At 36.3% G+C, this 130,120-nt stretch overlaps 7 protein-coding genes and 1 long non-coding RNA gene across 23 annotated transcripts in view; 6 read left to right on the top strand and 2 right to left on the bottom strand.

The window, feature by feature from the left end:
- The first annotated feature begins 8,951 nt into the window (after positions 1-8,951).
- LOC111188788 (zinc finger protein 239-like) lies at positions 8,952-32,879 on the top strand. 4 transcript variants are annotated; one of them, XM_049469353.1, is made up of 4 exons: positions 8,965-9,311; positions 25,641-25,681; positions 30,106-30,227; positions 31,084-32,879. In XM_049469353.1, the coding sequence occupies exon 4, from the start codon at positions 31,199-31,201 to the stop codon at positions 32,135-32,137; it is 939 nt and encodes a 312-aa protein (XP_049325310.1). In that variant the 5' UTR covers positions 8,965-9,311; positions 25,641-25,681; positions 30,106-30,227; positions 31,084-31,198; the 3' UTR covers positions 32,138-32,879. The 4 variants fall into 4 exon arrangements, 2 of the variants coding, with proteins under 2 accessions (XP_049325310.1, XP_049325303.1); XM_049469346.1 differs by lacking the exons at positions 25,641-25,681; positions 30,106-30,227 and adding exons at positions 9,471-9,509; positions 12,416-12,538; XR_007427921.1 differs by lacking the exons at positions 25,641-25,681; positions 30,106-30,227; positions 31,084-32,879 and adding exons at positions 9,471-9,509; positions 12,416-12,538; positions 12,708-13,236 and having other exon boundaries at positions 8,987-9,311.
- On the top strand, positions 21,050-23,644 carry LOC125785577 (gastrula zinc finger protein XlCGF7.1-like). The gene is made up of 2 exons (XM_049469378.1): positions 21,050-21,239; positions 22,524-23,644. The coding sequence occupies exon 2, from the start codon at positions 22,530-22,532 to the stop codon at positions 23,460-23,462; it is 933 nt and encodes a 310-aa protein (XP_049325335.1). The 5' UTR covers positions 21,050-21,239; positions 22,524-22,529; the 3' UTR covers positions 23,463-23,644.
- A 3,770-nt stretch (positions 32,880-36,649) lies between the features above and the next one.
- LOC125785740 (uncharacterized) lies at positions 36,650-41,836 on the top strand. Its single transcript, XR_007428081.1, has 3 exons — positions 36,650-37,196; positions 41,293-41,398; positions 41,648-41,836. It is a non-coding gene; the product is annotated as an uncharacterized LOC125785740 (long non-coding RNA).
- Positions 41,837-45,976: 4,140 nt separating this feature from the next.
- On the top strand, positions 45,977-77,777 carry LOC111188787 (zinc finger protein OZF). 10 transcript variants are annotated; one of them, XM_049469158.1, is made up of 3 exons: positions 45,977-46,073; positions 67,150-67,426; positions 69,057-70,747. In XM_049469158.1, exon 3 carries the CDS (start codon positions 69,177-69,179, stop codon positions 70,281-70,283), a length of 1,107 nt encoding a protein of 368 aa, XP_049325115.1. In that variant the 5' UTR covers positions 45,977-46,073; positions 67,150-67,426; positions 69,057-69,176; the 3' UTR covers positions 70,284-70,747. The 10 variants fall into 10 exon arrangements, with proteins under 10 accessions (XP_049325115.1, XP_049325114.1, XP_049325122.1 ...); XM_049469157.1 differs by lacking the exon at positions 67,150-67,426 and adding an exon at positions 51,438-51,712 and having other exon boundaries at positions 45,995-46,073; XM_049469160.1 differs by lacking the exon at positions 45,977-46,073 and adding an exon at positions 51,319-51,514 and having other exon boundaries at positions 67,387-67,426.
- LOC125785585 (gastrula zinc finger protein XlCGF7.1-like) lies at positions 59,448-62,619 on the top strand. Of its 2 annotated transcripts, XM_049469444.1 has the most exons (3): positions 59,448-59,621; positions 59,725-59,960; positions 61,077-62,619. In XM_049469444.1, the coding sequence occupies exon 3, from the start codon at positions 61,210-61,212 to the stop codon at positions 62,062-62,064; it is 855 nt and encodes a 284-aa protein (XP_049325401.1). In that variant the 5' UTR covers positions 59,448-59,621; positions 59,725-59,960; positions 61,077-61,209; the 3' UTR covers positions 62,065-62,619. The 2 variants fall into 2 exon arrangements, with proteins under 2 accessions (XP_049325401.1, XP_049325398.1); XM_049469441.1 differs by lacking the exon at positions 59,725-59,960.
- A 1,298-nt stretch (positions 77,778-79,075) lies between the features above and the next one.
- On the top strand, positions 79,076-88,723 carry zp3d.2 (zona pellucida glycoprotein 3d tandem duplicate 2). Of its 2 annotated transcripts, none has more exons than XM_022662573.2 (8): positions 79,076-79,672; positions 81,774-81,889; positions 83,561-83,664; positions 83,767-83,941; positions 85,013-85,124; positions 85,206-85,294; positions 85,373-85,446; positions 88,350-88,723. In XM_022662573.2, the coding sequence occupies exons 1-8, from the start codon at positions 79,091-79,093 to the stop codon at positions 88,523-88,525; spliced, it is 1,428 nt and encodes a 475-aa protein (XP_022518294.2). In that variant the 5' UTR covers positions 79,076-79,090; the 3' UTR covers positions 88,526-88,723. The 2 variants fall into 2 exon arrangements, with proteins under 2 accessions (XP_022518294.2, XP_022518293.2); XM_022662572.2 differs by having other exon boundaries at positions 88,347-88,723.
- Positions 88,724-91,572: 2,849 nt separating this feature from the next.
- Positions 91,573-130,120, bottom strand: part of fli1rs (Fli-1 proto-oncogene, ETS transcription factor-related sequence) — a 45,512-nt gene continuing 6,964 nt past the window's right edge. For both annotated transcript variants that reach the window (XM_022662569.2, XM_022662570.2), the window contains exons 2-9: positions 114,866-115,062; positions 107,653-107,822; positions 101,093-101,296; positions 99,930-100,001; positions 99,320-99,388; positions 98,542-98,604; positions 98,382-98,429; positions 91,573-94,378 (exon numbers count right to left, since the gene is read on the bottom strand). In XM_022662569.2, coding sequence (XP_022518290.1) covers positions 93,858-94,378; positions 98,382-98,429; positions 98,542-98,604; positions 99,320-99,388; positions 99,930-100,001; positions 101,093-101,296; positions 107,653-107,822; positions 114,866-115,062 — 1,344 coding nt within the window. In that variant the 3' untranslated portion in view covers positions 91,573-93,857. The remainder of the gene's footprint in view (positions 94,379-98,381; positions 98,430-98,541; positions 98,605-99,319; positions 99,389-99,929; positions 100,002-101,092; positions 101,297-107,652; positions 107,823-114,865; positions 115,063-130,120) is intronic.
- Positions 114,632-130,120, bottom strand: part of LOC125785661 (sodium channel subunit beta-1-like) — a 493,013-nt gene continuing 477,524 nt past the window's right edge. The window contains exon 6 of the transcript XR_007427994.1: positions 114,632-114,739. The gene's annotated coding sequence lies outside the window, so the exon portion shown is untranslated. The remainder of the gene's footprint in view (positions 114,740-130,120) is intronic.

Raw genomic sequence — 130,120 nt, 5'->3', positions numbered from 1 at the left:
AATATTGCTAGGAATGTTGTCTAAAACTTCTTGGATAAATGTTGTAGCAATGTTTTCTCATTTGTAAGTGTTGCTAAAAATTATGGACATCATTGTAGCATTGTTCACATTCATTTTACAATGTTGTTAAAACGTAATCCAAACGTTGCACTTTTTGTTTTATCAACAATGTTGTTTCAATGTTTTCACAACTTAATCATTAGCCTCTCTGTCTTCACCTTTTGACAAACGTTTTCTGTCCATTAATTCAACCACTTAATTTTGTGACAATATTGTGGGCAATAAAACAATAGGTTGTCACAATGTTTTGCCAACATTTTCTACTTCTTTACTTTAAAATGTTGCTGAAATGTTTGGACAAGGTTATATCCTTATTTGCAACATTGCTGAAACCTTTTGACAATGTTTAAGTAACATCTCCTTTATTACAATGTTGCTACAAACTTTGGACAATATTGTAGCAATGTTGTCTAAGTTTTGCTAAAACCTTTGGACAGAGTTGTAACAATGTTGTTTACTTTCTTCGAATATTCCTACAATATTGTCCGAAGGTTGCACTGATTGTTGAAATCTACAAAAGTACAATTGCTTTTACAACTTTTTCTATAATTCCAATTATGTTTCATTATTCATTAACTTGTGGTAGATCACATATATTTTGCACATTTTAAATTTGTATCAATATTGTGGGCGACAATAGTCGCCATGTTCTACCAATGCTGTCTACTTTTTTACTTCATAATGTTGCTGAAACCTTTTTTATAACATGTTTTTGTAACACCTCCTTTTAAACAATGTTGCTACAAACTTTGGAAAACATGGTAACAACATTGCTTCCTTTCTTACTTATTTTTTATTTGTTCAATTTCAGTTTGAAATCTGTTTATGTTTAATGTATGTGGTCGCAACATTACTTGTGGACTATGTTGTGGTAACATTGTTTGCTTTCTTACAACATTTCTAAAACCTTTTGAAACTGTTGTAGTAATGTTGTATACTTTTATAAAATGTTGTGTTTTGACAAAACTAACGAACCAGAACAGTAGGTTGTGAAAAAATATATAACACAATGTTCTAAAAACATGTTAAGCTATGTTTAAAGTTGATAAATGCCAATTATAACAGAAGATCTCATAATTATAATAAAGTATCTTGTTATGAGATATACATAATCTTTTTTTGACTGAACTAGCAAGAAGTGGCAGTTACTTGCAATTATGATGACATAATTAAACATCTCGTTAATACAAGAAAATATTGTGTTATAAGAATTTTGTAATCATTCTACATTTTATAATAAATAAGGTATCATGTTAAAATTAGGTAATAATTATTGCAAAACAAATATTTGTTATTCTGTGAAAAAAGGATACACACTTTATTGCCTAAAGTATCCATGCAGATAATTGAACTCAGGTGTTTCTGAATCACATTCCTGTCCACAGGTGTATAATAATAAAAGCAGCAGCTAGGCATGCTGGGATTGCTTCTGCAAACATTAGTGAAAGAATGGGTCTCAGGTTCTCAGGAGGTCAGTGAACTCCAGCACTGTGGTACTGTGATAGGATGCAGCACCTGTACAACATGTCCAGTCATGAAATTTCACTACTCACTACTAAATATTCTACAGCCAACTGTCAGTGATATTCCATCGTTCAATGTTTTAATGATCTTTGGAGCAACTGCGCTTGAGGACACTTTCAAAGTTCTTGAAATTCTTCTTTTCAAAATGACTGACTGAAAGATTTTAAAATCTTTACTTTAGTTGAGGAGTTCTTGTCATATAATGAATCAGTTTACAACTGATGCTCTCAAACAAGTAAAGAGGCAAAAAAAAATCAAGTAATTAACTCTTGATGAGTTCAGCACAGCTGTTAACTGAAAGCCTGAATTCTAGGTGACTCTACCTCATAAAGCTGATTGAGAAAATGATGGGATGTGTAAAGCTGATCATCTAAGAAAGAGATGCAGCATTAAAGAATGTAAAATATAAAACGAAATCTGGTTTGTTTAACACTTTTTTGTTTACTAAATTTTTGTTTTCATAGGTTCAATGATTTTAGTCGTAATCTACAATGCAGATAATTTTTTAAAAAATGAAAAAAAAAAACCACTCAATTTTAAGGTGCATCTAAACTTTTGACTGGTACTGTATATAAGAGCTGCATTATAAGCACACATTTTACACAGCGATGTTCATACACTATTGTTAATTAACCAAAACACATTGAGTACAAATACACATTACTGTTTACAGTATCAGGCTCATTTCACACCAGAAGAAATGATCAAATTCACTGAAACACCTCCTAAAGCTCTAACTTTCATTCAGCTCATCATCTCGTGACTCACTTTTGAGCTGTATTTGAAATAAAACATTAGCAGGAAGTGCGTCATCACACTGTAATGACGTTAGGGTTCACACTGGTGCTGAGGCCTTCACTGATGCCCTCTAGTGGCAAAGAGAGGTCTTAATACCAGTACTGAGTACTCTGCATTCTGCAGAACACTGCACGAAGAACACACTACATGAAGTGTGGAGGTGTGTAGTGATGATCTCTGAAGCTACATGAAGTTTGGAGGTGTGTAGTGATGAACTCTGAAGCTACATGAAGTTTGGAGGTGTGTAGTGATGAACTCTGAATCTACATGAAGTTTGGAGGTGTGTAGTGATGAACTCTGAAGCTACATGAAGTTTGGAGGTGTGTAGTGATGAACTCTGAAGCTACATGAAGTTTGGAGGTGTGTAGTGATGAACTCTGAAGCTACATGAAGTTTGGAGGTGTGTAGTGATGAACTCTGAAGCTACATGAAGTTTGGAGGTGTGTAGTGATGAACTCTGAAGCTACATGAAGTTTGGAGGTGTGTAGTGATGAACTCTGAAGCTACATGAAGTTTGGAGGTGTGTAGTGATGAACTCTGAAGCTATATGAAGTTTGGAGGTGTGTAGTGATGAACTCTGAAGCTACATGAAGTTTGGAGGTGTGTAGTGATGTAGTTACTCTGAAGCTACATGAAGTTTGGAGGTGTGTAGTGATGTAGTTACTCTGAAGCTACATGAAGTTGGGAGGTGTGTAGTGATGAACTCTGAAGCTACATGAAGTTTGGAGGTGTGTAGTGATGTAGTTACTCTGAAGCTACATGAAGTTGGGAGGTGTGTAGTGATGAACTCTGAAGCTACATGAAGTTTGGAGGTGTGTAGTGATGATGAACTCTGAAGCTACAAGAAGTTTGAAGGTCTGAGTGATGAACTCTAGAGCTACATGAAGTTTGGAGGTGTGTAGTGATGAACTCTAGAGCTACATGAAGTTTGGACGTGTGTAGTGATGAACTCTGAAGCTACATGAAGTTTGTAGGTGTGTAGTGATGTAGTTACTCTTAAGCTACATGAAGTTTGGAGGTGTGTAGTGATGAACTCTGAAGCTTCAAGAAGTTTGAAGGTCTGAGTGATGAACTCTAGAGCTACATGAAGTTTGGACGTGTGTAGTGATGAACTCTGAAGCTACATGAAGTTTGTAGGTGTGTAATGATGTAGTTACTCTTAAGCTACATGAAGTTTGGAGGTGTGTAGTGATGAACTCTAGAGCTACATGAAGTTTGGACGTGTGTAGTGATGAACTCTGAAGCTACATGAAGTTTGTAGGTGTGTAGTGATGTAGTTACTCTTAAGCTACATGAAGTTTGGAGGTGTGTAGTGATGAACTCTGAAGCTACATGAAGTTTGGACGTGTGTAGTGATGAACTCTGAAGCTACATGAAGTTTGTACGTGTGTAGTGATGAACTCTGAAGCTACATGAAGTTTGGAGGTGTGTAGTGATGAACTCTGAAGCTACATGAAGTTTGGAGGTGTGTAGTGATGAACTCTGAAGCTACATGAAGTTTGGAGGTGTGTAGTGATGAACTCTGAAGCTACATGAAGTTTGTACGTGTGTAGTGATGAACTCTGAAGCTACATGAAGTTTGGAGGTGTGTAGTGATGAACTCTGAAGCTACATGAAGTTTGGAGGTGTGTAGTGATGAACTCTGAAGCTACATGAAGTTTGGACGTGTGTAGTGATGAACTCTGAAGCTACATGAAGTTTGTACGTGTGTAGTGATGAACTCTGAAGCTACATGAAGTTTGGAGGTGTGTAGTGATGAACTCTGAAGCTACATGTAGTTTGGAGGTGTGTAGTGATGAACTCTGAAGCTACATGAAGTTTGGACGTGTGTAGTGATGAACTCTGAAGCTACATGAAGTTTGGAGGTGTGTAGTGATGAACTCTGAAGCTACATGTAGTTTGGAGGTGTGTAGTGATGAACTCTGAAGCTACATGAAGTTTGTAGGTGTGTAGTGATGTAGTTACTCTTAAGCTACATGAAGTTTGGAGGTGTGTAGTGATGAACTCTGAAGCTACATGAAGTTTGGAGGTGTGTAGTGATGAACTCTGAAGCTACATGAAGTTTGGAGGTGTGTAGTGATGATGAACTCTGAAGCTACATGAAGTTTGGAGGTGTGTAGTGATGTAGTTACTCTGAAGCTACATGTAGTTTGGAGGTGTGTTACCATGAAATATAATTATTAAAATCCTTCAGAAATGTATTTTTGTTGCATTGTTGTGTGACTCCACATGCCATCTAAGTTTTGAAATATATTTTCCATAATAAATCCATAATATTTAAGTTAAAATACACATTTAGTTGTGTCCCTGGGACCAAAATTAAGTTCCCCCACCCATTAGGTGTAATGTCCCTTAAATTCCAGATATTAAGTGTTAATACACCAGTAATAAACCTAAAGCTTTTAAGTTCCAGTTATAAATCATTTACAATTTTGATAAAAAGCTCTAGTTATAAACATTTTAAACTCTATTTATACACCATTTAAAATCCAGACATAAAGCTTTTAAACTCCTGCTATAAAAATGTTCTACTTCAATTATAAAGTGTTTAAACTCCAGTTATAAAGCTGTAGCTGTTAAAATCTAGTTATAGAGCTTTTAAACTCAATTATAAAGCTTTTAGCCTTCATTTATAATCCGTTTAAACTCTAGTTTTTAAGTTTTCAAACTCCAGTTATAAAGCTGTTAGAATCCAATTAGAAATGTTTTATATTTCAGTTATAAAACTTTTAAACTCAGTTATAAAGCTTTTAGACTTATTATAAAGCTTTTAAACTCCAGTTATAAACCATTTAAACTCTAGTTATAAAGTTTTTAAATTCCAGTTATAAAGCTGTTAAAGTCCAGTTATGAAGGTTTTAAATTTAAACTTTAAAACTTCACCTATAAAGCATATAAACTCCAGTAATAAGTTTAGTAATAAGGACAACGTTATATCCTTATTTGCAACATTGCTGAAACCTTTTGACAATGTTTAAGTAACATCTCCTTTATTACAATGTTGCTACAAACTTTGGACAATATTGTAGCAATGTTGTCTAAGTTTTGCTAAAACCTTTGGACAGAGTTGTAACAATGTTGTTTACTTTCTTCGAATATTCCTACAATATTGTCCGAAGGTTGCACTGATTGTTGAAATCTACAAAAGTACAATTGCTTTTACAACTTTTTCTATAATTCCAATTATGTTTCATTATTCATTAACTTGTGGTAGATCACATATATTTTGCACATTTTAAATTTGTATCAATATTGTGGGCGACAATAGTCGCCATGTTCTACCAATGCTGTCTACTTTTTTACCTCATAATGTTGCTGAAACCTTTTTTATAACATGTTTTTGTAACACCTCCTTTTAAACAATGTTGCTACAAACTTTGGAAAACATGGTAACAACATTGCTTCCTTTCTTACTTATTTTTTATTTGTTCAATTTCAGTTTGAAATCTGTTTATGTTTAATGTATGTGGTCGCAACATTACTTGTGGACTATGTTGTGGTAACATTGTTTGCTTTCTTACAACATTTCTAAAACCTAAAGTCCAGTTATGAAGGTTTTAAATTTAAACTTTAAAACTTCACCTATAAAGCATATAAACTCCAGTAATAAACAATTTAAAACCCAGACATAAACATTTTAATGTTCCATTCCGAAATCCAGTTATAAAAGTTTTACATTCCAGTTATAATGCTTTTAAACTCCCATTATTATAAACCTTTAAAAACTCAGTGTGTAAACCTTTTAAAATCCTTATATAAAGCTTTTAATCTCTAGTTATGAAGTGTTAAATCTCCACTCATAAAGGTCTTAAATTCTGGTTAGAAACCTTTTAAACTCCAGTTATAAAGCTTTAAAACTCCAGTTATAACCTTTTACACCCTAGTTAAAAACCTTTTAAACTCTAGTTATAAAGCTTAAACACTCCAATCAGAGGAGACAATGTGCTCGTGTGGTTTATTGATGCGCATTTTGGTGCGTTTAGGTTTATGCCTGTGTGAAACCAAACAGAGGGAGAAACGCTCCAAATAAACAAACTCATCAATTGATCTGGAATACAGGTGTGAAAACGCTCTTTTATACTGAGCAAATTAAGATCTAATTCAGAAATCCTTACAACCAAACTGAGATATTTACTAAATAAAAAAATCACTGTTCATTGTTAAATGTTATTTTAATATTCATAATATTGTGAACATACATAATTCAAACAAGTGCTAAGTAATTATAAGGAGCACAGTCGTGATCCTGGGAGACAGTAAGATGAATTATAACTGGTTTGTTTCTTCATAGATGATTTTCTCCAGTTTTTCTGCGAGAAGTTTCACAGAATATTGAGGGATTGGATTTATTTATGAATTATGACTGACCATTATTATAATTGGGGGTTTATTAATGGATAAAGTATAAAAACCCCCACAAATATGTATCCATAGCTCTCTATATGCAGGAATCCCTGGATCTCTGGTCCCTAGAGGAACATATTTATGTTTTTATCAATAATAGGACATAATAGAATTCTATTCCATTCATTTGGTCCAATTGCACACAAACTGCACTGCCTTGTCAAAAAAACCCCTCCAAAACACATACATTTTGCCAATCTCAATTTAGAACTGTAAAAATAGTGTTATAGGCATCAGCAAGACTGAGAGTGTGTCCATAGCTAAGGGCGTGTCCATGGTGTGGCCGGAGTTGCCAGAGTGAAAAAAGTGTCACAGAGTCTTTAGTTTGCTGTGCTGAGAGGAGTTGAACAGTCTTATGGCCTGAGGGACAAAAGACTTTCGGAGTCTGTCTGTGGAGCAGGACTGGGACAGCAGTCTGCCGCTGAATGAGCTCCTCTGCCTGGTGATGGTGCTGTGCAGAGGGTGGTGAACATTGTCCATGATGTTCAGCAGCTTGCTGAGGGCTCTCCTCTCTGCCAGTGGTGTTAAGGACTCCAGCTCTAATCCCAGCACAGAACCAGCTTTCCTCACCAGCCTGTTCAGTCGTCCAGCGTCCCTCCCCGACACACTACAGCGTAAAAGAGGACGCTGGCTACCACAGACTGGTAGAACATCAGCAGTAGTTTCTGGCAGATCCTGAAGGACCCGATCCAGTAAATTTTGTGTTCCTGAAATGTGCATGGGTAAGTACCTGTGCAAGTGTCGTTTATGCAGCCCTATTGTGGCCAGATATAAAGGTCCGTACACACTGCATGCGGTGGCACGCTGACCTCCATTGGATTCAATTGTTTCTTCTTGTGCTAATGCTTATTGCTGCCCAAGTTAAAAATGGTTCGACTTTGACCTTGCGGCAAGCAGTACTGCAGCAGTCTGTACATTACTTCACTACACTCATACAGAGATAATAGGAAGAAGACCAGAATCAGAGCTTCATTCTTACACCTACTATCAGCAGGAGACGCTCATCGTCAGCAGAATGCAGCAAGGCATACTGCGTGCAGTGTGTAAGCATCTAAACCCTTGTATTTATTGGAGGAGTTTGATCTGATCCAGCCCCCCCACCTGGACTTGTGGTACTGTAGCCAGTGGTATTTGGAATTTAGTTGAATTTGTGCTGAATTTGGCACCACACTGGCTCATAGAGGCGTACAGGTGAACGAGAAGGCAGATATGTTTGCTAAGCTAGCAGCAGAGGAAATCAACTATAGACATCCATAATTCACAAAGCAATGCATGAATCAAAAGCAGAGTTAAATCTAAAGTCTCTCAAAAACGGCATCACCTTTGGAATATTGGGCCTGCAGGACATCATTATTATAACATAAAAAAAAGTTGGATTAAGTAGGAATAAAGGTAGAAGTATGCATGAGGAGGATGCATTTTCTAAACTGTGCCTTGCATATACAGCACTCAGCAGCATACTGTTTATGATAAAGAAACGGGATGATGGACCTGTGAGTGTAGTGACAGACAGGAGACTTTAGAGCATGTTTTTATTCAGTGTTCTAAATACAACCAAGAATGACAAAGACTAGTTGCTCTACTAGAGAAAAAAACAGACCTAGTTCAGTCTAATGGGAATATTACAGTTAAATTTAGGGGATTTGTGCCTTAAATACTTTAGTATACAGGACTAATTAACATGATTTAGGTTTGACCATAAGGAGAAATTTATAGTCAATTTAATTATAATTTTAGGAACTTTTTATATACACAAATCTAAATTTTCTAAAAAGATGCACTTATTCAATTAACTTTAGTTTATTCAGACTTAAATAATTATATACACATACTGACTAATCTTTGACAAATAAAAAATAAAAAAATGCATAAATCCATCAATTTTTTTTGAAGCTTTTCAAATTTATTGAAATCTCACTTTTCTTTTTTTCTGTTTGTTTAGGTTTTGATGTGTTTGTGATGATGGTTGTATATGCTTTACATTTGATTTATTGTGTCTATTTCATGCTGTTGGATTGTATTGTATTCAAAAATGAATACAATAAAAAAAAAGCCTGAAAAGGGGCGGAGTCTTGTTTAAAGCCCCGCGGAATGCGTTTGTCTCGTATAGTTTATCTCGTGTTAATCTCCAGGTTGAAGTTCTCAGTTACCAGCCCAGTGGTTCTGTGTGATTTAACCTGCTATAATCTGATTATCTGATTCATATGGTATCTTGAGTCAAACTTTAAAATGCAGTAATTCCTCTCGTGTTTCTTTTTTTCTGTTTGGTAGATCCCATCCGTGTTCTCTCTACCAGGTAAGGAAACAGTAGAACAGAATAGCTGTAATACATGTCTGTTGTGTCTCTTCTTTATCGTAATACCACTCCAGTCCAGATGGTGGCGGTAATGTAACTGTAAAAATAACAGGAAGAAGAAGAAGAAGAGTAATACAGTCTAGGAGAGCAGGCTTTGTGTTTGGTTTTCAGGAATAATCAGCTTTTCTCTTAACTGGATCCAGTGTTTTATTTCTTGGTAAATAGTGAGGTAATTATAAGTTAGAGTTATAGAGTTATAGTGTAAAGTGGATCTTAAATAGTTTAGTCCCAACACTTCCCTGGTTGAGTAGAGTTACAACGTTTACAGACGAGAAACAGATTTACTCCAGTTTTACATTAAATCTTCTTTTCTCCTGCTTTACTCCAGTCTTCTCCGGATTACTGCAGGAGGAGACAGTTTTAGAAGGTAAGTGAAGAGTTAAATTATTGTTGTAAATAAGGTCGAGCTGACGTGCTGAGAGCGTTCACGTAACTTAAGAAAAACATTCAGGGGCCGTTAAGAAAACTGGACAAATTAACGTTATGAGACCGTTCATAAACAGTGTACTGAGAACGTTTTCTGTAACCTCACAAAACGACCTGTAAACGTTTAGAAAACTGGACAGATGAACGTTATAAGAACGTTTATAAACAGTGTTCTGGGAACGTTTCCTGTAACCTCACAAAACGACTTGTAAACGTTTAGAAAAATGGACAGATGAACGTTATAAGAACGTTCATAAACAGTGTTCTGATAACATTTCTAGTAACTTTACAAAACGTCCCGTAAATGTTAAGAAAACTGCTGAAATTCGAGTAGAGCATTCCAGAAAATTTTCTTACAACAAAAATAAAACGTTAATCTGACATTTCTAATAATAATTTTATCGGCTGGGCAGAATGAATGAATTATGGGCACAGCATTATTCCCCCTCGTTTTCCGTTCCACCTTAAATGCAGCAGCTGTTACACTGAGAGCAGAACTGCAGCTGGTTCTGCAGATGGATCATCTCTTCTAAACTAAAGAAAAGTGATGATTGAATGTTTGATTATGAGGCTGAAATGAGGGGATGTCAGTAAAATGCGGGATCAGCGTTAGAGACCAACACAATATAGCTGACTAGCTGGTATAAAACAGTGATTTAATGATAAAACGTTAATGATAAAACACAGAGATAATGTGAAGCTTAAATATTCAATAATTAGCTTCAATGTTTTGATAGGCTAAATGGACTATATCAGAACTGTGCCCCAGCTAAAAGTCTAGTAAATTCACCGAATTAAATTATGTATTAATGTATTAATAAGAAGCGCTTACTAAGTAGCAATTAGCACTGGGTAGCACAACTACTTATTCATTTACCTCAAATGTGACGTTACCATAAATGCAGGGCAATTTTAGAAATACAGTAGTTGGTAGTAATCTGAATAACATATACTAAACATGGTTTTTCATAGGGCTTCATTAATTTAGCATTTTTTTTCACTGTACAATAAAATGTGTTTTAAAAATTAAACAAAATGTGTTAAGACCAACTAGGTAGGATTGAGATTTTGTGCTCGTGGCTCCCCCTACAGTTGCAGAGTGTATTAAATGTTTCAGGCGGATTAGTTTCTCTGATATGATGAATAAAAAGTTCTTTGAGGAAAGTTGTGGCCACTGAGGGGCATCGGTAAGAATGCACACGAAGACGTTATAATAAATAAACCAATAGTAGTATAGTGGTTGTATTAATTATGTTTGTGTATGTGTGTGGTTTTCTGAAAGAAACGGAAACAAATGACAAAGGAGAAATTACTCTATAATACAATAATGAAGAAATTAGCATCCGTATATCCTGTAGCTTACAAACAAATATGAAATAGCCTGACCTAAGCTAAATACCAAATGCTACATTTACTAGTTAAGAATAAGTCAGAAATGCCACCGTTTCCCATCATAACTTACCAAAATAAAGATTACAAATAACCATTTTACACGTACATCAACACCATAAGCATGAATATGCACAATATGAAGACAAAAGATAAACATTAAGCACTGCAAGGTAACTCGCGCTAAATATTTCGCGGTAGAAAATTACATCCGTGATTTAAATGAAGCAAGGTTTAAACATAAATCCTGCCTATTAATACACCAGACAACATAAAAACACTAAATAAGGGAGTGTACTCAAGTTTCTGGACGCACCCAAGATAAAGTAATAAACTGCTAACTAAACAATATGTTCAAACCAGTGAAAGATGGCGACCTCTGCCCAAAACTTTCTAGATTATTAAAGGTGCATGCTTCATTCACATGCGTGCACAGGAGGAGGTGCCCTCTGATTGGCTGATCCTAATACTAATAAAACGTCAATCTGGCACCCTAGTCAGACCCATTGTCACATTCTCTTTCTCGTTTTCTTGCTTTCACAGACATATTCGGTCTCTTTCCAGCTTCTGCCAGAGTGTCTTTGTTTGTTTGTAAAAAATGAACCAGTAGTCCTTGTAGAACTGTTAGAAATAAAGCTTGGAAAGCAGCTCGCAGTTCTTGTGAGCCGCTCGCAGTCGCTTCAGAAAACGTACAGAGTCTGGTTTGAGCTCAGAGGAGCTCCGGCACAGACAGGAGAGCACCGCTATTCCTCCTATTACACCTCAATGCAGCGCTGCAGAATTTTAAGCTGTAATTTTACTTCTTTAAAAAGAAAAAAAAAAAAAAACAACATACATTTACCTCAGCAGTGCTATCATAGTTTACCATACAGGCGCTTCTCTTATTATGAATTTACCTTAGCATGAGTAATTTCAGTCAATATATACATCAGAAATGTTTTAAATATAAAAGTTCCCCAGAATGGCTTTTATAATTATGCGTTTAACTCCTATGTACAATCATAAATTTCATCTACAAATTATATTCCAATCAAATGTGTCTTCAGCAGTGCTATTCTAATCCTAGGTTTACGTCAAGAATGCTATTCCAAGCATACAATTATCTCAGCTGGGCAATGGTAGTGTTACATTTAACTTGGTAGTGGTTTTCTGATCACAAATTTAATATAACACTTGTCCAAAATGTGATGTTGAAAATCTTACTTGATTTAATTTGTGCAAAGACAGTGTAAAAATTTAGCCTCACATTTGCCAGCTGCCTGCCATTGCTGTTAAAAATCTTCATAACATTAGAGGAAGCAATGCAATATGAAGTAATATAATTTTGTTCAGTCAAACACCAAAAGTGCTTTTTTTGTAAGACAAATAATTTCAGTTGCTTTCATGAGTTCATCTTTTCTTCAATATTTTTGGAACTTTGTTTTTTTTTTCCCTAAAGGACTGTTTATTCTTCCACAGACACTGCAGAAGGTTTGTGTTTGGTCCTGAGGTTCTGAAAGGATTTTGAGAGGCTCTATTACACAAGACGCTACTTGGCTATTGAAGGACCTGTTCCAGCATCAATCCCACTACTTCAGACAGGTAATTTTAAACTGAATTGTTAATATGTAATGAGAAACACTGAAATTTGCCTGTAGATTTCCATTCCTGATTGCAGGCTGCCAATTTCCTGTTTGCCAGGGAAGAGATTTTCATTTCGCACCACAAACTAGAACTGAGTTTGGATTTTGTTTTTCTTTGCTTCTTCCAGAACTGAACACTGTCCTGTTCCAGGTCTCCTGCTCCTAGTGTCGACTTTCCAAACGGTTTGAAATTTAGCTACACTCAACCTGAACATTTCACAAAGAGGTTAATCTAGAAGAAGGAACAAACATGGCACCCACAAAAATCTCCAGTTCTCAGCAAACATCCTCGCCTACCCCTCCCAAACAAATGCAGAAAATTACAGACAAGAAAAAAAATTACCACTGCTCAGACTGTGAGAAGAGTTTTAGCCGTCAGAGTCATCTCCAACAACACCAGCGCATTCACACTGGAGAGAAACCGTATCACTGCTCAGACTGTGGGAAGAGTTTTGGTCAACAGAGTAATCTCATAAAACACCAGCGCATTCACACTGGAGAGAAACCGTATCACTGCTCAGACTGTGGAAAGAGTTTTAATCAACAGATTGCTCTCCAAATACACCAGCGCATTCACACTGGAGAGAAACCGTATCACTGCTCAGACTGTGGGAAGAGTTTTAGTTACCAGAGTTCTCTCCAAAACCACCAGCGCATTCACACTGAAGAGAAACCGTATTACTGCTCAGACTGTGGGAAGAGTTTTAGTTACCAGAGTTCTCTCCAACAACACCAGCGCATTCACACTGAAGAGAAACCATATTACTGCTCAGACTGTGGGAAGAGTTATAGGTTTTCAAGTAATTTGAAGAGACACAAATGCTCTAAGATCAGTTATGAAACTAGTCAGTAAAATATCAATACATTGTATCTGGAGTAACAGACAACTCCCAATAAAGAGCTACCTAGCTGGATTTAGAGTAAATAGTCCAGTAATTTTATTTTCTGAAATGTGCATTGATGGCCTAATATACTGTGTGTTGTGTTGAATACCATATCAATATGTATTAATAATGGGATCATGACATAATGGTAATGCATTTTGGCGAGGGGCCAGTGTAAAAAAAAAAAAAAAAATCCTGAACAAACTAGTGTTTGTTGAAGCGAAAGACATTGAAACATGTTTTTCTGAGGGTAAGGTTACCCAAGCAGACAGTATGTAAACTTCTTACATTTCTGCAGATATTTTAACATCTTTGCATGGCACAAACATGGAAATGAAACTTGGATTTAATGTAGATTAGTTAGTGTACAGCTTGTACAGATGTATTTCATAAAAGTAACTCCACACACATCCAACAATGTCCTCCAATGGTGGCAGTAAGGCCATCTTCCACTTGTGGATGCCCCATAGTTGATCAATTGGTTTGGGTCTGGAGACATGCTTGGGCAGTCCATCACATTTACATTTATCTTATTTAGTGCTGAGTGGTATGGTCAAAAATGCATATCACGGTATTTTTCAAGATTCTGACAGTTTCACATTATATCACTGTACTTTTATTTTTTTTGCATCAATGGGCTTTAATATATGTTTCTGAGTGCCTGTACTGTTAGAAGTACATATAATATAAAACACTAAGACTAAAATCAGGCTGTGATTAGTATTGGGTTTACTTTGTCCCACAAAATTACACAATATATGAAGAAATCTGACTTTATTATTTAAAAAAAAGCTAAAGAATGTAAACAATATACCTTACAGTTAGATACGCTAACAAGTTTAACTTGGCTATTTATTAAATATTTTAATAAATAGTTCCAAAAACACTATTAACAAACCTAAAACACTCAAAGTGTTCAAAGAGATATTGCACAAGTTAGATACAAGTTTAATATAAATTTACTATGTTATTCCTGAAGCCATTATAGGCATTACAGTATTTAAATCAGCTACAATTATTTTCTTTCTCCACTTAACAAATACATTCAGATCGTCCTTTAAGCTTCAGTATTAATATATTTAAAAGGGCTGTAGTTACTGCTCTATTTTACTGAGATAAAAACACTCGTACATTAGAAACAGCAGCAGGAGCTGTTCTGATTTCTCTGCAGGATAGTTAGATCAGCATTTGACTCTCTTCTCTGACGGATTTGTTCCGCATGGAGCTCCGCAGCGCCATCTCACGGAATGGCGGTTTAAATTCACCCCGCGGTATACCAAATGAACCGGTATACCGCCCAGCACTAATCTCAATCAGCAAGGCAGTTGTCTTCTCAGATGTGTGTTTGGGGTTGTTATCATGCAACCCAGTTTCCATATCGGCCTTCTTATAAACTAGCCCATCTAAACAGTTCTATTTTTTAAATCCTCAGGGAGTTCTTTGCCATGAAGTTTAATGCTGAATATCCAGTTGCCAGTAGGAGAGTATTGTACCCAAAACATCAAATTAAATAGCCCTGCTCGCATTCACACCTGTAACTCCATTGAGTAACAATTAAGCACAATTTGGACATGTTCTCTGTGAGGTGTAAGACATTCATGGCTGTGTGTGGAGTTATTTTCAGTGGACAGTAAATTAATACTGATCTACAACTGTGCACTGACTACTCTAAGTTATGTCCAAGTTTCATTTTTATAGTGTTCTCCCAGGAAAATATATAATATTTCATAATCATTTTAACAAAGGTATTGGAAAGTTAAGGAACGCTCACAAAAAATCACCTTGGAACATTCCACAGGTGAACAGGTTTACTGGAAACAGATGACTCTCATGATTGGGTATATAGGGAGCATCCTTGAAAGGGTCATTTGTTCACAAGCAATGATGGGGTGAAGTTCACCAATTTGTGAACAACTGGGTGAACCCAATCACCCAATATTGTATGCCCGTTACTTTCGACCCCTCAGCCAGCACTGCATTAAAATCCCACATCATTCTGTAAAGGATATTTCCACATGGACTCAGGAACACTTCAGAAAACCATCATCATCAGTGGACACTGCTCGTCGTTTCATCTACAAGTGCAATTTAAGCAGAGCCATGCCAAGTGAAAGCCAAAAATCAACACTATGCCGAAACTCCACCAGCTTCTCCATCCCCAAGACCATCTGAGATGGATTTATGCAAAGAGGAAAAGTGTCCTGTGGTCTGACGAGTCCAGGTTTCACATTATTTTTGGGAAAATAAAAAAAGTTCTAAAGCAGCATCTCTGATTGTATGGGGGTGGGTTAGAACCCATGACATGGGGAACCTGCACATCTGTGAAGCTCCCTTAATGCTGAAAGATTCATAGGGCGCTTTTCCACCGGCATGGTGTCGGTGCTGGTGCCAGGTTCGCAAATGGTTCTTTGCGTTTCCACCGCAAAATCACAGGTTCTGGGCCAGAAAAGTCGGTTCTGTTCTGGACCCACAATCTTGCTGGTCTGGAAGCAGCGAACCTGTGATGCATGCCGCCAATGTCCCCATTGGAATTGGGTTGTATTAATATGTACATTCTTTCATCCTCCTTTTATTTTTTTAATTTTAAAAGTCTATTTTGTGGCAAAATAATTTCGAATAAACAGTAAAAGCAAATCTTTGGTGTTTTTGACTTTTTTTTTGTAATTGATTGTTATTTTTGGCCCAGTAAAGTGTTTAACTCCACTGTATTTGAAAATTGAAGTTAAACAATTGACTTTGAGTGTTTCCTCTTGGTTTGGTTTGATTTGGGTTTGTTAAGTTTTCACTCTGGGAGGAGATTGTAGGCTAACATAATGTAGAAGAAGGCGAATCCTGTAGAGTTTAACATGCTGACATTACATTATTATTGTCGAAGTTTTTGAATCAAGAATTTAAAAATGTATTCTGTGTTGTTTTCCCCTTGGAACAAAATGAATAATTTCCCATCATTTGTAATCTGTAACTAATTTCTGTGAATTAAAGTAATGAGTACATATGTGTTATGAAGAACCTTATTAAGTGAATAGGAATAGGATATGATTTACTTTTCTAAAAGTATTGATACAAGCTGGCTGTGTTACTAAATATGGTTTTAAGTGCCCTGTGCTGGAGTGAGTGAGTCTGCATCACCCGGACTGTGAAAGGACACTGGAGCACAGAACACATTGTTAAAGACTAGGTATATGTAATATAATTGTTAAGAGAGAACATGTGATGGTACCTTTTGCGTTGATCCTTAGCTGTATCGGGATTTAATTGTATATATCTGTTTACGGAACAAGTCTTGTTTTACTGAATCAGAAAACATATTACATTTCAAAAAAGTATTACGTCTATAAACAAAACATTGTTATTTATCCTCAAACTTTTAGGTAAATAATTCAAATCCTTTGGCCAACAGCTCAAAAGGGAACACTAAGAAAATGTAAAATGTATCCCACAAAAAACTAGTTGAAGGACATATAATAACATTTCCTTTTTTAGGATCCACATACAAGCGCTCAGATCTTATCAAAATAATTTCAAATAATTTAATAAATTAACCTATTAACCTATAACTAACCCACTCCTTATATTCCCCGTTATATCAGAAAATTTCTCCTAACCACTAAAGGGAGCCTGTGAATGAGTCCAAAATTAATTGGGGTGAATGAAGCTAGGTTTGTGACTCTTCTGTTAGGAGTACATATAATATAAAACATTAAGGCTTTAAATTAAGTCTTTGAAGGAATCAGACTGCATTAGCAGAAAACAACTGCTGAGGAATGTAAATAATAGATCTTAGAAATAATAATATATCTTAGAAACAATAGATCTCACTGCTTCCTTTTCAAAACTAAATATTTTAAATAGTTCCATAAACACTATAAACCGACGTAAATACTAAATGTTTAAATATTCAAAAGAGATATTTCTCAAAAGTCACATTGCACAAGTTTACTATCAAAATATTTTAAATTATTTTTTTTCATATTTTAATATTAAAGCCATTACAGTATTAAAATTGGCCAAAATTCTCTTCTTTTTCCAGTAAAACAAATAATTTCAGTTTAGCATGCATTAATACTACCCTTCAAGCTACAATATTAATATATGTTAACAGGGTCATAGTTATTGCTCTTTAAGCTTTATGGTTTTGAGTTATGAGTTTTATGATTTATTTATGATGTATCCATGATTTATTTTCAACCTTTACCTGAAATTTACCTGTGCATCTAAAAAAAATGAATATCATTAAAAAGTAACTTTATTTCAGTTATTCAGTTCAAAATATTTTCTAAATATATTATATAAATGTATTAAACACAGAGTGATATATTTTACATTTATTGTTGATGATTATGGCTTGCAGCCAATGAAACCCCAAACATCAGTTTCTCAGAAAATTTGAATATTATATAAGACCAATACTTTTGTGGGCAGTGTGCCAAGAGGGAAGCATGAAGTGCTGTAAGATTTTGTGGGAAAACAAAAATGCACTGACTTTAGACTTGATAATAAAACACAGTGGATCAACACCAGCAGATGACAGACATGTCTCTCCAAATCATCACTGATCATCAGTAAATTTTACATTTCATTTGTAAATCAAGGGAGCAGAGTCTGGAGGAAGAGTGGAGAGACACACAGTCCAAACTGCTCGAGATCTAGTGTGAAGTTTCCACAATTAGTCAAACTAATATAAAGAAGTGTCATGAATGACGTTAACAAGCATATATGACAGGTTATGACCTATTAAAAACAATGATTTGTGCTATTATAACAAATATTACCAATAATAATGATTTATTAAACTTATTTAAGGTCGTTTTTTTTTTCTTTTTAGTGAAATGGGCGGGAGAAGGTTTATAAGGGAGAAGCCTCAGCTCCTCAGGTAACCTAGGTATGAACTTTATCTCTCAGATTATCCCAGAAACACAGGTAGATGTGTGTTTGTTAGTCTGAGTGTATCTAAATGATAAATTCTGTAAATTTCCCGCTCCTCACCTTTAAACTGCAGTTTAACCCGTGAAGCAGCTCCTCAGCCCAGTTCCAGAACTTTCCCTCAGAGAGAGAAAACTCTTCAGCTTTGCTGCTGAAACTGTTTAAACTAGCTAATATCCGCCACAGTAGTGAAATACAGCTCCACATTCTGCTGAGATCTCAGTAAATCAGTTAGTAAACACTGTTAATGAACATAAAACACAAGCAGGACATGAGAATACGGAGTTTTATTCAGTTAGCTAAAAAGCTAACTCTCTAAATTTCACCCAGCAACAGCCGCGTCACTCGCGCGGTAAGACCAGCCAATCAGAGCTAGGGTCAGACTCATCGCGTGATTTCATTGGTCCAAAAGTCTGTCGCTCAGAGTTCTCCCCCGCAGATTTGCTGTTTTTTTTCTGGTTGTTTAATTAAAAATTTTATACGTGTTTTACTATTAATATAGTGTATTAGTGTAATAGTGTTGTGTTAATAATAATAATAATAATAATAATAATAATAATAATAATAATAATAATAATAATAATAATAATAATATGAATTCACATTTAAATAATTAAACATACACAATACTAAATATTTAGAAATTAATGTATGAATCGTTTTATTATTATTATTATTATTATTATTATTATTATTATTATTATTATTATTATTGTGTTTTTGATACGTGTTTTATTAATAAAATACTCTATTAGTATAATTGTGTTGTGTTAATAATAATAATAATAATAATAATAATAATAATAATAATTTAAATAATTAAAGATACACGATAATAAAATATTATTATTATTATTGTGTTTTATATGTGTTTTATTAATAAAATAACGTATTAGTTATAATGTTGTAGTAGTAATAATAATAATAATAATAATTACAATAACAATAAATTCAATTTAAATAATTAAACATTTAAATAATTAAACTTACACAATACTAAATTATTATAAATTAATGTGTGAATAGTTTTATTATTATTATTATTATTATTAATACTAATAAAAATCTGAAGATATTAAAAATAGAATTGAATGAACACGGACAGGCAACACTGATTAAATATAATGCTACATAGTTCAGTTCAATTTTATTTATATAGCACTTTTTACAACAAAAGTGTCACAAAGCAGCTTTACAGAGAAAAACAGGTCCACGCCTCTTATGAGCAGCACCACAGAGTTGCCAGTTATTGTGGCGACACAGTGGCAAGAAAAAACACTTTACATGCAAAAATTCAAATGCAGTTTTAACTATGCTACATATTTGTGCATCAATCGAGAGAACTGGGTCAAAGATTACCCCTAGCTTTCCTCACAGATTTACCAGGTATAATTAAGTGACCGTCTATGTCTACAGTATTAACATTTATGTTTTTATCAATATTAGGATAGAAAGACCTCAGTTTTTTTTCAGAATTAAGTAAGAAAAGGTTGTGTATCGTCTAATTTTTAATCTCTTTAATACAGTCTGTTTGATTTAGACAGAGGTCCTCATTGTAAAGATGAATGTCATCAGCATAGCAGTGAAAGTTAATATAATGCCTACTGATGTAGGAGTAGTGTATAAGATGTATAAGATTTTCTAACCTATCAAGCAGAATAGCGTGATCTAATAAATCTCACAAAAAATTGTTGAAGAACATGTACTACCAGGCTCTGTTGTAAGTAATAAATGCAGACAGATTGTGCATTAAATGTATTAAATATATTTATTTTTTTAAGAAGCACACACACAGCACTCATATAAAAAGATTCAAGTATAACAGTGAAAGTTAATTATTTACCAAAAACAGGGTGGATGATTTTCCTCCAGAGCCGGTTTATGGAGAGTCTACGTTATATCAGAAAAATACTTATAACCGCTAGAGGGATCCCGCGAGAGAGTCCTGAATGAATGGGGGTGAATGAAGAAATCCAATCAAATCAAATTTATTTGTAAAGCGTTTTTTTACAACTGGTGTTGTCACAAAGCAGCTTTTCAGAAACGTGATCACAGGACAAAGAATCAGGCAAAATATTAAACGTAGAAAAAACAGAATACAGAACCCCACGTGAAAAACTCCCTCGGAGCTGCAGGAGGAGGAAGAAACCTTGGGGTGACCAAGACTCACATATAAAGGGGGACAATCCTACCACTGGTCAGCTTTTACATTAATAAAAAAAAAAGTCTTTTATACATCCACATAGGTTGTATATATTCAGGAGTATAGAAGCGCCACTAATGGAAGCCGTTAGAGTTAATGTAAGCTTGGATGTAATCTGTTGTGGAGAGTAAGATGGATGATGATTAATAACCTAAAAACACAAAATAAAAATGGTAACTATTCACTTGGCCAAAATATTCTTTTAATTTTCAAAAGTAAAATGATGCATCTTGAGCAACAACAGATGCTGCATTACTGCTACTGTGAGCTGACTGGTTGGTGCACTGCTACTAAAGTTACAACCAGATCACATTTAAAAGCTTTATAATAACTGTGGTTTAAATAATTTATAATAACCGCAGTTTAAACTTTTATCTGCTGTGCTGAATCATTTGAAAGTGTTCTGTTGAGAAAATAAGTAAACGTTCTGAAGTGAATTGTGTCCTCTTCACTATAGAGTCTCTGGTTTCCTCTTCAGCAGTGTATGATAGGTGGCAGTATGGAACTAGTTTTCCATCCGAAAACCCGCAGAAGCAGAAACTGGAGCTCCACGAGCTTTCAGCTAGTAAATCTGAAGGATTGAACAGTTCCAGTCTTCGCTGTGGATCAGCGGAGTCCGTTCTGAGAAAGAAATGATCATCAGTTAGATGGTAAGTGTTTCTCGTGCTCTCAAATAGTCCGTGTTCAGTTGATGGAATAGCTCGTTGTTTGGACAACATTGGATTTCCAAACTCCACCTCCTCTCTCTCTCTCACTCTTTCAGTCTTCCCCCGAGCTCCAACTTCTCCTTATTGCACTGCTCTCACTCTTTTTCTTCCAGCTCTTTACTCCTCTTTCTGCATCGCTGCATTTTCTCCGCATTAAACTGCACCGTTTTAGAGAAACTATAGCGAGCATAAGACTGCTGCTTTGTTTGTCCTGTTCTCTGAGCTCTAGCAGCTCTTCAGCTTTCTCTCCCATGTTTCGGGTGGATTCGAGGAACATCAGGGTGGAAATCTCAGACTCCTGTATTCTTACTAAAGTGGGTTTTTACACACTGTTTAGGGTAGTGTTGGAGAGTAATGCTGGTATGTGCAATGTGTTTTTACATGCCATTTTGGCATAGTATTGGTGAATAAGGCTGGTAGATATATATATACAAAAACCAATGACTGGACATCAATTTGTTCATTCTGTTTGGACAATTTTATTTTGTATGGACGTTACCAAGTAATTATTATTTTATCAAAATATGGTCAAATATCAAAATTCTGTCAAATGGGGCATATTATCTGTCTCTACTGCTTCTATATACACTCAAAGGTCCCCAATTTTTTTGTAATATTCATGTGAAAAAACACTCAGCATAAATGGGATGGGTGGAGCGTGACCAGCAACAGCTTATTTGCATAAAAGTAACAGAGCCATTAAACATCTCATTCTGAAAGGACCTTAACACTGGCTAGATCGAACTACCAGCCTCATTCAAAACCTACGAATCCAAAATGTGATGAAAAAAGAACAAAACCAAACACAAAAAACATTTAAATGGATTTCATTGGGCCCTATACAACCTAAAAATGTCAATGTTCAGTATAGATTGTTCAACCAAACAAGAGAATTTTTGTTCCTAAGATTCTGAGGGATTCTATTAAACAGAATGACTTCTTCCAGCATTAGTCCCACTGCTCCAGACGTGTAATTTCAGTTTCAGGTTCACTTTCTACTCCCTATCAAAGACTTGGTCACATGCATGGTTAAATTGAACTGAAAAGCTTATTCCATATACATCATCAGCCGTAAGAACTGGGAGGCAATTTGTGAGAAATACTTGGATTTCTATGTAGATTTCCATTCCTCTTTGATGGTTCCCACTTTTCTGTTTGTCAATTTAGAGATTTTTATTTTGCATCCCAAACTAGCACTGAGTTGTGTTTTCTCTTTGTTTCTTCCAGAATTGAATGCTGTTCTGTCCCAGGTCTCCTGCTCCTAGTTTTGACATTCCAACCTGTTTCAAATTTAGCTACGGAAATTCTCAATCAGACACTCAACAATCAACCAGAACCTTTCACAAAGAGGTTAAACTACTAGAAGAGGGGAAGAACATGGAATCCACAAAAACCTCCAGTACTCAGCAAACATCCTCGCCTACCCCTCCCAAACAAATGCAGAAAAATACAGGCATGAAGAAAACTCACCACTGCTCAGACTGTGGGAAGAGTTTTAATAAACAGAGTCACCTCAAAGCACACCAGCGCATTCACACTGGAGAAAAACCGTTTCACTGCTCAGACTGTGGGAAAAGTTTTAATCAACACAGTTCTCTCAAAAAACACCAGCGCATTCACACTGGAGAGAAACCGTTTCACTGCTCAGACTGTGGAAAGAGTTTTAGTGATCAGAGTAACCTCAAAATACACCAGCGCATTCACACTGGAGAGAAACCGTATCACTGCTCAGACTGCGGAAATAGTTTTAGTCAACAGAGTGCTCTCCAACAACACCAGCGCATTCACACTGGAGAGAAACCGTATTACTGCTCAGACTGTGGGAAGAGTTTTGGTTATCGGAATACTTTCCAACAACATCAGCGCATTCACACTAGAGAGAAACCCTATCACTGCTCAGACTGTGGGAAGAGTTTCAATAAACAGAGTAATTTCAAAATACACCAGCACATTCACACTGGAGAGAAACCGTTTCACTGCTCAGACTGTGGGAGGAGTTTTAATCAACAGGGTAATCTCAACAAACACCAGCGCATTCACACTGGAAATAAACCGTTTTATTGCTCTGAATGTGAGAAGTGCTTCCGGTATTCACGTACTTGGAAGAATCACAAATGCTGTAAAATTAGTTATAGAACTGGGGTGGGTTTCCCGAAAGCTTCGTAAGGCTAAGAACTTCGTTAACTCGTACTTAAGATTGATCGTTAATTAAAGAGTGTTTCCCAAACCCGTGAGTAACCTGACCCAGTCGTTATTCTTAACGTTATACTTACAGGGAATTTTGCTTGCAGTTCACCACCTTAAACACCAGGGACCGCCAATTTTTAGGGAGAAAAATATTATTTCTGTGGTTGAATCTATATTATATTATACTATATTATATTATATTATAAAATTATTTTTTTAAATCATATTATACAATTTTATTATATTATATTATATTATAATATATTATATTATATTATATTATAATGCCATATTTTATCTGTAGCTTGTAGTATAAATGGGCATATTTAAATCAAACCCACAAATAAGTCATTAAATCCAGGTAGAGCTCTTGACATTAATGCTGCAATGAACGCAATCAATGAATTCCTGCAGATGATGCTTATAGTCCAAGTCTCTGCAATCTGTAACCAGGCTGTTACACACCTATCACACCTACACCCATTGTAAGGGGGACACTTTGGTGAGTGTGCATCCACAGATAGGACTACACTTTTACATGCTCATAGTTTTTATTCAACTTCGTAAAAGAAAAACCTACCAAAAAGGCAGCTCACCTGTTTAAAAAGAATATGTAAAGATGAGGACGACTACAACATAAAATAAACAAAAGAAGATTGTGAAGAATTAAGACTCTCGAGATCAACAGCGAAGTTCAAACACTCACAAGTTTATTGACAAGCGTCCCACACACCCCAGTGAAATTCTGACCCCTCCTTGATCTGACCCCTCTTTATATGAAACTGCAAATTCTGCATAGTTATGGGTACGTGCTTCCGGTGCCCAGAGTCTGTATTTTACATTGTCATCGTCTCGTTGAGTCGGGTCCCTTCTGGTATCCGGAGATAAGAAGATAACATCGTCTCAAGAAGCGAACTTTTTAACCGATTAACTTGATTGTAAAAAGTATGATACAAAATAGCATGTAGCATAACATCTAGCATAGAATATACAATCCACAGAGCAAAACCCCAAAAATCAGATCTAATTCTAATTTGGTTTATTGCACTATACCCCAATAACAACGGAAATCAGAAATGTAATAATGAAACACTGGCATATTCTAAAAGGGGATCCTTCACTAAAAGAAACTTTTAAAAATGTACCATTGATCACATTTAACCTGTCAGACACACCAGGAGAACTGAACATCCTCCAGTAAAATAATCGATATTATAAGCAGCCAACGTTGATTTTTTATTTTATTTTAATATTTATTTTTAATGTACATGACGGAAAACGTGGCCCAGATATTTTTTAAGCAATATAACTCGAGAGGGAGTGTGTTATCGCGAATAATCTCAGCCGTGAACAGATTTTTTTTTTTTACAAAATGAAAAAAGAAAGAAGAAAATAAAAGATTTATAATGAATATGCTCAATACGGACTGCGCCTTCCGCCAAAAAGTAGTTCCACAACAAGTGAACTGTTAACAGAACTGTAGCTGTAAACGGCGTATGGTTTATACGTTAGCTTGAACAAAAACTGGGAGTTAAAAATGTTTAGTAAACGTTAGGACCTTATTATAACGCTAAAACTCGGCTCTCCTTCTCCGCGGAGTCGTATTAATGTGAAAGCTGCGCGTTTGCGAGAATTTCTGCCTGTTTGCTGGGTGGTGTCGACTGCGGCCGAGGTGACTGATGGATTTTCTGTGGTTTCTGTAAAATACAAATACAGAAAAAAGCAATTACAGTTTGTAAAAAAAAAACATCTCAATAATATAGAGAATATCTATCCTTAAGCATAAACCAAAAATAAAAGGATAATAGAAATAGGATTTAAATGAGCAATATCAGTTCCATTGTGCTACTTTAATTAAACCACTGGAGTGCGCTCTAACAGAACAAATGGAGCACAAATTCTGAAGAACGCAAACGGCACAGGAAAGTGCTGAAGTAATAAACTAGTGATTTCATGGCGAATTCAGTGAAAGAAGTGGAGGTTGCGCATGCGCATAAGCATTGCGTGACGCAAGCACCCAAGTCCAGCAGGGAAGTTAGAGTTATAGTGTTGTTTAGTTTAGTCCCAACACTTCCCTGGTTGAGTAGGGTTACAACGTTTGCAGAGGAGAAACTCCATTTTTCACATTATATCTTATTTTCTCCTGCTTTACTCCAGTCTTCTCCGGATTACTGCAGGAGGAGACAGTTTTATAGAAGGTAAGTGAAGAGTTTAATTATTGTTGATTTATTGTTAAGAAAACTTTACAGATGAACGTTATAAGAACAGTTCGCAAACAGTGTTCTGAGAAAAAATCCTGTAACCTTACAAAATGTCCTGTAAATGTAAAAAAAAAAACTACAGAAATGTGAATAGAGGGAGCATTCCAGAAAATTTTCTTACAACAAAAATACAACGTTATCTGAAATTTCTAATAATAATTTTGTTAGCTGGGCAGAATTAGAAAACGCTCGGTCGCGCTATCTACACCGAAAACTGGAGTGCGCGTCTAAACCGCGTGCACAGCGCGCCCGGAGGAGCAGAGGCTGGCGCTTCTCGTGCAGAGAATTAAAATGGACCAGAAACTAGTTTTACACCTAAATAAACATGAATTAACGAGGTCTAATCCACAAATACACACCAGAAAGACCACTGCTAGAACAGTGTAACGTTTTCGAAATGTTTGGAGTGTGTTGTAAAAAAGAAAAATGAAAGATGGGTCCACACCCACCCCTCATCCGGGGTCCAACTCCCCTACGTGTTCGTTTGATAGAGAGAGTCGCAGACAGGTGGAGTGAAGTTGAAAGCAAACCAAATATTTATTATAAAGTACTGAAATTCAGGAGAACCAATACACACAAGGCGGTTAACAGCCGTCCCAGTATAAGTTCTGACCCCCCTCTGATCTGACTCCATGTTTATACCCCAAATGACGTGAAACCTCCTGATGAGGCACCGCGGTCACGCCATCTGCACTTAGAAAACGCTCGGTCGCGCTATCCACACAGAAAACTGGAGTGCGCGTCTAAACCGTGTTTTACTGTAGCAGCGTGCACAGCGCACCCGGAGGAGCGGAGACTGGCGCTTCTCGTGCAGAGACTTAAAATGGAACAGAAACGAGTTTTACACCTAAATAAACATGATTTAACGAGGTCCTAATCCACAAATATACACCAGAAAGACCACTTCTTATCTGTAGAACAGTGTAACGTTTTGAAAAGGTTTGGAGTGTTATTAAATAAGCAAATCAAATTGTTATAAAATCACAGCCCTAAATTCTTAAAGATCTTATTCTCATGTATCCCAGATATATGTTTGAAGTGATATTACCAAAACTATCTATTCGGTTTTGTATAAAAGGGATTTTGGAGTGCTATAAAACCAAAAAAATCTAATTCTTCTTAAATCAGAACATGAAATCCTTAAATAATACCTTCCATACTATTAATGTCATGCATGTATACTGATTGTACAGTATCATTTTGGAGTAAATTAATACCAAACTTAGGAAAAATGTATATTCGGTTGTGCATAAACCAGATTTCGGTGTCCTATAAAACCTTCAAATCAAATTGTTATCCAATGGCACTAACAAAGTCTTGAAGAACACATGCTACACTATTATTGACATGAGTATCAAGTGATTTTACTGTATCATTTTGGAGTAATTGGATACCAAACTTGGAAAAAATGTCTATTTGGTTGTGCATAAACCACATTTCAGAGTCCTAGAAAACCAGCAAATCAAATTGTTATCCAATGGCACTAACAAAGTCTTGAAGAACACATGCTATACTATTATTGACATGAGTATCAAGTGATTTTACTGTATCATTTTGACATAATTGGATACCAAACTTGGGAAAAATGTCTATTTGGTTGTGCATAAACCAGATTTCGGAGTCCCATAAAACCAGTAAATCAAATTGTTATCTAATGGCACTAACAAAGTCTTGAAGAACACAGGCTATACTATTATTGACATGAGTATCAAGTGATTTTACTGTATCATTTTGGAGTAATTGGATACCAAACTTGGAAAAAATGTCTATTTGGTTGTGCATAAACCACATTTCAGAGTCCTAGAAAACCAACAAATCAAATTGTTATCCAATGGCACTAACAAAGGCTTGGAAAACACATTCTATACTATTAATAACATATGTATCAAGTTTTATACAAAACCGAATAGATAGTTTTGGTAATATCACTTCAAACATATATCTGGGATACATGAGAATAAGATCTTTAAGAATTTAGGGCTGTGATTTTATAACAATTTGATTTGCTTATTTAATAACACTCCAAACCTTTTCAAAACGTTACACTGTTCTACAGATAAGAAGTGGTCTTTCTTGTGTATATTTGTGGATTAGACCTCGTTAAATCATGTTTATTTAGGTGTAAAACTAGTTTCTGTTCCATTTTAAGTCTCTGCACGAGAAGTGTCAGTCTCCGCTCCTCCGGGTGCGCTGTGCACGCTGCTACAGTAAAACACGGTTTAGACGCGCACTCCAGTTTTCGGTGTGGATAGCGCGACCGAGCGTTTTCTAAGTGCAGATGGCGTGACCGCGGTGATGAGGCGTTGCTAAAATCATCTCGTGTTAGTATGCATAATTTCACGTGTTCGTAATCCGTTTCACGTGTCTGACCGGACCACTAGTGTTTGGCCTTGACTGTGTTCTTCCAGAATGGAACATCGTGGCACTATCTGTGTGTGTGCGTCACCCCCCGCTTTGAAGCAGCGGTTTTAGGGAGGCACCCACACAGCGTAGGCCGCTTTGATCTAAGAGCCTGCTCTGTAGCAATTTAGTCTCGTACCGAGTGTACCAGTCGAGTTCATACAGAGTGTACCAGCCGATGATTGATGGCCGTTAGTTAGGGTCATGCAGTGAACGAAATGCCTTAAGCGTGAGCTAAACAAGTCACACAATAGATTTCATATGTTATATGCTAATATGTTAATACACGTGGTTAGTAGGCCATACAATAGATCCTATGTGTTAGTTAAATGCCTTATGTTTGTCATATAATAGAGTCTGTGTTAGTTACATGCCTGATCAAGTAATGTTTTAACTGTATGTGTAAAGAATATATATTGTGATTATTGGTTAATCTTCTATATAAATGCATATAAAATACAATGTGAGTATTGGTTAATCTTCTATATAAATGCATATAAAATACAAGGTTTCACACAATGATTATGTAATTATAGATGCTAAAGTTAAGTAATCATAATTGAAAGATATTTGTCAATACACCCAAGGTATAATAAACGGTTACTCTTCAAGTGCTATTAAATAAGCAAATCAAATTGTTAGCATTAAACAGCACTAAATTCTTAGAGATCTTATTCTCATGTATCACATATATATGTTTATAGTGATATTACTGTATCATTTTGGAGTACTTGGATACCAAAAATGTCCATTCGGTTTTGTTTAAAAGAGATTTAGGAGTGCTATAAAACAAAAAAAATCGAATTGTTATCATATCAGACAATGAAATCGTTATATAATAATGTGATAATGTGAAGCTTACATATTCTATAATTAGCTAGTTAGCTAACTGACCCATTGTTTACTCCCACTGGATTCCACTTTTTACAGAGAGTCCCTTATTAAACCTGCTACTGTAGTGTATAAAATAATAAAACAGGAGTAGACTGTTTCGATAGGCTAAATGGACCATATCAGAACAGTCCTCCGGCTAAAGTCTAGTAAATTCACCAAATGAAATTATGGTGAAAAACCCAAAACCCTTAACAAGAAGCGCTTATTAAGTAGCAATTATCACTGGGTAGCACAAGTACTTATTCATTTACCTCAAATGTGCTGTTCCCATAAATGCAGGGGAATTTTAGAAATACAGTAGTTGGTAGTAATCTGAATAACATATACTATTATCATTAATTTAGTGTTTTTCACTGTTGGGCAAATTGTATAGACGGAATGTTTTATTCTTTTTAAAGTGAAAGCTGATACAAAAATGTAAACATACATAGAACATACATTTACCTCAGCAGTGCTATTCTAGTTTTACCATGTAGGTGCTTCTTTTATTCAAAATTTACCTAAGCATGGTTAATTTTAGTTATAAATATACATCAGAAATGTTTTTCTAATAATATATAAGAACAAATATAAACGTTTCCCCACAATGGCGTTTATATTTATGTGTTTACCTCCGAGGTACAATAAATGTCATCTAGAAATTATATTCCAATCAAAGTTATCTCAGCAGTGCTATTCTACTCCTAGGTTTACCTCAGAAATGCTATTCTAAACATACATTTATCTCAGCTGTGTTACATTTACCTTGGTAGTGCTTTGCTAATCACAAATTTCCCACAACACTTGTCCAAAAAATGTATGTCGAAAATCTTACTTGATTAAATTTATACAACGCCAGTGTAAAAATTTAGCCTCACGTTTGCCAGCTGCCTGACTTTGCTGTTAAAAATCATCCTAGGATTAAAGGAAACAACGCAAAATGAAGTAAAATAATTTTGTTTAGCCAAACACGAAAAGTGCTTTTTTTGAGACAAATAATTTCAGTTGCAGTTCAGTTGAGTTCGTCTGTTCTCCAATATTTTTGGAACTTTGATTTTTTTTCTAAATTACTGTTTATTCTTCCACAGGCACAGCAGAAGGTTTGTGTTTGGTCCTATGTTCTGAAAGGATTTTGAGAGGCTCTATTACACAAGACGCTACTTGGCCATTGAAGGACCTGTTCCAGCATCAGTCCCACTACTTCACACAGGTAATTTCAGATTCACTAAATACTCCCTGTTAGAGATTTGGTAACAAAAGTTTGGACACACCTTCTCATTCAATGCGTTTTCTTTATTCCATGACTATTTACAATGTAGATTCTCACTGAAGGCATCAAAACTATGAATGAACACATGTGGAGTTTTATGTACTTAACAAAAAAGTTGAAACAGCATTCTGCAGCGACATGCCATCCCATCTGGTTTGCAGTTCAACATGACAATGACCTCAAACACACATCCAGGCTGTGGAAGGGCTATTTGACCAAGAAGGAGAGTGATGGAGTGATGCAGGGAAATGAGCTGAACCTCCACAGTCACCGGACCTGAACCCAATCCAGATGGTTTGGGGTGAGCTGGAGCTTCACAGAGTGAAGAAGGCAAAGGAGCAACAAGTGCTAATAAACACCTCTGGGAACTCCTTCAAGACTGTTGGAAACCATTTCAGGTGGCCACCTCTTGAAGCTCAGTGAGAGAATGATGCCAAGAGTGTGCAAAGCAGTAATCAGAGCAAAGGGTGGCTATTTTGAAGAAACTAGAATATAAAACATGTTTTTAGTTATTTCACCTTTTTTTGTTATGTGTTCATTCATAGTTTTGATGCTTCAGTGAGAATCTACAATGTAAATAGTCATGAAAATAAAGAAAATGCATTGAATGAGAAGGTATGTCTAAACTTTTTGCCTGTAATGTACATCAGCAGGAAAAACTGAAAGGCCAGATTAAAATTTGTGAGAAACAAACAAACTGATTGCAGGCTCCCAATTTCCTGTTTGCCAAGGAAAAGATTTTCATTTACACACATTTTTCACTAGAACTGAATTTGGGTTTTGTTGCTTCTTCCAGATCTGAATGCTGTCCTGTTCCAGGTCTCCTGCTCCTTGTGTCAACTTTTTTGGCTACAGAAAAACACCCAACCAGAACATTTCACAAAGTGGTTAAACAGAAAGACGGAACAAACATGGCATCCAAAAAAATCTCCAGTTCTCAGCAAACATCCTCGTCTACCCCTCCCAAACAAATGCAGAAAAGTACAGATAAGAAAAAAACTCACCACTGCTCAGACTGTGGGAAGAGTTTTAATATACAGGGTAATCTCCAACGACACCAGCGCATTCACACTGGAGAGAAACCGTATCACTGCTCAGACTGTGGGAAGAGTTTTAGTCGTCAGAGTCATCTCCAACTACACCAGCGCATTCACACTGGAGAGAAACCGTATCACTGCTCAGACTGTGAAAAGAGTTTTACTTGTCAGAGTACTCTCCAACGACACCAGCGCATTCACACTGGAGAGAAACCGTATCACTGCTCAGACTGTGGGAAGAGTTTTAGTCAACAGAGTACTCTCCAACAACACCAGCGCATTCACACTGGAGAGAAACCGTATCACTGCTCAGACTGTGGGAAGAGTTTTTTTGTTCAGAATACTCTTAAAATACACCAACGCTTTCATACTGGAGAGAAACTGCATCACTGCTCAGACTGTGGAACGAGTTTTAGTCATCAGCTTTATCTGCAACTACACCAGCGCATTCACACTGGAGAGAAACCGTATCACTGCTCAGACTGTGGGAAGAGTTTTAGTCTTAAGCGTACTCTTCAACTACATCAGCGCATTCACACTGGAGAGAAACCGTATCACTGCTCAGACTGTGGCAGGAGTTTTGGTCGTCAGAGTACTCTTCAACGACACCAGCGCATTCACACTGGAGAGAAACCGTATTACTGCTCAGATTGCGGTAAGAGTTTTACTCGTCAGAGTACTCTCCAAAATCACCAGCGCATTCACACTGGAAATAAACCGTATTATTGCTTTGATTGTGAGAAGAGCTTCCTTTATTCAAGTAGTTTGAAGAGTCACAAATGCTCTAAGGTTAAGGATAGAAGTGGTCTGTAAAACATCAATACAACTTTCTGGAGTAACAGACAGCTCCAAAAAAGAGGTGGTTTACTGGATTTAGAGTAAAAAAAATCTGTAAGTTTTGTTCTGAAATGTGCATGGGAACCCAACATGCTGGTTGTTGTGATGAACACCATGTCCACATGTGGTAGTTTCACCGAGTTCACTTTCTAGAATGAGTTGTGGCAACATTGTGGCAGTATTGTAGTCTGTTATGTTTGCTGGATGAGCTGTATGATGATCAAGGTAGGGTTTATGTTTGCTGGGTGAGCTGTATGATGATCAAGGTAGGGTTTATGTTTGCTGGGTGAGCTGTATGATGATCAAGGTAGGGTTTATGTTTGCTGGGTGAGCTGTATGATGATCAAGGTAGGGTTTATGTTTGCTGGGTGAGCTGTATGATGATCAAGGTAGGGTTTATGTTTGCTGGGTGAGCTGTATGATGATCAAGGTAGGGTTTATGTTTGCTGGGTGAGCTGTATGATGATCAAGGTAGGGTTTATGTTTGCTGGGTGAGCTGTATGATGATCAGGGCTGGGTTTATGTTTATATGAGACATTATGAGACATTATTCACTTGAGCAATGCTATAACAGACCAGCGTCTTAGAAGCGGAGTGAACATGGCGGGTAATTCTACACACATTTAATTTATTTCACTTCCTTCTACTACTTGATACTTGAACATATTAAATGTATTAAATGTTAAATACTTCAGTAATAAAATGACCAATAACTTTCTTGTTTCATATTTTTATTTTTTTTTTTAATTATATTTTTGTGGCAATATTAAAAGCAAAAAAAATAAAAATGAGTTGGTTGCTTATAATATTGATTATTTTAATGTATGCTGTTCAGTTCTCCTGGTGCATCTGACAGGTTTAACTGTGTGATTTGAAAAACTCTTTCAAGTTACTAATTTGTGTTTATATATATTAGCGTTATGGCCATCTCTTGCTCTCTTTTTTGGGAAGCAGGTTTAGAAATCTCAGCCAACACGTTCTCCGACAGCCAAATATATATCTGCCAAATTACATAATTAAAAAATTGATTAAAATTTTTAGATTTTTAGATTCAGTATCATGCTTTTTGATGAAAGTATGAACCACTGTTTACAGGTTAAACATTAGAAATGCTTATCTGCATGTGGAATCAGCTCAGAGTTAATTAAGTTATATACAATGGAGATCTCAGGATTTAACACACATTTTATTATTCAGGACTGTCAGTGTTGCTTAAATATTTTTTTATTATTTAAATACATTTTAAGTAAGATATAGACCTACTATAATGTTTTATAATGTTTGATAATAAGTGTTTGAATCATGTATCCAGTCTAGGGATGAAAGAATATATATAGAGTATACTGAGGATTTTAGCTATATTTCATAAATATAAGAATTCAGTTTTAACTATGCTACATATGTGTGCATCAAACGAAAGAATTGGGTCAAAGATGACCCCTAGGTTTCTCACAGTTTTACCAGGTATAATTAAGTGACCGTCTATGTCTACAGTATTAACATTTATGTTTTTTGTCAATATTAGGACCTAATAGAAGGACCTCAGTTTTATCAGAATTAAGTAAGAGAAAGTTGTGTGTCATCCAATTTTAATCTCTTTCACACAGTCTGTAATTTGGTTTAAACAGGGGTCCTCGTTGGGAAAAGGGAGACACTAAGAAAATGGAAAATAAATCTCCCAAAAAACTAGTTTAAGAACATGCACTACCAGGCTGTGTTGTAAGTAATAAATGCAGGCAGATTGTGCATTAAATGTATTTAATATTTCTTTTTTTAAGAAGCACACACAAGCGCTCATATCATATAAAAAGGATTCAAGTATAACATTATGTTTATATATTTATTAAAAAACAGGGTGGATGATTTTCCTCCAGAGCCGTTTTATGGAGAGTCTACCCACTCCCTACCTCCCCCTTTATATCAGAAAATTACTGCTAACTGCTAGAAGGAGGCATGTATTTTGAACAAAAAAAAAAAAAAAACATACCTGTATGTTTATGTCTTTCTTCATTAAACAGGTTTTATATCATGCAATTCAGAGTACATTCAAAAGCTTTATGATATGTACAGTTTAAAATATTTATAATAAGTGTTGTAAAAAGAAAATGAAAGATGGGTTTCCCCCCACCCCTCATCCGGGGTACAACTCCCCTACGTGTTCGTTTTGATGGAGAGAGTCGCAGACAGGTGGAGTGAAGTTGAAAGCAAACCAAGTATTTATTACAAAATACTCAATTCAGGAGAACCAATACACACAAGACAGTTAACAGCCGTCCCAGTATAAGTTCTGACCCCCCTCTAATCTGAATCCATGTTTATACCCCAAATGACGTGAAACCTCCTGATGAAGCGTTGCTAATGATTAGCTCATGTTAGTATGCATAATTTCACGTGTTGGTACTCAAGTTTCACATGTCTGGCCGGACCACTAGTGTTTGGCCTTGACTGGGTCCAGCCAGACAGTGTGGCATTGTTTCAGGAATTGGACAGTGCCGCCCTCCCTATGTGCGCGTGTCCTCCTCCCGCGCACATGGGGAGAAAGGCCACCCTGTTCATCCCGAAGTCTCCTTTGTATCAATTTAGTTCGTACAGAGTGCAGCAGTCGATGATTGATGGCCGTTAGTTAGGATCATGCAGTGACCAAAATGCCTTAAGCGTGAGCTAAACAAGTCACACAATAGATTTCATATGTTATATGCTAATATGTCAGTAACACGTGGTTAGTAGGGCATACAATAGATCCTATGTGTTAGTTAAGTGCCTTATGTATCATGTGGGTTAGTTTGTCATATAATAGAGTCTGTGTTAGTTACATGCCTGATCAAGCAATGTTTTACTATATGTGTAAAGAATATATATTGTGATTATTGGTTAATCTTCTATATAAATGTGTATAAAATACAATGTGAGTATTGGTTAATCTTCTATATAAATGCATATAAAATACAAGGTTTCACACAATGATTATGTAATTATAGATGCTAAAGTTAAGTAATCATTATTGAAGGATATTTGTCAACACACCCAAGGTATAATAAACGGTTAACTCTTCATAAGTATAGTTTAAAAGCTTTACAATAAAATTGTGTAAAAACTTCATTGTTTATACTTTTTTTTTTGCGAATATTCACTCTACAGCAGGCTAGCTCAGGCTAATGTAATTTAATCAGAGGTATCTACAGCAGGCTAGCTCAGGCTAATGTAATTTAATCAGAGGTATCTACAGCAGGCTAGCTAAGACTGTAATTTACTCAGAGTTAGCTACAGCAGGCTAGCCCAGGCTACTGTAATTTAATCAGAGTTATCTACTGCAGGCTAGCTCAGGCTACTGTAATTTCCTTTATTTAGTGTTCTAAATACAACCTAAAACAACAAAATCTAGGAAAAACAGACCCAGTTCAGTCTAAAGGGAATATTACAGTTAAATACAGGTGATGTCTGCCTTAAATACTTTAGTAGGCTCCTTAAAAATACAGGACTATCTAACAGGATATAGGTTTGACTATAAGGAGACATTTATAGTAAATTTACTAGTAATTTTAGAAAAAAATTAATGTACACAAATCAAAATTTGCTTAAAAAAATGCCCTTATTCCAAACTTTAGTTTATTTAGACTTAATAATTATATACACATACTGACTAATTTTCTACAAATTAAAAATAAAATATGTCAGAAATCCATCGATATTTTAATATTTTTTATTATTTTCTAGTCCAGATGATGGCGGTAATGTAACTGTAAAAATAACAAAGGGAAAAAAGAAGAATTATAAGAAGAAGAAAAGAAGAAGAGGAAGAGTAATACAGTCTAGGAGAGCAGGCTTTCTGCTTGGTTTATGTATATTATTTTATTTTTGTACACTATTTCGTTTTGATATTTTAGAATTCGTTAGCTTATATGTCCTTTAGCATTTGAGCTTAATTTAGTTAGTTATTTTCCTATTATATATCTATTTTTCTATTTTTATTAAATGCTATTATTAGCTTATTAGCTTTTAGCTTGTTGCTGCCTTCTATGTTATTTAGCAAACAGAAATACTTTTTTTTTTAATGAATGTTGATTTATTCATTTAATAGCTGTATCTAACTATTTTAAGCCAGACAGGCACTGTGTGATTTTTTTAAGGAGAGCTCATCTGCATGTTTGAATAGTTTGTCCTGTAGGAAAACATGCGAACTGTATTAACTATATTATTTTTGTTATTAATTTTCCATTCTTTTAAATAGCAGGATACTTTGATTTTATTTCTCTGCCCCCGACCCGCCCGAGGAAAGTAATGGAAAATCTCGGGTGAGTCCAGGCTCCAGGAAATAGTCTGTGAGGTAGTCATCTAATTTTTTAATACTATTTTTATTTTATATAAAGCTATGGCATGCTAATCACCATAAAGCTAAGTAACAAAGTATTACTGTTAACGAAAACAAAGGAAATAACGAAAACTGAAAGTGAAGGTTCTCCTTAACTGAAACTAATAAAAAAGGTAATTAAAAGAAAAAAATAAAATGAACTGAAATTACAGATTGAATACTCTCATTTTCGTGTTTGTTAATTTATTTATAATTTATAAGTTTCATCTACAGCAGTTTAACAGCGGGTGGTGTTGTGCCGTTTCTGCTCGCAACGGGGAGCCGGTGTTCTGCGGGGATCAGATATCGGCAGTGCTGCAGCACCTAGTAGTCTGCAGAATTACTTATATTTACAGCGCTCGAATTAGCCGAAATAACGACAGAAAACCCTGAGGAACCTCAGGTTTGGCACGTCACGTGGTTAATATACCCTCACTATTTTACAATACCGTCACCATATTTAAATACCGTGGTATACCGAAATACCGTCATACCGCCCAACCCTATTAGAGTTAAAGTGTAAAGTGGATCTTAAATAGTTTAGTCCCAACACTTCCCTGGTTGAGTAGAGTTACAACGTTTACAGACGAGAAACAGATTTACTCCATTTTTCACATTATATCTTCTTTTCTCCTGCTTTACTCCAGTCTTCTCCGGATTACTGCAGGAGGAGACCGTTTTTAGAAGGTAAGTAAATAATTACATTTATGTTGTACAAAAGGTTGCGCTGACGTGCTGAGAGTGTTCATGTAACTTAAGAAATACATCCTGAACGTTATGAGTACGTTCATCAACCGTGTTCTGAGAAAGTTTCCTGTAACCTTACAAAATGTCCTGTAAACGTTTAGAATACTGGACTAATGAACGTTATAAGAACTGAGAGCAGAACTGCAGCTGGTTCTGCAGATGGATCATCTCTTCTAAACTGAAGAAAAGTGATGATTGAATGTTTGATTATGAGGGGATGTCAGTAAAGTGCGGGATCATCGTTAGATACCAACACAATATAGCTGACGAGCTGGTATAAAACAGTGATTTAATGATAAAACAGAGATAATATGAAGCTTAAATGTTCTATAATTAGCTAGTTAGCTAACTGACCCATTGTTTCCTCCCACTGGATTCCACTTTTTACACACAGTCCCTTATTAAACCTGCCACTGTATAAAATAATAAAACAGCAGTAGACTGTTTCGATAGGCTAAATGAACCATATCAGAACTGTTCCCTGGCAAAAGGTTTTGTAAGGTTTATTTCTTTTTTTCATAACTGCAATTTTACTGTATTTATGTTCCGTCGAAAAAACCGAAGTAAAATGCAGCAGAAATATTCTCCGCTCAGCAGCGCGCGCTCTTCCCACATGGGAGGCTTCTCGCGGCGGGGGAGCAGAAAGCTCGGCTACCGGAATGCCACCACAGGACAATCTGTACACTGCCTTATCTAACTGTAGCATCAGAGCATTAATAATCACACTGGAAAAAATGTCCTTGTAAAATTACAGTAAAATACTGGCAGCAGGGTTTCCACCTCTTTACCGTAGTACAGTACAGTTTCTGTACTGTTTTCTAAATTACATTTTTTGTAAAAGTTTTATCAAAAAACAGTAACATACAATTAAATATAACAATTAATAAACACAGTAAGTAAAATACCTCAAATCAAGCAAAATATTAAAATACATTATTTATTTAACAAAATGACAACATAATTACAACCCAAGAGCAGATATGCTCAGTGAGTTATTCTGAACAATCTGGCCATCATCTACTAAAAAAATCTCATGAACGTTCAGTGGGACCTGATGGTGGCAAGATAATGTTCACACACTCACAAGATGCACTCTCTGATAGTAATAGTGAATTGCTGTTTTTTTATTTTTGTTTTAAAATAAATATTTTAGTTTATTTTAAATGGCCTCTCCCACGAAACAATATAGCTTTTGGTCTTACTTTTTTTTCAGATAACTCACTTCGTGTATCTGCTCTGAAAGTGTGATTATGTTGTCATTTTGTTTAAAAAATAATGTACTATAACATATTTAATGCTGTTTCTGTGTTTATTCAATTTTGCCTAATTTTAGGAAAATAATGGCTGGAGTAGCCAGATACTTTTTGAAAGGTTTGGCAAGATCGCGATCCCTCCTAAAATCTCTTGTTCTAATCCCATTGCCGCTCGCTCCTAACTAAAATCGCTTGTTTTAATCCCATTACCGCCCGCTCCCTCCTATAATCGCTTGCTTTAATCCCATTACCGCTCGCTCCTAACTAAAATCACTTGTTTTAATCCCATTACCGCTCGCTCCTAAATAAAATCACTTGTTTTAATCCCATTACCGCTCGCTCCTAACTAAAATCACTTGTTTTGTTACCGCGCCCGCCGCTCGCAATTTCTGCCGCTCCCGCCCGCAGACCTAATATGAATTAAATTAATTTAAATGTAGTGCTTTCAATTACGTGTGTATTTATTAAAACGACAGTATAGGGCTAGATAGAGCTGCTCAATTTCCTTCCAGGTGAGTCGGAGATGCTGAAATTGTCTCTCTGTGTGTGTGTATCGGTCCATCCTCCTCTTTGATAATTATCAGTAAAATCTTGAGGGTTTTTTGTTGCTCGTATTGGCTATTAACGTAAACTTCATGAACTTATGAAATTTGTTTTTAGAATTAATTTCTGAGTAGTTCATTGATCAAGATTTAACCATTGATTGCAGAAGAATCATGATGATTCAGGAATTGAAAAGAATATATTTTAATTCAATTAAATAAATTAATATAATAATAATAATAATAATTTTGTGATTATTATAATTTTCTAGAATATTTATTAATTTAGCGGGATTTTTTATATGTGTGGTCCCACTCCTGCATGGCCAATAACAATTAAATTCTGTCCCGTGCCAAAAGATATTCTGACAGGTTCTGCGAGATATTCCTTCTCCGCCTAATCGACTGCTCCCCATTGTGGCAACTAGTGGAAGTGTTAGTCTACTAGTTTATGCAACCCCTACTGACCATCAAAACTGGGTCAGTACCCCCCACAATCTTTAATCCTGTTCTTTCTTGTGCACCATATGGATAGTTCTGCAGTACCATATAAAGGTTTAAAATCTTTTTTTAGCCACAGAATACTTAGGGCCATAAACAAAAAAATAAAGCCCCAATTCTTTAATTAAATCAGAATCAGACAGAGCTGTGCACATGAACTCATGAAAACCGTCACCTACCCTCTTCTCCGTGGGTCTCTTGTACAGGGATCGCCAGATATCTTTAGGGGAAGAGTCCGTCCCAAAAACCTCTGTCCACTTGGTCTCTGTAAGATCTCTCAGGCTATGGAAGTTCAGTGCTTTAATACAGCCAGAATACAATGCAAAGGCATCCTCTGGCACTGTGGATCCAGCTCAGGGAAATCACACTCTTCAGTCTGGCACTGTTCAACAGGGGTGACATTAAAGTAAACATACAAAGAGGCAGACAGGCCAGACTTCAACTTGTTAAATACCTGCAACGCCAGGTGCACTGACCTATGACCTCAGAGCCCCTAAAACCAGGTTGAAAAAACAATGACTTTTAGAAAAAAAGTTGAAAAAAACTAACTTTTTTGTTAAAATAGATAAAACAGCCTGCTGACAGTCTTTTGGAAGTACACCAGCTTCAAAACTAGCCAGCAAAACTTCAAACAAGTCCAAAGCAAAAATATGAGTATCGATCATTTTACACAAGTATTGATCAATATAGATACCAGCATTGGTATCGATATTATCAATATTTGGATCAATCCATCCACCTCTACTACACACCCATATATCTGCACTTACACACTTTATTTCCCCATAAAACTGTGAACTTTACAAACTTTACGCACTCATTCACTTTACCAGCCTATTATACCATATTTGCACTACTGTTTATACAGGTTCTGTTTATACTTGCACTGTCATTCCTCATTAATCTCTTGTCTCACGTTTATCTATTTGTGTCCTTGTTGTATTGTACATATAGTGTCTCCCATTCGTTTATATTTATAATCCTATTTTCTGTACTTGCTGTAAAATTTGTGAAAAAGGGTAACATCACTTCAATTCTCTGTATGTCCTGTACATATGAAGTATTGACAATAAAAACTAACTGACTTGACAATAATGATGTACATAAAGTAACAGAAGGTTAAGGTAAAAACATTTTAGGCAGGGCTTAAAGGAGGTCCAATAGAAATAGTTGGATAGAGGTGGAAAGGAGGGGAAGAAGGAAATGAGGTTAGAAGTAGTTAGTGTGTTAGAGGTGTTAGGAGAGTAAGTGCTCTTTGAAGAGCTCTGTCTTCAGGAGTTTATTATAGATAGCGAGAGATTCTCCTGATCTGGTAGTAGAAGGTAGTTAGTTAGAGGTGTTAGGAGAGTAAGTGCTCTTTGAAGAGCTCTGTCTTCAGGAGTTTATTAAAGATAGCGAGAGATTCTCCTGATCTGGTAGTAGAAGGTAGTTAGTTAGAGGTGTTAGGAGAGTAAGTGCTCTTTGAAGAGCTCTGTCTTCAGGAGTTTATTAAAGATAGTGAGAGATTCTCCTGATCTGGTAGTAGAAGGTAGTTAGTTAGAGGTGTTAGGAGAGTAAGTGCTTCTTGAAGAGCTCTGTCTTCAGGAGTTTATTAAAGATAGCGAGAGATTCTCCTGATCTGGTAGTGGAAGGTAGTTTGTTCCACCATTGGGGAACTCTATTTTGCGAGACAAATACTTCACTATTTTTTTTTTTTAGCTTTGTTTTTTTTTTTCTAAAGGAATGTTCATTCTTCCACAGGCACTGCAGAGGGCTAGTGTTTGGTTCTGTGGTTCTGAAAAGATTTTGAGGGTTTCTACTACACAAGACACTACTCTTTCTGCAACAGTCCCACTGCTTTGGACAGGTAACTTTAATTTCACTATTAGGGACTTGGTCATATGCGTGGTTTGATTAAACTGAATAGTTCATATGTAATAGTCATCAGCAATATGAACTGCAAGGCCAGATTGGAATTTTTGAAAAATTTGCATGTAGATTTCCATTCCTGATTGCTGGCTCCCAATTTCCTGGTTGTCAGGTAAGCGATTTTTTAAAATTTTGCACCACAAACTAGAACTGAATTTTAGTTTTGTTTTTTCTTTGTTTCTTTCAGAACTGAATGCTGTCCTGTTCCAGGTCTCCAGACCCTAGTGTCGACTTTCCAAACTGTTTAAAATTTAGTTACAGAAAAACACTCAACCAGAACATTTTACAAAGAAGTTAAACTACTTGAAGAGGGGAAGTACGTGAAATCCACAGAAATCTCCAATACTCAGCAAACATTCTCTCCTACCCCTCCTAAACAAATGCAGAAAATTACAGGCAAGAAAAAAACTCACCACTGCTCAGACTGTGGAAAGAGTTTTAGTTGTCAGAGTACACTCCAACAACACCAGCGCATTCACACTGGAGAGAAACCGTATTATTGCTCAGACTGTGGGAAAAGTTTTATTCAAAAGAGTACTCTTAAATCACACCAGCGCATTCACACTGGAGAGAAACCTTATCACTGTTCAGACTGTGAGAAGAGTTTTAGCCGTCAGAGTCAGCTCAAAACACACCAGCGCATTCACACTGGAGAGAAACCGTATCACTGCTCAGACTGTGGGAAGAGTTATTGTGATCAGAGTACTTTCAAGAAACACCAGCGCATTCACACTGGAGAGAAACCGTATTATTGCTTTGATTGTGAGAAGACGTTCAGGTATTCACGTACTTGGAAGGAACACAAATGCTCTAAGATCAGTGGTGGAACTGGTCTGTAAAACATTAATACAAAATTTCAGGAGTAACAGATAACTCCAAAAAAGAGGTAGCAAACTGGATTTAGAGTAGAAATTTCTGCAACAAATTTACAGTCCATAATATCATCAAATGATTCAGAGAATCTGGAGAAATCTCTGCAAGTAATCGCCAAAGAACAAACACTGAATGCCCATGACCTTTGACCCTTCAAAGGTGCACTGCATTAAAAACCCACAACATTCAGTAAAGGATTTTACCACATGGGCTGAGAAACACTTCAGAAATCCATCATCAGTGAACACAGTTCAAGTTAAACTCTGCCATGCAAAGAAAAAGCCAGATATCAACACCACCCAGAAACTCTGCTGTCTTCTCCAGACTGAGATCATCAGAGATGGACTGATGCAAAGTGGAAACGTGTCCTGTGGTCTGACGAGTCCAAGTTTCACATTGTTTTTGGAGATTATGGATGTTGTGTTCTCTGGGCCAAAGAGAAGGACTGTCCGAGTGTTCTTAGAGCAAAGGTCTAAAGCAGCATCTCTGATGGTATGGGAAACCTGCATAACTGTGAAGCACCATTAAAGCATTATTGCTATATATTTTAACAAAAATCCATGTAGGTATAGGTAGTCTTACAGAACGAATTTCTAGTTTCCTTAATCAAAATATAAAGAATTTTGTATGTAGATTGTGGAAGATTGGCTTTAAGATAACAAGCTTAGCTTAAAATAATCATGCTAGCCAAAGCCTTAACCTATAATTAAAACACATATTACACAAATATATCTATGAAAGCTATAAATCTATATTCTACTAATCATTAATCACTGAATCACGTATTCACTAATCCACACGTACTGACCCAAGAGATCTTTGAATGGGTCAACCGAGAAAACACACTTCCTCTTGTTATGCTACACATCCTGAGGTTACAGAGGTTAGCAGACTAAAGAGTTCCTCTTTTACTCCTACGCTCTAGGGATAGGTCAAGCAGTGGAGTGCATTTTGTGGCCTTGCATTAAAAGATTGCATCTACAAAATCATACATACAGCTTCAAGCTTTGTTAAAGATATACTAACTAACTAATCTTACTGTAGATGTAGTAAAACTATTATCAACAGAGAGTATGAACTGGCTACTGTAAATGTAGGAAAATATGATCAGAGAGGAAGTGTGCCTTGTTGAACTCAAGACCTGTCACAAAAGGGAAATTAATCTTCCCCTTGTCACCGTTGGCAGGGGAAGTTAGCAACCCACGATTTCTCAGAGGACCTACTGGACAAAGGTCAAATCAATACATCTTCGAAGAAGGTCTAAAAACTGAAGTGTAATGCATGACTATACCATATTTGGAAGAATAAGCATAAAAACGAGAACTATTACTCATTCATGCCTAGCAACCACCTAGCAACCTAGATACGTCAGAGAAGGGTATAAAGGATGGAGTCAGAGGATACGAGGTAGAAGAACTGGGGCGACGTCTAGCTTAGGCTAGGATACTTTGCCTGTAATGTTCTTCCCAGATCTGAAATGTTCTTCCCAGATCTGAAATAAATCATACTTGTTCACTCTCAATCTCCGTGTCGTCTGAATTTCCTTGGATCAACGAACATGCAACACAAAAGCTAAGATAGCTTTTCTACAAGATTAAACTCTTACACAAAAAGACAGTACCCAATTTTTATTGTGCTTAAAAGTTCTACAACTTGGAGATTATATTATTTTATGTTTCTTTGGATAAAGAATATCTTTACACCAATATTGATCATGAATAAGGCCTTGGTGTGTTAGAATATTATCTTAACAAAAGAGCAATATTAAAGCCTTTAACAACTTTTCTGATCAGTCTAGTCTCGTTTGTTTTTTAAAAAGCAATTACATCTCGTTTAATGACATTTCTTATCTTCAAGTTTCAGGAAAAGCAATGGGGGGAAAAAATGGACAATGGGAACAAAAATTTACAAAATGTTTTGCCTGCCTTTTTGTAGGTTATTTATAAGAACAGATATTTTATATATATATAAATATTATATACTTTATATATATATACTTTATATATATATATATATATATATATATATATATATATATATATATATATATATTATATACTTACATATTATATCCATATATTATATGGAAATTATATACAGATTGTTTTTTTAAAAGGTACAGTTAATATTTTGATGGAATTTGTACAGTTTCTAAATTTTAATTTTGCAGGACTAAAATTTACTTTAAATTATGATGCACAAAAGATTAACTTTCTTGATATTTATGTAAATTAGAAAGGACCAGTACTTTCTTCATCCCTACACTAAACCCACGGATAGGACTACACTTTTACATTGTTTTCATTCAATTTCATAAAAGAAAAACCTACCAATAAGGCAGCTCACCTGTTTAAAGAAATTGTAAAGATGAGTAAGACAACAATACAAATAAACAACATATGATAATTAATTTAAAGAAAAAATGTAAGTAAGATTGGCTTTTTCAGAACTGAACATCCTCCAGTAAAATAATCGATAATATATGCAACCAACGTTTATATGTTGTTTTTAATATTGCCACAAAGAGTATGAAAGCAGTTTTTGTTCAAAGAGACTTTTTATTACTAAACCATTTAACATTTAATACGTTTAAAATGTTACCACCACTTATCAACCAGCAGAATCAAGCGAAATAAATTAAATGTGTGTAAAAAGAAAAAATGACCTGCTTTTGGAGCCACTGTAAAATATTAGTGAACAAAACTACATTGGTGTGTCGCTTTCTCAGTCCGCGGAGTGATACAGATTTAGTGTGAGAAGGCCGTGCTGTAATCACAAACCTCAGCACGGTTAAAAAACTTCTCAACCAATCAGATTGTGAGGTCGGAACTAACTGTTGTATAAATGTCTATAAACCCAAATACAATAGAATAAGCATAACCTAGCTAAGTGACGTGGTGGGTTTACCCAAACATTACATTATTTTTTTATTATAACTAAATTTGATTTTCTCACTCTATAAACGTAAACACTTTAATTTGTACAGGAAATTTCCATGACTTTTCCAAAACGTTCTGGGTATTTTATTTTTCTAAAACGTATCCAGGCCTGGAAATTGCTATTTTCAAATTCTATGACTAGTTGCTCCGCTAGAGAAAAAAAAAAGATCCAATTCTGTCTAAAGGGAATATTACAGATAAATACAGGTGATGTCTGTCTTAAATACTTTAGTAGGTTCCTGAAAAATACAGGACTAATTAACAGGATTTAGGTTTGACCATAAGGAGAAATTTATAGTAAATTTAATTATAATTTTAGGAAACTTTAAGTTGCCCTTATGCCAAACTTTAGTTTATTCAGACTTAAATAATTATATACACATACTGACTACTTTTCGACAAATTTAAAATAAAAAATGGCATAAATCCATCGATATTTTGAACCTTTTTAATTTTATTTGAATTTCACTTTTCTTTTTTCCGTTTGTTTAGGTTTGCTTTTTGTTTGTGTTTTGATGTGCGTGTGATGGCGGTTGTATATGCTGTGTATTTGACCTGTTATTGTGTCTATTTCATGGTGTTGGGTTGTTTTGTATACAAAATTATTAAAAATAAACATATGATAAATAAACAAAAAAAGCAGGGGGACCGTGGTGTCTGTTTTTATCCTAAAAATGATTTGTTTTTTCTTCTTCTATTTAGTTTTATTTAATACCGCTCCAGTCCAGATGGTGGCGGTAATGTAACTGTAAAAATAACAGGAAGAAGAAGAGGAAGAGTAATACAGTCTAGGAGAGCAGAGTTTGTGTTTGGTTTTCAGGAATAATCTGCTTTTCTCTTAACTGGACCCAGTGTTTTATTTCTTGGTAAATAGTGAGGTAATTATAAGTTAGAGTTATAGAGTTATAGTGTAAAGTGGATCTTAAATAGTTTAGTCCCAACACTTCCCTGGTTGAGTGGAGTTACAACGTTTACAGAAGAGAAACAGATTTACTCCAGTTTTCACATTAAATCTTCTTTTCTCCTGCTTTACTCCAGTCTTCTCCGGATTACTGCAGGAGGAGACAGTTTTTAGAAGGTAAGTGAAGAGTTTAATTATTGTTGTAAATAAGGTCGAGCTGACGTGCTGAGAGCGTTCACGTAACTTAAGAAAAACATTCTGGGGCGGTTAAGAAAACTGGACAGATGAACGTTATAAGACCGTTCATAAACAGTGTTCTGAGAACGATTCCTGTATAACCTCACAAAACGACCTGTAAATGTTAAACTGCTGAAATTCGAGTAGAGCATTCCAGGAAACTTCCTTACAAGTAAAATACAACGTTAATCTGAAATTTCTAATAATTTTATTATCTGGGCAGAATGAATTATGGGCACAGCATTATTCCCCCGCGTTTTCCGTTCCACCTTAAATGCAGCAGCTGTTACACTGAGAGCAGAACTGCAGCTGGTTCTGCAGATGGATCATCTCTTCTAAACTGAAGAAAAGTGATGATTGAATGTTTGATTATGAGGCTGAAATGAGGGGATGTCAGTAAAATGCGGGATCAGCGTTAGATACCAACACAAGATAGCTGACTAGCTGGTATAAAACAGTGATTTAGGGCTTCATTAATTTAGCTTTTTTTTGTTTTGTTTTACTGTTTTTTTTTGTTTTGTTTTAAATCGTATAGACGGAATGTTTTATACTTTTTAAAGTGAAAGCTGATACAAAGATAAAATTTGGAAAAATATAACATAAAAACAAACATACAACATTCATTTACTTCAGCAGTGCTATTCTAGATTTATCATACAGGTGCTTTTCTTATTATAAAATGATCTTAGCATGAGTAATTTTAGTCACAAATATACATCAGAAATGTTTTTTTCTAATGAATATATTAGAATATATATAAAAGTTTCCCAGAATGGCTTTTATTATGAGATTATATGCAGTAATATACTTTGTCAAGAAATTATATTCCAATCAAAGTTAACCTAGGTTAATTTTCTTAGCATAAATTTACACTGGAACACTTGTCCAGTGTAAAAAATTAGCCTCATGTTTGCCAGCTGCCTGCCATTGCTGTTAAAAATCCTCGTAATTCAGAAATTTGCATGTAGATTTCCATTCTTGATTGCAGGCTTACAATTTCCTGTTTGCCAGGGAAGAGATTTTCATTTTGCACCACAAACTAGAACTGAGTTTGGGTTTTGTTTTTTCTTTGCTTCTTTCAGAACTGAACACTGACCTGTTCCTGGTCTCCTGCTCCTAGTGTCGACTTTCCAACCTGTTGGAAATTTAGCCATGGAAATACACTCAACCAGAACATTTCACAAAGAGGTTAAACTAGAAGAAGAAACAAACATGGCATCCAAAATAATCTCCAATGCTCAGCAAACATCCTCGCCTACCCCTCCCAAACAAATGCAGAAAATTACAGACGACAAAACTAATTACCACTGCTCAGACTGTGGGAAGAGTTTTAGTTATCAGAGTACTCTCCAACGACACCAGCACATTCACACTGGAGAGAAACCGTATCACTGCTCAGACTGTGGGAAGAGTTTTAGTCAACAGAGTCATCTCCAACAACACCAGCGCATTCACACTGGAGAGAAACCGTATCACTGCTCAGACTGTGGAAAGAGTTTTAACTGTCAGAGTAATCTCCAAAAACACCAGCGCATTCACACTGGAGAGAAACCGTATCACTGCTCAGACTGTGGAAAGAGTTTTAACTCTCAGAGTAATCTCCAAAAACACCAGCGCATTCACACTGGAGAGAAACCGTATTATTGCTCTGAATGTGGGAAGAGTTTTAGTCAACTGGGTAATCTCCAAAAACACCAGCGCATTCACACTGGAGAGAAACCGTATCACTGCTCCGACTGTGGGAAGAGTTTTAGCCGTCAGAGTGTCCTTCAACGACACCAGCGCATTCACACTGGAGAGAAACCTTATTACTGTTCAGACTGTGGGAACAGTTTTAGTCGTCAGAGTATCCTTCAACGACACCAGCGCATTCACACTGGAGAGAAACCGTATCACTGCTCAGACTGTGGGAGGAGTTTTAACTGTCAGAGTAATCTCCAAAAACACCAGCGCATTCACACTGGAGAGAAACCGTATTATTGCTCTGAATGTGAGAAGTGGTTTCGGTATTCAAGTAGTTTGAAGGAACACAAATGCTTTAAGATTAGTTATAGAACTGGTCTTTAAAACATCAATTAAAATTTTCAGGAGTAACAGACAACTCCAAAAATGAGGTAACAAACTGTATGTAGAGTAGAAAATCCAGCAAAGGTTTGTGTTTCTATAATGTGTTTGGGTAGCCAAATGTACTGTATTACTACTATACTATACTACTGTAATGAACACCTTTTCCATATGTAGTTTCTCCAAGTTTAAAAGTTGTACACTCTGCACCAGTCTGAACCTGAACATTTTAGAAGGTTTTAAGTTTTAAGTTATTAAATATGGAACTGAATGAACAGGGACAGGCACTAATGATAAAATATAATGCTACATAACTAAATGCTGTTAGTCCTACTGTGGGGAAACTTGGACTAGCATCACTTTATAGTTTTTGTTTACTTTGATTTTAATGTAACATTAGTTAACATAAATAGCAAAGCAGCCTTGTGTGCGGTGACGAGAGGTGATGCCTGCTAACTTATGAAATTTGAACAAGTATAACTCGAAATCACTGATGTGTACTGGTATAATTCTTGCTTTATGTGCAGAGATGTGTAACATACTGTAACATATAGAGCATATATAATCACAGCAGTTACTGAGGTAGAGAGTTTATAGTTTGTAAGAGTGCAGCAAATATTGCTGAAAGGAATAAAGTCATGTCAGTCTCTGTGTGCTGGGTGGGTGTATGTGTGTGGGTACCCATTTTTTTATTGTGCTTAAAAGATGTTTACACAACTTGTAGATGATATTATCTTATGTTTCGATGGATAAAGAATGTCTTTACACCAATAATGATCATGTTAAAATATTACCTTAACAGAACAGCAATATTAAAGCCTTCAACAACTTTTCTGATCAGTCTAGCCTCATTTGTTTTAAAAAGGAATTACTTAATTTTTAATGATATTACTTATCTTCAAGTTTCAGGAAAAGCAATGGGAACAAAAATGGACATTGGGAACATAAATGTACAAAACCTTTTACCTGCCTTTTTGTAGATTATTTATAAGAACAAAGATTATATGAAGCACAAAAAAATCTAATCTCTCCATTATTCATGGAAATAATATATCGTTGGTTTTTTTGGAAAGGAACAGTTAATCTTTTGATGGAATTTTTACAGTTTCTAAATATAAAATTTGCAGGAATAAAATTGCTTTAATAATGATGCACAAAAACTTTTACATACACATTATCTTTCTTAATATTTATGTAAATAAGAAGGGACCAGTACTTTCTTCATCCCTACACAAAACCCACAGATAGGACCACACTTTTACATGCTCATAGTTTTTTAATTCAACTTTGTAAAAGAAAAAACTACCAACATGTCAGCTCACCTGTTTGAATGAATATGTGAAGCTGACGAAGAAAACAATACAAATAAACAAAATATGATTACTAAATTTAAAAATATATATATAAGGAAGATTGGCTTTTATATTTAGAAGAGAAAAGGTAGACAAAAAATTTGGTTTATTGCACTACCAAACACCACAAAACAATGGATATCAGAAATTAAACGCTGGCATATTCTAAAAGGGGATCCCTCACTAAAAGACACTTTTAAAGATGTACCATTGATCACATTTAACCTGTCGGACACACCAGGAGAACTGAACATCCTCCAGTAAAATAATCGATATAATAAGCAACCAACGTTAATTTTTTTGCTTTTTGGTTTGCCACCAAAAATATGAAAGCTGTTTTTTTTTTGTTCATATAGACTTTTTATTACTAAACCATTTAACATTTAATACGTTTAATATGTTAACATCACGTATAAACTAGTAGAATCAAGCGAAATAAAATAAATGTGTGTATAAAAGATAAATAACCTGCCTATAGAGCCACTGTAAAACAAAACTACACTGGTGTGTCGATTTCTCAGACTAATGTTACACAAACTAAAACAGAGCTAGTAATTTTTTAATATTTATATATTTTATTATAATTTTCATATTTATTTTTAATGTACATGACGGAGAATGTGGCGAGATTCAACCCAGATATTTTTAATCTTTAGAACTCGAGAGGGAATGTGTTATCGCAAATAATCACAGCGGTGATGTTATTCGCGATAACACACGACCTCCGGTGTTTTATTGCTTTTATACAACAGATTATTTTACAAAATGAATAAAGAAAATAAATTATTTATAATGAATATACTTTAATACGGACTGAACCTTCCGCCAAAAAGCAGTTCCACAACAAGTGTACTGTAACAGAACTGCAGCTACTAAACGGCGTATGGTTTATACGTTAGCTTGAAATAAAAACTGGGAGTTAAGAGTGTTTAGTAAACGTTAGAACCTTATAATAACGCTGAAACTCTCCTCTCCTGCTCCGCGGAATCGTCTTTATGTAAAAGCTGCGGGTTTGTGAGCGTCTCTGTCTGTTTTGCTGGCTGGTGTTGGTTAGCTAGCCGGCAGGACTTTGGTTAGGTTAGCATTAGCTTAGAATTAGCATTAGCTTAGAATTAGTTTAGCATTAGCTTAGCCTGGCTGGTTACCGTTCCGGCTATCAGACTACGACCGAAGTGACTGCTGATTTTTCCCCCCACAAAATACGAGTCAGCGCTGCGTGTGAGAGTACCTTAGCTGGGCGCTAGCCTGTGCTAAGCTAATGCTAATGCTGCTGCTAGTGGTGGATGAGGCGATGGTTCAAAACTGTCCTGTGTGTATAAATATGCCGTTACTCGGCAACGCGTCCGCGGAGTGATACAGATCATAGACTGTGTATAGCTGGACAGAGCATCGTCTCTCAAAAGTGAAGCCACCACAGGTTTTTCTGTTTGGTAGATCCCATCCGTGTTCTCTCTACCAGGTAATGAAACAGTAGAACAGAATAGCTGTAATACATGTCTGTTGTGTCTCTTCTTTATCGTAATACCACTCCAGTCCAGATGATGGCGGTAATGTAACTGTAAAAATAACAGGAAGAAGAAGAGGAAGAGTAATACAGTCTAGGAGAGCGAGCTTTGTGTTTGGTTTTCAGGAATAATCTGCTTTTCTCTTAACTGGATCCAGTGTTTTATTTCTTGGTAAATAGTGAGGTAATTATAAGTTAGAGTTATAGAGTTATAGTGTAAAGTGGATCTTAAATAGTTTAGTCCCAACACTTCCCTGGTTGAGTAGAGTTACAACGTTTACAGACGAGAAACAGATTTACTCCAGTTTTACATTATATCTTCTTTTCTCCTGCTTTACTCCAGTCTTCTCCGGATTACTGCAGGAGGAGACAGTTTTAGAAGGTAAGTGAAGAGTTAAATTATTGTTGTAAATAAGGTCGAGCTGACGTGCTGAGAGTGTTTCACGTAACTTAAGAAAATTCATTCTGGGGCGGTTAAGAAAACTGTACAGATGTACGTTATAAGACCGTTCATAAACAGTGTTCTGAGAACGATTCCTGTATAACCTCACAAACGACCTGTAAACGTTTAGAAAACGGGACAGATGAACGTTATAAGACCGTTCATAAACCGTGTTCTGAGAACGATTCCTGTATAACCTCACAAAACGACCTGTAAACGTTTAGAAAACGGGACAGATGAACGTTATAAGAACGTTTATAAACAGTGTTCTGATGACATTTCTTGTAACAAAACTTCCAACACAACATAGCTGACTAGCTGGTATAAAACAGTGATTTAATGATTAAAGGTTAATGATAAAACACAGAGATAATGTGAAGCTTAAATATTGAATAATAGCGAGTTAGCTAACTGACCCATTGTTTACTCCCACTGGATTCCACTTTTTACAGAAAGTCCCTTATTAAACCTGCTACTGTAGTGTATAAAATAATAAAACAGCAGTAGACTGTTTCGATAGGCTAAATGGACCATATCAGAACTGCCCCAGCTAAAAGTCTAGTCAATTCACCGAATTAAATTATGGTGAAAAACATAATAATAAGAAGCACTTAATATTACATAGCAATTATCACTGGGTAGCACAAGTACTTATTCATTTACCTCAAATGTGCTGTTACCATAAATGCAGGGCAATTTTAGGAATAAATTAGTTGCTAGTAGTCTGAATAACATACTAAACATGTTTTTTCATTGGGCTTCATTAATTTAGCCTATTGTCTCTGTACAAAAAAAAAAACGCATTAAACATACATTTACCTCAGCAGTGCTATTCTAGTTTACCATACAGGTGCTTCTCTTATTATACATTTACTTTATCATGGGTAATTTTAGTCACAAATATACATCAGAAATGTTTTAAATATTAAAGTTACCCAGAATGGCTTTTAGAATTATGCGCTCCGAGTTGCAGTCATATATTTCATCTAGAAATTATATTCCATTCAAAGTTATCTCAGCAGTGCTATTCTAATCCTAGGTTTACCTCAGAAATGCTATTCTAATTATACATTTATTTCAGCTGGGCAATGATTGTGTTACATTTACCTTGGAAGTGTTTTTTCTAATCACAAATTTACCGTAACACTTGTCCAAAATGTTATTTTGAAAATCTTTGGATTTAATTTGTGCAAGGACAGTGTAAATATTTAGCCTCACATTTGCCAGCTGCCTGCCATTGCTGTTACTTTAGAAGAAACAATGCAATATAAAGTAAAATAAAATTGTTCAACCAAACACGAAAAGTGCTTTTTTGTGAGACAAATAATTTCAGAAGGACTGTTTATTCTTCCACAGACACTGCAGAAGGTTGGTGTTTGGTCCTGAGGTTTTGAGAGGATTTTGAGAGGCTCTATTACACAGGAAGCTACTTGGCCATTGAAGGACCTGTTCCAGCATCAGTCCCACTACTTCACACAGGTATTTTCAGGTTCACTTAATACTCCCTATTAGAGACTCACATGCATGGTTTAATTAAACTGAATTGTTAATATGTAATATACATCAGCAGTAAGAACTGGAAGGCCAGATGGAATTTGTGAGAAACACTAAAAATTGCATGTAGATTTCCATTCCTGTTTGCAGGCTCCCAATTTCCTGTTTGCCAAGAAAGTGATTTTCATTTTGCACCACAAACTAGAACTGAGTTTGGATTTTGTTTTTCTTTGCTTTTTCCAGAACTGAACGCTGTCCTGTTCCAGGTCTCCTGCTCCTAGTGTCGACTTTCCAAACGGTTTGAAATTTAGCCATGGAAATACACTCAACCAGAACATTTCACAAAGAGGTTAATCTAAAAGAAGAAACAAACATGGAATCCACAAAAATCTCCAGTACTCCGCAAACATCCTTGCCTACCCCTCCCAAACAAATGCAGAAAATTACAGACAAGAAAAAAAATTATCACTGCTCAGACTGTGGGAAGAGTTTTAGCCGTCAGAGAGATCTTCAACAACACCAGCGCATTCACACTGGAGAGAAACCGTATTACTGCTCAGACTGTGGGAAGAGTTTTAGTCGACAGAGTACTCTCCAACAACACCAGCGCATTCACACTGGAGAGAAACCCTATTACTGCTCAGACTGTGGGAAGAGTTTTAACTGTCAGAGTAATTTCCAAAAACACCAGCGCATTCATACTGGAGAGAAACCGTATCACTGCACAGACTGTGGGAAGAGTTTTAATCAACAGAGTCATCTCCAACGACACCAGCAAATTCACACTGGAGAGAAACCGTGTCACTGCTCAGACTGTGGGAAAAGTTTTAGTCGACAGAGTACTCTTCAACGACACCAGTGCATTCACACTGGAGAGAAACCGTATCACTGCTCAGACTGTGGAATGAGTTTTAACTGCCAGAGTAATCTTCAACGACACCAGCGCATTCATACTGGAGAGAAACCGTATCACTGCTCAGACTGTGGGAAGAGTTTTAACTGTCAGAGTAATCTCCAACAACACCAGCGCATTCACACTGGAGCAAAACCCTATTATTGCTTTAAATGTGAGAGGAGTTTCAGGTATCCAGCTAGTTTGAAGGGACACAAATGCTCTAAGATCAGTGATGGAACTGGTCTGTAAAACATTAATGCACATTTTTAGGAGTAACAGAGAACTCCAAAGAAGAGGTAGCTAACTGGATTTACAGTAGAAAATTCAATAAGCTTTGTGTTTCTGAAATCTGCATGGGAACCCCAATTTTAAGTTTGTACACCATGTCCACATTTGGTAGTTTCGCCAAATTCGAAAGTTGTACCAGTCAATCAGGAAAGTTCACATTCTAGAATGAGTGAGGGCACCATTGCTGCAGGTTGTGTATTCATAATGATGATTTAGTGTATCCATAATGAAAACGTATTCATAACAAAGGTACTTATTGATCACTAGCTGACTCATGCTGAGCTGGCTTCAAATTTGAAGATATTAAAAATTGAACTAAATGAACAGGGACAGGCAATAATGATAAAATATAATGCTACATAACTAGATGCTGCTAGTCCTTCTGTAGGGAAACTTGGACTAGCATCACGTTATCACTTTTGTTTACTTTGATTTTAGTGTAATATTACTTAACATAACTAGCAAAGCAGCCTTGTGTCCCCACCTCTGCTAGCTGTGAAGTGACTGGTTGAACTGGTTTAATTATTGCTACATGATACGAGTGGTGTGTGAAATATCTGGGTCATAACTGACTCTACATTTATTTAAAAGATGTTAATGTATGCTCGTATCATATTAGAATCTAGAGAGCCTGGTCAGTGTTTGATATACATTGAACCAGGTTTTTCTAAGGGTAAGGTCACGCAAGGAGACAGCTTGAAAATATCCGCAAGTAGAGTAGTAGGTACAGTACCTGCCATTTCTGCATATATTTTGAATATCTTTGCATGGGACACAGAAATGAAGCTTGGGTTTTAACGTTGATTAGTTACAGTGTACAGCTTGTTTAGATTTGTTACCTGAAATTAACTCCACATGCCATTTTTGCTGAGATTTTCTCGCTTATAATTTGACTCCAAAGAGGTTGGGACAGGGGCAACAAAAGACTGGGGAAGTTAAGGAAGAGCAGGGTAGAGCAGGGAGAGAGTTCAGTATCCTCACAGCCTGATGGATGGAGCTGTCTTGCAGTCTGCTTGTCATAGCCCTGAGAAAAACCCAAAAACTGAAAAACATCATCAGTGAACACAGCTCGTCGCTCCATCTACAAGTGCCAGTTAAAACTCTGCCATGCAGAGAGAAAGCCAGATATCAACACTACGCAGAAACGCCACCAGCTTCTCCGGTCCAAGCCCGTCTGAGATGGACTGACGCAAAATGGAAAAATGTCCTGTAGTCTGTTGAGTCCACATTTCACATTGTTTTTGGAAATCATGTACGTTTTGTTGTCTGGGCCAAAAAGGAAAAGGATCATATGTTACAAAACACAAAATATGACAACGAAGACCTGGACTGTTAAACAACTGAAGTTGTACAACAATGAAGAATGGGAAAGATTTCCACCCACAAAGCTTTATCAATTACTGTCCTTAATTCCCAAACATCTATTGACTGTTAAAAGGAAAGGTGATGTAACTTCTTTGGAATGTGTAACAGCATCAAATTAAAATTGGTAAATTTTTGCAAAAAACAATAGTTTAAACCAGTGGTTTATCTGTTTAAACGTTAAATATATTGTCTTTATACTGTATTCCACTAACTGTAAGTTGAAATTGATTTGCAAATGATGTTCTTTATGTTTTTATTTGTTTTATACAACATCCTAATTTCATTGGAATTGGGGTTGTAGGAATATGTAAGTTTTTTCCTCCTTTTATTTTAACCATTTTGTTTAAAACTCAAAAGTCTGTAATTTGTGGCGAGTTAGTCACATAAACTAGAAAAGCAATTTCACCCAGATTCATATTTCTGTGGTTGTGTACCTGTGTTTGTGAACAACACGTAAGGGCATGAGAGATTTTTCTGTGAACTAAAGTGAGTAAATAAGTGTTAATTATAATTATATATATAATATTAATACAAACTGGCCATTTTACTAAATATGCTTTTAAATGCCCTGTGCTGGAGTCAGTGAGTCTGCATCACCCGGACTTTGAAAGAATACTGGGGCACGTAAAACATTGGTAAAGACAAGGTTTGTAATATAAATGTTAAGAGAGAACATGTGATGCGTAACTTCTGTGTTGATCCTTAGCTGTATCAGGATTTAATTGTATACATTTGTTTAGGGAACGAGTCTGGTTTTACTTAAGTCAGTAAAAAAATATTACAGGTCTGTAAACAGAACATTGTTATTTATCATTTTGGTAAATTTAGGTAAACAGCCCAAAAGGGGACAATAAGAAAATGGAAAATAAATCTGAAAATCAAAAAAATGTCGAAGAACATGGACCCGACCGGTAGATCTGGGTTCTTTGGCTCAGTATACCAAACCTGTCATCACAAATCTGGGAGTAAAAATGGACTCAGATCTCAAGCTGGACACTCAAATCAAATCAGTAAAATCAAGCTTTTTTAACCTGAGACAGCTGGCCAAAATAAAATCTTTTGTCTCGAGAACACAGTTTGAGACAGTAATCCATGCCTGTGTTACCACCTGGTTGGACTACTGTAACTCACTGTATACGGGAGCTAGTGGTTTTTCTCTTGCCCGGTTACAATCTTTACAAAATGCAGCAGCACGGCTTTTAACTGGCACACGTAAATATGAGCACATTTCCCTCATTTTAGTCTCACTCCACTGGTTGCCCATTTATTTTAGGATTCATTTTAAAATCCTTTTATTTACTTTTAAATCTCTAAATGGTCTAGCACCACCCTACTTTTCAGAGCTGCTACACACCTACAAGCCCACACGCTCGCTCAGGTCAGCTGACCAACCTACCTCTTCTCCTTAGCTTTTGACACCTAGAGTGTTGATTGTATTGGTTGTTGTATGTACCTATTTCTATTCTTATTATTCTATTATTTTTTATGTACAGCACTTGAAAGTGTTAAAGTGCTATATAAATAACAATGGATTGGATTGGATTCAAGTATAACAGTATTTATATATTTATTAAAAACAGGGTGAATGATTTTCCTCCATATCCGGTTTATGGATAGACTATTCACTCCCTATCTCCCCCGTTATATCCCTGTTATATAACTCAGTAAACAGGTTTTATAACAGGGGTTCAAAACCTTTACAATTTAAAGGGTTTATAAGTAAAATAGTGACATAAGTACCAAGTGATATTAATGTGTCATTTTGGAGTAATGGGATACCAAACTAAGAAAAATGTCTGGTAGGGGATTATATGTTTCTACAGTAATAACATTTGAAACTCATGAGAAAGTATTTTTTAAATGCATTTTTAATACCTCAGATTTGAAATTTCCTGCATTAATTTTTCTAAAATTCCTATCCCACACAAATAAAGCACATATGCTTTATAATAACAGGAGTTTAAAAGCTTTAAAATAAGTGGAAAATAAGAGTTTCAAATGTTTCTATCTGAAGTTTAAACTTTTATCTGCAGTGCTGAATCATTTAATAGCGTTCTGTTGAGGAAATGAGTAAAAGTTTCAGTACAAAAATAATGAAACTTTTATAAAATCTGATTTGCTCAGTGGCTTCTTAAAACCCCATTAATTTAGGATAATTTTGGACTCACTCGGGAGCGCCCTCTAGCGGTGAAACAAGCCCACAGCACATTCTGAAGTGAATATTGTCCTCTTTACTAGAGAGGCTCTGGTTTCTTAGATTACAGTGGGGTGCCAGAACATATATTGATACAGCAGCACTTATGTACAACATATTATGGAGTGCTACAAATATATACAGATGGTTTGAAACACCCGACCACTGGAATAACAGCGGCTGTGGTATACATCCCAGAATTTGACATTTCGCTCAGAATGAGACTTCCTGAAGATTTGGCAGTGTATACTGCAGAAATGATTGCAATAATATTGGCATTACAGTGGATTGAGGAGGTCTGCCCAATGCAGGTGGTTATCTGCTCAGACACTTTATCGGCCCTACAAAGCATTCAGTCCGGGACAAGATCTGTAGACAAGGTCTGCAGATAAATTAAGCTTTGTATAAGCTGCTACAGCAATGTATATGTCAGCGTTTCTCAAAGCGTGGGGCGCATGGGTATTGCAGGTGAAATCGGAAAAAAATATTATTTTTTAAGACTGTCTGTTTTGCCAGACAGGGGCGAGGGGGTGGCGGGCAGAGGTTTGTACAATGTTAAGGTTACAAAATGGAAAAAAGGGTGGCGACTCTTTCTTTTGGATGCACTGTAGCTGATGTCGAGGATAAGGAGTGACCCATGTGTGTTCTGTGTCTTAGACAAATCACTGTATTTTATTACTATTTTTGGGGGCGATATGGGACAGGTGTGTGGTGGAATTTCCCCTTTTGAGAACCACTTTTGAGAACCACTGGTATATGTGGTGTTGTTTTTGTGGGTACCACATGTTGGGGTGCAGGGGAATGAAATTGTGGATAAGCTGGCAAAGCAAGGCCTAAAACAGTCAGCATGTGACCGCTAAGTTCCACTAAGCATGGCAGAAGCCAAATGTGTAATAAAAAGATATGTGAAGATTGTGTGGCAGACTGAGTGGCATCATGAACCCAGAGGCAGGAAACTGTACATGAATTACCAACAAGTTGGTCCAGTAGTAGTTGAAAGATTTGAACGACGGAGTGCAACTGTTCTCGCTTGTCTTAGAATAGGGCATACTACGTTGAATTCCTCCCAATTCTTAATTAAGAAGCACAGCACATGTCTCTGTAGACACTGTCAAAACAGGGAAACCGTGGAACATGTATTGCTACATTGTGAGATTTACAATTCACAAAGGAAAGAACTGATGGATTCACTTGAGGGCACGAAATTTTGTCACTAAAGACCTTAATTGCTTATGGACTAGGGAGGAGTAAAGTTCACAAATCTGTTTTTCCGTTTTTAAGGTCAACTGGTTTATATAAGCACGTATAGATTTTCCTTTTTTATTATTATTTCTTTTTTATTTTAATTTTCCACTTTCAAACACCCGCTCAGTAGGTGGCGGTAATGCACCCTTTGTTGGTCTGCCAACCGCCAAAAATCCAAAAGAAGAAGAAGGAGGCTCTGGTTTCCTCTTCAGCAGTGTATGATAGGTGGCAGTATGGAACTAGTTTTCCATCCGAAAACCCGCAGAAACTGGAGCTCCACGAGCTTTCAGCTAGTAAATCTGTAGTTCCAGTCTTCGCTGTGGATCAGCGGAGTCCGTTCTGAGAAAGAAATGATCATCAGTTAGATGGTAAGTCTTTCTCGTGCTCTCAAATAGTCCGTATTAAACTGCACCGTTTTAGAGAAACTATAGCGAGCATAAGACTGCTGCTGTGTTTGTTCTGTTCTCTGAGCTCTAGCAGCTCTTCAGCTTTCTCTCCCATGTTTCGGGTGGATTCGAGGAACATCAGGGTGGAAATCTCAGACTGTTCCTCACAGGGTTCACTTTTCTTCTCTACCGGGACTTTGCTCGGAGTTGTTGGAGAAGAGTCCGTTCCTCCAGTTCCAGTTTGCTGCTGGAGATTTCCAGAGCATAGTCGTGCTCAGCTATCAGCCTTTCTTCACCACCTCCCTTCAGCTCGCAGCTTCAGTTAAGATTTTCTGCTCCATTTACATCTTTTCAGTTATTAGGTAAAAACAGTTACAATTGGGACAAAAGACAGACTCCAAAACGAAGCTGCTATTTATGTTTAACACGTCTTATTGTCCAAACCCCTACCTTAATAAGTTGTGGCCATGCATTATATTTATTTATGCTGGATATCACCTCAGGAGCTCCATAGATTTCATGACAAAGATCAGTTCTGGTATATACGGCATTATTTAATGTATGTATTTAAAGCTGTTAGGTGGAGGATTTTCATGTGTGGGGTAAAGGTTGCTGATCGGATCATAATCGGCCACAGTAACTTAGGGTTAGGATCTTATTATTGTCATGCAGTTAAAGGTGAGTGGGTGGGGGAGTAGAGAATGAGGGAATGGAATGGACCCTATGTGGAACCACAGTTGTTACCTGCAGGATTGATCAACTTCCCGTATTCTTACTAAAATGGGATTTAAAAACAGTTTTGAGGTAGTTTTGATGAATAATGCAGGTATATGCAGGATTATTTAATGTGTATTTTAAATGTGGTTTTACACTCCGTTTTGGGGTAGTGCTGATGAGTAATGCTGGTATATACAGCATTATTTTAATGTATATATTTAGCAATGTTTTACACACCGTTTGCTCACCCTCCCGCACAGAGCACAATAACTCTAGTAGTACAATAAATGTAAAAGTAGTAGTGAATAATGCTGGTTAAGATATATACAAAAATCAACAACTGAACATCAGTTTATATATATGTATAATTTGTCACTTTCCTAAGTACGTTTCTGATCAAAATATGTTCAAATATGAAATGGTGTTTAAGGGGGTATTTTATGCAAAACTCACTTACTGCTTCTATATACACTCCGAGGGCCTCCATTTTTTTGTAATATTTACATGTGATAAACTCTTAGCAGAAATGGGATGGGTGGAGCGTGACCAGAATCAGCCTATTTGAATAAAATAACAGAGCCCTTAAAAATCTAATTCTGAAAGGGACGAACTCTGGCAAGATCTCTATGCGAGAAGAAATAATCAAAGAAAATCAAATTTACTGCATTTTTGGGCAATTTTCACTGATGATGGGTTTTGTTTTCTCTTTGCTTCTTCCAGAAATCAATGCCATCCTGTACGAGGTCTCCTGCTCCGAGTGTCAACTTTTAAACCTGTTTAAAATTTATCTACAGAAAAACAATCAACTAGAACATTTCACAAAAAGCTTAAACTACAAGAAGAGGGAAAGAACATGGAATCAATCACACATATCTCCAATACTCGACAAACATCCTCTCCTACCCCTCCCAAACAAATGCAGAAAAGTATGGAGAAGAAGAAAACTCACCACTGCTCAGACTGTGGGAAGAGTTTTAGGTGTCAGAGTTATCTCCAACTACACCAGCACATTCACACTGGGGTGAAACCGTTTTACTGCTCAGACTGTGGAAAGAGTTTTAATCAACAGAGTACTCTCCAAAAACACCAGCGCATTCACACTGGAGAGAAACCGTATCACTGCTCAGACTGTAGGAAGAGTTTTAGTGATCATAGTACTTTCCGGCGACACCAGCGCATTCACACTGGAGAGAAACCGTATCAGTGCTCAGACTGTGGAAAGAGTTTTATTCAACAGATTAGTCTCCAACGACACCAGCGCATTCACACTGGAGAGAAACCGTATCACTGCTCAGACTGTGGAAAGAGTTTTAGTCAACATAATACTCTCCAACTACACCAGCGCATTCACACTGGAGAGAAACCGTATCACTGCTCAGACTGTGGGAAGAGTTTTACTCATCAGAGTACTCTTCAACAACACCAGCGCATCCACACAGGAGAGAAACCTTATCACTGTTCAGACTGTAGGAAGAGTTTTAGTCATCAGAGTACTCTTCAACAACACCAGCGCATTCACACTGGAGAGAAACCGTATCACTGCTCAGACTGTGGGAAGAGTTTTAGTCATCAGAGTAATTTCCAACAACACCAGCGCATTCACACTGGAGAGAAACCGTATTACTGCTCAGACTGTGGGAAGAGCTTTAGGGTTTCAGGTATATTGAAGACACACAAATGCTCTAAAATCAATGATGAAATGGGTTGAAAACATTACTCCATTTTAAAAGTAACAGACAATTGCAAAAAGAGGTAGGAAACTGGAGTTAGAGCCAGTTTAAACCAGTAAAGTTTTGTGTTTCTATAATGTGCTTGAGTAGCCAAATATACTGCAGTACTACTATACTATTGTAATGGACACCATGTCTGTGTGTGCTAGTTTTGCTAAGTTAGAAAGTCGAACACTCTGCACCAATCCGTCCTTAGAGTTCTGTTTGTAAAATGGTTAAATCAATCAGGAAAGTTCACATTCTAGAATGAGTGAGGGCACCATTGTTTTTTTGATGATTTCTTGAACCTGAAAATCCCTGAAGGTAATTATTGATAACAAGCTGACTGATTGTGAGCTGGCTTCAAATATGAAGATATTAAAAATGGAACTGTATGAACAGAGACAGGCAGTAATTATTAAATATAATACTAGATAACTAATGTGCTTGTGATGAGGGTTGTATTTGCTGTGTATTTGACTTATTTTGTCTATTTCATGCTGTTGGATTGTATTGTATACAAAGACTAATAAAATAAAAATAAATGAAAACGGGCGGGGTCTTCTTTAAATTTGCGTGGAATATGTCTGGCTCTTTTGCGCCGACTCGTACAGTTTATCTCATGTTAATCAGGTTCTCAGAAGCCCTGTGGTTCTGTGTAGTTTAACCTGCTATAATCTGATTATCTGTTTCACATGGTATCTTGAGTCTTTTTTCTGTTTGGTAGATTCCATTCGTGTTCTTTCTACCAGGTAAGGAAATAGTAGAACAGATTAGCTGTAATACATGTCTGTTGTGTGTCTTCTTTATCTTAAAAAAAGAATGTATTTTTTTATTCGTCCATTTAGTTTTATTTAAAAACACTTCAGTCCAGATGATGGCGATAATGTAACTAAAAGTAACAGAAGAAGAAAAAAGCAAAAGAAGAAGAGTAATACAGTCTAGGAGAGTAGGATTTGTGCTAGAGTTATAGTGTAAAGTGGACCTTAAATAGTTTAGTCCCGACACTTCCCTGGTTGAGTAGAGTTACAACGTTTACAGACGAGAAACAGATTTACTCCAGTTTTCACATTATATCTTCTTTTCTCCTGCTTTACTCCAGTCTTCTCCGGATTACTGCAGGAGGAGACAGTTTTTAGAAGGTAAGTGAAGAGTTTAATTATTGTAAATAAGGTTGAACTGACGTGCTGAGAGCGTTCACGTCACTTTAGAAAAAACATTTATTAACAGTGTTATAAGAACGTTTTATGTAACCTTACAAAACGTCCTATAAACGTTAAGAAAACTGGAGAGATTCGTGAGGGAGCATTTCAGAAAACTTTCTTAAAACAAAAACACAACGTTATCTGAACATTTAATAACAATTTTATTGAATGAATGAATTATGGGCACGGCATTATTCCCACGCGTTTTCCGTTCCACCTTAAATGGCTGAAATGAGGGGATGTCAGTAAAATGCGGGATCAGCGTTAGATACCAACAGAATATAGCTGACTAGCTGGTATAAAACAGTGATTTAATGATAAAACACAGAGATAATGTGAAGCTTAAATAACCTATAATTAGCGAGTTAGCTAACTGACCCATTGTTTACTCCTACTGGATTCCACTTTTTACACAGTCTCTTATTAAACCTCATACTGTAGTGTATAAAATAGGCTAAATGGACCATATCAGAACAGTCCCCCGGCTAAAATCTAGTAAATTCACCAAATTAAAGTATGCTTAAAAACACAAAACCGGTAAAAAAAAAAAAAAAAAAAGTAAGTAGCAGTAATCGCTGGGAAGCACAAGTATTTATGCATTTACCTCAAATGTGCCGTAACCATAAATGTAGGGCAATTTCAGGAATAAGTCAGTTGGTCTGAATAATACGGAGCCCGGGAGGGGCCGTGGATAAAAAAAATAAATACATCGAGCGACCCAGTTCTGACGTTTTCTTTAATTTGAGTGAGCGATACAGTCATCCTGCATCAGTAAAATATTTGTTTATATCACTGCAAAATCTGGACACTATTATCTAACTATAGCACTACAGCATTAATAAGCAGCAGGTTATAAATGTGCATAAAAAATATTTTGCTCGAACTAAAGAGATCATGAGCACAAATTGTGAATCGTTCACTCGAATTTTAGGAAAGTTGAGCAAAAACTACTATATCGTTTGCTTACTTTCCATTTTTCTATTTATGGCTCCTCCCAGGCTCCATAGAACATAGTAAACATATTTTTTTAAATAGTTGTTCATTAATTTAGCTGTCTTTCATTGTTGGGATAATTATATAGACCGAAATAAAGTTTTTTAGAACTGCTTCACATTTGTGTTGCATAGAGTCAACCATGCTTTCTTTGACTACATCCCACAATTCTTTTTTTTTTCTTCTTGGTTTTGCTTCAGAAACGGCATGCTTCATATGTTACCCCACAAGTTTTCTATCGGATTGAGGTCCAGGGATTGGGTTGGTCACTCCATAACCTCAATTTTGTTGGACTGGAAAAAAGATTTTGCTCGTTTACTGGTGTGTTTAGGCTCGTTGTCTTGTTAAAACATACATTTCAAGGGCATTTCAGTGAAAGGCAACGTGACCTGTTCAAGTATTCTGATATATGCAAACTAGTCCATGATCCCTGGTATGTGGCCCAGCACCATAGTAAATGAAACATGCTCATATCATGATGCTTGCACCACCATGCTTCACTGTCTTAAGAGTGTACTGTGGTTAAAATTCAGAGTTTGGGGGTCGTCTGACAGTGTCTGCGGCCGCTGGACCCAAAAACAACAATTTTACTTTCATCAGTTCGCAATATGTTTCTCATTTTCTCTTTAGGCCAGTGGATGTGTTCTTTGGCAAATTGTAACCACTTTAGAACATGTATTTTTTTTTAACAGTGGGACTCTGCGGGGACTTCTTTCTAATAGCGTTTTTTCCACGTCTCTCTGGTTTTGCTCTCCATTTTAAAGCATTGAAGATCATTTTGGCTGAACCTCGCTGTTCGCTGATCTTCTGAACAATGTCTTGAACGACTCATATTTCTCAGGCTTTCAGCAGTATGAACTGGAATGCCAGATTGGAATTTGTGACAAATACTAACATTTTTATGTAGATTTCCATTGCTGATTGCGGGACCCCTTTTTCTGTTTGCCAATGAATAGATTTACATTTTGCATCCCAAACTAGCACTGATGTTGGGTTTTGTTTTTTCTCTGTATCTTCCAGAAATGAATTCCGTCTGGTTCCAGGTCTCCTGCTCCTAGTGTCGACTTTCAAACCTATTTGAAATTTATCTACGGAAATGCACTGAACCAGAACATTTCACAAAGATGTTAATCTAGAAGAGGAGAGGTACTCCACAAAAATCTCCAGTACTCAAACATCCTCGCCTACCCCTCCCAAACAAATGCAGAAAAGAACAGAGAAGAAAATGCACCACTGTTCAGACTGTGGGAAGAGTTTTAGTTACAAAAGTCATCTCCAACAACATCAGCGCATTCACACAGGAGAGAAACCGGATCAATGCTCAGACTGTGGGAAATGTTTTAGTCGTCAGAATCATCTCCAACTACACCAGCGCATTCACACTGGAGAGAAACCGTATCACTGCTCAGACTGTGGGAAGAGTTTTAGTCTACAGAGTAATCTCCAACAACACCAACGCAGTAACACTGGCGAGAAACCGTATTACTGCTTAGATTGTGGGAAGAGTTTTAGTCTACAAAGTACTCTCAAACAACACCAGCGCATTCACACTGGAGAGAAACCGTATTATTGCTTTAAATGTGAGAAAAGCTTCAGGTATTTATTTACTTTTAACAGACACAAATGCTGTAAGGTCAGTGATGGAACTTGTCTATAAAACATCAGTACACATTTTCAGAAGTAACAGACAACTCCAAAAAGGGAGCTTGATGTGGAGTAGAAATCCAGTCAAGTTTATGTCTCCGAAATGTGCATGGGTAGCCATGTATACGGTTTGTTATGATGAACACCATGTCCATGTGTGTTAGGTAACCAAGTGTGAAAGAGATCTATTTATAAAATAGTTAAATCGGTCAATAAAGTTTAATTCCTAGATTGAGTGGTGGCACCATTGCTGCATGCTTCAAATTTGAAGATGTTAAAAATGTGACTGAATAAACGGGTGTAACACTACAGATGTGATTCTGATGATCGCAGTAAAAACAAAACAAGGCTTTATTACAGGGCACATTAACAGAGAGCGTAGTAAAATAACAGGCGTTGGTCAAAACCAGAGAGACAATAAACCAGAACATCAGAGCCGAATCACAAAATAAAAAATGAAACCATGAGCCAGAAGCACAAAACACAAAAAAGTAAAAAGGCTTCGCCGAAAACATAGTCAAAAAGACTGCTGAACAGGAAAAAAACTTTCTAAAAAAACACCGCAAACAGACGAGTTTATATATAAGAGTAAATTACTAACACTAGAACACTTGAATGCACGAGAGAGCTGCGATTGGCTGAGTCCAAACACGTGGTATTGTCAGGTGCAGGTTTATTCAGACTTAAATTATAATATACATTTACTGACTGAATACTTTACTGACTTTAATGTGATTGTAATGTTGGTTTTATAAGCTCTATATTTGACCTATTATTGTGTCTATTTCAAGATGTTGAATTGTATTGTATTCATAAATTAATAAAAAATGAAGGTCAGGGAATGAGAAAAGGGGCGGAGTCTCTCGTTTAAAGCCGCGTGGAACGTGGTAGGTGTATAACCTACTATATCTGATTATTTGTTTCATATGATTTATTGAGTCAAACTATAAAAATAGTTATATAGTTATAGTTAGAGAAAGTTATAGTTATTTCTCTTGTGTTCCTTTTTTTTGTTTGTTAGATCCCATCTGTGTTTTCTCTACCAGGTAAGGAAATAGGAGAACAGAAAAGTATAAATGTAATAAATGTGTCCTCTTTATCCTAAAAAAAAAAAAAAAGATTTAGTTTTTTTTTTCTATTTAGTTTTGTTTAATACCACTCCAGTCCAGATGGTGGCGGTAATGTAACTGTAAAAATAACAGGAAGAAGAAGAGGAAGAGTAATACAGTCTAGGAGAGCGAGCTTTGTGTTTGGTTTTCAGGAATAATCTGCTTTTCTCTAAACTGGATCCAGTGTTTTATTTCTTGGTAAATAGTGAGGTAATTATAAGCTAGAGTTATAGAGTTATAGTGTAAAGTGGATCTTAAATAGTTTAGTCCCAACACTTCCCTGGTTGAGTAGAGTTACAACGTTTACAGACGAGAAACAGATTTAATCCAGTTTTCACATTAAATCTTCTTTTCTCCTGCTTTACTCCAGTCTTCTCCGGATTACTGCAGGAGGAGACAGTTTTTAGAAGGTAAGTGAAGAGTTTAATTATTGTTGTAAATAAGGTCGAGCTGACGTGCTGAGAGCGTTCACGTAACTTAAGAAAAACATTCAGGGGCCGTTAAGAAAACTGTACACATGTACGTTATAAGAACGTTCATAAACAGTGTTATGAGAACGTTTCCTGTAACTTTACAAAACGTCCTGTAAATGTTAAGAAAACTGGACAGAGTTTTCTTCACGTCTGGCAGCCGGTTCTGCAGATGGATCATCTCTTCTAAATTGAAGAAAAGTGATGGTTGAATGTTTGATTTTGAGGCTGAAATGAGGGGTAAAATACGGGATTGGCGTTAGATACCAACACAAGACTAGTTGGTATAAAACTGATTTAACGATAAAACACCGTGATAATGGTTAGCTCTCAGTATTCATTAATTAGCTAGTTAGCTAACTGACCCACTTGTTTACTCCACCTGGAGTCCACTTTTTACAGACAGTCCCTTATCAAACCTGCTAATTAGTTGGTAGAGATATTAATGACATATATCAAACATGGTTTTTAATAGGTCTTTATCAATTTAGCTGTTTTTAAGAGATATCTAATACTCATATGATATTCTAGTTTTCCCATTGGGGCGTTACTCTTATTATAACTTTAGATTAGCATAAGTAATTTTAGTTACAAATATACATCAGAAATGCTTAATAATACAGTTGAAAAAAAGAAAAAGTATGTGAACCCTTTGACATTTCTTGTATTTCTGCATAAATTGGTCAATAAATGTGTTCTGATCTTCATCTAAGTCATAACAATAGGCAAACACAGTCTTAATGCATAATGTCCCCTCCACCATATTTCACGGTTTTGATGATCTTATCACATCCCGGCTCCAAATATCTCTTAGAAAAGTCATTAGCCTAGGGCCTCACAATACTGTATATTTACTGTATATTTACCATAGCAGTGTATTTTAGTCACTGCGGTGCAATCATATATTTAATCTAGAAATTATATTCTAATCATAGCTATCTCAGCAGTGCTATTCTAATCCTGGGTTTACCTCATAAATGTTATTTTAAGCAACAATTTTTACCAGCAGTACTATCTTAATCATATGTTTACCTCACTAATATTCAGCAATGCTATTCTGATCATAGGCTTACTTCAGCAGTGATATTCTAATCAGAAGTTTACCTTAGAAATGCTACTTTAAGCAAAGGTTTACCCTATGCAAGCAAGTCCAAAAAATGATGCCGAAAATGTGATGCTTATTTGTAGTGAATGCAAAAAGAGTAAAAAAATGATGCTTCCATTGCTGTTAAAAAACCTTTTTCAACGCAATATACTAATATATTATATGGCTATTAAATAACCTGTTCCAGCATCACTCACACTGCTTCAAAAGAATAATTAGGTTCAGTTCTCAGTACTGCCTATTAGAGACTTGGTCACATGCATAGTTTTACTGTACTGAAAAAATGTATATTTTATATACATCAGCAGTAAGAACTGGAAGGCCAGATTGAAATTTGTGACAAAAACTGAGATGTGCATGTACATTTTCATTCACCAATTTTTCTGTTTGCCAATCAACGATTTACATTTTGCATTCCAATTTAGCACTGAGCTTGAGTTTTGTTTTTTTCTTTGCTTCTTCCAGAAATTAATTCAGTTCTGTTCCGGGTCTCCTGCTCCTAGTGTCGACTTTTTCAACCTGCTTTTCCAACACTCAACCAGCAAATTTCACAAAGAGGTTAAGTTATTTAAAGAGGTGAAGAACATGGAATCCACAAAAGTCTCCAGTACTAAGCAAACATCCTCGCCTACCCTTCCCGAACAAATGCAGAAAAGTACAGACAAGAAGAAAACCCACCACTGCTCAGACTGTGGGAAGAGTTTTAGTTATCTGAGTACTCTCCAACTTCACCAGCGCATTCACACTGGAGAGAAACCATATCACTGCTCAGACTGTGGGAAGAATTTTAGTTATCAGAGTCATCTCCAACAGCACCAGCGCATTCACACTGGAGAGAAACCGTATCACTGCTCAGACTGTGGGAAGAGTTTTAATCAAAGGAATGCTCTCCAACGACATCAGCGCATTCACACTGGAGAGAAACCGTATCACTGCTTAGACTGTGGGAAGAGTTTTAATCATCAGAGTAACCTCCAACAACACCAGCGCATTCACACTGGAGAAAAATCGCATCAGTGCACAGACTGTGGGAAGAGTTTTAATCAACAGAATGCTCTTCAACAACACCAGCGCATTCACACTGGGGAGAAACCATATCACTGCTCAGACTGTGGGAAGAGTTTTTCTTATCAAAGTCGTCTCAAAGCACACCAGCGCATTCACACTGGAGAGAAACCGTATCACTGCTCAGAATGTGGGAAGAGTTTTGGACATCATAGTCATTTCCAACTACACCAGCGCATTCACACTGGAGAAAAACCGTATCACTGCTCAGACTGTGGAAAGAGTTTTAACCGTCAGAGTCATCTTCAACTACACCAACGCATTCACACCGGAGAGAAACCGTATTACTGCTCAGAGTGTGGAAGGAGTTTTAATCAACAAAGTAATCTCACAGCACACCAGCGCATTCACACCGGAGAGAAACCATATTACTGCTCCGAGTGTGGAAGGAGTTTTAATAATCAAAGTAATCTTACATCACACCAGCGCATTCACACTGGAGAGAAACCGTTTCACTGCGCAGACTGTGGGAAGAGTTTTCGTTATCAGAGTCATCTCCACTTTCACCAGCGCATTCACACTGGAGAAAAACCGTATCAGTGCTCAGACTGTGGAAAGAGCTTTAGGTATTCACGTAGTTTAAAGAAACACAAATGCTCTAAAATCATTGATGGAACTGGCTTGTAAAACATAAATGCAATGTTTCAAGCATCCGAAAACGAGTTAGCTAACTGGTTGTAGTGGAGAAAATCCAGTAAAGTTTTGTATTTCTGAAATGTGTTTGTTGTGATGAACACCAACTAATATATATATATATATATATATATATATATATATATATATATATGTATGTATGTATGTATGTAGGAAAATAAGAGAGCACTTAAAAATGGTGAGTTTCTTTGATTTTACCAAATTGAAAACCTCTGGAATATAATCAAGAGGAAGATGAATGATCACAAGCCATCACACCAAGCTGAACTGCTTGAATGTTTGCACCAGGAGTGGCACAAAGTTATCCAAAAGCGAGTGAGTAAGTAGTGTGTAAGACTGGTGGAGGAGAACATGATGCCAAAATGCATGAAAACTTTGTATAAAAGCAGGGTTTTTCCACCAAATATTGATTTCTGCAAATAAATGCTTTTTTTAAAATTATATATTTATTTGGGTCGAATGTCTGTAGTTTATAGAAAAAATATTGTACAATATATATATATATATATATATATATATATATATATATATATATATATATATATATATATATATATATATAGTCAATACCTAGGTTACCTGAGGAGCTTCTCTATATATATACATCCTCATATATACATACAGTGAAATGGGCGGGAGAAGGTTTTTAAGAGAGAAGCCTCAGCTCCTCAGGTAACCTAGGTATGAACTTTATCTCTCAGATTATCCCACAGGTAGATGTGTGTTTGTTAGTCTGAGTGTAACTAAATGATAAATTCTGTAAATTTCCCGCTCCTCACCTTTAAACTGCAGTTTAACCCGTGAAGCAGCTCCTCAGCCCAGTTCCAGAACTTTCCCTCAGAGAGAGAAAACTCTTCAGCTTTGCTGCTGAAACTGTTTAAACTAGCTAATATCCGCCACAGTAGTGAAATACAGCTCCACATTCTGCTGAGATCTCAGTAAATCAGTTAGTAAACACTGTTGATGAACATAAAACACAAGCAGGACATGAGAATACGGAGTTTTATTCAGTTAGCTAAAAAGCTAACTCTCTAAATTTCACCCAGCAACAGCCGCGTCACTCGCGCGGTAAGACCAACCAATCAGAGCTAGGGTCAGCCTCATCGCGTGATTTCATTGGTCCGAAAAGCTGTCGGATCTCTCCCGAGATTGTTTGCTGTTTTTTTCTGATTGTTTATTTTGCGTTTTTATATGTGTTTTATTAATAAAACTGAGTATTAGTTATAATGTTGTGTTAATAATAATAATAATAATAATAATAATAATAATAATAATAATAAAAATAATCATTTAAATTAAAATAATAATTATAATAATTATAAATTAATGTATTTATCTTTTTAGTATTAGTAGTATTATTGTATTATTGTTGTTGTTTTATTAATAAAAGTGTATTAGTTATAATGTTGTGCTAATAAGATAAATAAACATACACTACTAAATAATAATAAAAAATACATTTATGTATGAATAGTTTTATTATTATTATTGTTAATATTATTGTTGTTGCGTTTTATATTTGTTTTATTAATAAAATACTGTATTAGTTGTGTTGTGTTAATAATAATATTATTAATAATAATAGTTATAATAATAATAAATAATAATAAAACATTTAATTAATTAAAGACATAATACTAAATAATTATGAATTAAAGTTTTCATTAGTGTTTTATCATTGTTATTTTTGTTCTGTTTACAAACGTGTTTTATTAATAGATTAGTGTATTAGTTATAATTTATTATTATTATTACTATAACTAATTAAATAAATAAAAATGAAATAACTCTTACACAATACTAAACAGCTACAAACAGATGAATATTAATACTTTTATTTTATTTTTTTCTGCTACTATAAAACAATTCAACCAATATTAATAATTTATTAAAAATAAGATGTAACTTTGTGACACTCTCTCTCTCTCTCTCTCTTTATCTTACATACACACACTTTCTATCTCACACTAAATATGGTCTAATAATTATATCCAACCTGGTTTAAATTTTGACCAAATTGTTGGTGCTAGTTGTTAAATGGTGCAGTATTATTATTATTGTGATTATTATTTTTATTATTATTATATTAAACTAACTGTTCCTAATAAACATTAATTTACACGCGGGCTTTTATTTTGACAGGGAATTCCAACGACGCCCCAGCAACTGTTGCTTGTTTCACGAAGCTACTTCTGTTTTGAATCAGGCCGTGAATCAGTCACGTGCTCGTGTGCCGAACTAGAGCTAGAGAACCTCTAGAGAGGAGAAGACCCACTTTAGAATGTTCACATCTATCTATGTGTCTGTCTGTCTGTCTGTCTGTCACTGGGTTTGTCTGTTTGTCAGGCCATCAAACCAAACTGAACTGCTTGAATTTTTGCACCAGGAGTAAAGGCATTAAGTTATCCAAAGGCAGTGTGTAAGACTGGTGGAGGAGAACATGATGCCAAGATGCATGAAAACTGTGATTAAAAAGCTAGAGAACCTCTAGAGAGGAGAAGACCCACTTTAAGAGGTCTGACAGATACTAGAGAGTCCAACATCAAATATTTAATATATTTAATATATTTTTGCATTTTCTGTATTACTGAGCTTTATAGTATAACTGCTACTGACTGCTAAACAATAAATTATCTATCTATCTATCTATCTATCTATCTATCTATCTATCTATCTATCTATCTATCTATCTATCTATCTATCTATCTATCTATAAAGTTAAAGTTATCCAAAGGCAGTGTGTGGAGGAGAACATGATACCAAGATGCATGAAAACTGTGATTAAAAACCAGGTTTATTCCACCAAATATTGATTTCTGATCTCTTAAAACTTTATGAATATTAACTTGTTTTCTTTGCATTATTTGAGGTCTGAAAGCTCTGCATCTTTTTTGTTATTTCAGTCATTTCTCATTTTCTGCAAATAAATGCTTTAAATGAGAATTTTATTATTTTTTTTTTATTTAGGAGAAATGTTGTCTGTAGTTTATAGAATAAAACAACAATGTTAATTTAATTTAACGCAAACACAAACCTATAAATAGCAAAATCAGAGAAACTGATTCAGAAACTAAAGTGATCTTTTTTCCCAGAGCTATCTAAAATATGAAAGTAAATCTGTTAATGCTGGACTCGCTCGCGGGCTTCCTCTGGCGGTACGCAGTGATTTTTCTGATATAACGGGAGGACCGGAAATGGGCGGTCTCGCTGTAAAGCAGCTGTGGCCGAGATTCGGATCCTCGTGATCACGGTTACAGAACCAATCAAGTATCGATACGGTGGTTCGAGTAAACGGGAGTCGTTTAATCGACACATGACTCGATTCGCCTCTGATTCGAGTGCGGCATTACTGAGTGTTTCCAGGTGAAATGCGTTGAGTTCATTCCTTAAACAGGGGTTTGTAAGTTGAAGCGAGTTTACCGATCTATTGATTATTGATTGATGGATCTATTGAGTGAGCTGTGGAGCGGAGGGGTATCTGTGTTTAATCAGTAAACATCAGTACTGAGAACAGCCAGGGACAGAGTCCAGCCTCGCCAGTCTGAAGTAAAGTACATTTTATTCTTCTGTAAAAAGCAGAGAAATCCATTTTCCTTTCATTTTGGAAAGCCTGTATGTTCAGATCAGTGTAACATTCTAACATTAGTTGAATATTCTAACCGTCTGAGGCTAAAGTTGAGAATAGAAATGTATGTGGAAAAACACATTATTTTATGATTTCCCATTTGCTATACAATAATCAAACACATTTTTTTCAAATGTTTGGGCTTTTTCACTTTTACAAACCCTCAGCTACAGTATACTACCACCCCAAAGGATAAATCCATAAAGGAAAGTAAACTTGGGTGTAGTGAACATGATACTGAGTATGAACACAATAAAAAAATTAATACAGCACTTAGACGATGCTCCCAACAGACTTACAATGCTAGAGATAGGGGCATAGCATTAACCATGCAAAGAAATGGCTATTTTTACACCATTAACAAACGCAAAGTAGCTCCACACTTTATTGGTAGAATCTCTTGCTAATAGGAACTGGGTCGCATGCACAGTTGAAATAAAAAAAGATCAAATTTATATTTTTATTTGACATGGCTTGGAATTGACTACTAAAATTCTTGGTCTTGACTTGGTCTGAACTCAACTTAGACTCAGATTGTCATGGTCTTAACTTGGATTTGATATGTCCTGTTCATTGGTGTCTTGATTGGGACTTGACATGTCCTGGTTTTGACCTGGTCTGTATATGTCTTGGTCTGTATATGTCCTGGGTTTAACTTGGATTCTATATCCAAATCAAGAGTCCAAATCAAGAATATCTTGGTCCTGACATGAACTTGACATGGCCTGGTCTTAACTTGGATTCTATATGTCCTGATCATTGGTTCTGATTGGGACTCCACATGTCCTGGTCTTATTTTTAATTTGGTCTCAACATGTCTTGGTCTTGACTCAAATACTAAGTGTCTTGGTCTTGACTGGACTGATCTTGGTTTGTCAAGATTAACTCCACTATTTTGGACCAATTTAATGGTTTAATGGTGAATTCTGACAGCTGTATTTCTTGAATTTCTTGATCTCCTTAAAAGAAGCAAAAAAAAAAAGCTGCCTATGGTCATTGTCGCTAATAATTCACAGTGCAGCAATATGATGGTTAATTCAGTGTACTGTTCAAAATACACCCTGAAACAAAAAAGCACAGAACAAAATTTAGCACTTCACGAATTAGAAGCAGAAACAGCACAAAATGCTATGCAATTTAATATTATAAAGCTAATATAACAAACATGTGATCAGGCATTCAAGTGATGTCTGTTTTACTGGAACAAATGAGTTTCCCCAACAAAAAAAAGCTATTTCAGACATGGCTAAACATTTAATCAATAATAACATTTTCTTTTATGACGTTTTGTGAAACAGCGGTCATATTGCAAGACACCAACCACAGAAAAAATGCTGAGATTTTCATGGATATTTCAATTCTATATAGCAGGCTCCAATCTTGAGTGATTTCAATTTCCCACTCCAACTAGAATCCTCCTGTATTTTTCACTGACCTTATGTTTTTTCTTTTTTTCCTTATGTTTTTTTCGTCCAGAAAGGTATGCTGTCCTGTTCCAAGTCTTCTCCTGCCTCTAATGTCGACTTTCCAACATGTGTGGAATTTAGCTTCACAAAAACACACAATTGGAAGCCTCCACAAGGAGGCGAAGGAGGGCAAGGATATGGCATCCTGTGAAGTCTCCAGTGCTCAGCGAACACCCTCTCCTACACCTTGCAGACAAATGCAGGAAAATACTGACAATTTAACGACTTATCACTGCTCAGAGTGTGGGAAGAGTTTTAATCGAGAGAGTCATTTTGAAAGACACCAGCGCATTCACACTGGAGAGAAACTGTTTCACTGCTTTGACTGTGGGAGGAGTTTTAATTATCTCAGTGCTTTCCAAAGACACCAGAGCATTCACACGGGAGACAAGCCATTTCACTGCTCAGACTGTGGGAAGAGTTTTCATTTCCAGAGTGCTGTTCAGAAACACCAGCGCATTCACACTGGAGAGAAACCGTATCACTGCATAGACTGTGGGAAGAGTTTTAACCAACAGAGTACTCTTCAACAACACCAGCGCATTCACACTGGAGAGAAACCGTATCACTGCATAGACTGTGGGAAGAGTTTTAACCAACAGAGTGCTCTGAAAACACACCATCGCGTTCACACTGGTGAGAAACCGTATCACTGCTCAGAGTGTGGGCGGAGTTTTAGCCACCAGAGTCATCTCAACGCACACCAGCGCATTCACACTGGAGAGAAACCGTATCACTGCTTCGAGTGTGGAAAGAGTTTTAATTATCAAAATGCTCTTCAGCTACACCAGCGCATTCACACTGGAGAGAAACCGTATCAGTGCATAGAGTGCGGGAAGAGTTTTAATCAACAAAGTGCTCTGAAAACACACCTGCGCATTCACACTGGAGAGAAACCATATTATTGCTCAGAGTGTGGAAATAGTTTCAAACAACAGAGTAATCTCCAACGACACCAGCGCATTCACACTGGAGAGAAACCGTATCTCTGCTCAGACTGTGGGAAGAACTTCAAGTATTCATATAGTTTGAAGAAACACAAATGCTCTAAGAGCAGTGAGGGGCTGCAAAACACCAACACGTCTTTCCCGGTGTGAAAGACGGACTCCGACTCCAAAATTGTGGTAACAATTAAAAGAGAACTGGTATTAAAAGTGAAAATCCAGCAAAGTTGGGTGTTTTGTTGAGGAACATGAGAGAGAGAACTGACAAATTGTCCAACATGCTCTTAAGTACATTCTGTGAGCATTGATGCCCTCCATAAGTCATTCTGTTAGTGCCAGTACTATTGGCAGACGGCTTCATGCATGCAGTCAATTACAACAACTAACAAAGGCTCGTATCAGACTGTCATGGTCTTCATTACAAACACTTTGAAAGGCCTATGTCACGTTAATAAGGTTCTACAACCAGTGGGCCCAACATTTTTCTAAATGCACACTCGCTATTCCAACTTGACGATGCTCTGGCATCTCTAAAGTATTCCTTGAAGACACAGATGCTATTCTATATCCAGCTGCATTGCCAGACCTATCACCGATTCAAGCTGCATGGCATGGATTATTGCAGGCCATTCTTAGAACCCTCTACAACTCCTGAGATGCTGAGATGTCTGGCATGTTAAGTTACACATGCATTTCGCTACTTCTGTGTGTGCAGATCAATAGAAGTTGCCCATATCAGTAAATTTCTATTAAACAGGAAAGTTTATAATCAAGAAAAAGTTGTGAAACCATTGCTATATGCAGTGTAGTCAATATAATTCATATTTTTTGATGGTTCTTGCAAAGATTGTTGAAATGTCAGCAGAGACAGTGTGATCTGAAAACAAGGTAATATTGTCAACTAGCTGACCAGCCTGCTGAATTTTTTTAAGCTGGCTTTAATCTCGTTTTTACTGTGTTTTCACACCTTAGATTGATCAGTTCAAAAAACATTTTTTGTGTGTGAAAACAAACCAGAGTTAATAAGCTCTTCCTTCAGAAAAGCACAGCATTGGTCCTGAACGTGGATTAATTTATTTGGGACACTGTGTGAAAACGCTTTTAGAAACTTGGAACAGTCTGGTCAGTGTTTGATTAAGAAAATATTATTGAACCAGGTTTTCCTGGCATAGAGATTTTGTGAAATTAAAAATGTAAAAAATTAATAATTAACCAAGTTATGAGCATGTAAGCAGCAGCAAGTACAGTAGGAATGTATATGTAAGATTATGAATATGTAAATCATATTTTCCTGGTTTGTTTTAACCAATTTGTTTAAAATACTAAACTCTGTATTTATCTGGTGAGTTCTTTGAATAAACTAGAAAAGCAATTTTTGGCACAGCTTTTGACTTTTTGGTGGAGGGCAATAAACATTAAGTTTTTAAAATTATATTATTTTTCTTCTTTTCTACTGTTTTTTTTTTGTTCTCCATGTGCCTTTGTGGAGATCTATCTGCCTTTCTACAGGATTTAACTGCACCCCAAATCTAAACCCAGTTGCAAGTGGATTTTATCGTTAAATTTGAAGGGTGCCAAAAACCATACACGTAGAGCATCAAAGAATCTTCTTGGTGCTAACGCTGTTAAAAAGCTTGTTACCATTTTCTGCTGGTAACTGCCTTTAGATGGTGTAAGCTGGCCTTTGATGGTGAAGGTGGTTGAAATGCTTGACATCCAGGTAAAGACATACTCTACACTGGTGACCTAACTGGTTGACCAGCTACTGACCAGCATGGACCATGTTGAATTGATTTTTGTCAAGCTTGGTCATACTGTTTTTTTATGCCGATCTTGCACCCAACGATTTTCAAGCGATTTCACTGTCACAATTTGCCTTTGTTTTAGATAGAATTAATGCAACAAAGAACACCATTCTTGCAAATTATGTATTTTTTTTAAACTTCCTTGTATCAAAAATAACAATAACTGCACAATAAGACAAAGTGGTGCAAGATAAATCTTTAATGACTTTAATGTGCTGTGTTTAAAATACTCTACATATTAAAATAAGAACCATATAAGGCATATTAACTGTAAAATGTGTTATTTTTCTAATCGTTTGTAAACAGTCATGTAAAATATTCTTGACTTGCGGCTTCCCGTCGCTCTCCTTTAGGTTGTTGACATTGTTCTTCTCAGTATTTGCGTGAGCCGAGTCACAAGACTTACGACACTATTAAACACGGCTTAATTTATCGGAGCGCCCAGACGCGAACCCGACTTGCAGAAAGAATCTAGTTCCAATTTTGCAAATAGTGATCTTGTAAGATGCCCTGTGTTTGTAAAATCTTAGTCTGTGAATAAAAAGTCTGGGGCACTACTGTGGTGTGATTGATTATTTAGAATGTGGAGTTTTGTCTAAATGAATCATGATTTATTTAATATACAGTAGTATAAGCCAATATAAATATACAACACCTCCGCAATTTTGACAGGAAATACACAAAAACCTGTACAAAAAAATATCTAAGAAATTATGTATAACTTTCTATTGATAAGAGAAAGTGTTCGTTTTCGAATAAAGCATTTCAAGCTTTGAGTTTGACTATTTGCTTTCTTGATTAACCCTTTACTAAAAACACCAGCACAAATAAAACATACCACTGCTGAGTTTATCTTAAGGTAGGCGTCCGTTTTTTTTTTTGTTTAATCTGAAAGGTGGAAACCTTAGACGCTTACCTGAAACCGAGCCCTGATCCGCGCATGCGCAACAGTGCCAAACACAAAATTGGCACCAGGTGCGGCAGATTGCCCGCCAGTCTTGCGGTATTGCGGCATACGGCTCGTGCTAGAGATTGCGGTATTGCCGCTGGTGTTGTCATGAGAGTGATCTTCCCCTCCGTGTGGGTCTTACTAGCTGTGTTCTCTCCGCGCGCGTGTCCCGAGATCGGTCCTTCCGACCCGCCCGAGCTGGAGAGCGGAGCGGACGGGGAGTACCGGCTAGGTCCGCCGTTCCTGCAGCTCCCGGTGTTCCTGCACTCCCGCGTTCCCCTGCTGGACATGGCGGAGCTGTCTCCCGCGCGCGCCCCGGGGCTCGACCGGCTCCCCCAGCGCGTGAGGGAGGTTCTGGTCCCGATTCCGGAGCTCTCGCAACGGGGCGGAATCGAGTCCGGGCCGAGCCGCCTGCGCGTGGCCTGCAGCTCTAAACAGATGCGCGTGAAGGTTTCCCGGGAGATGCCTGGCTCCGGGGGCGCGCTGAGATTGGGCACGTGCGCCGCGAGCTGGTCCACTGAGCAACACCTGTACTTTCGGTACGAACTGCACCAGTGCGGAACCAGAACCCAGGTACTGATTGGAATACTGGAATAGTTTTCACAGAGTCTTCATGAGGGAGAATCACCGGGAATAGTTTTCTCATCCCAAATCACCATCTCAGTTCATTAGGTTCAGGTCAGGGGATTGTGTGATGTATAAAATTTAAATAAAGAGAAAAATGGAATGAGAAGAGAAAATATTTGACTGCAGATAATGAGAATAGCGTAATATTTTGATCATGATTTTGACAATCATGATCAAGCAGTAACCAATTTTCACTTCACACATTTTCATATTGTCATGTTTATTCTCATTATTTTTTAATAATGGCATTGTTTTAATAATTTCTCGTTGTTCTTCTTAATCAGTAACACTTTATGCTTAAGTGTACTTTAATTAATAGTGAAATGTATCCTCTAATTATTAATTGATACTAGTTAAGAGATTATTAATCATTGCAGTTTTTAACTATTTTTTTATCCATTGTTTATTGATTCTCCCAGTTCAGTAAAAACTCTAGAAACCTGAGAACTGATCCAGCCAGTAGAGCGGGTCTGATAATTGCTGCTGTTAAAATCATGAATGAGATACAACTCTGTAAAAACATTATGAGACCATTTCAGTTTCTGAATCAGTTTCTCTGATTTTGCTATTTATAGGTTTATGTTTGAGTAAAATGAACGTTTTTGTTTTTTTACATTACATTACATTTGGCAGACGCTTTTGTCCAAAGCGACTTACAATAGTCAAGTACAATGTAAAATAAGTTTTAAAGGTAAAACATATTTGGATAGGGATAAAAGGAGGTCAAAGGGGAGTAATAGGATAGAGGAGTGAAGGAGGGGAAGAAGGAAATGAGGTTAGAAGTAGTTAGTGTGTTAGAGGTATTAAGAGAGTAAGTGCTCTTTGAAGAGCTCTGTCTTCAGGAGTTTTTTAAAGATAGCGAGAGATTCTCCTGATCTGGTAGTGGAAGGTAGTTTGTTCCACCATTGGGGAACTCTGTATAAGAACAGTCTGGATTGCTTTGTGTGAATGTTTGGCAAAGCGAGGCGACGTTCATTGGAGGAGCGCAGCGGCCGGGAGGTAGCGTAAGCCTTCAGGAGCGAGTGCAGGTAGGAAGGAGCCTGTTCTGTCATCACCTTGTAGGCGATTGTAAGAGCTTTGAATTTGATGCGAGCATCAACTGGTAGCCAATGGAGCTCAATGAGCAGCGGGGTGACATGTGCCCGTTTTGGCTGGTTGAAGACCAGACGTGCTGCTGTGTTCTGGATCATCTGGAGTGGTTTTACTACACAGGCCGGGAGGCCAGTTAGCAGGGCATTGCAGTAGTCGAGGCGTGAGATGACGACCGCTTGCACCAGGAGTTGGGTGGCCTGTTGCGTCAAGAACGGTCTAATTTTTCGGATGTTATAGAGCGCAAAGCAGCAGGACCGAGCAACTGAGGCCACATGGTGCGTGAAGGAGAGTTGGTCATCAACCAGAACACCCAGGTTCCTAGCAACCTTTGTCGGTGAGAGAGAGTCGATGCTTATAGAGAAGTTGTGTTGAAAAGATGGTTTTGCTGGTATAACCAGAAGTTCAGTCTTTGAGAGATTTAATTGAAGGTGATGCTCCTTCATCCAGTTTTATTCTATAAACTACAGACAACATTTTTCCCAAACTCCAAATAAAAATATTGTATAGCTATTGTCATCCAGCTTTCAGACCTCAAAATGCAAAGAAAACAAGTTAATATTCATAAAGTTTTAAGAGTTCAGAAATCAATATTTGGTGAAATAACCCTGGTTTTTAATTACAGTTTTTATGCATCTTGGCATGTTCTCCTCCACCAGTCTTACACACTGCTTTTGGATAACTTTATTCCACTCTTGATGCGAAAATTCAAGCAGTTCACTTTGCTTTGATGGCTTCCTCTTGATTATATTCCAGAGGTTTTCAATTTGGTAAAATCAAAGAAACTTATCATTTTTAAGTGCTCTCTTATTGTTAGGACTATATAAGAGGGTATACAGCTAGAGGAAGAGTTCTAAATAAATATAATAATTAATTAGTCAATTACACATTATTATTTTAATAATGAATGTAGATGTTGATCATATTAATGATTAAATCTGTATTTTTTGTAACACAGATTATCAATAACAGGGTGGTGTTCTCCAACACACTCCACTACACCCCTGACGAGACTCAGGGATCTACAGGAAGCTCCTCTGCGTTCTCCATACCCGTTCAATGCCATTTCAACAGGTGAGTTCCTGGGCTCAGGTGATGTAATTGCCCACTGCGGTAATGTAGTGGGATATTGGCACTATAAATATTAGCAAATTCAAATGTAAGCAAAATAAACGAAAAAACATTCAATAATAAAGAAAATTCACTTTTTAAAATTTGAATACAAAAAACTGTTTAAATATTTTAAATAAATCAAACAAAACCATTGCTTTTAAACAAAATTATATACAGGTTTTTGAGTATTTTAGGAATGTTTCAGATCAGAATAAAAATAAATATCATATACATCGTATTCCAAATTATTATGCAAATTTGATATATGTTTTTCTTTTTTCAAGTTAGACTCATGAATGGAATTGTTTCTCGGGGCTCTTTTGACCATTGAAATGATTCTCAGCCCAATTTAGGTAAAACTAATTAAAAAGGCTTTCAAACAATATGGGAAAGAAAATGTACGTCAAATAATGCAATGCCTCGGACAAGGTTTGAAAACATTAGAACTTTTATGAAAACTTGCACAAACATGCAAGCATGAAACATCGGCCTGTGAGGCTGTTTGAACTATAGTGAACAATAAAGAAAAATAAATAATAAAATGCTTCTCTGGTGAGCTTTTGTTTAAATTCCTCCCCTGTCTCTCATGACGCTCGTCGTGACTTTAGTTTCTGCCCGTTCTCATTTTTTCTGCTCGTTCTTGGGCTCTCTCTCTCCTTATAAGGGCATTTTATTCCCGGCCGTGTCCCAATTCACTAGCAGGGGCGGCGATAGTGTATTGGACCGCGACCCTGATGACACAGATTCAATCCCATGTGCGGTGTGTGTTTATTTTTTATACATCAACTGTTCTGCTACTAGTCTGTAGTACTCAGTCCCATTACACTTCATTTTACAAAACAGAATTGGCTTGGTAATGGCTTGGAAAATATCTGGCCCGCGGACAAACTTATTTGCTGACCCCTGATATAGCGTTTCTGATGCAGTACAAAAAGAAGAACCGTGCCTTCTCTAGCAAAACCATGCTATGCTCTGGGCAGAAAAAAAAGAGAAACTCATTGTGTGGCCACCATTCCTCTTCCTCAACCCTGTTGTGAACCTATAGGTTTTTCTCACGTAAAAGATCTATAAGGGAATGGGGATCTATAAGGGAACTCTCCAAAAACTTGCAAGTTTAATAGATGCATGAATTGTGAAGGTGAAATCAATAAAGGGGTCCTATAATAACATCTATGTAACTTGGTCTGTTAAGACATTTCTGAATGAAAACTCTTAATGCAGCCAAATGAAGCAAATTACCACTTTCAGGGCTTTTTACACCCTAGAAAATGTTTTGAAACTGTTGGCAATTGTAATTTGATTTAATTTGATTTAATAAAAAAAAAATATTTTACTTCCAACAGTTGATGACTTGAAAATTTATAACGATTGTCATTTGCATTGACCATTTAGTTAAATCTAAGCAAAGTATCATTTTCGGCAAGTCACTTTTGCACTGAAGATGACAAAGAAAAGCTCGATGCATTTAGGCTATTTTATTTATTTATTGGTGAAGTAAATGACAAATGAAATGGGAATAGGTAAAAAAATGAATTCAGTATTTAGTATTCCACTTTGAGACAGTTGTTTAATTTTATTCTGTTTGGTTTTGTTGTATCACAAGTGATTATTTTAATCTTTGTTTCATGACAGATTTCACTACTCCTACAAAATCGGTTATGTTCCACAAGTCCAAACACAGCGACTCTTCAAACCCATAAAGCCCCAAGGTGGCATCAGACTGACCTCACATGATGGTAAAAACTCCACCTTTAAACCTGTACTAATATAGTTTTTTTCACCAGCATTATCTAAACTACTTAGTGGTTAAACTGGTTAATTGTGCCGCTCTGTTGAAGCTCAGTGGAACAGACTGGACCCCGCTGAAGGATACGTCATCGGGCATCCCATGTACTTTGAAGCTGAAGTTGGCTCTGTTTCAGAGGGCGAAAGGTTATTCGTGCAGTCGTGTCACGTGACCGTCAATAGCTCTCACATCTCCACACCAAGAATCACCATCATCGACAACTACGGGTAAAAAAACTGTTTTATCATTTTCTTCACAGTTTTTACAAGTTATTTCTGAGCATTTCTATTGGTTTGTTGGAATATAATCAAGAGGAAGATGGATGATCACAAACCATCAAACCACCAAACTGAACTGCTTGAATTTTTGCACCAGGAGTAAAGCAGCATAAAGTTATCCAAAAGCAGTGTGTAAGACTGGTGGAGGAGAACATGATGTCAAGATGCATGAAAACTGTGATTAAAACCACAGTTATTTTACCAAATATTGATTTCTGAACTCTTAAAACTTTATGAATATGAACTTGTTTTCTTTGCATTATTTGAGGTCTTTTTTGTTATTTCAGTCGTTTCTCATTTTCTGCAAATAAATGCTCTAAATGAGAATATTTTTATTTGTAATTTGGGAGAAATGTTGTCTGTAGTTTATAGAATAAAACAACAATGTTCATTTTACTCAAACATAAACCTATAAATAGCAAAACCAGAGAAACTGATTCAGAAACTGAAGTGCTCTCTTTATATTTTCCAATAGCTGTATGTCAAAAACCGTAAAAATGCAAATTTTTCACAAGAATGAGATGAGATAAAAATGAGATTTTGCACAAGAAAATGTGCTTAAATTGGTTACTAGGAATTAATAAAAAATACATTTCCGTTACACTACACCTATTTTCAGTTACAGTACACCCATTTCCATACTTGCACTAGTAGCATTTCCATAGTTACACTATGTCCATTTTCATTGTTATACCTGATTTCTTTTATTAATTACGCACATCTGTAAAGTGATTATATATCTATATAATATTCTCTCTTGTAAAGGTCAATTTTCAATAAGATATAGGGGTACAAAACTGTGGAATGAGTTTAACCATTTGGCAAAAAAATGTTCATCTGTGAAACATTATAAACGATGTTTAAAAGATCGATTGATTAATGTTTTGTGATCACTTTTTTTTGGTTATATATTTGGAATGTGATATACTTCTGTTACGTCATTATAATATTTTATAGCCATTTGCAGTATGTGTATGTTATTGTTTTTTTAAAAATACAAAAAAAAAATCTGTATTTCAGATGTATGATTGACAGTAAAAGCACGGTTGGGTCGAGATTCATAAAGAGCAGCAGGAGGAACGCAGTGAGGTTCTCTATAGATGCATTTGTGCTGAAGGGAAAGCAGGCAAAGGTAAATCATTTTTTTTTGAATGTGTAATTCTCTGTGTATTCCTCCTCAGAACTCTTAATCCTCCTGTATTTTCTCAAACAGCATCTGTACATGCACTGTGAACTGTCTGTCAGCAGTGAGAATCCAACAGAAACGTCAAAGTTCTGCAGTTATAACCGGACCACAGACAGGTACGCTGAGTCTGATGTGCATGTTGACGGATTTGATCATCAGTTTAATAACTTTATTATTTCTTATTTAATCCGTAGGTGGGAGGAACTCTACGGTGATGATGCAGTTTGCTCCTGTTGTAACGCCACGTGCCTCCCTGGCGCCCCCCCTGGTGAGGAGCTTAAACTTCATCCCTAAACTTCTTTTATTTTGTTGATGATCTACACTGATGGAATTTCGTTAGCAGACCTTTGATGTACAGTTTAAACACACTTTTTCATTCAGTGTTCTTAATTCAGTTTACAGGGGTTGCAGATTGAAACTGAAACACCTGTCATCATTTTAGTGTGGGATTTTAGGTTTCATGGCTAAATTGGAGCAGCCTGGTGTTTAATCTTCATTAATTGCACATTATTGCACCAGTAAGAGCAGAGTGTGAAGGTTCAATTAGCAGGGTAAGATCACAGTTTTACTCTAAATATTGCAATGCACACAACATTATGGGAGACATACCAGAGTTCAAAAGAGGACAAATTGTTGGTGCACGTCTTGCTGGCGCATCTGTGACCAAGACAGCAAGTCTTTGTGATGCATCAAGAGCCACGGTATCCAGGGTAATGTCAGCATACCACCCAGAAGGACCAACCACATCCAACAGGATTAACTGTGGACGCTGTAAGAGGAAGCTGTCTGAAAGGGATGTTCGGGTGCTAACCCGGATTGTATCCAAAAAAACATAAAACCACGGCTGATCAAATCACGCAGAATTCAATGTGCACCTCAACTCTCCTGTTTCCACCAGAACTGTCCGTCACCACAATCAATTATTGTGCTCTAAAACCAGGTGTTTCAGTTTCATTGTCCAACCCCTGTATTTTGTACATTTATAGATTAATATTAAAGAAGATATTGCAGTTCCTGCAACCTGATTTGTGGCTGGTTATGGTTAATATATTGTTTCTAATGGGTTGCTTGGTGTTTGCTTAGATGTTGCTAGATGGTTGCTAAGGTGTTACTATTGTATCTGTGGTGGTTGCTATGGTGTTGCTAACTGGTTGTGCAAGGCGAAAACACATGTCGCGGCTATGGATGCTAGGTTGCTCTTGCCGTTCGGGGGTGTCCAAACTTTCTAACCGTAGCTGCTTTATCCAATAGGTCCTCCATACACACACTATACTGGAACACAAGGCATTCGGTGTGCACCTTTGTTGGGTCTGTATTCATTCCTATTGGACAAATCTGTACGACAATGTCATATCATACAGCATTTTTTTGGAACGAATACAATACGTTCAATACACCTTGCAAGGTTGGTCTTCGTATCTCAAAAATTGTGATGCACACGGGCGTGCAAATTTGGGCAAATGGGCAAAAAAGTGCACTTTTACGAAGTATTAAAGAAAAAAAGGATGTCTTATTGGAAAGCTGTACGCAAGCCAACCATTCCTGATAAGGATGCATGTTTTAGTGTTGGAACGGAGTCTCGAAAACTAGAAAAAAGAAAGAAAAACACATTGAATAAGAAAAGATGTGTCCAAACTTTTGTCTGGTACACAAGTAGCTTACATTTTACCTGTGCATGATTCTGAATGGAAAACGTAGTTTAGTAGGCTACAATTCCTGTTAGATTATCTTTTTAACAAATTAGCACCCATTCCACCAGTAGAATAATCATAAAAAGAAACAAAGACATTCAATAAGAAGAGGTGTGTCCAAACTTTTGACTGGTACTGATAATAAACTAATAATATAATATACAAATTATATACAGAGTTTCACAATAATGGGAACACGAGGAACATCAGAGTTACTTTGAAGAACTTGGCCTTAATACTGAAAAACCCATCTTCAGCTATTTGATCTTAAGTTCTTCACTGTGTAGAGGGTGTCCTGCTAACTATACTTCCACTGGGTGGCAGTGTCTCTAAAGTAATTTCTTTGTTTGAGGAAAAAAAAGTCTTCAAACAGAGAACTTCTAGAGAGAATACCCACTTAGGAATGGGTTCCTGGTTTGTCAGCCTCTAGAGGGCGCGCCTGATGGAGTCAGAAATAAATGGGTTGAGTTTATGTGAAGCAATTGAGCAAAATCGTACTGTATGAATGTTTGCTATTTTTTTATTTTAAAAATTGTACGCTTTTCCTCAACACAGAACAATATAAACAATAAAATAAAAAGTTCAGTACGACAGAAATAATTTAAAAGATTTTAAACTCTGGTTGGTGAGCTGATGCTGGAGTTACAGCCAATCAGCTCACAGTAGCAGTAATGCTAGCTAACCTGTTGTCAAGGACCTAAATGTAATATAATTAGCGGAACATTTTATTCTGTTTTCTAAACTTTTATATATCCTGGACACGTAATAACTTTGAATTTGTAGCATTAGCGATTAGCTCCCTTTAACCCCATTCTGTCAGCTCCCTTTCTGAAATAACAGAGAAACAGAAAGTGAAAGGCTCTGAAATTTGAATATAATTGACAATTGCTTCATTTCAGTAATTCAGTTTAAAAAGTTATATTGAAGTATTACACAGTGATCTATTTTAAGTGTGTGCTTCTTTTATTGTTGATTTTTTTATTTTTATTCTCCCAAATCCAAATAAAAATAGTCATTTGGAGCATTAATTTACAGAAAATGAGAAATGGCTGAAATAACAAAAAAGATGTAGAGCTTTCAGACCTCAAATAATGCAAAGAAAACAAGTTCATATTCATAAAGTTTTAAGAGTTCAGAAATCAATATTTGTCACAGTTTTCATGCATCTTGGCATCATGTTCTCCTCCACCAGTCTTACACACTGCTTTTGGATAACTTTATGCTGCTTTACTCCTGGTGTAAAAATGCAAGCAGTTCAGTTTGGTGGTTTGATGGCTTGTTTTGGAGTTTTTAGAACTTGTGTTTTGAACTCTGAAATAAACCAAAAAAGAGATCCAAACATTTTTAGATTGAACAAAATTCAGATGCTTAAATTTTCATATTAAAAGAACATTAGATCTGTACTTTTTGAGATTAAAAACAAACCCAATGTCCACTTTAGGATTATTCCTCTTATCTAATCCCTGCTTTTTCCCAGCAGCCGCCGGAGGAGACACCAGCGGGCCGAGGTTGATGGTGGTGGATGAATACATCAGAGGCAGAGAAAGTGTGGAAATCTTAGTAGACCCCAATAAAGCAGAGCCTCCACCAACAGCACCGAGGACGAAGGGGGAGGAGCCTCGCCGGATGTTTGAGAAGGTGTTCGGACTGGACTGATTAATTCAATTAAACAAAATAGGACTTCTGACTCAGGTTATCTTCATTTAATGATGCAGGATGACTTAATGCCAATCAAATGGCGATAAAATTCTAAAATTCAGAAAAACTGCTGATTCTGTTTTGTATCAATGTACCAAACCAAGCTGTTCACTGTGACTTAAAGCAAAATTCGATTAAAATCAGATTTATACAGCCCTCCCTTTACTCCAGGCGTAGTCGCTTATTCAGAATATATTTGGTGTAGTGGAAATTCAGGAAACACTTCCTATGAACCCTGTATTCATAATGTATTATAAATGCATTCATAACTCATAAGTACTTACAGTGACATTCATAACACATTGTAAACTACAGGTGTAAGGGTTTTTAAAGAAAGGGCTTATAATGCCTTATAATATCTGTTCATAAGAACATTGTATAATGTATTGTTGTAATGCACTATAACACAGATTTGGTATATTTTGGTATAATGCAGCTATGATTTCTCAAATTAAGCATATGAAAACTCACTTCACTTAAAGTCAGTAATGACTGCATGTAAGGTTTTATAATGTGTCACGCACTTTTCTAAAAGCTTAATATGAGAAATCGTCGCTGCATATTATAATGCATAATACCAAAATATACCAAATCTGTGTTATAGTGCATTACAACACTGCATTGTGCAACGTTCTTATGAACAGACATTATAAGGCATTGTAACCCCTTTCTTTATAAACCCTTACATTTGTAGTTTATAATGTGTTATGAATGTCACTGTAAGTACTTATGAGTTATTATACAGGCTTATTACAGTCATTATAAGGTATTATGCATATAATGCACTATGAATGCATTCATAAGGCACTATGAATACAGGGTTCATAAGAAGTGTTACCGAAATTCATTGTCAACCGATTAGGTTTCTTTAAAGCATAAATTATTATTCTATAATTATGTACATTTTTTTTATTTAAACATGCATGCTATAGGTGATGAGCCATAGTTTGTGTTTTAGAAAACATTTTACAACATCAATGTTTCATTGCAACGCAATACTACTTTTCCCCCAATGCTGATATCAATGTTCAAATGTACCCAATCATATCAGACTAATCCCAATTCAGACCTATACTATCCATAGTGGTCCATTCCAATCCATTCCTACTCATCCATACTCTTATCCACCCATACCTATAACACTTCATATCATACTCATCCCCATCCATCCCCACCCCAACCCTACTAATCGATACTCCTATCCACCCATATTCATACTCATCCCAAACCCTACTCATCCATACTCTTATCCACCCATATCTGTTCTTATCATACCCATCCCCACCCCAACCCTACTAATCGATAATGCTATCCACCCATATCCATTCTCATTCCCAACCAAACCCTACTCATCCCTACTCTTATCCACCCATATCCATAACCCTTCATATCATACTCATCCCCATGCATCCTAACCCCAACCCTACTCATCCCTTCTTTTATCTACCCATATCCATTACTCTAATCCACCCATATCCATATCTGTTCTTATCATACTCATCCCCATACATCCCCAACCAACATCCCCAACCAAACCCTACTCATCATCTTATCCACCCCAATCTTATACTCATCCCAAACCCTACTCATCCATGTCCATATTCAACCATATCCATACCTGTTCATATCATACTCATCCCCACCCCAACCCCACTAATCGATAATCCTTTCCACCCATATCCATTCTCATCCCCAACCAAACCCTACTCATCCCTTCTCTTATCTACCCATATCCATACTTATCCCAAACCCTACTCATTCATATTCATATCCACCCATATCCATTCTCATCCCCAACCAAACCCTACTCATCCCTACTCTTATCCACCCATATCCATACTCATCCCAAATCCAACTCATTCATATTCATATCCACCCATATCCATCCCCACCCCAACCCCACTAATCGATAATCCTTTCCACCCATATCCATTCTCATCCCCAACCAAACCCAACTAATCGATAATCCTATCCACCCATATCCATACTCATCCACAACCAAACCCTACTCATCCCTACTCTTATCTACACATATCCACATTCATCCCAAACCCTACTCATCCATATTCATATCCACCCATATCCATACCTGTTAATATCATACTCATCCCCATCCATCCCCACCCCAACCCTACTAATTGATAATCCTATCCACCCATATCCATTCTCATCCCCAACCAAACCCTACTCATCCCTACTCTTATCTACGCATATCCATACTCATCCCAAACCCTACTCATTCATATTTATATCCACCCATATCCATCCCCACCCCAACCCCACTAATCGATAATCCTATCCACCCATATCCATACTAATCCCCATCCAAAACCTACTCATCCCTACTCTTATCCACCCATATCCATACTCATCCCCAACCCTACTCATCCATATTCATATCCACCTATATCCATACTCATCCCCACCCCAACTCAACTAATCGATAATCCTATCCACCCATATCCATACCTGTTCCTATCATAATCATCCCCATCCAAACCCGACTTCTCCATCCTATTATCCACCCGTATTCATAAAAGTTCATATCCTACTCATTCCAATTCACTCCCACCCCAACTCTACTCATCCCTAATATTATACACCCATATCAATACCTCTTCACATCTATACGCATCCCCATCCATCCCCAACCAAAACCCTACTCATCCATATTCATATCCGCCCATATCAATACCTGTTCATATCATACTCTTCCCCATCCATCCCCACCACAACTCTACTATTCCATACTATTATCTGACCATATCCATACTCATCCCCATCCATCCCCACCCAAACCCTACTCCCCCATATCCATACTCATCCTCATCCACCCCTACTAATCCTTACTATTATCCACCCATATCTATATACAGTTCATTTCATATCATATACTCATCCCCATCAATCCCCACCCAAACTCTACTCATCCCTACTCCTCTCCACCCTCATCCATCACAGTATTTCACAGTATTTGAGGACAGACAGACATTAAGATTAAGAGGTTAATTAATAGTGAGATATATGTTTATTTGATTTTAGAAAAAAATGATACATAAGAGTGAGGTTACTTGTCTTAGGAAAATCTGTACAAAGCCATTTGCGTTACAAAAAAACAATAATACAGAAAATTTCACCTGGGCTTGGAATTTGGAAATGCCCTTTTATACAAAACAGGTAAAAAATATATATATTTACACTTGAACCCAATCATTGTACATGTGTTGGCTCTGCAAATGTGCTGTACAGTTGTAATGTGGACGGGGAGGATCTGGTGAGTAACTGCTACACGTGAGATAAACTTGTCTGATGTTGGAAGTACTGTATTAATATATTTTTATTTATTTAATATTTATGTTTGACTGTGCCAAAAAAAAATCATCCAACAGATAAGGTTTGAGGCTGCGTTCACATTACTACTTTAAATCGTAACTTTTTTCTTTTAGATATATCATCGATTTTGTTTGCGATACATAATCGATACGTTGCGTTAAATATTAATATTTTTATTGAAACGTAGACGCTCTAATCTTCCAAAGACTTGCCCCCCAATTAGTCTTACTAAAATTACTGCTTCATTCCTCCACATGATGGCGCTATAATCAAATGAATAGGGTTAATAAACCTGTGGTAACAATAGTGGTTGATAAATTCTGTGACACTGAAACACAAATAAATTCATAAATGCTGGTATTCAATTATTTAGGAGTTTTTTATCATCTGCAGTAACACAGACGCTTTGAAATATCATAGAGAATTGCAATGTGATATTATATATACATTTATTGAGTATCACAGTATCGTGATATCAATATTACTGTGGAATTTGTATCATCGTATTTATTTCGTGAACACAGTCTAAGTTCTACATTTATAAAACTTGACCTCTATGTGGCACAGTTCTGTTCTTGCTTCAGTATGATGGACTTTTGGTACTTTTTTATGCTGTGTGAACACAAAAAATCTGATTTCTTTTTTTGACTTGTCTGTTCACATGGATAATTGTAACCAGAAGCCACCGGTCACCATCATTACCCCCCACTGAACTCCAATAATTCATAACTCGCCTTACCACGAGCATACTAGCCAGTGTTCGGTCAGCCTCACTCATAAGATAACACCTCACAACTTTATACAAATGTGGGCGTTCCCAAGCCATCTCCTGGGGTAACATTACATGAATACTATACACACTGCTGTGTCCAATTTTGGCGTGTAAAAATACTAAATACAGATTTAGTTAAAATGTGAACTATCCAGGTATACAGGTCAGATCTCTGGAAATAATGTGAATTAAGGAATACGGGTTCTAATGTGAACGTAGGCGTTGGTTTAAACAGTCAAAACTGGTTCTTTATTTGGATTGTTTGCTTGTATGTGGGTCTTAAGGAAATAATTTAGTTTAGTTTAGTTTAGTTTACTCCAGATTCAATCGATTAGCCAAAACATGTTTGGTATTAGACGTTCTGTTTCTTAAGTTCAGAGAAGGAGTTGCTAGGCTAACATAGCTAACAAACACTAGATGTGTGCTGCAGTCATACATTAGGTAGAAGATGCTACATCATACTTGTTGAGTCAGAATTACGAGTGTGTCATGTTCAAGTGCTTTTTTTTTAGAGCAATAAGGGAAAAAACGGCAAACGAAAGTTTATTTAACATCTATTGTAAAGCTAATAACTAGCATTCCGCTAGCAGAGTAGTCAGTTTACTATGGATAGAGCCAATAATTATATCGAATTAAATGTACACAAATCAAATTAATCCCTTCATATAATTATAGATTAATGTATTGTGCGCAAACAACTGTTAACAGAAGTCTTGCTGTTTTAAAATGAAGTTTTTAATAATCCCTCCAATACTCTTCTGTTCCACTATTCTATGATTGAACGTCATCTTGAACTCTGGATCACGATTTGCCACATTTACCATCATTTCGATATCACATGAATGCAGCATGAGCCCAAGGTTTGTTAGCAATGTTAGCTTAGCAAGCTTAGCATCGTCTGTTGTAAAACATCAGATACCAAGCATCTTTTACTGACAATTTTTACTGTCAATTTTTTTTGATTAACCTTTTGTTTCAGGTTAAGTGGTTTAAATCTGATTTGAGAAAAGCACAACAGTTGTGTTCACACAGCTCTAATAAAACATATCACATTTTGGCTCTAAATTTAACTGATGTAAACCCTGTAATGTGAATGCAGTGTAATACACCTGATCTGTTGGGATGTGCTGGTAAAAACTGCAGGGCGTGTTACAGGCTAGTCGTGCTCTGCTCTTTTTTTTTTTTTTAGTAGTAAGCGTTCAAATGCGCATGCGTCCCCGGGTGCCGCGGCATCGGGGAGTTGGGGTACACCACGCCAGTGGAGTTCCAGTAGGTGGAAGGGGGGCCGAAAAAGTTGCTGGAGGAGACTGGCATGGTGGTGGGGTGAGTGGCCATGAAGTTCACTTTAGGCTGGTGGCTGTGGTAGGCCTGAGCGTACGACCCCTCCCCCTGGAACTTCATCATGGGGCCTTCGGTCGGGTGGCTCTGGTGCGCCTGCGAGATGCCGTGGAAGTCGAACTTGTAGGCGTAGCGCTTGCCGTGGACTTTGGTCATGATGTTCTTGTCGTAGTAGTAGCGCAGCGCACGGCTCAGCTTGTCGTAGTTCATGTTGGGTTTGCTCTTGCGTTCGCCCCAGCGCTTCGCCACCTCGTCTGGGTCCGTCATCTTGAACTCGCCGTTGGTTCCCTCCCACGTGATGATGTTCGCGTTGCCGCTGTCCGAGAGCAGCTCGAGCAGGAACTGCCACAGCTGGATCTGACCGGAACCTGCAGAAGGACAGAAGTAGAAGGTGGTGATGAGACGAGATCAGGGGTGTCGCCTGGTCTGGGCTTCCGGGGCTTTAGCCCCGAATAATTTTCCAGTAGCCCCAAATCATTTTGCTCAGCTCAGCCAGTTCAAGGATAAAGTTCTGCCTTTCATAAGAAACAGCCAATCAGCTTGCTGCAACCCAACCACAATAAGCTAATAAACTACACGTTAGAGTTTTAATATAACATGTATGTAGCAATATATTTAAAAATATATAATTGGGCACCATAACCTACTGTACCCTCTCTCTCTCTCTCAGACTCCGGCTACTGATGGAGAAGCACCACGACCTAGTGTACTCTCTAGTTTCCTAGATCTAGTCCAGCAGAACCACACACTTTCCCACACTTTAAACTGATAGTTGATGGCGAAAGTGAAACCCATGAGTTCTACTGTAGAATTTAAAGAACGTTACGTTTAAAAGCACGGTTCTTAGCGATGTTCTGCTGTGTAAGAACCAGTGATCTACTGGAAGATCTCTGGAGAACTTGAACGGTGTAAGTCGAGAGCTGAAGCTGCTGTCTGACACGAGGGGATCAGATCAGAGGTTGGAGATTAGACTTAATCACTCTGGCCTTCTTATGAAACTCAACCGTATCTAATCGGACCGTTTTAGTGATTTTGAGAGGTTAAAATGAAGGTTATTAATGTAGGGAACTCAGTCATGTGACCTTTTAAAAGTAGGTTTTTTAAAGTAGGTTAGTCGGCCTTTTAGCCACAGTGCCGTTAGAACGAATAACATCTAAAATAGCTGTGAGGTTCTGATTGACCCCTTATTTTACCCTCAAACTTTTTGGTTAGCTCTATGGTATTTAATATGATCTAAATGAGATCAGATCTTGATAAATATAGAATTTGTATGTTCCTTCCTAAAACTGGCACCAGTTTTGGCTCATTGTGTAGACTGGTGCAAACGTGTACCAGGAAATGTGAAGTCTGGTCAGATTTTATGCTGTTTATTCAACTTACACCAAGTATAAGTTTACTAGCTGGTCTGAGGACTTATACTATGAAGCCCATAATAGCAGATTAGCCACAATGGCTTAGGGCTAACTGGCGATGCTATCTCTCTTTCTGAGCTGAATAAATCACAGCTTTTTAATAACAGATCGATGCATTTTTGCTGGTTAAATTATTAGGGCTGGCCCGAATAGCGTTTTTTGAGCTCCGGATATTCGGCACTGATTCGAAGCGAATATTCGAATATTCGTTTTTAAAAAAAGAGGTAAAAAAAATAAATAAAAAAAAGCAAATCACGGCCCCTTTAATCCACTGAAAAATGTTCAATTTGCTCTGACCGACGAGACATATTCACCCCGGATTTTTGGTGTTTTTATCCCGGATTTTTGTGTTTTCACCCCATATTTTTTTCTGTGTTTTTAGCCCAGATTTCTTTGTGTTTTCATCCCGGAATTTCTGCTGCCCCACACGCGGCTTATCTGCTGCGTAAGCAGGCTAGGAGGCTGCTGCACGGTTTCTCCGCTGCGCAAGCCAGCCCAGTAAATTGCTGTTTGTGTTTTCACACTTAGGCTATTTGCTTAAAAAAACAAGGAAGTATTTTATATTCTTAAACATTGTTAATTATATTAGAGGACAGTCATTGTAAACTGTACTTGGTCTATTTCGGTTAAAGGATTGTGCAGGGCATATTACTGATTTTGTATTTTTGCACTGGGCTATAAGCTCAATATTAAATATTTCGTTTGTTTAGAAATTATTTTATATTTTTAAACCATGTTAAATTATATTAGAGTAGAGGAAAGTCATTGTTAATGACGTTATTGTACTTGGTCTATTTCGGTTTAAGGATTGTGCAGGGCATAGCCGTATTACTGATTTTGTATTTTTGCACTTGGGCTATAAGCTCAATATTAAATATTTCGTTTGCTTAGAAATTATTTTATATTTTTAAACCATTTTAAATTATATTAGATAAGAGGAAATTCGTTCAGACATCATTTTTGTAGGCCAGGCTTTTGTAACCGATTTAGCCCCTACTGTTGCCACATTACCCCTTACGTTTTATTATATAAATCAGTTTCGAAGAGCCTGCGTTTTTTTTTATCATGTATAATAGAGGTCTGCGCGAGACTGATTTTTAAACCCACTCTTCCACGCTCCCGCGTTTCTGTCTCGTTACCGCTCCGCAAAAAAATTGCTTCTTTTAATCCCGCGCCCGCCCGCCACATACACATTTCTGCCGCTCCCGCCCCACGTTCCTAATATAAATTAAATAAACTACATTTAATGCTTCAAATTTACTTATATATTTATTAAAACAGCAGCGCTGAATAGTGCGGTCCCGTTCCTTACCCCAGTCCAAACACCATCGGTGTGTGCGTGTGTGTGTCGGTCCATCCTGCGCGTTGAGAGTTTTCTTTAGGTTTTTTTTTTTTACAATTATTACAGTTTTCTTAACTATTTATTAATTTGCTCCCGCATCGTCTGGATTAAACTCCCGCTCCAGCCAATAACAGTTCAGTTCTGTCCCGCACGCAAGATATTCTGACGGGACCCGCGAGAACAGAAGTGGTTAGAGTGAGGTGGAACTCTGGAAAGGAGAAAAAAAACGAATATCCGAATACCAAAATTAAAAACCGAATACCTACTCAACGAACGAATATCCGAATACCCGAATATTCGGGTCCAGCCCTATAAATTAGTAGGTTCCTTGGCTTGATGTGGTATATTGGCCACATGTGCATTATGGCTACAGTTTTTAAGTCTTGAGTTATTATATTCACAACACCAGAGTGCAGCTAGCTGCTCAATGCTAGCTAGGTTAACAGACTGCTTTAAATCCATATGCAAAGATTGGTGTCGGACAGTCGTTTAATTAGTGTTGTGGTTAAACCCTGCCCACTAGACAGCACTGTTGTACTTATATGTTCTTATATTCAATATTAAATATTTCTAAAATTTGATTTGAACAACCGAAGGGTACTTCCTTGCTTACAGTATTACAAGATATTTCCCTGAATTGTGATTATACATTCTGGTTGTAAAAAAAAAATTGTCACGTCTTATTCTGTGAGTTGATTGGCTGGTTGCAAGGCAGATATATATATAAACGTTTATATAAGTTTTCACATTATCTGAATACCCAAGATCACGAAGCGGGTTGATCGGATTACTAATAAACTGGGATGTACTGCAGAAATCTGATTACGATGTGCATGTGAACACACTTAGGGCTTTATCTTACCCCCTGCGTAAGATGCGTCGCGATGCTCATTGCTATCTTACACTCGACCAATAGTCTATTTTCTCATCTTCCACCTGCCTTGTTTAAATAGCAACAGTGATTCTGAATATATCTACGCCAATCAAGCTGCTCGGTGCATGGTTGACCGCTCACCTAAAGATCACTAAAATAGGGTTCGCCAACTAATGCCTTCATCTGAGGGTGTTGCATTATTAAAGGACCAATATGTAACTAATTTTCATTAGTAAATGATAAAATGATCAGGATGTATCATCAGATATTAAGAAAACATGTTAAGTTAGAGCACTGGCAGCTTTTCATCAGGGCTTCAGGCAGTACTTTCCTATTTGGACAGTGCAGTGCATCACAGGTATCTGCTCGTTCCCCAACGTTAACTCAACCCCTGAGGTGGCCAGTACGATACACTACAGCGAACAATTGGTGTTAAAGTGCGATTATTGGCAGTGAGTTCGAAAGGTAAAGAAGACTACAAGACCGACCCAGAGCTGCTACTTTTCTCCTGAACAGGAAAGCTAACTGGCTATAGCTAATTCAGTCAAGTGATTTATAACCACCACTAGGTAAGCTTACTAGGGACTGGTATTAGAGACTGGGACTGGAGATAGTGGAGAAAGTGATCTGGAATATGCTGGCTAAAGCTATTATGCTAACGTGAACATGCCCAACAGAGGAGGAGCCTCAGTTTGTTTTTTGTGAAACTCTCGTTTGGTGTTGTAGCGTCTGAAAGTTCTTACCAGGGTTTGCCAGCCGGCTGCTGATTGGGCCTAATGCTTGGTAGGGGTCTGGAAATTAAGACACAGGGGAAGTTCAGGTGAGTTTGAGTGACGGGTAAGTGTCTGTAATATTGAACATACAGCAGATATAATATTATAGTGTGAGTTACAGGACGTTCACCTTGATTGGGTCTCTGTGAGGGTTCTGTAATCCTGCTGTTGTGCTGCTGCTCCACTGGAGAACCTGTTGGAATATGATGGAGAAATTAGCTTTTAGCATTAGCATTTATTGCTAAATCAGACTGATAGTTAGGGTTACAATTTGTTTACCTTAATAGGTGGGGATACACTGCTGTAGTAGTTGTAGTATGGGTGGGACTAAACTGATATTGGCTAAATGTATGGGTGGGACTAAACTGCTATAGACCACTGAACTGATGTCTCATTTTGTAGTCGGCGCCATGTTGTTTATGCCCATATTTGGGGTTTCGAGTCTATGAAGTCAGGTAAATGGAAAATATTTCACTGCATAATAAAGACAGTAAATGGTTTGCTGGTGTTGTGCTAAAAAGAGTCCACTGCTGATCTCTGCAGCTGCGAGTAAAATGTACATATGGGTGGGGCTAAACTGTTATCGGCTAATTGTATGGGTGGGGCTAAACTGCTATTGGCTAATTGTTTGGGTGGGGCTAAACTGTTATTGGCTAAATGTATGTGGAAAACCAAACTGTATAGACTGAATGGTTCAGACTAAATTGCTGTAGCATGAATGAATAGGACGGGGTAATCTACTGTAGACTGAATAGGTGGGACTATTCTGCTATTGGCTGATTAGGGTGGGGCTACACTAATGCAGACTATAGGGGGAGTGTGTAAATGTCTCCAGGCAGAATGGGCGGAGCTAAACTGCGGTTGGTTGAATACGGGAACTCACTGACCTGGTCTAAGAGGAGTCTTACCTTTGGGAACTGCAGGCAATGGCCCTGAAGGCCAACTGTTCCTTCTGCTGATCTCCTCAAAGTTGTTTTCTGCACCAAGACAAAGCAGATAAGAGGAGTTAACGCAGGGGGATTCTGCAGGAAAGGGGGCTTTGAAGCGGGGGAGGGGGGGAGGCGGCAGAGCGAGGAAGGAAACGTTACATTAAAGACTCCTGAGAAAAAAAAAACGCCGGCCAGAACAAAGCAGCAAAACAGCCCAAGGAGGTCCGAAGATGACCCGCGGTCCCTCGGGGTGAGCGTCCTTTTGTTGGAGCCAAATGCATTTGCCACAGAATAGTCAATTGTGTCCTAACTGGGTACCCATACCCCACTTCCTGTCCCAGTGCAGCTGTTTCCTGTCTGAAACTGCAAAAACGGAGAAGACTTTGAAGGTCTTTCGGTTAATGCTGATCAACACTCTGCCCATCTCTGCCAAAAACAACTGCTTCTAGTTTCTACTAGTGGAAGCGTTTTAAACCAGTGGCCAGTTTGTCCAATATTTCCTCATTAGCTAAATATAACAGGTAACACTGTTTCTATAGATGAACATCTGTAGAAGATGGTGTTTAATCAAAAATGTTGGTAGACTTACCAGCTTTGACCTGTAGTCTGGGCTGTGGCTGTGTGTTGGTTGGGGTTGTGGGATAGGAGAAGGTGGGGCTACCTGTAGATCAAACAGAACGACTATAAATACAGACAAAACTGCACTTTGGTTTACTAAAAACATTCATACGCTGAAACAACACTTAAGGGCCATATATACATAAGAAATGCATTCAAATACATGACTGTGTCAATGATCCCATTTTTAATCCATAGGGTTTCATATGATGTCAGCTTTTTACAGCTATAACAGCGTCAACTCTTTTGGAAAGGCTTTCTTCACGGTTTAGGAGTGTGTTTATGGGAACTTTGGACCATTCTTAATCCGTAGGGTTTCATATGATGTTGACCCTTTAAAGCTATAACAGTAGCAATTCTTCTTGGAAGGCTTTCTTCAAGGTTTAAGAGTGTGTTTATGGATTAAGAATGGTCCAAAGTTCCCATTCTCTTTAATATGATATCGGCTTTCCACAAGGTTTAGCAGTGTGTTTATGGGAATTTTGCACCATTCTTAATCCATAGGGTTTCATATGATGTCTGCACACCCTTTAAAGATATCACTGCTTCAACTCATCTGTAAAGGCTTTCCACAAGGTTTAGGACCACTTTGGACTATTCTTAATCCATAGTGTTTAATATGATGTCAGCCTTCCCTTTAAAGCTATAACTGCTTTAACTCTTTTGGAAAGGCTTTCCACAAGGTTTTGGTGTGTATTTATGGCAACTTTGAACCATTCTTAATCCATAGTGTTTCATATGATGTCAACGTATTTCAGCTATAACTCCTTCAAATCCTCTGGAAAGGCTTTTCACAAGGTTTAGTAGTGTGTTTATGGGCATTTTGAACCATACTCCATAATCCATAGTTTTTAATATGATGTCTACATTTTACAGCTGTAACTCCTCTGGGAAGGCTTACCTATGGATTAAGAATGGTCCAAAGTTCCCATAGTCTTTAATATTGTTCAAAATCTCTCTATATGCTTAAGTATTAAGAGTTTCATTTACTGGAACTAATGGGCAGAGCCCAACTCCTGAAAAACAACCCCATACCATAACCCCCCCTCAGCCAAACTTTACACTTTGCACAATGCAGTTAGTGGAGTACCGTCCTCCTGGCACTGCTGAATGGGTAAAGTGGGAGAGACTCACTCTGGCGGAGGTAGTTGAGGTGTGAGAGGAGGATATCGGTGTTGTAAGAAGACGTTAGTCTCATCATGTCCTCTTTGCTCATCTTGCAGAGAGCTTTACCGTCCAATGGGAGGAACAGGGACACGTCCACCTCCACCAGCCCGTACTCCTTAATCGCCCACTCCACCCACTGCCGCACGTGGTCCTGCGTCCACACCTCCGGGTCTGGAACAGACAGAGGGACAACGTTAAGATAATGTACCTAATTTTGGCTCCGCAGCTTAGTTTTACATTAACATTTCAAAAATATCAATCTGTTTAAACGTGACTGAGAACTTTCTGTTTACTCTGTCGTCTTCTAATAAACCCACCCCTTTAAAGTTAAAGGTAATTAACCTTTGACCTCATAAGTAACATCACAACCTTCACACTTTAATTTTCAAGGGTTTGAAGACACTTGGATTGCTATGGTGTTGGTTGCTGGAGTATAGGTGTTGGTTTCTAATTTGTCCCTAGAATATATGCATTGGTTGCTAAAGTATAGGTGTTGTTTTCTAAGGTGTTACTAGAGTAAAGGTGTTGGTTTCTATGGTGTTACCAGAGTATAGGTGTTGGTTGGTTACTCTAGCTCAACCACACTTTCATTAAATGTCAATTTTTACTAAATGTCTCCACCCTGTCACTGTGATGAATGGTCAAAATAATTAAAATTAAAAGTAGTTTTTTTTTTGTAAAATTCAGTATTCTGATAATGCTGATAACACAGCTGTAGAAGCAGTATTTACAAAGAAAAGAGCATTGTGGCTAATTTGGCTCCAGAACCGTCCGTTTCCTCTTCAGACCTGTATTTTCCAGCACCGCCCATACTGGGAAATGCTGGAATGAGAGCAAATATTTAATAGATGCTGGTAATGATGATCGTTTGATGACGCTAAGGATTTGCTTGATAAGTTTGGTTCCAGATAGAGTGGTGTTGGTTTCTAGGGAGTTACTACAGTATAAGTAAGTATTGGATTCTAATTTGTTCCTCAAGTATAGGTGTTGGTTGCTAAAATGTTGCTACAGTATAGGTGTTGGTTGCTAGAGTATAGGTGTTGGTTTCTAAGGTGTTTGTTGAGTATAGGTGTTGGTTGCTGGAATATGTGTTGATTTCTAATTTGTTTCTAAAGTATAGGTGTTGGTTGCTTGAGTATAGGTGTTGGTTACTAGTGTTCGTTACTTGAGTATAGGCGCTGGTGGCTAGTGTATAGGTGTTGGTTGCTGGTGTTGTTTGCAGGAGTATAGGTGTTGGTTTCTAAGGTGTTTGAGTAAAGGTGTTGGTTGCTAAAATGTTGCTACAGTATAGGTGTTGGTTTCTAAGGTGTTTTTTCAGTATAAGCGTTATTTGCTAGAGTATAAGTGTTGGTATTTAAGCTGTTACTAGAGTATAGGTGTTGGTTTTTAAGGTGTCACTAGAATATAGGTGGGGGTTGCTGGTGTTGGTTATTGGAGTATAGGTATTGGTTTTTAATTTGTTTCTAGAGTATAGGTGTTGGTTACTAGACTAGAGATGTTGGTTGCTGGAGTATAGGTATTGGTTATTAATTTGTTTCTAGAGTATAAGTGTTGGTGACTCGTAATGGTTACTAGACTATAGATGTTGGTTGCTGGAGTATAGGTGTTGGTTATTAATTTGTTTCTAGAGTATAAGTTTTGGTTACTGGTAATGGTTACTAGACTATAGATGTTGGTTGCTGGAGTATAGGTGTTGGTTATTAATTTGTTTCTAGAGTATAGGTGTTGGTTACTGGTAATGGTTACTAGACTAGAGATGTTGGTTGCTGGAGTATAGGTGTTGGTTATTAATTTGTTTCTAGAGTATAAGTGTTGGTTACTGGTAATGGTTACTAGACTATAGATCTTGGTTGCTGGAGTATAGGTGTTGGTTACTGTTAATGGTTACTAGACTAGAGATGTTGGTTGCTGGAGTATAGGTGTTGGTTTCTAAAGTGTTGCTGGAGTATAGGTGTTTTCTGCACCACCCATGTTGGGAAGTGTTGGGAATATTCAGTAGATGCTGGTAAATATGAATTTGATGCGTATGGTTTCAGGTATGGTGAGTCATTAGAGGTGAGTGTTCAGTAGTAAAGACCGGGTCGGGTCGGGTCTGAATGGTTTCAGTGTGACTCAGACGCTGGTCAGGAAGCTGAGCATCACTCGGGGACGGCGCTGAAGGTCGTGATGACGTGGTTATTGAAGGACAGATAAAGCGGGTCATCAAGCGCAGTTTCAGAACCTGCAGGACATTAGTTACACGTGACTTAATCAGAACACTCTCTATAAGGACCGTCACGCTACACTATACTCAAAACATACTCCAGCCTGCACTCATGCAGAGCTCCAGCACTGAGCTAGATTATTACAGTCACTGCAGACATCCGGTCTCACGAAATATATCACATCCTCTACAGATACCACACAATACTACTCGTTTTAATACGTCTACTACACTTACTGCTCAGTTAGAGAATTTAAAATACTACACAAATAAATTAAAAAAACAATAAAAGACTGGTTTCATTACTCATATTAAAATGTTCAGTTATTACCACATACAGAAAATGTCATTTAATTTCCTAAAAAAATATTTGTTCACTTATTTATTCTTAAACATCAACAACTATCATATGTGCCTTAAATACAAACTTTAGCACACAACTCTAAATTACTTTCACAGCTTTAAAAACAAAGCGTTGCTAGAGTACAAGTGTTGGTTGCTAAGGTGTTACTTGATTACAGGTGTTGTTGCTAAGGTGTTACTGGAGTATAGGTGTTGGTTGCTAAGGTGTTACTGGAGTACTGGCTACTATAGTGTTGATAAAATTAAAGTACAAAAGTACAAGTGTTGTTTACTAAGGTAATGCTAGTATAGTTGTTGGTTACTAAAGGGTTGCTAGAGCACATATGTTGGTTGCTAAGGTCTTATAGAGTATACATGCTGGTTGCTAAGGTGTTGCTAGAGTACCAGTGTTGTTTTCCAAGGTATTGCTAGTATATGTGTTGGTTAGTATATGTGTGCTAGTATATGTGTTTGTTGCTAAGGTGTTGCTAAAGTATTAGTGTTAATGGAGTACAGGTGTTGGTTGCTAAGGTGTTGCTACAGTATAGGTGTTGGCTATTATAGTGTTGATAAAGTATAGATGTTGCTTATCAAAGTATTGCTAGTATAGGTGTTGGTTGCTAAAGTACAGATGTTGGTTGCTAAGGTGTCGCTAGAGTAAAGGTGTTGATTACTAAGGTGTTGCTAGAGTACAAGTGTTGTTTTCCAAAGTGTTGCTAGTATAGGCGTTGGTTACTAGAGAACGGTTGTTGGTTGCTAAGGTGTTGCTACAGTACAGATGCTGGTTGCTGAGGTGTTACTAAAGTACAAGTGTCCATTACTAAGATGTCGTTTTAAGTGTTGTTTACATGGTATTGCTAGTATAGATGTTGGTTGCTAAAGGGCAGCTAGAGTAAAGGTGTTGGTTGCTAAGCTGTTACTAGAGTATAGGATTTGACTATGATAGTGTTGATAAAGTATAGGTGTTGTTTATCAAAGTATTGCTAGTATTGGTGTTGGTTGCTAAAGTACAGATGTTGGTTGCTAAGTTGTTGCTAGAGTATGGGTGTTGATTACCAAGGTGTTGCTAGACTACAAGTGTTGTTTTCCAAAGTATTGCCAGTATAGGTGTTGGTTACTAGAGAACAGATGTTGTTTGCTAGGGTGTTGCTAAAGTATGTGTTCATTACTAAGGTGTTGTTTTAAATGTTGTTTTGCAAGGTTTTGCTAAAGTAAAGTTGTTGGTTGCTAAGGTGTTGCTAAAGTGAAGGTGTTGTTGCTAAGGTGTTACTAAAGAATAGGGTTTGGCTACTATAGTGTTGATAAAGTATAGGTGTTTTCCAAGGTATTGCTAATATAGATGTTGGTTGCTAGAGGGTAGATGTTGGTTGCTATAGGATTGCTAGTGTAGAGATGTTGGTTGCTAAGGTTGCTGCAGAACAGATGTTGGTTGCTAAGGTGTTGCTAAAGTATCAGTGTTTACTAAAGTTTAGCTATAGTACAAGTGTTGGTTTTCAAGGTTTTGCTAGTATAGATTGTGGTTGATAAAATGTTGCTAGAGGAAAGATATTGGTTGCTAAGTTGTTGCTACAGTGTATGTGTTTGTTTGTAAGGTGTTACTGGAGTACAGGTGTTGGTTGCTAAAGTGTTGCTAGAGTACAAGTTTTGGTTGCTATGGTGTTGATAGAGTATAGGTGTTGTTTACTAAGGTGTTAGGGTAGTACAAGTGTCCTGTGTTGCTACAGAATAGATGCTGGTTGCTAAGGTGTTGCTACTGTATAGGTGTTGTTTTGCAAGGTATTGCTAGTATATATATTGGTTGCTATGGTGTTAATAAAGTATAGGTGTTGTTTTCCAAGGTATTGCTAGTATAGGTGTTTGTTGTTAAAGGCTTGCTAGAGTACAGATGTTGGTTGCTAAGGTGTAGCTACAGTGCAGGTGTTGGTTGCTAGGGTGTTGGTTGAGTATAAGGGTTGGTTATTACAGTGTTGCTAGAGTATAGGGATTGCTAGTATAGGTGTTTGTTGTTAAAGGCTTGCTAGAGTACAGATGTTGGTTGCTAAGGTGTAGCTACAGTGCAGGTGTTGGTTGCTAGGGTGTTGGTTGAGTATAAGGGTTGGTTATTACAGTGTTGCTAGAGTATAGGGATTGCTAGTATAGGTAAAGAATGTTCTTTTCTTGGGTTGGGTTTTAAGACGATACTTCAGATTTTGGCTTTCAGTGTTTATTATAGCCGTAACTCTCAGACAGGAAGGAAGTGGACGAGTGTTGGAGTGAACCCCTCCCATCAAAGATCCTTCTATACCACTGACCTGGCATTCTCCACACTCAGCACCAACTTCCTGTATGACGCAAGAGTCTGCGGTTAAAGCACACTTACCAAATACCAGCCTGACACCAGTCTAATCGCAGCTTTTTATTCCAGTTCTAATACTAAAACTTCTTCAACCTTTAGAACCAAACCCAATCTCATTAATCTGAAAAGTAGTTCGGACACACCTACTTCTACTTCTTCAATATTGTTTTTTTCTACAGTGTAAATGAATAGTGAAGTGATCAATCAGATTATGAAGGAACACATACAGAATCATATAGTAACTTAAAAGTGTTAAAGAGACCTAAATACTGAACTTTTTTCTGTGCAACAGAGGAAACTCTTACTCTTCCTGTCCTGGGGTGGTCCTGATGAGAGCCAGTTTCATAATTTTTCAACATTTTTGATGGTTTTTGAGGTGACTGCACTTGAGTATACTTTCAAAGTTATTGAAATTCTTCTTTTGCTTAAAGTATTTTTTTACTCTTCTTTATTTAGTTGAGTATTTTTTGCTTCTCATAATCTGGATTAGAACATTACTCAAATATTCACTATTCACTGTATACCTGTAACTCTACCTCTTCACTACTTTACTTTAACTGATGCTCTTAAACTAACATTAATGCTACGCTTACATTACCAGGCTGAACTGACTCAAATCAGATTTTTTTCATGGCTGTGTGAACGTGCCAAATCCATATTTTTTTAATTAGATTTAAATCAAGGCTACGTTCACATTCACAGCCACATTGCTCAAATCAGATTTTTCCCTTAGATCAGATTTGTCTATCTTGTCGGTTCACATTCACTGTAAATGTAAGTGAACTGTGTCTGTGTGTAATGTGAACGAATCTGAGAGAAACATGTAGAGAGAAGCATGTAGCGCTAATGCTAATGCGTAAAAGCAGTTCACATTCATGTTGCATGTCCATGAATCTGATGCGTATCTGAATTGGAACCACATTTGAAAATGACTCAAACCTGATTTGAAAAAAAATCAGCCATGTAAAATCGGGTCTGAGCAACATTGAGCAAAAAATCTGATTTGAGTCACTTGGTATTGTGAACGTAGCATTTTATATACTGCTAACATACTGATAATGACTACTATAATGACATATACATATATATATATATATATATATAGAGAGAGAGAGAGAGAGAGAGAGAGACACTCTGGACAGTCTTCCTCCTGGCGCCGGCTGAGTCTATGTATATTTATGTCTATGTTATTATCAGTACAGTGATGGCGGTGCTCGGAGCTGAAGCTAGTAGTGTTATAGGATGTAAACAGTGGTGTTTAATAATTTTCTTCTGCACTTTTTCAGTGATTAATGCCTGGTTTTAAATGTCAGAGCTCTCCGGATTCTAGTAAGGAGGTGTGGAGCTACTTTGAGCTGGATAACGGTGTAAAAAGTGATTTATCTTCAGGGTAAATTATGCTCCGTATCTCCCAGTCTGAAGGGTGTTTGTTGGATAAACTGTTAAAATTTCTGGATCTCTGAACGCTGTGGGAGAACGGAGGTGTGCTATTCATCAAAGATAAGAACTTTTATCATGTTTTACTACAACAAAAGTACATTTTACACCAGAGTTCAGCACAGCTGTTAACTGAAAGCCTGAATTCCAGGTGACTGAGCAGGTGTATAATATCACGATACCTACATTTAGACCGATGGTTTGTCTCACCTGCTGGGACTATAACTCGTTTCTCGTCTGTGGTGTTGCTGGGGGGCGTGGGGGCCTGGGGGCTGGTCCGGGGCTCCGGGTACGAGGACTGATACCCCAGTTGGCTTCCATCACTGCTGCTGATGTGGCGACTCCGTTTAGCGGCGCTACACTCCACCGGCGACTCCCGACTGAGAAAGATATACACACAAAGATTAGATATAAAGCAAATTATACAAAAAAAAATACAAATGAAAATTTACATTCAAATTAGGGCTGGACAATATGGCCCTAAAATAATATCATGATATTTCATGGTATTTTCGCGATACAATACTTGCATAAGATTTGATACTTGCATACGATATGATGCGGCACATTACTAACTGAGATATAAAAAAAATTACGAGAATGTTTTATACTAATAATAATGCATTTCAAAATTCTGTTATTTTAATTATTTTGTCTTTTTATTTATCTAGTTTTATGTTTTACCATTTTGACCCTTTTATTTTATTCATTTCATCTTTTTATTTGTTTTGTTATTGCTTTTACTTTTGACCTTTTACATTTTTATTTAATTTTATTTTTACTTATTATTAATACTATTATTATTTATTTTAGCTCCATCATTTACTTTTTTTATAATTGTGGTTATTTTAGTCCTTTATTTCTTTAACTGTGTTTATACTTTATATTTTACTATTCCACTTATTTAGCTCTTTGTTTTATTCCTCTACATTTTAGCCTGTTTGCTTCTTTTCTATTTTAAATAATTTTATTTTTTCTTAATTAATTAAATCTTACATTGTTTGCTTGATTTAATCATTTAAACTACATTTTTAATCCCTTTAATTTTTTGTAAAAGTTTGGCTACATTGAAAATAAGGGTTACCCTCAATTAGGGGTGTGCCATATCGCATCGTACGCAATAAAATTGCCAGTGTTTTTCAATATTGTGAACAATATCAGACCCTGAAATATCGTACCATATAACCCACCTACTACTTTTTGCTGTTTTTAGCAAAAGGAAAAATCACACTGTTCTCATTTCCCTTTATATGTCTACTAAAGACAGATTATATTGTTGCCAAAAGTGTCATTATCGTGAAAATACCATGAAATATTGTGATATTATTTTCGGGCCATATCACCCACCCCTATCATCAATGTATTTACAGAGTGAAAATAAAGGTTGATTGATATCTCAATATATCCAGGATTAAAGTAGAATAAATGATACTGTACAGATATAATCTTAAGTCTCTAGTAGATATATAAAGGGAAATAATGAGAACAGTGTGAATTTATATTTTATTTTTATTTCCTTTTGCTAAAAACAGTATAAAAAAAAGTTGTACCCTGATGTGATAATTAGGGGTGGGTGATATGACACCATATTTTAGGATATAATATCATATTATTAACAATAATTAAAAAATGACTGGCGATATTATTGCGTACGATAAGATATATACGATATGGCACATCCCTAACTGTCCAAATTTAATAAGATTCCCAAATCAGTACAGTAAAATGGAACATTTTTGAGTTGGCAATGGTTTTAATTTATTAGATTTAAAAACATATAAAATATTTAAAAAGTTTAGAATTTTTACGTATATTTAGTTTTTTTTGCTGAAATAAATGTTGTTAAAAGACTTTATCCCACTTTTGTTGGAGTAACTGTCTCTACTGTCCAGGCGGGAAAAGAAAATCCACATTAGATTTTATCATTAAGCATTTTTGTAAGGATATTTTGAGTTACTGAGGCGATTAAAACCCTAAAATCTGTTATAGTAGAATAAAGAACAATCTTTAACAAGCTATATTTTCATCAAAGTAAAAAAATATATATATTCTTTTATTCTAAAAAAAATCACTCTGGAGCATTTCTATTGGTCCATTTATCATGAATTTCTCACACAATATAAACTACTGCCAGATTATTGTTATTGTAAGCAGTATCTATGTAAACATGAAAATACATTGTTTGGTTTAAATTTGGGCTGAGAACATTAAAGAAAATACATACATATATATATAAACATACAAATATATACTAGTATTTTAATTGACTCCACTAAATATAATAAATATAAATAAATACATTTCTTACACTAATTTATGTTTTTTTATATTTAAACATTCACTATAAAAACTTGCGTCTTAATAACAAGAACGTGCGGTTAATTGCATTAATTACATTTTTTAATCGATTGACAACACTAGTTTAAATACAACACATTTTTTTTGGATTGATATGTTGTAAATATATTGTTTTTAGTCATTATTCATTACGGTTAAACATAATATAATATAATGAATCAAACCAAAATAACAATCGGCTACTAAAATCATTAATATAATAATAATAGCGAGGTCTGAAATATATTCTATTAGAAAATGCTGCTAGTTTAAAACACAGTAAATAATCCTGTCTTTTCCAGGCTAGAAGTTAAAGAAAATGATGTAATTTGAGTCAGTAATTGAGGGAACTCTGGACTGACGCTGATCTGGGCGGGGCTGGGAACAGCAGGCGTGAACAGGAAACTGGTTTGTTGCGGAGCCAAAACAGCCATAACTTCCTTTTCTGTGTAAAATACCTTCCACTAACTCTGATTCCTGAACAGTTCCTGACTCAAACAGGTGATTCTAGGAATCTGTGTATTGCTGGGAATTTTTGATCAGTAAAATCAGATGTATTACATTAATAGACATTATTAGAGAGTTTTGATTTTATAAAATACTGTATATGGAATTAAACTGGCTAGAGAAAAACTGGACCACCAACTCCACCAAAATTCAGGTATTATATTGTACTAATACTCAACTAAAATACAGCTGCTGAATTTCACTAATACTGGACAGGAGTGCAGGTAATTTCTTTCTCAACCAAAGTACAGGTGTTCATTGTCACTAATATTCCACTAAATTGAGTATTTCTTTCAAGTATTTATTTTTATTAATGCTCAATCAAATAAAGCTCCTGAATCTAAGTAATACTCTACCAAAGTACAGCTATTCCGCTTCAGTAATACTTGACTAAAGTACAGGTATTCAACTTCAGATATACTCAACCAAAGTACACGTATTTAATTTCTTAATACTCGGCTAAAGTACACGTATTTAACTTCAGATATACTCAACTACATTACACAATTTTAATTTCTTAATACTCAACTAAAGTACACATATTCAATTTCTTAATACTCAACTAAAGTACACATATTCAATTTCTTAATACTCAACTAAAGTACACATATTTAATTTCTTAATACTCAACTAAAGTACACATATTTAATTTCTTAATACTCAATTAAAGTACACATATTTAATTTCTTAATACTCAACTAAAGTACACATATTCAATTTCTTAATACTCAACTAAAGTACACATATTTAATTTCTTAATACTCAACTAAAGTACACATATTTAATTTCTTAATACTCAATTAAAGTACACATATTCAATTTCTTAATACTCAACTAAAGTACACATATTCAATTTCTTAATACTCAATTAAAGTACACATATTCAATTTCTTAATACTCAACTAAAGTACACATATTTAATTTCTTAATACTCAACTAAAGTACACATATTCAATTTCTTAATACTCAACTAAAGTACACATATTCAATTTCTTAATACTCAACTAAAGTACACATATTCAATTTCTTAATACTCAACTAAAGTACACATATTTAATTTCTTAATACTCAACTAAAGTACACATATTCAATTTCTTAATACTCAACTAAAGTACACATATTCAATTTCTTAATACTCAACTAAAGTACACATATTTAATTTTTTAATACTCAACTAAAGTACACATATTCAATTTCTTAATACTCAACTACATTACACGTATTTAATTTCTTAATACTCAACTACATTACACGTATTTAATTTCTTAATACTCGGCTAAAGTACACATATTCAATTTCTTAATACTCAACTAAAGTACACATATTCAATTTCTTAATACTCAATTAAAGTACACATATTCAATTTCTTAATACTCAACTAAAGTACACATATTCAATTTCTTAATACTCAACTAAAGTACACATATTCAATTTCTTAATACTCAACTAAAGTACACATATTCAATTTCTTAATACTCAACTAAAGTACACATATTTAATTTCTTAATACTCAACTAAAGTACACATATTCAATTTCTTAATACTCAACTAAAGTACACATATTCAATTTCTTAATACTCAACTAAAGTACACATATTCAATTTCTTAATACTCAACTAAAGTACACATATTTAATTTCTTAATACTCAACTAAAGTACACATATTCAATTTCTTAATACTCAACTAAAGTACACATATTTAATTTCTTAATACTCAACTAAAGTACACATTCAATTTCTTAATACTCAACTAAAGTACACATATTTAATTTCTTAATACTCAACTAAAGTACACATATTCAATTTCTTAATACTCAACTAAAGTACACATATTCAATTTCTTAATACTCAACTAAAGTACACATATTTAATTTTTTAATACTCAACTAAAGTACACATATTCAATTTCTTAATACTCAACTACATTACACGTATTTAATTTCTTAATACTCAACTACATTACACGTATTTAATTTCTTAATACTCGGCTAAAGTACACATATTCAATTTCTTAATACTCAACTAAAGTACACATATTTAATTTCTTAATACTCAACTAAAGTACACATATTCAATTTCTTAATACTCAACTAAAGTACACATATTTAATTTCTTAATACTCAACTAAAGTACACATATTTAATTTCTTAATACTCAACTAAACTACACATATTTAATTTCTTAATACTCAACTAAAGTACACATATTTAATTTCTTAATACTCAACTAAAGTACACATATTCAATTTCTTAATACTCAACTAAAGTACACATATTTAATTTCTTAATACTCAACTAAAGTACACATATTCAATTTCTTAATACTCAACTAAAGTACACATATTCAATTTCTTAATACTCAACTAAAGTACACATATTCAATTTCTTAATACTCAACTAAAGTACACATATTTAATTTCTTAATACTCAACTAAAGTACACATATTCAATTTCTTAATACTCAACTAAAGTACACATATTCAATTTCTTAATACTCAACTAAAGTACACATATTTAATTTTTTAATACTCAACTAAAGTACACATATTCAATTTCTTAATACTCAACTACATTACACGTATTTAATTTCTTAATACTCAACTACATTACACGTATTTAATTTCTTAATACTCGGCTAAAGTACACATATTCAATTTCTTAATACTCAACTAAAGTACACATATTCAATTTCTTAATACTCAATTAAAGTACACATATTCAATTTCTTAATACTCAACTAAAGTACACATATTCAATTTCTTAATACTCAACTAAAGTACACATATTCAATTTCTTAATACTCAACTAAAGTACACATATTCAATTTCTTAATACTCAACTAAAGTACACATATTTAATTTCTTAATACTCAACTAAAGTACACATATTCAATTTCTTAATACTCAACTAAAGTACACATATTCAATTTCTTAATACTCAACTAAAGTACACATTCAATTTCTTAATACTCAACTAAAGTACACATATTTAATTTTTTAATACTCAACTAAAGTACACATATTCAATTTCTTAATACTCAACTACATTACACGTATTTAATTTCTTAATACTCAACTACATTACACGTATTTAATTTCTTAATACTCGGCTAAAGTACACATATTCAATTTCTTAATACTCAACTAAAGTACACATATTTAATTTCTTAATACTCAACTAAAGTACACATATTCAATTTCTTAATACTCAACTAAAGTACACATATTTAATTTCTTAATACTCAACTAAAGTACACATATTTAATTTCTTAATACTCAACTAAAGTACACATATTCAATTTCTTAATACTCAACTAAAGTACACATATTTAATTTCTTAATACTCAACTAAAGTACACATATTTAATTTCTTAATACTCAACTAAAGTACACATATTTAATTTCTTAATACTCAACTAAAGTACAGGTAGTCAGCTTTAATTCTTGACTGAAGTACAGATTTTCAGCTTCACTAATACTCGACCAAAGTAAAGGTATTTAATGTCACTAATACTCAGCTAGATTACAGGTATACTCGATCAAAGTGCAGCTAATGAATTTCACTAATACTTAACCAAGTACTGATATTCAATGTCACTAATACTAATACTAAAAAATGACAGATATTCAGCTTCACTAATACTCAACTAAAGTACAGGTGTACTAAAATAAATAACTAAATTACAGGTGTTCAGTTTCACTAATATTCAACTTAATTACAAGTATTTACTTTCACTAATACTCAATCAAAGTATAATTCCTAAATGTCACTAATACTCAACCAAAGTACAGGTATTCCACTACACTAATACTTGACCTCACTAAAGGTATCCAATTTCTGATATACTCAACTAAATATATACTAGTTATACTCATACAGGTATTCAACTTTACTAATACTCGACTAAAATACGGGTATTCAGTTTCACCAATACTCAACCAACGTACAGCAACTGAATTTCTCTAAAACATGACTAAACTACAGGTATTCATTTTCCCTGTTAATCGAGTACAGTTGTTTAATTTCACTAATTCACACTGGAGTGTGTGTGTGTGTATATGCAGCTCAGGAAGCTCCAGGAAGATGGATGATCACGAGCCATCAAACCAGGCTCAACTGCTTGAATTGTTTTTTGCACCAGGAGTAAAGCAGCATTAAGTTATCCAAAAGCAGTGTGTAAGACTGGTGGAGGAGAAGACCATGATGCCAAGATGCATGAAGAAAAGTGTGATTGAAAAGCACCAGAGTTATTCCACCAAATATTGATTTCTGAACTCTTAAAACTTTATATGAATATGAACTTGTTTTCTTTGCATTATTTGCGGTCTGAAAGCTTATAAATGCAAAAGCAAATAAATGCTCTAAATGAGAATATTTTTATGTGGAATTTGGGAGAAATGTTGTCTGTAGTTTATAGAATAAAACAACAATGTTCATTTTACTCAAACATAAACCTATAAATAGCAAAATCAGAGAAACTGATTCAGAAACTGAAGTGCTCTCTTCATTTTTACAGAGCAGTATATGTGTATATATGTGTATATATATGTGTATATATGTGTGTATGTATGGTGTCTCACCTGGCTCCGTTGACGTGGTCGACTCTTTTGCTCGGGTTGGAGGTCCAGTCCGGCTCGGTGGACTCGGTGCTCTCCTCTGAGCCCTGCCTGTAGACGGGCTGCGGCGACGCCACCTCCCCCTTCATGTGCCCGGCCTGAGCACCGGAGAACCCTGGATCAAATATAGACTGATCCTCACTCACCACCGACAGAGCTTCCTATAACACACACACACACACACACACACACACACACACATGCATTAGTACAGCCTGTAGTAAACATCCTGACTGAGGTCTACAGGTTTATAATCCCTGGTGAAAATAATAATATACTTAATTATAGGGCTGCAGCGATTAGTCGATATAATCACCTGGAATACCAAAGCTAATCAAAGTAATCAGATCAATTAGCTTGACTATTGTTTTGTAACCATTCTATTAATCTATTTTTAATTTAAAACACTTTAGCAACCACAGTTTCCTTGGATACCGTAGCAAACACCTAGACATGCCAAAGCAACCATCACATTACCGTCCATATTGGTAGCAACACCACAGCAACCACCTGGGATATCATAGAAACCACTTCGCAATGCAATAGAGAAACTAGCTATCATTTAGAAGCACCATAGTGACCAACTAACAACACCGTAGTAACCACCAAGCAGGACCACGGCACCACAAAACAACAAGAAGTGTAATATACTCAAAACACACACACTCACTCACACACAATAAGCATTAGTACAGCCTGTAGTAAACATCCTGACTGTGGTCTACAGGTTTATAATCCCTGGTGAAAAAAATATATACTATATAATATGTAGGGCTGCAGCGATTAGTCGATATAATTGACGATGTCGATTTATTTAAATTAGTTGACTATAAATTTAATTGTTGTTTGGCGTGTCATGATAGCATTTTTTTGCAAACAATATTTTGTCCCAGAAATTATTGCGATAAACGAAATTGTTGCCATTTTTTAGACTGCTGATTTGGCACAAATAAACTAATAACATAATATTGAAACAAATAAAATAATCCTTTGAAGACAACATACTTTCCATTCCTGTTTACGCACCTAGTTTTCAAAATTAAAAAGGTCCAGTTTGAGCCTCGGTCTGTCCCAGCTGGCACGCATTGAACCGACATAAAGACCAGACCCCTGCCTGATGATGAATGGAATGCTGAGGCAACACAAACCTAAGAGACACTAAAGTTCAGCTACTAGAGCTGCATTTGGCCGTTACTATGTTTCTTTAAGTTTGTTTTGGGTGTTATTAGAGGGCATTTTGTTCATAAGAGTGAAGCCACGCCCACAGTCACAATATATTTAATATAATTTAAAGTGCACTTGAAGTGCAAACACAAAGGAAGAGATCACGATTATTAAAATGGTTGTGTCCATTTATTGAACGATAAGTCGATAAATTGAAGACTCATCGTTGATTTTTTTTTTTTGCCCGCCAATACCCCACATCTTCGGAGGACCAATTTAGCTTTATTATTTATTAGTGTTACTACAGAGTTTTAGGTACTGTGGGCATTGTGAGAAGAAGACAAAAATGTAATAACATATAAAAACAAAGGAGAACAGGAAAAAAAGGGGAAGAAAAACATATTATAATAATTGAAGCAAACAAAACTATTTGTAAAAAGGAGACAAATATTAGGAAACAACAAATAAACAAATAAATCTGAACATTTACAGAAGAAGAATGGAGAAATAAATAAGCAAGTCATTCTTTTTACCCCCTTCTTTTTGGATTTTATGTGGGAACAGATAGAAGAAGAAAGAGAAGAGAAAAAAGAGGTAGAGAAAGAGAGATAGTGAAGGTAGGTAGATAGTAATCGTTAATTTGTAACAGTCCTGCATTACACAAAGTGCTGGGGAAAGAAACGTAATGGGAGATAAAAGGGTAAATGTTTTACAAAGGTCTCCAAATATGCTCAAACATACAGATTACATATTTAATCACTAAATATCAGACCTTTTCACATTTAAACAACATCCAGACATTTAAATGCCTTTTAAATCTCATGTTCAGCTTTAGTGATTGGAGGACATGGCAGATATAATCTTTGACTAATCGACTAATTGAATAAATAATCATTTGATTAGTCGACTACCAAAATAATCATTAGTTGCAGCTCTGGTTAATTGTACTTGAAACATATTGAGAAATGTAAATATATTGAGTATGCTGTAAATATACTAACAGACTTATGTAGTTACTTAAAATATATTAAAAGCACATTAATATTATGCTTTCATCATTTGAAAGTAAACTTTGATCATACTTTTAGTTAATGTAATTCAATATACTTCTAATATACTTATTTTCAAATATACTTTTGTACATTTTTAAGCAATAGTGCCCCCCTTACAACACAGACGTAACCACCTGACATACCATATCAACCACCAAGCAGGGCCAAAGCAACCAACACAATGACCACTCAGCAACTATAGAATGGGTTTGCAACCACTTAGCCACACAATAGTAACCGCCTAGACCAAAGCAACGTACACAACAACCATTTGGAAATACAACAGCAACCACCTGGGATGTCATAGAAATCACTTAGCAACACAATAGATTTTTTGCTGTTTTTTTGTAACAAATTAAGACTATTTTTCATTTAATATAAGTTATCCTTAGTTTAACACCCCTTGACAACCCCATAACGACACAATATCAATTTCTGTGAATACCATAGCAACCACTTAGAAATGCCAAAGCAAGCAACACATTATCATGGTTGGTGGCAATACCATAGCACATACCTGGGATATCATAGCAAGAACCCATCAAAAACCATAGAAACCACCTAGCAACCACTTAGTAACACTCCAGTGACCACCTGAGGACAGCAATCACCTGAAATACCATATCAACCACCAAGCAGGAACAAAGCTAACCAAAGCAATCTAATCAAGTAGCTTGACTATTTTTGCTATTTTAAGTCTATTTTTAAATCTATTTTCAATTTAACACACATTAGCAACGGCTTAACAGAATAACAGAACAATAATAAGAAATAATAATATTCCTTAGATACCATAGCAAACAGCTAGACATGCCAAAGCAACCATCCCATTACCATCCATATTTAGACGTTTAGAAATTTAGAAATACCACAGCAACCACCTGGGATATCATAGCTTTGCAACACAATAGGAAATAGCACCATAGTGACCAACTAATCACACCGTAGCAACCACCAAGCAGGATCATAGAAGAACCACAAAACAACAAAAAAGTGTAATATACTCAATATATTGAGTTTAATTGATTGTTTCTTAGTATTTTATTTATTGACTTTTAATTTATTTATTTATTTTTCCATTTATTTGTAAGATAAAAAAATACACACACACATATATATATATATATATATATATATATATATATATATATATATATATATATATATATATATATATATATATATATCACATTTCATGTTAAAGAAATTTAAGAGATTAAACTTTAATTTTGATATTTTTTACACTGGAACGCGAAGGTTTCGGTTGTTTCTTTGTTTTTCCTTATTGAGTAGAGAATCTGTTGGTACAGGTTTTTGGTGTTGGTAGGGCAGGGTCTGTTCCTGTGCTTAAAATAACTGAAGACCACAGTCAGGAAATGCAGAAACGGCGCCACAATCAACCCAGAATAGCTCAGAGAGCTGTGGGCTAACAGAGCCCCCATAAACAGACCACGCCTACTAGCGCAAAGGTGCTAGATAGGGTTCTCTACCCTTCAAAACCATTCAAAAATAGATATAACATTTTAATAACTGTCCTTTAAAGCACCATTTCACAGCAGAACCTCTTTAAACACTCATAATCCTGAAGGGTCGGTTTCCCAGACTGGGATTAAGACTAGTCCTGGACTACACAGAAATGTAAATTGACATTTTCTATTAATTATTCCACTAAAATCCACTTTTTCTTGTTCTTTTGTATTCTGAAATACAGTTGGGCTCTCTGAGTTGTTTATGATGCTGCACATTATGAAACTCTTCCTCAACCTCTTCCTCATTTTCTGCAGCAGCTGGTAAAAGAAAATATTCAGAAAAAGGAGTCGATCAGGAAAAGCACCGTATCTACATCAACCCGTGAATTAGTATTCATAGCCCCGCCCACCTCGGCTCTGGACCACCCACAGGCAGAGCTGAAGCCAGATAGAAGCTAAATAACAGTGCTAGGAACAGCATGCAGTTCATTCCTGTGTTATTTGTGCGAATAACACATCAGTGTTTATATACTTTACCCAGTAATTCAGAGCTAAGGAACAAATGGTTAGAATTAGTCTATGGAGGAAAAACACCACCAGCCAAGTACAATTGAGATAGGTAGGTGTTTAGATGTTTAGATCAGTTCTGTTTACACTAGTTAAAAGTAAAAATCCACCCGGGGTTTTGTTTGTTCCAACTGTGTGGGCGGCTCTGCTGCGGCTCAGCCAACAAAACCTAAAAAACGGGGTGGATTTTTACTTTCTGGATCTGGACTACCCTCCTCTGTGTGTGAGTAACTATAGGTTTAAATAGGATCTCCGGTGGATTTGGTGTTTTACAGAGACTCTAAGACTAGGTCAGTGTCTGAACTGCACTTAGCAGGACATTATTACACATGTTGTATAGTAACATATGACATTGTAAAGACTGTTATTAGTGTAAAAATGTCTTTATTTTAAAAAGTTTCTAACTATTGTCCGTCTCGCTGTATCCTGGTGTTGCAGTGCTAATAGCAAATCAGAGGCGATATGTTTGTATGTATGAATATTCATGAGCAAGAGCCGAAATCCTGTCGTTTCTCCCCAACTACTCCTCCACCAGACTAAAGCAGTGTTATACCGGATCACCGGAGCACTTTTTACTCTTTACAAAAACCAAACAGTTCACATGACATTCATTCATACTAGAGACACAACTAGACATTTTAAAATGAATAAAAATTGATTAAATTAGATCTTTTGAAATGAATATATAGTAGACTTTTATACTGACACCAAGCTCATCACCCTTAGAATCATCTTAGAATGTTTTCTGGATGTTCTTAGAACTTTTTTTATTGATGCAACATAATCTGTGTCAGTGTTTTAATTTTTGTTGTCTTTTAACATTTCCTTAATGTTTGTATTTATCTAGCTTGGAACATCATGTGTGAAACATTCTAATAATGTTGTGATGCAAAACATTGTTATATTATAATAAGTCACATGTTTTTAAAACATTCTTAAAACATTATTTCTGTAACGTTACAGACCAACATCCCTGGAACCTTTTCAAAACGTATAATGTTCTCAGGGTTTGGTGAACTCACTTAGCTTGACCATCCTATAGCTGATTTTTGTAACAATTTAAGACCATTTTTAACCATTTTAAATATAATTTCATTGTTTATTTAACACACCTTAGCAACCACACAACACAACAATGATAACAATTTCCTCAGATACCATAGCAACCACCTAAAAATGTCAAAGCAACAACACATAACCATAGTTTGTAGCAATATCATCTAGGATATTATATCAAACACTCATCAACACCATGAAAACCACTTAGGAGCCACTAAGCAACACCACAAAAACCACCTAAACACCAAACCAACCAAAGCAATCAAGTCAATTAGCTTGATTATTCTAGCTGTTTTTTTTAACAAATTAAGACTATTTTTAACAATTAATGCAAAAGAAATTGTGTTATTAAACTAATCATTTAAAACACTGGATCACTTAAGAGTAAAAATGACAAAAAAAGGCATCATTACTGATTACAATAACAATTTCATACTCAACAAGTGTATGCCAGTGTATATTTTTTCATTGCAAATAAATGATGCTCAGTCATGCTCCTCAGCACCTTGGAATAAACTCTGAAATAAACTCTACACCACCAAAGAGTTCCCCTCAACTCAACTTGTAGTTCAAGTTGGAGAATAAACTCACACAGTTTAACACTTTCACACATTTTTGTTTAACTCCAAATTTTTTAATTTGCTGTGTAAATTTTGGGCGACAAAAAGCATTACTGAGGTAAATCATTTATCCCAAACTCATCCCATTCCTTCCATTATTATAAGATGAAGCTCCTTCATTCCAGAGGTCAGAGTTCTTCCTCTGCTTCTCTGTGTCTCGATACTGGGAGTTTACTTCCCTCTGTAATTTACACCTGGAATTAAGTATAGTTCATTTGGTTTGGTGGTTCATATTGAGGAATGGTATAATAGTGATGGGCAACATCAGGATAGTGGTGTTTGTTAGAAAACATCTGGATGTGCTATTGGGGTTTTACGTGTCTGAAGTCAGAACGTGTTACGCAGAACATATCAGAACTATGATTCATCCTGTGAGACACCTGAATGCAGCGTACTGAGACAATGCTGAGACGATACCGAGACGATGCCGAGACAATGAGTCAAGTATGATGAAAGGTTCTCGTAGCAAGACGAGGAACAATGTGGGGAGTAGGCTGGAGTTTCCAGTCTATTCCGGAATTAAATGACCTGGCACGCTTTTACCATCCCAATGCTGGAGAAATACCGGATGTTTATTACGTCTTTTTTTATACTTGTCTCAAATAGGGATGTGCCATATCGTATTGTACGCAATAATATTGCCAATGTTTTGGAATATGGCCATATCGCCCACCCCTAATTATCACATCAAGGCTCTACTTTTTTTTTATTATTGTTTCTAGCAAAAGAAAAATTCACACACACACATGTTCTCATTTCCCATTATATATATATATATATATATATATATATATATATATATATATATATATATATATATATATATATATATATATATATATATATATACTAGAGACAGATTATATCTGTCCAGTTATTTTACTTTAATCCTGCATATATGGAGATATTTGGAGTGCATTATTGATATTATTAGTATCATGATATTCTGAATCATTGACTACTTTTACATTTGGGTAAAAAATTATTATATTTTTTATATCTCAGTAAGGGGTGTGCCATATCATATCGTAGTTAGTAACAACATTTAATTTTCATTTTGCTGCAGCAGTGTATTCTTAATTTGATATTTTCTCATATGGCCAAGAGTATCATCATCACAAAAAATAACATAAAAATGTTGTTTCTGGGCTTGTTTGGGGGACGGGATCATTATTGCTGGTTTATGAGCTCTATCTTCCAGCCTACGCAAGGCGCATCATGATGCTCATTGCTATCTTACACCCCGCCAACAGTCTATTTTCACACCTTCCGCCTGCATCGTTAAAATAGCAGCAGTGCTTCTAAATATACAGTGCCCTCCAGAAGTATGGGAACAGTGAGGTCAATCACTTTATCTGATCTGATACACAGTTCAGAAGATAACACCTTCTATCTGAACCCACACATTTTTCTTAAGAAGATGGAAATTCAATCAGAGCCATTAGAGCACAAATGTTGTTTATAGCCAGAACAACTGTTTGGAATGTCCTGAAGAAGAAAGTCGTCACTTGTGTACTAAATAACTGGTGATGAACAGGTAGACCAAGGAAAACCACAGCAGTTGAACACAACAGAAACATTGTGAGTTCTCTTCAGTCCATAACCAAACCACAGGATTTAGTCTCTGAACATCTTATTAAATTCCAGCCTGGTCGTCCTGTTTACCTCATTAATATTGCTTTATATCTTTTATGTAAGCCTCTGTACTTTAGTTCATTAACAGTTCTTTCTTTACAGACAAAGATTAACCTTTTCCAATGTGATAGAAAGACTAAAATCTGGAGAAAAAAAGGATCTTCTCGTGATCGCAAACATACCAGCTCATCTGTGAAACACAGTGGAGGTAGTGTCATGGCTTGCACTTGCATGGCTTATTCTGGGATGGGCTCATTAATCTTAATTGATGTTTAATAAACTAAGAAGTCTACAAACCCAAATGTTTTCAGTCAACAGCAAAAATAAATGGATCGGCCTTGCTGTCCCCTCTGGTTTAGTACACCAGTGATGACTTTCCTCTCTCCAGTCCTATCACAGTGCACTTTAATATAACAGTAACAATCATATAACCCCACACATGGCACAGGGAGTGGACAGCTTTCTTATCTGCAATGAATCCACCGCACCTAATCGAGTATTAATGTGAAAATGCCCTTAATTTAGTGCACTTTGCTTTAATCATCTTAAGTGGAGAAAATGATATTAAGAGACGTTGTGGATGACAGAATATGTTTTCTCAAGGGTGTCTACAGCCTATGTTGGTAGACATATGTGTGCCCAAACTCTGCCTTAAATAAAACTCTTGCATTTTTATATTTTAAAAAGTTTGAAAGTTTGTACTTTGACAAATAATTAAACGGTCTATGATTTTCTTTTTATGGTAGCTTCATTTTTAAAGTGAGAGATGGAATATCAAAAAGTTAAAAAGTATAAAAATTTAGAAAATTTGATCAAATATAGACCAAGACTAATGGACTATTGGCTGGCATTACCTCTTCTTCTGTCCACAAACTCCAAATGATTCAAAACTCTGCTGCTCGGTTGCTCACCTACACTCGCACTCACGATCACATCACACCACATCACCATCTTCACTGGCTTCCTGTTAAACACTGTTTAAGATTCTCCTACTTACCTATAAAGCCTTAAATAACCTGGCAGCTCCCTATCTCTCTGACCTTCTTCATCCCTACAAACCTTCCCGCTCTCTCAGATCCTCTACTGCTGGGCTTCTAAATGTCCCATCATCCAATCGTCGTAGTTTCGGTGATCAGGCTTTCTCCAGGATCGCTCCCCGACTATGGAATTCTCTTCCAACTGCAGTTAAGCTATCTCCCACTCTTCCCATATTTAAATCAAATCTTAAAACTCATCTATTCTCTCTTGCTTATGGTCTCTCTTCTGCTTAACATTATGTTTGATCTCACATACTATAGTACTGCTGAGTTGGAGCTCCACTGTAAATGTTGTACCTGTATTGTCTGTGTATTGTATATCTGTATCTTTGTACCAATAATTGTAAGCGTCTTTGGGTTTTAGAAAAGCGCTATATAAAAATAAAGTATTATTATTATTATTATTATTAATGTTGGCTCCCACTTACCACTAATGTTAGTATAAGTCGTTACCTGCATGAGAGACACCTGTACCAAACTGTCACCTGTAAAAAGGCCACCTGCCAACAGACTCAATGATTCTCCAACATCTTTACCATGAGCAAGACAAAAGAGCTGTCTAAAGAGATCAGGTACAAAATTGTTGACCTACACAAGGCTGAAATCGGATACAAAGCCATGAGTACAGTAAGAACCTGGATGAGAAGCTGACGACAGTTGGTGCAATTATTCGGAAGTGGAAGAAGCACAACAATACTGTCAATTATACCGCAGTTAGTTCCGTCCCTGCAGTGTCATTGGCTGAGGGGCGTTTTATGAGTGACATTATCAGCCAGTAATGCACTGTAACCGAAGCTCTCCATGTATGACTCCGCCACATACAGGTAACCTAGCAATGATGCAGCGCATACAAACCAAATACAAACCAAATGCGATGTCACTAAATACCACTGGGGGGCGCTGGATCCCATAGAGGCACAGTGAAGAAACACTAAGCTATGTCTCCAATAGGTGGCGCAGACAAAGACGCTCAAATCCCACAAATAAATAAATAAATAAGCCCAGCAATTCAAAAATATGCATTATTACACACATTATCAGCGACTAATATCAGGCTAAGAGCTGTTATTATTAAAATAAAAGCTTAAGTATATATATTTTCTCGGTTCTGATACATAAGCTCACAGACACAGCCTTGTGCTGATCCACATCACCCTAGGAGTGATGAGGGGAAAGAGAGAGCGCCAGCTGCTGTACTGTACCCACCCAGAGACAGCAAGACCAACTATGCTCTCTCAGGGCTCTGATAGCTGATGGCAAGCTGCATGAGCTGAATTCGAACCTGCAATCAACTGATCATAGTTTTTAAAATGAACATTTTAAAATTAGTATTTATTTATTTATTTATTTTAGTAATATATATATATATTTTTACTATTGTATTTCTTATAATGTTTTTATTTCTTATTAAATGTTTTGGTACCACTTTTAAATAAGACTATTCTTATAAATGCTTTATAAATTAGATTATTAATTATTAATGATTAGGTTGTAAATGCCTTAAAACCACTGATAAGCAGTTACAACACATTAATTCAAAAGGCAACAGTGATCCGTTGTTTGCTTAGTCAGCTAATTTATAGTAAATAGTTAAACATACTTTTAAATATATTAATATGACAAGTTTAATGCTGTTTGGTAGAAAACACAAAGTAAGATCAGTATCTAGAAATATCTGTGAAGTGAAGAATCACTACTTTGCCATTTTTTTAAACTCACTGTTGTCATTTCTATCTATGTTGTTATTTATTTATTAACTGCTTATTAATGAGTTTTAAAGTATTTGCAGCCTAATTAAAAACTATTAATAATCTCCTTTATAAACCATTCATAACCCCTTTATAAAGGTAGTCTTATTTTAAAGTGGTACCAATGTTTTCAATCCCTTTGATGCTATAAATGCTCGGCAACGTTGTAATTGAGGTTAATAAAGGTTGATTGATTGATTTTTCGATTGATTTGCAGGTAACCGCGTTTGCTCTTCCTGTGACTATTTAACCAACGATTTTTGGCCAATTTTTTTTTACTGCCATTTTTACCACTTGAAACTTGTGCAGCATCATCAGAAAAGAACCGCACTGAAAGCAGAATAAGGTTAAAGCTGATGACATCTCTCTCTCTAGTGGACTCTGCGGCTGCACCTAGAATAACCTTCTGCTCTTTCTGCTGCGTTGAGTTCTGTCTTTTTGAGGCCGCTGTGGAAGATTTTGTGGCTGCTGCTGTTAATAATAGCTGTTTGCAGATATGAATTTGTTTATATGTATGTATATATACACTACAGGCCAAAAGTTTGGACACACCTTCTCTCTTTCAATGCTTTTTCTTTATTTTTATGGCTATTTACATTGTAGATTCTCACTGAAGCATCAAAACTATGAATGAACACATGTGGAGTTTTATGTACTTAACAAAAAATGAGCTGAAGCTCCACAGTCACCGGACCTGAACCCAATCCAGATGGTTTGGGGTGAGCTGGAGCACAGAGTGAAGAAGACAAAGGAGCAACAAGTGCTAATAAACACCTCTGGGAACTCCTTCCTTCCTTCAAGACTGTTGGAAAACTTTTCATTTCAGGTGGCCACCTCTTGAAGCTCATTTAGAGAATGATGGCAAGAGTGTGCAAAGCAGTAATCAGAGCAAAGGGGGGCTATTTTGAAGAAACTAGAATATAAAACATGTTTTTTTAGTTATTTCACCTTTTTTTATTAAGTACATAAAACTCCACATGTGTTCATTCATAGTTTTGATGCTTCAGTGAGAATCTACAATGTAAATAGTCATGAAAAAGAGAAGGTGTGTCCAAACCTATATATATTTACACCAGATTGCAGTGATGTTTTCAGGCTTGTTCTGTATCTAGGTCAGTAATCCTGCGTGCTCTCAGTGGAAACCCAAGTCAGCTGAAATCAGCTGAAACCTAAAGGTCTTATCGACCGGAAGTTTGGGAGGTAAGAGTTAAAACTCTTCGTTCTGTCACTTCCTCTTTAAAGAAGATGGTGTTTGTGTGGCAGGGTTTCTTTATGTATTCAAAGCGACCCGGGCCATTGCTTTATATATATTCCGGGGTTGTTTTATATATTTGAATGTATTTAAGTGTTTGTGGGCGAGTGTTTGTGTTAGTGCGCTGTGTACGGGCTGTTTTGGAGGGGCTGGGTATTGTCTTTGGAGCTGTAATGCGTCACGGCTCAGCTTTTTCGGTGGCCTACAGGAAATTGATCCCCCATGTGCAGCAAAACCTTTTGGCTCGGGTCGGGGGATCGGAAACAGAGCAGGGGGAGAGATGTGGGTCATTCTGAACTGAAAAACAAATTTGTCCTGAGCTTCGGGGGGTCCGGGGTCATCGTCCAGGGAGGGGACAACCTTGATGAACAGCATTGTGCTCTACCTTCATTCAATTAGTGCTTTTTTAAACAGGAGAGACTGATTCAGACAATGTGGTTTGGGTGTTCTCCATATCCTCAATACCCTCCATATACAAGTTCAGAACTAAAGGAATGAATATGGAACCATGGACCATGAACTAATGGTTCAACTAAGGATTAAACTTTTGTTATGTACCAAAGAATGGTTCTTGATTAGGGTTTCCCATTTAAAATACAGTCAAAACCATTTAAAACAAGTTTCCTACATTCCCAGCTGCCATTCAACATTGAATCAACGTTGATAAACATTTTCTTTAATTTCATGACAATTTAAATTGTAGATTCTCAAAACTATGAATGAACACATGTGGAGTTTTATGTACTTAACAAAAATGGTAAATATATATACTAGTTTATTCAAAATAGCCCCCCTTTGCTCTGATTACTGCTTTGCACACTCTTGGCATCATTCTCTCAATGAGCTTCAAGAGGTGGCCACCTGAAATGGTTTTCCAACAGTCTTGAAGGAAGGAAGGAGTTCCCAGAGGTGCTTATTAGCACTTGTCGCTCCTTTGTCTTCTTCACTCTGTGCTCCAGCTCACCCCAAACCATCTGGATTGGGTTCAGGTCCGGTGACTGTGGAGGTTCAGCTCATTTTTTTAAGTACATAAAACTCCACATGTGTTCATTCATAGTTTTGATGCTTCAGTGAGAATCTACAATGTAAATAATCATGAAAATAAAGAAAACACATTGAAAAAGAGAATGTTTCTACGTTTGCTTTTAGCAAACATTTAGCATTAATGTTGATTCAACTTTGTTTCAATGTTAAAACAACAAGAGAAATTACTTTAATCATATTTCTACCACATCTCAATGTTGAAGGTTGGTTGTGTGCCAGCTGGGTAGTAAATGAACACTGATGTAATGCAGATTATGAAGGAACACATAAGGAATCATGTAGTAACTTAAAAGTGTTAAACAATGTGAAGAAGCTTTTAGGTGCTCTTATCTGGGAAGCTGTTAACTTGTGGTTTCTGAGGCTGGTAACTCTGCTGATGAACTTATCCCGTTGAGTCCTGATGAGTACCAGTTTCATCATAATAATGTTTTGATGGTCTTTGCAGTGACTGCACTTGAGGAAGTTTTTTTTCAAAGTATTTCATTCTTTGCTTAGTTGAGTAGTTCTTACTTCTCATAACCTGGATTAGAACATTACTCAAATATTCACTATTCACTGTATACCTGTAACTCTACCTCTTCACTACTTTACAACTGATGCTCTCAAATACATTGAGAGACAAGAAATTCAAGTAATTAACCCTTGATGAGTTCAGCACAGCTGTTAACTGAAAGCCTGAATTCCAGGTGACTCTACCTCATAAAACTGACTGAGAAAATCCAGCAGAGATGTTCAAAACTGATCATCTAACAAGAGGAGCTTCTTTTTGAAGAATCTAAAATATAAAACATACTCTGGTTTGTTTAACACTTTTTTTGTTCAATAATAATAATAATATATCCTATAACATATAACATGTTTTTCATTATAGTTTGGATGAGTTAAATTTTAATCTACATTGCAGAACATTTTAAAATAATGAAAAAACACTGAATTTAAGGTGTGTCCAAACGTTTGACTCAACCTTCAGTGATGATACCTAATTTCTTGCTTATATGGGCTTTTTTGCCCTACTGTTATGGGTTATTTTAAAACAATTTCTGCTTTTTTTGCAGTATCATTTTTGGGGAAAAATTCACCTATTTCTGATATTGGGTGGACATCCTTCCTGGTTCCTATACCAATGGTTAAAAGTAGAAGCAAAACAAATACAGACTTTGCAAAAGCAATGCACAGAAACATTTTGCAGAAAGCACCCAAATGTGAAAAACCAAGCATCTCCACAGTGCAGAAGCAAACAGAGCTCAAAAATTTAATTTGGCTAAATCAATAAGTGTCAGTGAGTATCACTCGTGATCACAGTGGTTTGCTGGGTGCCTCTCTCCTCAGCCCTGAGCTCGGTTCTCCTGCCAGTCTGTAACCAAGCCTGGCATGACCGCAGAAAGCTTCTGAGAAGCTCCAACTCTTTTTTTTTACTTTCTCAAGCTTCGCGAAAACCCTCAGCGCTACAAAAGCAGGCCAGTGGAGAAGTGAAAGCAGGCTGGCCCCTGGAGAAATGCCAGAAGAACTGGTGCGAAAGGTTACTGAAGCCTCAGCCTGTGCACCACTCCCGCTAACGTACCTGAACCTGTGGCTTCTGGATTATCTGCAAATGCGGTTGATTGTGCAGCAGTGCAGGGGAAGGATGAGTAACAGGATGAGAAAGTGTTTGGTGGTGGATTTGAGCTCACTGTGGCCGGTGAAAGATTTCGGTGTTAACGTTCGTCTAACGGACAAGCTGTAGAAATCTGTAGAGATTTTTATTGGAAAGCTCATTGGATCCCATTCATGTCAAAAAAGTTCCTCTGTTAACTCTGCAGAGTGCAGACCACAAATGTTCGTGTACACGTGTGAATACATACACAATCACACCAACACACACACTTATACACACACTCGTTCGTTCAGTCTATCTCACTCTTACGATCTCTCTCTCTCTCTCTCTCTTTCTCTCTCTCTCTCTCCACCAGTGTGATGAACTTACACATTAAACACAGCTCAAGCCACAACTGACTTCCTGTTCGATGAGTTTCGTATCAGTTGCTGTTGCTGCGAAACCCAAAAACAACTGCTGCAGAAACAACAGCACGCACACTTTCTGCAAAACCGATCTGAGGTTGAACTCTACGAAGGTTTTGGTGCACCTCATGCTTGCTACATTATAAAAAGCTCATTCATGCAGTGGACGTTCCTACTCTGGTACTGACTGAGCCTTTCGAGGAGATTTACACCGTTTTTTTCTGAATGCAAAACATTTCAAAGAAGCGATTTGTTGGAAAAATAACAATTGCATAATCGCTGATCACTTCATTTGTAATAAAGGGTAATAAAGTAATAAAGGTACTTTGAATGCTACTTTGAGTGATGCCATAGAAGTCTTTGGGTTCCATATGTTACATCATACTGGAAATCTTTACCCTAACAACTAAGTCCACTGTGTTTTATTATCAAGTCTAAAGTCAGTGCCGTTTTGTTTTCCCACAAAATCTTACAGGCCTTCATGCTTTCCTCTGCTACTGACAACTTTTATTGGACATTATGGTCATTTTCCAGCAGGACTTGCCACACTGACAAACGTTCTGAATATTTTTTT

Source organism: Astyanax mexicanus, chromosome 1, assembly GCF_023375975.1.
Source record: "Astyanax mexicanus isolate ESR-SI-001 chromosome 1, AstMex3_surface, whole genome shotgun sequence".
Lineage (NCBI taxonomy): Eukaryota > Metazoa > Chordata > Actinopteri > Characiformes > Acestrorhamphidae > Astyanax > Astyanax mexicanus.
Note: the sequence above shows the minus strand (reverse complement) of the source record. Positions and strands in the feature narration are given on the sequence as shown.

Excerpts from the sequence above, each read along its gene's own strand:
- zp3d.2 (XM_022662572.2), top strand. The coding sequence starts at position 79,091 with ATGCGCAACAGTGCCAAACACAAAATTGGCACCAGGTGCGGCAGATTG. Across the intron at positions 85,125-85,205 it reads TGAAGGGAAAGCAGGCAAAG|CATCTGTACATGCACTGTGA; the intron begins GTAAATCATTTT and ends TTTCTCAAACAG. Across the intron at positions 85,447-88,346 it reads CCTCCCTGGCGCCCCCCCTG|CAGCCGCCGGAGGAGACACC; the intron begins GTGAGGAGCTTA and ends GCTTTTTCCCAG.
- LOC125785585 (XM_049469441.1), top strand. The coding sequence starts at position 61,210 with ATGGAATCAATCACACATATCTCCAATACTCGACAAACATCCTCTCCT.
- LOC125785577 (XM_049469378.1), top strand. The coding sequence starts at position 22,530 with ATGCTGTTCTGTCCCAGGTCTCCTGCTCCTAGTTTTGACATTCCAACC.
- LOC111188787 (XM_022662589.2), top strand. The coding sequence starts at position 73,624 with ATGACTCGATTCGCCTCTGATTCGAGTGCGGCATTACTGAGTGTTTCC. Across the intron at positions 73,674-75,411 it reads GCATTACTGAGTGTTTCCAG|AAAGGTATGCTGTCCTGTTC; the intron begins GTGAAATGCGTT and ends TTTTTCGTCCAG.
- LOC111188788 (XM_049469353.1), top strand. The coding sequence starts at position 31,199 with ATGGCATCCAAAAAAATCTCCAGTTCTCAGCAAACATCCTCGTCTACC.